At 47.5% G+C, this 144,179-nt stretch overlaps 1 protein-coding gene across 1 annotated transcript; it reads right to left on the bottom strand.

Moving 5' to 3' along the window:
• Positions 1-58,181: 58,181 nt before the first annotated feature.
• LOC119395793 (uncharacterized) lies at positions 58,182-133,324 on the bottom strand. Its single transcript, XM_037662801.2, has 9 exons — positions 133,195-133,324; positions 116,532-116,652; positions 105,884-106,011; positions 95,401-95,539; positions 82,308-82,462; positions 76,643-76,817; positions 67,186-67,334; positions 61,929-62,055; positions 58,182-58,645 (listed from the first exon to the last, which is right to left on the bottom strand). The coding sequence occupies exons 1-9, from the start codon at positions 133,244-133,246 to the stop codon at positions 58,426-58,428; spliced, it is 1,266 nt and encodes a 421-aa protein (XP_037518729.1). The 5' UTR covers positions 133,247-133,324; the 3' UTR covers positions 58,182-58,425.
• Between the last annotated feature and the right edge of the window lie 10,855 nt (positions 133,325-144,179).

Raw genomic sequence — 144,179 nt, 5'->3', positions numbered from 1 at the left:
GCAGTTCGGTTTTCGGGCCTCGCCTGGTGAGACGAGGCCTTGAGACCCGATGACCCTGGAGTCGCCGGGCTCTGTTCGTGAGTTGGCGGAGTAGCCTGAGCTACTGCCGCCTTGGGGGCAGGTGCCACAGCCGATGGTCCGCTCAGCGCGGGCAGGGCAAGTGGCGGAGGCCGGTGCGACGCTGCCCCCTGACGCGCCGCATCGGCATAAGTCGTGCCATGGAATGGTGAGCATCTCTTTCTGGCTTCCCTAAAAGAAATATTTTCTCTCACTTTCAATGAAATAATGTCTTTTTCTTTCTTCCACATAGCACAGGACCGTGAGTACGCTGGGTGGTCATCACCGCAGTTCACACAGTGAGCTGCAGCCTCACATTTGTCTGACATGTGGTCTTTAGAGGCACACCTGGCACAAGTGGGTTGTCCTTTGCAGGTTAGAGAGCTATGGCCGTACCTTTGACAGTTAAAACATCTTCGTGGGTTTGGAATGTATGGACGGACTCTCAGTTTTGTGTAGCCTGTTTCTATGGTTTCTGGAAGCTCGCTCGATCCGAATGTTAGTATTAGGTGCTTGGTTACCTTCTCTTGGTTGTCCCTTCTTATTTTAATTCTTTGTACATTGACGACGTTTTGTTGTTTCCATCCTTCAAGAAGTTCAGTTTCGGAGATGTTCAACAGATCCTCATCTGAGACGACACCACGAACGGTGTTCATGGACCTATGTGGGGTGACTGTGACAGGGATACTTCCAAATGATGTGAGCTGAGAGAGGTTTTCATACTGCTTTCTGTCTTTGAGCTCAAGGAGCAGATCGCCACTAGCCATCTTAGATGCCTTGTAACCAGGCCCAAGTTTTTCAGTTAAGCTTCTTGCCACCAAAAAGGGTGAGATCGTTCTCGCTTTTTCGTCTGACTGCTCACTGTGAATAACGTGGTACTTCGGAAAGTGTTCATGTGTCTTTGAAAAGAGTTGGAGAGGTGCTTCGGTCCGTACCCTTTTCAGGGTACGATCGGATTTCGAAAAAGATGTGCTTAACATAGCATTCGCGTTATGTTTCGGCGGCGGTGCCAACCACCCACCACCGAGCCCAACAAGGGGACGCGACAGGAAATGTGCGAGGACAAGTCTGCCAGCGCCAGCTGTACACCACCGCTATAACCACATATGGTGAGCCAAGACTGGTCATCCACACAAGGTTAACCCTTGCCGCCATGAAAAATTTGAAGTAAACAGAAGATAGGAGAGGACAGGACAGATGAAAAGTGTGAGGAAAAGACAAAGATGAGGAGAGAGAGAGACAGGAAAAGGCGACTGCCGATTTCCCCTGGGTGGGTCAGCCCAGGGGTGCCGTCTACGTGAAGCCGGGGCCAAAGGGGTGTGTTGCCTCTGCCGGGGGGCCTTAAAGGTCCAAACACCCGGCGTCGGCTCAACCCCCAGGATCCCCTTTTCCCCGGACACGGCAAAGCCACGCACGGCTAGGCGTGGGAGGGGGTCGAAACCCCCCCGTTAGCTCGGGTCCGTGGTGTCGCTACACACCAAACGCCTGCTTGCGCAGACGCCCCTGCGGGGCGTTCAAATATTTATGATTGTACAAAATTGTTTTTTCTAACATTGACGAACACTCGCATTGGTCGCAATTGGCAGACACATGCGCATACTTCTGCGGATACTTTCCGCCGCGAAGAGAAGGCAGACAAAATCTCGAGCACCAGTGATTCGCATGACCACATAAGAACAAGGAAGCCACAATTTTAGAGAGTGTTTAAAGGTAATCATTGCCACATCATGGCCAACATAGTTGAATGCGGAGCGCCCTATATTAAGTACTCTGTAGTCGTGAATGATGACAGGAATGTCACTGTAAACATTTTAAAGGCGCCTGTTACGAGGCTGGCATCAGCCATCCTTGTTCCAGCTGCTGCGAAGAAAAGGAGAATCGCTCAAAAGGAGAACCGCTCATCTTGACCACCGGCAAGGCTTCGTGAGCGTAATGATGGATGAGATCCATATAAAAGCCTACTCCGACTACAAAGGTGGCAGAATTGCGGATGTGGCACACAATTCAAACAAAGGTGCCAACAGTGCACTTGTTTTCATGGTACAAAGCCTGACGTGCCACTTTAAGGAAGTGGCCTGTGCACTGTGCACAGAGCTGATGAGTAGATTTTGCATAATTTGCTAAGAGACATTATTTGCGGCATCGAGTAGATTGGTTATCGAGTTGTTGCTGTCGTGAGCGGCAACAACTCAGTGAATCGGAATGCAATGTCTCAGTTTTCGTTGCCTCCTGGCAGCCCGATTGTCTACCCTCGTCCGTCCGAACACTCAAGGCCGTTGTGCTTCGTCATCGATGTTGTGCACATTGTTAAATGCGTCCGAAATAACTGGCTTAATAAAAAAATTAAACATCTTCCCGAAGGGAACCCTGAGGTGATGCGAAGCATCAAGGGGGGGGGGGGTTCGTTGTTTTAATTGCGTAGAAGAAGGTGAAACGGTTAACGAAGGTCTTTATTGAACAGCGTCTAATACTTGAGGTGTGCACTTTGCTTTGAAGACGATGGCTTTGTGGTCGCTGAAGTGAACCGTGAGGGGATCTTGGTGCAGTGGGTGGATCTTGAAATTGGTGAAGACGTGATCAATGCATGTGCCGTGAATGGTAGTTGGCTGTTGTTTTCGGTCGTCGTGTGATACATGTTGCAGCGAGTGGTGTGATGACATGTACTCAACTATTCAATCGCTCTTCATGACGTTCACATTAAAGTCGCCAATGAGTATGAAAGGATGTGTGTCCGCGTATTGCTTTTAGTAGTCACCCATGGCCTCGTCGATGTACGTCTGATGCTGACGCTTGCTTGCGCCCACCCGCTAACTGACGGGACTGTTGCTTCCATCACACTTCATCGGACCATCACACTTCACCGGGAGCATCAACGGAGTCAAGAGGAGTGAACCGAAGCAAGCGCTGAGCTGAACGCGCGCAGCGCTCAGTCAACACCTCCTAGAACTTTTCAGGCCTGCGCGCAAGAATTTGACGTCCCAAGCCGCCGGCCGACCAACCCGTCCGACGAGTTTGTTTGCCTTGCATTCCAATCCCCTGTCTTCCCAGTGACCCTGCCTGATGCGCGCGTGTCCGCGTCGTTGCTGAGGGCACGTCTCATATATTTCTACATTCGCTGGAGAGGAGAGGAGACTAGAGGAGAGTAGCGCGTGCGCCGCGAGAGCAGAAGCGAGAACGCAGGAGAAGCGCAAGCAGGTGGTTCGAGAGAAGTGGAGAGTGAGTGCGGACGCCGACGAGTACGCGGGACATGCCGCCACTAAGAAATGCTTCGCATTTAAAAATGATAATCACTCTTTCTACTACCCTGAGTTTCAGGCGGAACAAGCACACAACGTATGTGCTCTGCTTTTTTCCAAACAATCCGTCATCTCTATAGTTTAGAGTGCCAACAGCTGCTACGATATGGGCATAGTCTGTCCAGAAAGGCCCTCTGTCCATCAAGCATTGAAATAATAATAATTGTTGGGAGTTTACGTCCCAAAGCCAGGATATAATTACGAGGGACGCAGTAGAGGAGGGCTCCAGTAATTTCGGCCACCCAGGGCTTTGAAACGTGCACCCAAATCTAAGTACACGGGCCTCAAGCATTTTCACCTCCACCGAAAATGGGGCCGCCGCGGCCGGGATTATCCCGCGACCTTCGGGTCAGCATTCGAGTACCATAGTCACTAGACCACAATGGCGGGGTAAGCACTGAAAGAGAAGACCTGAAACTTGCGTTGCAAATATTAAAAAAAACCTCGTGACTTATCTCGTGATGGGGGTGGTTCGGATGTCTTGTGCTTTCACCGCAAGTTTACATTGAAGTTACACAGCGCACGAAGATCATTTCGCTCGCTTCAGCGGCCACGTTTGCTAAAGGAGCGCGCTGCTTGAACACAAAGAAGGTACAGCTGTGACAGTTGTTAGTTCGCGCTCGTCCTGTCTGTGTTCTTGTCGTGCGTCCTTTGTGCTTGAACAGCACTCTGCCAGTTTCGAGCTGCTTGCCGTTGTTCGCGTGACATTCCAATTTGTTGCTATCGCATTCCTTGCTTCGCCTTTGCTGCAAAACAATGTACAATAAACGCTCAACTACCTATGTGAAGACACGTTTCACTTTCGTGTCATACCCAGGGCTGGGCAAAGATGCTTTGAAATTGTATCGCGATACGATACAAGATACTCAGGCGAAAAGTATTTCAGATACAGATGCAAGATACTACCGCAGTAATTGTATCCGATACGATACTTGCCGATTGTATCTTAAGATATTTCGGTACATTCGCAAATTTGTTATTTTAGATCCAAATAATGTAGCACCAAACGCCAATGCGCAAAAAATGTCTGCTGGAAATTTATTGACTGTGACCAACCTTGTTTCATTTGAATGAAGTGTATGTTAGTATCTTAAAAGTTTTCTACTTCTTGCTCAAAGTACATTAGCTCAATTCCGAAATTACTTACTGGGGTTTGTTTAAGCTGCTTAACAGGACACCTTTTTATAAACTCTGCTGACAGCGGTTCTTGCTTGTTTTTTTTTTTGTAATTGATGGGAGTCGCTGCTCAGCTTGCCAACCAGCTAACGGGTTGCTATCTGATCACAAGAACTTCAATAAGAAGCCTTGTCACGATGGTGCAAATACCGGCGTGCACCTTGTCCGTAAGCCACGGCTACGCAATACTGAATCCGCGGACAGGTGTTCAGCAGCAACAAAGCTAGTAGCGACATTTCTTATGACGCATAGTGTATACGTAGAGGACATAAAACAGAAATGGCTGTCCATATTCAACGTATCTTCTAGTGTAAAGCGTTCGTTATCAATATACTCACTAACGTGCAATTTTTTAACATTTTTTTTTCTTCAACGAAAGAACATGTGCAACTAGGAAACTACTCAGACGTATTGTATTGTCACGTGGTATAGTGTCGAATATGAAGACGGCAGTCAAATTGTAGAAACGAAGCTCTTTACTGAGCTAACTTGCGCCAAGAAAACTAAGTAACTGAAAGTACAAGCAAAGCACGCTGCACGGTGATAGCGGCGATCACATTCGTCGGTTGTCGGTAATCTGATCATCGGCGGAACGCGTCGTCTTTCATACATCAGGGATCAAAACTTCCAGCGTTAACACTGGAGCTCGCGCAAGCTCCCGATTAAACTAGACTACTCGCGTCCTGGGCGTAATTTTAACAGAACAATTGGAAAAAAAATGCGAAGCTTCCGAAACATTGCAGCGCGGCTTGCGTTGAGTGGTGCTAACAGTTTTTTTTTTTTTTGCGGTTTAAGCCCAATCACTCCAAAATAAATAAATAAATAAGCGCGCATGGCAGTATAGTTGCACAGAGCGCCGCAGGACACTGCCGCTATTCGCGCTATTGCCAATTACAGCTCCGATGATCTGGCGACTAGTAATACAGTTGAAACCCGCAATAGCGAAATCGGCGGGGAAAGTGCAAAATTTCGCTCTTGCGGGAATTTCGTTGGCGCGAGAATGCGGCTAAAAAGACATTGAATTTACAAAAAAAAAAAAACACATTTCATTTCCAAACGTCGGTACGTTTGCTTTGACGGGCCTTACCATGCAGCAATTTCATGCCTCTCGATCGGGAATCTCGTTTGCCACGGCACAAAGTTCGCCCCATGCACTGGTCAGTGACGGCGGCACTGCGCTGTCACCAGTACCGTCATCAGGTGCGCCTACAGGCGAACCTTCTTCCGGCTCCGCTGGATCAGCGCAGAATCGTGGACAGCGAGCTGCACGCAGCGCCGAATTCTTTGGCGATGTCCATTTTTTTCCTGCTCTTTTCCACTTCACTGATGTTTGCAGCCTTATCTTTTAGCGTGATGAACCTCCGCTTTTTCGTTGGAGGCGGCATCTTCGCAGACAGCGAAATCGGACTAAGCAATCGCAACACACAGTTCACGTTGCACCAAGCGACCAAGCAGACGCTCCACAAATGGCTCCACACACGCGACCATGTGCGCGCAAAGCCGACAAAGCCAAGCACAGAGCCAAGCCAACGAAAACTCCATGAGGAATCTGGATTTGGCTACGTAGTCCGCGATAACGAGCAGGTGTTTCGGCAAGCCATCATCATCATCATTGTCGCCAGCTTTATGTTTTTTTGTAAACAATGATGGCGGCTACTTCTCAAGTGCGCTGTAGCGATAGTTTTGCACAATTTAAGTGCAGCATGAATGCATTTCAGCAGTTTTCTAATGTAGGTAATGTTGCGAGAGTAGATTATTTGCGCACTCGTGTTTCAAAAATTTCGTTAATGAGGGACTGCAGTGTGAATATCTTTCGTAGTCGCGAGTTACGAAATGCATTAACTCCTATGGGCGTTCGCCGGTACTCCGAAAATATTTCGTCGCGGTGAGAATTTCGTTCCCTCGGGATTTCGTCATCGCGGGTTTCGACTGTTGTAAAATAATCAGGGAGGCCTAAAAAAGGGGAAGAAATTTATAAGTGAAATAGACAGGGGGTTCTGTGTCAAACATTCACAGTGAATAAGTATAGAAACCCGATGCAGGCGGGACCACTATTAGCTGTGCCAATTAAGGATGAAGCATCGTCAGCTTACCTGTTAAGGTAAGACAATAGAAAATTAATTGCCTATGCAAAATTGCCTGAATATACTAGTTGGGACGCTCGTGAGAAAAACGGTGCATTTGGTATGTTTCTCGAAACCCTCGTCTAACATCTATAAGATAGCTCCTAATAATTTCTATTATTATAATGGAAACCCAATTTCACTAATTTATTAAGCGGTAAAGTAGAATGGTTTGTACGGTATACACTCAAAGCCCGCCGCGGTGGCCTAGTGGCTATGGTGCTCGACTAGTGACCCCAAGGTCACAGGGACGAATTCTGGCCGCGGCGGACGAATTTTCGATGGAGGCAAAAATTCTTGGGGCCAGTGTATTTAGATTTAGGTGCGCGTTGAAAAACCTCAGGCGGTCGAAATTTCCGACGCCCTCCACCACGGCGTCTCTCATAATCATAACGTGGTTTAGCGACGTTAAACCTCAAATATTATTATTACTGTATACTCAAGGCACGCCCACATAACTATATATTTGTTTTCAAAATCTCCTTGGCAGAGCAGTAAATTCAAGTGAAGTATAAATGTGTAAACAGTAGCAACGCAGACAGTAGCAGTAGCAACAGTAGTAACGGAGACATTTAAAAGTAGCAACAAAGCAGAGAGCTTCTTTTGGCAGCCCTTTACAAAGGAGATATTGCAGCGACAACACCGGAAAAAACAATAGAGACCTAGGTAATGTATCATATCCAAAAGACGGGCAGATAAGAAAGCGTTTGTGCTAACAATCAAATTATGATTTCGAAAACTCTTTGAAAAAAGATAGCAGGAGGAAAAAGATACGGTACACCGAGATATCTTTTGCTAGGTAAAGGCTTGTTCTAATAGATCAAGCATCGGTATCGGTGGAGCTACAGTTCTTAAAACATCATCTGCATATAAGCCACTATCATCGTATGTAAGGCAAACTTACATCCACGAAGTCCTTCAAGTCGCTGGTGTGCGAAAGCCATGAGACGTGAAGCAACTCCGTTCTTGCATTCTTCAGATTTCGTAACGAAGCACCACGCAAGAGAATCTTCAATAACGACCCGAAAGCGGCATAAGAATTTCCGTGACAGACGCTGCGCTCATTAGAGTGCGCGGCGCAGGACCGTGGTTAAGAGCAAGTGTCATGCAACTGACACAAATAAAACGACAAAAAATTCGAGAAAACAAGAACTACGTGGGCTGGGTGTAGACGTTCGCGCGCGTGATTGTGTCGAGGCTGCGCGAACGCTGCCACTTGACTCTGTTCCACCAATAGGGACGAGCAGACCTCACCACCTGCCCTCACTAGAGGACTCTGGCAGAAATATAAGTTTATGTCGCTGCCCTTAGTTTTATTCAGGTAGCTTAGTGGCGCCAGTACCAGCTTCAGAAGCGGAGTTCAGCCAGCGATAATTGTTTCGCGCGGTGGTGTTCCGATAGCAGTATCTTGTATCTTAAGATACACGATACATTATTGAATGTATCGGAAATACAGATACAGATACTCGTATTGCGAGACGTATTGCGATACAGATACAAGACACCCAAAGAGTTCTAAGATAGTATCTAAGATACATGTATCTTCGATACTGCCCAGCACTGGTCATACCAATTCCTATGACGGAGGGATCAGTCATGTTTGTTTTTTGAATGAACGATCTCAAAGGGGACTTTGCAGCGATTTCTCGAATGGCTAGATAGACACTTGGAGAAGCAAGGACCTTGATAGTGGCACGCTTAACAAGGAAACCCACGCAGGCCTCCATCAATCGACATACGCGCTGATAGAAATCGCCAGTTACTGCTTCAATGAGCTCGGTCCTCTTACGTACTTCTGGGAAAGTTTCAGACTGACAGCTTAGAAGAACGCTTAGAAGACTGACAGCTTAGAAGAAAGTATGGTAGTAAAACATAAATATGATTAACACGACTGCTTCGTTTCCCTGGTAGTTTCAAATACTCACCTTTGTTAATTTTTAGTTGTCCATGCTGTATGCTAAACAAAACTTTGAGCTTGTTCTTTTGCATTTTGACGTCATTCCTGTTCTCGTTTATGTAGCCGACTATGCCACTTATGCAACACTGAAACGACTAAACGGCTCTGAATACAAGGCGCTACGGACAATACACAAGCCCATACATGTTTCCGTCGCACAGGAACACTATGAGCTTGTAAAATCGCTAGACCAAAGTGGCCTTGTTTTTCCGGCAATATGTGTCCTGAATGGTGTTAGCCACTGCTACGAAGTAGTACGGCAGCTGTCCCAGAGGGCTGATCTTTTGAGTGTAGCATACCTCACTTCAGAGCCGCTTGCCACAGAGGAGTCTTGTGATCTCGATGAATGTGGAGAAGGGCGTACCGGTGAAGCTGTCATTAGATGCGTTATGGAGCATTACTAATATTTTGTTGAAGGACTTTGTGGTCGCATGAACGATAAACTCTTTGACGCCGATAATAAGTCAAGAAAATGAAATGGAGCTGTCTTAGAACTCTGGCCTTTAAATATAAGCCATGATTTATATATTAATGTGCAACAAATCCATTCTCAATGGCTAGGTTAAATCATTTCATTTTTTTATTGACAGGCTTTTGAACATTGCTGCGGGTAAATACCCCCGCGTAAATAGAATCACCTTGAACAACCTCTGGGCTCCTTGTGTCATCTGTTGAAATAGATTTTAAAACAACAATGGTCGCACTGCGGTGAACGTTCCACATTAATTCTTGATGCTTTTGTCAAAACCGTATCCCCGGGCACGCCGCCGGCCTCATCTCCGTGACGTCACCCGCAGAGCGTTCCGGTCTTTTCTTGTCTAGGTAGTAGGCGCTTTTAGCTGACCGATTCTGTGGTCCGTTCCCCGTTCCGCTCAAACGTTCAACGTTACCGGAGCGCAACGCGCGTTGTTGGTTTTAGCCAAGCGTCTTTCGGTCAAGGCAAGCGCGACGCCACCTGTGCATGAAAGTCAGAAGTACGTTGAAAAGGAAAATAAAGATTGTACTTATCTTGCAGCAAGAAAGGAAATTCTGTTTTAAAACAGTATGAATTGATTTATTTTCGCGTTACGGTGACGCTTGACGCATGAGCCTTTTATATATTTTTTGTCACCTTGGCTTGGCGCTGGACTACCACCTAAGCTACAATTATCCAATCTTATGTGCATGGTGTCTTCATGCTGTTAGGTATAAATTGTGCTCGCCCAAGTTCCGCTGTGTTCTCCTGTACCCTTTGTGTATAGCGAGTACTCGTAGACTGGAGGCTGCATTGCTCCTACCGGATGCAATCCACACAGCCCAAAGGGTAGCTTTGTTCAGAGAAGAGGCACTATGCATAATACTTCGTGCAACTACAGTTCTTATTTTACGACAACCTCTTGCGTGACTTATTGCTTTAATTACACTGAGCAGTACGATTATAAACTCTTGAGGCCATTCTGTTAACTGCTGAGATACAGCAGGCCCGGCATTTTCTGCCTGAAGTGCACATGCATTCAGCTACCTAGAAGGGTATTCCATTTCGTTAAAAACTGAGAAGCTGCTTATGTTACAGAAATATATATTTGCATTCGAAAATATTGGGTTGTTAATGCTGGAAAAGGCTCATTTTCTGCTCCAAAGCGGGGTTTTATCTGCTCCAGAATTTGGACTAAAATTGCTTCGATCAATGACATCACTGAAAGTGGGAGTGAACCCGGAGATGCAAAGGTGTTGTTTTCTTTATTGTGAACAAGGGTACAGATACGGTGACAGTGCGGCACAAATGCCTGGATATCATCTGGCTCTTGGAGTGTGGTGTCATCTTGTCTGTTGTCCACCTGCACTGCAGTGTCACCACTCCCTTGGACTGGTGGCTCAGGTTCCTCATCTCCAATCATTCCCAAGAGGAGTGATGCCGGTGACTGACTTTCTGAAGCAGAATAGAGGACAATGAAGTGAAATTAAAAAAAAAAATTCTTACCCAGCGGAAGACTATTGCAAATAAGCGATGAAATCTCTCAATGAGGAAATCACATGCGGTACACCATACTTCTCGTCCTGTGTGGAGCGGCTCTGAAAATTTAGGTTGCGCATAACCCATTAGCTGGCATTGAGTTTGACGAACATTGAGAAAAGCAAGTGAGAACGAACAATGTCTATGCACTTGCTTGTCCCCCTTTCTCACCGCGCTTCAAAAAAAAACAGAAATTTAGATTAAGAGTGCTTTCAACTCTCTGAACACAGTTACAAACAGGCACCACGAAATGGGAAGCAACACGTAATGACATGCTCATATAACATCGCACAACCATGAGCATGCAGTCAGCACTACAACACTGAAAATATTTATGAGAACAACACAACGTTAGCAGTTTTTCGCAAGAATAGAACATTAACATGACATCACAGATCGCCAAATTCTTTGGCGTCACTATGTTGTCCTATAACATCACGTCACATTACGAGTCCATCAAATAACATCGTCCATTTGCATTGCCTCCGTGATCGGTGTACCAATCACGGAGGCAATGCAACGCAATAACTTAGTCCTATATCACCAAGTGCAGCAGAGAAAGGCAGGCGTAATATTCTTCCGTTCCAGACCTAGCAATCCAAAGTATAATTTAGCTCAGATGAGCTCACGCAGTATGGACGCTTATGCCCATATTCAGAAGCGCTTGAACTTAGACACCGCCTTCAAGGCAGCACAAACGCGTTTCAAACGCGCTGCCCTGGGGCGGCGCGTTCAGTGCGTTGCCTTGTGGCACGTCAAAATAAAGAGCGTTTCTGAATAGGTGGGAGAGTGGCTGCTGTTAAAAACCAAATTCTTACTATTGTACATGCAATCGCTTACTTGCGAAGGTTTGCGGAGTCCTGTTGACGGAAGCACCAAAGAAGCAGCTCGAGACGCTCCTTTATGGCCCGAAGTGTCATCTCTCGATGTATCGCTGCAATGACCGTTTCGTAGAACGTCATCCCACATGCGCGGATTTTCAAAGTGATTGGCTGCGACGACTTCTCGGAGAAGGCACAGATCCTCGTGTATCCTCGTGCAGAGCGAACAACCGCTATGTTTTCCGAGTAGCGCGGACTCGAGGCACAAGAGGCTGCCATTTTGGTTGTTTCTCCTCGTGTCACGTGATCCCTCGCTCGCTACAGCTGACGGCGACGGTCCGGTCACACGCTCAGCGCCTGACCGTCGGGCGCATGCGCAGTGGCGCCACCACCGACTGGCTGAGCGGAGCGGGAGGCAAAATACGGTCAGCTAAAAGCGCCTAGTGTTGCCCGAGTCCGAGACTGACGCTCCGTAAGAACCAACCTAAGGTGGCTCGAGAGCTCGTATTCTACCAAGCCAACGCGCGGCCACTTTTCAGAGCGCTCGAAAACGCCCATCAGAATACGCCATTACTGGCTACACTCATGCGAACGGCGTCGACACAGTCTACTTTGGTGAAAGGTCCATCCTAGCGACAATTTAGTCTGTCATAACGGCGCTTGAAACGTCGTTACCCACATCCAATAGCTTTCTCTTAAGGGTAAATTACGCGCACTTTGATTTCTTTAGCTAAATAAAATAAAGTTAATTTTGCACGCAAGGCTTATCGGCTAAGGTAACCTAACCTACCTACAGGAACACGGCACTAAGCCAGGCTGCTCAGACTACACTGCCATGGACCTGACATCCTGATCAGGGCAGTCACTGCGGTCGCGTGGGCACCATAGGAAAAGCACGGATGGTGCTCACGCGACCGCGGCCAGCCACACAATTTGGCGGCATTTGGCACAATATGCGTAGCCGAAAATAGACAATGTAAACAACAGCGCTCACCGGAACGAAATGGACTGCAGCCACGATGTGCCTCGGTCGTCCATACCTGGTTGCAGATTGCTCGTTGTAGGTACTTGCTTAAGCTGCGCACAAACGCGTCACTCCCAGCGTCAGAAATGTGAGAAACACGAACCGAGAAATCGACACGCCAAAGCAGGAATCACCGACGCTGAATCGCGTTCGGAACGCAAGGTCACAGCGCGCGGCGTAATGATGATGATAATGCCCCTCAAATTAGAGTTAATCTAGGTGCTACCGCAAAAAGGAGCCATATACAGTAACTCTACCTTAAATAGCGCTTCCACCCACCCTGAAGGATCGGCCAAGATATGATATTCGAACTTTTAAAAAATTTAGGAGCCCATCTTCAATCGGGAAAGGGGGCGAGGCGAAGCTTGGCGTGGGCCTGCCTGACGTTCTCCTTTTCTTCCTTCCTTCCTTCCTTCCTTCCTTCCTTCCTTCCTTCCTTCCTTTCTTTAAAGGTAACAGCCGTCCCCGAAACGCTGTTTTCGGGCGGAATCGGCGTGGCGTCTTTCATGTTCTTCCAGCGTTCGCCAGCCTGTAGAACGGCCGAACGAAAGGACCATCACGCGATCACGATAGCGCGGTTTAGGAAATAAAATTTCTCCAAGTCGAAATTTCCCTCAAATGTGCAATTCTTGATACCGACCTCGCGTGTTGTCCAGCAGATCGCTTTTAGATCTGCTCGACACGCGAGTGTATACTGCTTCCCAACTGTTTTTTGCATCGTCGGTAGAACGCATTCATGTGCGTCAGTTCAGTTCACAATGGGCAAGCATGACTGTGTGGCCTAGTGTTCAAGGCACTCGCTTCCGGAACGCGGGGACCTGGGTTAAAACCTACACCCCATAGATTGTTAAGGCTTTTTCGACGGTTGCATGACGTCACTCTAAGTGTCCCTGCGGGCGCTACGTTCCGGCGTTGATGTCAGTGATGGGTGCAAAGTGCAATGCCCTTGAGAAGCTTTCGTGGTACAAGTGAAGCGTTCTGTCGACAGTGTTACCCTTTAACCATACAAGACCAGATAATACGTTTATTGCGCTGAAATGCACCTTTTTTTATGTTGCTTCTCTCCGCGGTGCGGCCTTCTTTGCGTTGTCCTGGATGCCGTAATGTTTATAGTGCGCAGAAGTTGTTCAAAACAGCTTTTGTTGCTATGCGAATTACCAAGCGCGAAATAGAAGACACAACCTTGAGCTTCAGCTGGCCTCTCGCGATCTACTTCTAGTGTTCTTCCTGCTTGTTCATCTTTATATGACAGCGTTGTGATGAAGTCTTCTGCATGGGACTGCTGCTGACAAGCCTTCATGCTCAAAAAAGGGGCTGTTACTAAACGCGCTACTCGTCAAACAGACTACGCCATAGATATAACCTGTGAATAGCTGCCCTTTCATAGTTATTTAAATGTGCCTATATATACACGTGATGTCGTTCAAAAAAATTATAAATAAAGAAATAGTAACGGAACGTTGATACGCAGGCCCAACAATGAAACGCAGGATTGTTCTTAACGCGGCACTTTAATGCGAGCTGGGCGTGTACTGCACCTAATTAAAAAAAAGCGAGAAAACAAGACCACTTTTCGAAGAGGGTCTATACATCTTATATGGAATGAAAATAAATTACATTTTTAAAAGCGAAGCTGCTGAAGCTGTCGGTAACTTGTGCATCATCGTAAAAAAACTATCATCATCATGAACCGGCACGCGCTCTCTTTATTCTCTTTACAGCGGATCTGCTTAAGCTAATGGTAACTTGTGCTTTTTTTTTAATTTCGAGAGTTTGCCCAACGGCATACATAGTTAAATATACAGGTAGAGGCCGGCGTCCGCTATATACATCAACAATGCTCTATGGTGGGGCCCATACAGCCACAAATCATAATCTGGTGGTCTTGTCGGATGAAGGCCCACTGTTCTCAGGTAGCGCCGCCGTATCTGATTCAGGCCAGGGCATGTCCACAACAGGTGCTTGATTGTAACCGCGGACGCTTCGGTGGTACAGAATGGGCAAGTATCCCCAAGTGGTCCATGCAGATGTTGTGGCCAGGCATATGTGGCCGACGGAGTAGCAAGGTCGACAGTTGGGCTAGTTGGTAAGGTTCCATAAGCGCTCGTCTGTGAACTTCTTGTCCTTTGTCCCGTCTTTTGCGCTGCTCTAAAATATTATGGAAAAATACGACGGAGTAAGTGCCGCCCCCACACGAAGTCTCCGCAACACCACCTCCTCCTGGCGGGTAAGCCCGCCTGGGGGGTTTGAACCACACGGTGGAATTAAATCTCGTGCTCAGTCGTGCAAAACTCCTGAAGGGGGGGGTATGCGTCACAGGAATTGGATAAGCCCCGCTACAGTGTGCAGCCGGTGCGAACGTCAAACGATAAAAGAAGAAGAAGAAGAAGAAGAAGAAGAAGAATTTTTATTGAGGGATGCCAGGGTGTGCTGGTATATGTTTGTGCCGACGATATTGTATTCTTCGCGGCTGATAGTGATATTTATTCTCTATATCAGAAATTACAGAGATATATGAGTATGCTGGAGGTATGGCTATGTACAATTTGCATGTCCTTAAATGTAAATAAAAGCGCATTGCCAATATTTCCGCTAGTAGATCTCATCTCAGTATCAATATTTTGTAAACAAGAGCCGATTCCACAGGTTGAGTTACTTAAATGTTTGGGAATCATTTATCCACTCAACTGGACTCCACACACAGAGTATTTCATCTAAGGCACAAGGATCCTTAGGCATACTACGCAGAGTGAGCAGCGACAGACTGGTGATGGTATATAAAAAGTACATGCGGCCAATATTAGAATTTTGGTGTGTACTGTTCTCAGGTGGCCCTGCTTAGAAACTTAAGCCTCTGGTTACGCAGGAGCGAGAAGCCTTGCGTCGTGTCTGGGGCTCCCTAGGTTTGTAGCAATCAGTATCAGGTTTGTAGCAATCAGACTGGCGGACTTTACCCCCGTTTTTGAAGCGCAACTCTTGGCAATTACTCTAGCGCTGCGCAAGCTTACTTTGAACGCACATTGCGCAATAGTAATAATAGACTCCCTGTCAGTATGTACGCTCTTACAGCTTTATCAAAATCAATTGCCTTAAAGACGCTCCTTATACTAGTTCCTCCACAGTTGAAGCTCCTAAAGTTATTATAGGTACCCGGCCACTGCGAATTACAATTAAATGAAATGGCCGACGCACTACCGCGAGCTGCATTGAATGGTCCAATACTTTCGATCCTTCCTGTAGTGGCCAGCATAAGTGCGATTAGGCATAGGAAATTTTAACTTCGTGCAGACGCCATAAAATCACGGACAGCATTTAAACATTTAAAGGGACACTAAAGAGCACGACGATTTTTCTCATATTAGTAAAGTACTATTTCACGATACCATAAACACCACGCTTGCTGCGAGAAGACGCTTAGTAAGCGAGAAAACGCGCGAAAACAAAATGTCGGTGCCGACGCCACCTTGAAATTTCCATGTTTTACATGTTTTGACGGCAAACAAGTTCCACATATTTTGACGGCGCCTATCAAGGACTACGTAGTTCCTAATCGGTAAAAATGAAATACATTGTCCTCTGAGAGGGCCATAGACTTAACATACCAAGTTTGGTGTAATTCTGTTGAGCCAATGGTGCCAAAATACGATAAATACTTTGAAATCTGGACGTCACGCGGGGAGATTTCAGCGCGAAGTTTGAAAATGAAACTTTGAACTTGATTTTGTCCTCAATTAAAAAAAAACCTATGATGGCGAAACTAACGACATTACAGTTCTCAGAGCACAATTTATCGATCTAGGCCGATTCATTGATTCTCTTTAGTGTCCCTTTAAAACTTCCGTGAAAAATCCAGTGGTGTAAAACTAGCTAATTGGAAGTAATATTACGTTGCCGTGTGCCCCCGTTGCATCTCTATGCACACAGGGCTGGTCTGGCGATGTCTCCCGTGTCAGTATTGTTCAGAAATTGAATCAATAGAGCAGTATTTTTTATCGTGTCACCGCTATATATTACAAAGAAAAAGATTTTTTGAAAGTCCATGTGCTAAGCTGGGGTTAAACCTAACAATAAATACTATACTCACCTTCGGTGCTTCGGCTCTGGGCTTCAGCCACAGGTATGATTTTGATGCTGTTAGTGCTTTCCTTCATGAAACAAAAGGAATGTGATTTTAAATCCCTACTTCTAAACTGATTCTTATAGTAGCAATGAATCAATAGAAAAAAAATAAAGAAAGAAAAAGACGTTGGGTTGCACTTTAATTTCATTATTCTAATTTATCGTCAGGATTAGTAGACTGGTCTGAGCGTACAAATAATTATTATTCTCTTTCTTTTATATGTTTCCTTTTCTTTTGTCTTTAATCATTCGTTGTTACTACACATATTAGAAACTTCATATCAGCAATTCTTGGCTTCAGTGCAGTGCGGGTATGAGACATGTGTAGGGGCACAACAACAACGAATAGAGGGAAAGGGTTTAGGAGCTAGATGGGTGGGGCCGTATGTCCAAGGCTCTACTGGCTTGTGCCGCCAGCCGGACGTGAAGCCCTATAGTTGCACCTCCGTGTCCGAGCTAGCGATGAGTGCCTCCAAGTGCTCCAAATAGTTTGCCTATTCTATAATTTTACTGTAAGGAGATGAGGTTATTGGGCCTTTTACTGCGACCTAATGAGGCGTGGTAGAGGGTCGGTGGCGAGTCGCGACACCACGGCGCCCATTGATAGTTTTTCACGATGGCGCACAAGTTACCGACAGCTTAGACGGCTTCGCTCTACGAACACGGGAAAAAGGGAGCGAAAAAGGAAGATAGAAAGACAGAGGTAGAAAATAGAGAGAAAGAGAGATAAAAAAGAAAGCGATAGAAAGAAATTTGAAGATAACATTAGAGATAAATAAAGGGAATAAAGCCATAAAAAGATAAAGAGACAGAAAAAGGTTGACAGAGAGAGAAAAAAACGATAGAAAGAAAAAGGGAGAGAAAATACTGAGAAATAAACGGATTAAGGACAAAGAAGGATAAACAGCGAGAAAAACACAAAGAGAGAGAAAGAGGAAGCAATAAATAAAGCGAAAGAGAAAGGGAAGAAAGGCAAAGAAATATAGAAAGAGTGAGAAAGAGAAAGACATAGAGTGAGAAAGAAGAAAATAGAGAGAAACAGATACAAAAAAAACCTTGGAGGACATTTGAACTTCGCCTTCAAGAGTAGAACGCGATAGCCTAATCGGGCCCCGTGCACATCGCCCTCTCAAGCGCTAGCCTAGCTTCGGTTCTCGGTGCATGCCTTAACCGTGCCGCAAGGAAACAAACGACTGTGCGCGTAACATCGGCCGTTTCAAGGTATCCGAGAATGCCCACTGCAAGTACAGTTGTTAAGTGCCCACTACGCCATAATTATTCCTTTGGCGAATCAGCGAAGGCCCACTACGCGTTCGTAAGGCAACACGCGAACCTACGCAGCTGCTCACTTTGTTGATGCTTTTGCCGATGATGACGTATAAATATGTCTGAGCGCTTTGTAATGGGTTCGCCTTCAAAGTATCTACTCGTTGCGCAGTTCACATGTTTTGACGCCTGGCTTGATTCTACGCTTCTGCCAAGCAATATTACATGCGTAAGGAGACTCCTCCCACTACGTGACTTTCATATAGCATTTTTTTTCCCAAGCACTTTCAAGAAATAGTGTGACTCTGTGGTAGAACACCTGCTTGCCACGCAGATGGTCTGTGTTCGATTCTGACTGGAACCCGCAATTTTATTATTTATTTTATTTGCATCATTCTCAATTTTTCCGTCACGGACAAGATGATAATCTTTCACTCACAACCAACAACGCCGACGCCGACACCGGAATTTCTGCAAAACTAACACTTTAACGCTATCGCGTTAAAAGAAATACAAGAAACAGAGAGCACTAGAAAGAAAGAGAAAAAAACTTGGACCATCTCCCCGAAGGGAACCCTGACGGGATGCGAAGCAGCAGCAGTGCGCACGGCGTTGACCCGGTTGAAACGGGCGTCGACGCGGGTGCTGGAAGAACGGTTTGAAGCGAAACTCGGTGTAGCGTTTACTCGAGTAAACGTTTGTTTGAAACGCAAAGACACGGGAGGCGGGTTGGGTTTCGTGTAAGTTTCATTAAAGCGTTTGGCAAGACTTCGTAGTGGTTGTTTCTTCAGAGTCGAGACACGGGCGCTGTACCGGAGCAGGCGCGCGTTTCGCCTTGACTACCACGGGCGAAGCGAGAGAGAAGTGACACGTTCAGAGGTGTTGCGAGCGGGCGGAGCAGCTGGCAGCTGCGGGCGCTACGGCGAGCATGCTGCGGGCGCGGAAGAGAGTGACGTCAGCGCGCACCTGCGAGGGAAGCGTGCGAGGGGAGCGTGACGTCAACGCAAAGCTGTGGCGTGACCTACTTGGCAACGCTCCAACACCTACGGCGAGGGGAACGCGTTGCAGCACATTCGTACGGACGCACGTAACGTACGGCGTTGCACACGTGAGTCAAAGAGCTACTTCGCATCTAATAAAGACAAACAAGGAACGCCGCCCCCTGTGCTCTTCCCTCATGCTAGGCACCACAAGCGCGAAGCTTCCATAATATTGTGTGCCTGTGCCTACTGACGTTATATTTTTGCATCATGTCATGAGAAGAGATTACATCAGCCAAAACTGAAGTGTCGACCACCCCTATTTCGCATTTTTACCCGTTCAGAGTAAGACCAGAATGGCGCGCTGCTTCGAGGGCTGCCCTTAGCCGTTCATAGTGTTCTTTCCTTGTGGGAACCCATATGAAAATATCGTCCACATAAAACGCGCACTACCGAGATCGTGTCAAATATTTGACTCGTGGTCTTTTGGAAAACTTCAAGGGCCGACGCGATGCCGAACGGCAGTCTCAAAATCCGATACCGTCCGAACGGAATTGTACGGAAGCACATTCTGAAGTCTCGTCATCGAACAGTATCTGATGAACTGCTGACTTAGCATCCCGACGAGAAAAATATTTGGCTCCCGCGATTTCAGCTTCGACGTCTTCTCTTCGCGGCACCTCGTAGTCTGCAAACCTAGTAACATCACTGGCAAGGATTTGCTGTCTTTGACTAAAGTGTGGCATAGAGAAAGGCGTTAGTTTTTGCTATATGCAGCATCCGGGTTTGTTTCATGTCCGATATTCACACGTGGCAGCTATACTTAATTTTGTGTTTGTAAGTGCATCATGAAAATGCATTTTGCTATTTTAAGATATGTATACTATACTGTTCGCACAAATTTAGTGTTACCGGCCCGCACTGTGATATTCCTCCGGTCGGTTATAGTTGCGTGTTTCCAAAGTCGTCATTAAAATTGTTTGATTGTGTGTTTACTCAGTGTCTGCTCTCATGCTTTCCACCCTAGTGCAGAATAATAATCATGCAGCAATGCACTTATGTATATTTTACTACTGAAAAAAAGCTGCCATTAAATTCCTCATGAGATTTTACCACCCCTACTGAAAGCGTTCCGTACGCCAGTACCATAATTTCATATGTTTCGTACGGAATCCATATGTTTTCCGTATATTTTCCATATATGTTCCGTACATTTCCGTAAGAATCATACGGAAACATACGGAATTATGGTACTGGCTTACGGAACGTTTTCAGTAGGGATGTGAGCTAATTTTATCTTATGTGAGCTAACACCAGTGAACTAACTTTATGATTACAAGAAAATTCGACGACGCAAACCACCGAGAAGAAAAGGCGAAAGGAAAAAGCGTCGCTCTTTCCTTTCGCCTTTTCTTCTCGGTGGTTTACGTCATCGAATTTTCTTGTGAACATGCACCAACTAGCCCAACAGCAAGTTTTACTAACTTTATGACGTAAGGAACAGCGTTGGCTCTGTAACTGTTTGACAAGCATGCATACTCAAGCGTTTATGCAGAGTTGTACAATAGATGTACAAAAAACGCCCAGCCTGCGCGGAAAGCGCAGCAGAGTAACAAGGAAAGCGGGAAGAGCTGCATTTCTGGAGCCAGTTGTAAACTTTCTTGGGGCAGCGCCTCCTCTATCTTTCTGAAAAAAAATAGAGGAGGCGCTCCTTGGGGCTACTAATACAAGTAGACTCGCAAGGTACCCACTACGCCATAAATCATAATTTCGGTGAAGTTGGGGAAGCACCCACTACGCCATTGTTCTTCATTCTGCGAAGAAACGTGGTACCCGCTACACATCTGTAGGGCATTATGTGCACTTTGTTGATGCGGCAGCTGATGACGATGAATTATAGCTGAGCCCTTTGTAATGGGTTGGAAGCTTTAAACGACCCACTAGTTACATAATTCGCATTGTGTGACGCTTAGTCGTTATTTTATTCGCCTACCACGCTATATTACATATGTTAATGTAAGAAATAGAGATAGAAAGGGAAGGAACTTCATTGTGGCCCTGAAGAAATGTATCATGGGGGCCTTATGGGCTTCCTTGGCAAATAATACAACTATACTTTCGAGGTACCCACTACGCCATATATCATTTTTGTGAAGTGGGAAAGCACCACTATGCCATTTTTCGTCATTCCGCGGAGAACCCTGGTACCCACTAAGAACCTGTAGGGCATTACGTGCACTTTGTTCATGCTGTGCCTGATGACGACGAATTATGCCTGAGCCCTTTGTAATGGGTTGGAAGCATTCAACGACCCACCCGTTGCGCAATTCGCATTCTGTGACGCCTGGTTAGAGAATTCACGTTGTGTGACGCCCGGTTGTTATTTTAGTCTTCAACCATATCATATTACATGGGCTAAGGTGGTTCCTTCCCGACGTGAAGCTTGTATAGAATCTTCTTGCAAACAACTTTGAAGCACCGGCATGCATAGCTCGGCACACTCACTCATGACTGCACTCACTCACTCTCACTCACACTCATTTGAATGTTGTGAATGTGAACGTGAGTGAGCACTCATGAGTGTGAGTGGACGTGAGTGTGAACGTGAGTGAGCGCTCATGAGTGTGAGTGGACGTGAGTGTGAACGTGAGTGATCATTCATGAGTGTGAGTAGTCGTGAGTGTGAACGTGAGTGAGCGCTCATGAGTGTGAGTGGACGTGAGTGTGAACGTGAGTGAGCGCTCATGAGTGTGAGTGGACGTGAGTGTGAACGTGAGTGAGCATTCATGAGTGTGAGTAGTCGTGAGTGTGAACGTGAGTGAGCACTCATGAGTGTGAGTGGACGTGAGTGTGAACGTGAGTGAGCGCTCATGAGTGTGAGTGTGAACGTGAGTGAGCATTCATGAGTGTGAGTAGTCGTGAGTGTGAACGTGAGTGAGCGCTCATGAGTGTGAGTGGACGTGAGTGTGAACGTGAGTGAGCGCTCATGAGTGTGAGCAGTCGTGAGTATGAACGTGAGTGAGTGCTCATGAGTGTGAATGGACGTGAGTGTGAACGTGAGTGAGCACTCATGAGGGTGAGTAGGCGTGAGTGTGAACGTGAGTGAGTACTCATGAGTGCGAGTAGATGTGAGTCTAAACGTGAGTGAGGGCTCATGAGTGTGAGTGAACGTGAGTGTGAACGTGAGTGAGCACTCATGAGGCCGAGTAGGCGTGAGTGTGAACGTGAGTGAGTACTCATGAGTGTGAGTAGATGTGAGTATGAACGTGAGTGAGTGCTCATGAGTGTGAGTGGACGTGAGTGAGTGCTCATGAGTGTGAGTGGACGTGAGTGAGTACTCATGAGTGTGAGTAGGAATGAGTATGAACGTGAGTGAGTGCTCATGAATGTGAGTGGACGTGAGTGTGAACGTCAGTGAGCACTCATGTGGGTGAGTAGGCGTGAGTATGAACGTGAGTGAGTGCTCATGAGTGTGAGTAGTCGTGAGTTTGAACGTGAGTGAGCACTCATGAGGGTACTATTAGTGTGAGTAAGTACACGCTAAGAAAAAGAAGAGTCAAAAGAGGGTCACGGCCGCGTGACTCTCTTCGGGTGTCCATTTGATCCCTTTTGGAAGGTAGATGAGAGAAAGAGAGCATTTGGGCTGGAGTCACGGGACTCTCCTGAAGCGCGTTTCGATTCGCTTCCGCGATGAAGGCGCCGTCGTATGCGCCATACGTATCGCGCGTTTGCCGTTCGGCGCCTTTCTGGCGCGGTGGCTCGCCTCCCTCGCCGACGGAGCCAGCCGGGCTGGCGCCGCGCCTCGGCCTTCTCTCTCAGTCTGCTCGGTGCGTTGTGCGTTGCGTCGGTTGCGCGGGTTGCGTCAGTTGCCTGTCATGCAGTTTTGTGTTCGATCAAAAATGCACATCTTCGGTGGCGTTGACGCCAGGCTCCGTGCTCGAAGTCACGCTAGGAGGGCGGATTCATGGAGCGGCGGACCCAAACGACGTGCGCCCGTTAACGGTGAGTGTACTGCTTTCGTAGGTACTAATTATACCGCATGCAGCAGCTCTGCGGAAGTTATCTGCCAGCCATTTCCAACAGCAGCCTGCGTCCGCGGGGCTGTTGGGGATGCCGTTATGCGCATGGCTGTACAAGCTCCCATAAAATGAGCGATGCAAACAATTATCAAGGGTCATTTTTTGCTGATCGCACATTGTCTCTGCACTGCTGAAGGTGCAAGATGTCGTTTGGAGATGCGCTTTAGTCTATTTCATAACAACATTTCTATCAACCTTGAGTGTGCAGCGTGCTTCCGCGCGTGGGAACGTGAAAAAAAAAGCCCGTCTACAGAACGCTTAGACGCACTATATATTATGGTTTTTCTTGGCTTAAAGACGCTAGTTTGAGGTGCAGATATAGTAGGATGCTTCCAGCACGTACGCGTTGGTCACTTAAGTTGGACACGCCTCACCAGTGAGGCGAAAAAGCGAGAGACTTTCGACGGCGCGCGTTGTTGCGATCGCCGCCGTGCACTTTCTTCCTTGGTTTCTGTTTGCTGTTTTCGTGGTTCGCCAACATCTGCGATGACGCTATAACAGAATCAAGTGAGTTTACGTGATTGTGGGAGTTATGTGCGCCAATTCTAGCATATGACATGTCTGATCTCGACGTACACTCTAAGCCAAAAGAGAGCAACGGGGGTATAGGGGTTCCTCCTTTGAGGGAGCAAGTGCTTTGCCACTCCCATTACTCTCCTAAAAGGAGCAACGGCAAGGGGACGAACCGTTGCTCTCCTTGAGGACCAACCGTTACTCCTTTCTGATGCTCCTCAAGGGAGCAACGGATGCTCCTTCCCGTTACTCCTTAGTTTCTTCTTGGGCCGAAAAAAAATTCGTTTTTGATTGACTTCTAGAGCACATTGAGGTTTATACACATATTTGTTTGGATGTACAGTGTCAATTTTTATGAAAGGGAACACGGGAGCGCATGGCCTGCGCGCTCCGGCGGCTGCCGTAAGCTCCGTCAACCGACAGCTAACGAAAGCTTGCCCGCTTTTGGCGTCATCTATTGGCTAACAAAATAACGAATCATGGCTGGTTGAGAAGCGCCTTTAGATAACGCTGCCTCTCGGCTCGCGTTAAGGGCAATTCCTGCAGCTCGCGCAGTGCTGGCGCGCCACGCTCGATTTGTTGACAGGCAGACGACGCGCTGCCAGCATCGCCCGTTACGCGAGCCGAGATGCAGCGTTATCTAAAAGCGCTTTGCAACCGGCCATGACTTGTTATTTTGTTTGCCAATAGATGACGCCAAAGCGGGCGAGCTTTCGATAGTTGTCGGTTGACGGAGCTGAAGGCAGCCGTCGCAGAGCGCAGGCCACGCGTTCGCATGTTCCCTTTCATAAAAATTGACACTGTACAAATGATACACAGACATCTCGTTCAGAAAGAAATTTCATAAAATTTGCAACAAACACACAGGATTCGAACTCGCGACCACTTAATCACCATGCGCGCGCGCTAACCACTGCGCCACCAAACGCTACGGCGCCCTTTGAAAGGAAACGGGGTTATGTAGGTACCGACGGATCGTTGCGCGTTCTGACATGTTAGTGAAATGAGTATAGGCGTGCAGAACCAGTGGTGATGTTCGAAAGAGAATAGAAGGTAACAATGTATACATCTGAAAACGTCAAGGCAATGAGTCTCTCGCGAAAACACAGGCTTTGCCGTGCTCCCTTTGCGCTAGCTAAAAGGCCAGTTTTATTCTTTTTTGCCCGGAGGTGTGTTTTCTTCTTCTTTATTATCATTGTTGTTATTAATATCAATATTAATAATATTAATTTTTGCGGAATAGTCGCCTCTTCTTTGAAAAGACAACACCGCCCGAGCTGATAACGTCCGTTTGCTCTGAGATTAAACACAAATTCAAACTACCGGACCCGGTTGCGATAACTGTCCTCCCGCCAAAATCACCCAGTGACAAGGTAGAGATGAGGGGGTAGGGGAAGCAGCGGCGTTAGCTCGCTGTCAGTCTCGTTGTCAGCATAAAACCGCAAATATAAAGTCTATCAACTGTGTACTTCTCTCAACCGCTCGTTTGTCGCGAAGCATACACGGAGTCTCGCGAAGCTTCGCATTTTATTGCCACACTCTCAGGCTACATATTTATGCCAAATGTTATACGCAAACACGCCATTTCACTTGCGACGACAACAGCTTCAGGTGCTGGCGTTCTAGTGCAACCATGCCTTTTATTAGGCGCTTTTAGCTTGTATTAGGGGCTTTTAGCTTTACGTTACCGTGTTACGAGTTGCCGGAACGAATCTGCGCATACGCGGGCCTTTACGGAACGTGAACTACTCTCCGGATTGGTTTTACGTTTACGGACCTATCTTGAAAATCCACATTCGTTCGCGGCTACTCGCGATACCCGCTTTGCCGAGGCTCCAGCCGCCGAGTAAAAATAAGCCGAAGTGCGAGTGGTAATTGCGATCACTTTGTTTCAGCGGCTAGAGTCACTAGAGTGACCTAGAATTAGAATACCGAAGCGGTAAAAACGTGAGAAGCCTTGACATAAATACCCCGACAGGCTGGATAGGTGACGCCATCTAGCGGGAACAAGATGAAGCAGGCAAGCAAAAAATTGTTATTTCAGAAACGTCGTGCGTTCCACTTCTGGTATAAATGCCTTGCCGCGGCATTATTACGAATGAGTTACCTTTTCAATCATTTTTTCCTCTAAAACACTAGGTGAAAACAAACGTGTCCACGGCTATGGTTGCACGAAGCGTCACAAGATGGCGACACCATCGTCGCATAACCCGGTATTCTTCGCTAAAAACCCCTCGAGATATTTCTGCAGCGGTTATACAATCTTATATAAATTAAATATAATTTAAATGCCGTTATCATCAACGTTTCATGGTTTATTCAAACGTAAAGGTATCCGTTTACGTACGGGGAGGTAAAACCTTTCTAAAACATGTGTTGCGGTAACACGGTAACATTAAAAAGTTTACGTACAAGCCAAATGTCCCTATTAGCGTGCGTATCTCTCTGTTCAGTTTACAAAAACTAGTTTCCTTATGCCAGCCCGCAAGAAAATGGGGCCCATGCATCGACCGATACAGGGTGCGTCCTGCAGGAGAGCAGCGGTTGCGCGCCGAGAGAAACTGTTGCCGTTCGTCCTTCTGTTGCTCCCTTCCAACCTAACCCTAAACGCTTACTCCCCCAACTTGAGCCATGTCAGCCATCTTGTTCCAGTTGGTCTTTTTGGGGAGTAACAGTTGGTCTTTAGGACTAAAACCGGCAGTTACTCTCGTTTTTTCCATTTTTGGCTTAGAGTGTAGACGGCGTCCGCGCGCGCTGCGTGTCATTCGAGCGCTCGTACTCGAATGTGTTTGCTGAGTATTTAAGGATGGGTTACGTTTGTAAAACATGCGGTCAGTAACCGCTCACGGCGTGCCCCTGACTGCCGGAGGATGTGCTTGGGTGTCGGAATATGCTGGCGCAATGTCGTGCTTATTCTGAAACCAAATTTTGAAGCGATTTCTCAGAAAAGAAGTGCTTTCATTCGTGCATAGCCAGTGCCGACGCGACGGCGAGCCCCGGCGCCGCGCCAGGCAGCGTACGCGAACTGCGTGAACCGCGCCGAACGGCAGGCTGCCACGCGACCACGCGATGTATATGATGCATACGGCGGCGTCTTCGACGCGCTAGCCGATCGAAACGCGCTGCAAGAGTGAAAAATGACTCTTGCAGAAAAGTTAAATATCATTTTCTGATTCTACCTTCCAAAAGGGGTCAAATGAATTACCGAAGAGAGTCGGTTGCGGTGACCCCCTTTTGACCTTTTTTTTTTCTTGGAGTGTAGCACTGTTTCGACTATTAATTTTCCTGGGACCGGTGACGTGTGCAACACCACCACGAGCAACCTTTTTGCTCATACTAGAGAAAGTAAGAGTCCGCCGCGGTGGTGTAGCGGACGGTCCTCGGCTGCTGACCCGAAGGTCGCGGGTTCGACCCCGGCCGCGGCGGTCGTATTTCGATGGAGGCGTTGTGGTAGATGCCCGTGTACTGTGCGATGTCAGTGCACGTTAAAGAACGCCAGCTGGTCAAAATTTCCGGAGCCCTCCACTGCGGCACGCCTCATAATCATATCGTGGTTTTGGCGCGTTAAACCCAGATATTATGATCAGAGAAAATAAGTGAGCGCTCAGCAATAGTACAGGGACTATGGCAATAGTAAATGATTTCGCCAACTAACATAGTGGTGTTCCAGTTTCTACAGTCTACTAATTCTACTTGATCACTGGACTTGGTAATACTGACGCGTTGTCGTTTCTTTATTATTTTTTGTAGTTTTGGAGAATTAATGCTTGCCTTCGTGATTTACCTTCAAATTGCTGTTTCGTAAATCAGTGTGGTTAAGGTATTGTTCATCATTCCACGTCCATATTTTCTTCTTGTTCTAAAGCATCGTGTGATTTGTCAGGAAAACTCCTAATTTTTTTTTGATCCTGACTGTATCCATCTTGGCCTGTCTCTTGCCGGTTTACTTTACTTTTTTTCTCTTCAGATTGAGCGCAACTTTCGGCATCACTAATCACTACATTTTACTTTGGCTATAGCAAAAATATTTCACGTTGATACTCCGCAAAGTGCGAAAACTAAAAGCCGGATATGACATCACAGGACAACCTGTATCTGTGCCAGTTCGTAGTCCGTAGAGGTCGGGCTGCTCCGTAAGTTTACTTCTTTCATAATACTTTCTCACGCATCCCAGACTTCTCACATGAACTTAAAAACAAAAATTGCAGAAAAAAAAGACGCGATCATTCTGTGCGTTACGGCCTCTGTCTTGACGTCGCGACAATATGATAAAGAAATTTTGGCTACCTCAGCACGATGGCTCTGAAGGAACCGAGGGACCATGAATATCCTAGAAACCAGGAAAAAGATTCACAGTGCCCCTGATGCATTCTCCTAAGACGGCTTGAATACCGAAGCCATCGGGTGCGACTATTTCACCATGCAATTTATATCGCACAAGCGCCGCTTTGCTTTTTCTTTTTCAGGTAGCGCACAGTTCCGCGCTTTAGAGGTCACTAGATTTTTTGAGCCAGCCTTTCATGCTTCGCGTGAGACATAAAAGGCTTTCGCCTTTATAAATTATGAGTTTGTGATGACCTTTTGACCCTTGCGCATAATGAGGTAGGTAGGTAATGAACTTTAAATTATTTAGAGTCCAACGAGAAATGACTGACCCGGGCTAGGCCTCCAGGAGCCGTCGTCCGGGGAACATCGTGCGACGTCCTCGGCGATAGCCCTGGCTCGCTGGACAGCTCAGGTTTGGTCCACTAAATGTGGGCTGAGAAGGGCGACTCGCCACCGCTCAGCCAGTCGTCATGGGGTACATACTCTCTCGTCCGGGTAGTGGCGGCGAATACCGCACTCGCACTTCCAAAGTATGTGCCATGTCGGCTGTCTCGTGCCCGCACCACGGACAGCCGGGTGACGGGTAGAGCGACGGACACAGCCTGTTCAGGTGCCGGGGATATTCGAATGTGTCAATTTGCAGACGTCCCAGGTCAGACGCCTGAGACCTCTCTAGCTGCTTGTGGGGTGGCGTTTTCCTGTAGTGGCTGAAGATCTCGTGGTACGTGACCATGATGTCCTTGCAGTCCTGTAAGGCTTCGGGGTCTGTTATCATCGTCGCAGAAGAATGTCCTCCAGCCTTGGGTGCCTCGCCATCGACGATGTCTCGCACAGCGGTGGCCCTTTCGTCCGCGTCGCGGCGGCTTAGCAGTCTCGCGACGCGGTGGGCGCGCTTGTTGTGGTTCGACGGGAGGTCGGGTCTTTGTTCGTTGCCAAGCTCTCCCACATGCGCAGGGAACCACTTGAGAGATTTGGTGGTGATAGCGCCGGACTTGAAGTCCGCGACTCTGGCGTTCAGCATGTGCGCCGCCTCGACGGAGACCCATCCCTTGGTAAAGTTTCGGACCGCGGTCTTGGCGTCACTCACGACAAGTGTGTCCTCGTTGCCACTATGGAGTATTGCTAGGGCTATGGCCATCTCTTCTTCCGCCTCGGACGATGGCAGCCTCGCCGGTCCCGTGGCGGTGGTCGACACGAGCGCATAATGAGGAGATGGTGTACTTCCCGTGATCTCGTGTGTGTGTGTGTGTGTGTGTGTGTGCGTGCGTGTGTGTGTGTGTGTGTGTGTGTGTGTGTGTGTGTGTGTGTGTGTGTGTGTGTGTGTGTGTTTACTGATTGGGCTTGTACATGCACGACGGAAAAGGACTAGGAGGGAGCGTCACATGGCATTACAGGTCACTTTTCCCGCTTGATGAGGCATATAAGACTTTCGCCTTAATACGAATAACTTTATATGAAGTACACCGATTCAATGTACTAGATACACATTTTGATGGCGTAACGCAGACGTCCATACTGCGGCGTCAACTCGCCATGTCTCAAAAGCGGCATAAACCAAGGATTAACGCGGCCGCTGGTGTGGCGCACAGAAATCACAATGTGGCACAAGGCCGATCAGCGCTGTGGTGGGGTGCTTCTTCCTCGACGTCGTAATTGTGCGCTGGATTTTCACTGTGTTCGCCGACAAAACAAACCTAAGCATTCAATGCTATATAGGTCGAGGAGCGTGCAAGCGCAACGCACTTTCAGGGGCGAAAGGGGGGGGGGAGAGAAAATTGTCCCTGACATAGCGGCGGAACATGTTTATGCATGACCTGACATTTTGTACAAACTATTCCTACCCGCCCCCCGCTCTTACCTTCGTCATTGTGTCCTGGCCCTTGCGGGAATCAACTTTCGTGACCGGCTCGTTAGCTGACGAGTTTTAAACCCCTGGCATAAGCAGTGAAGGTGGAGTTAGCAAATAAGCGCCCCATACATTTGCTGTTTGGTCAGTCGACGAAAATGAAAAGTTATACGCTAAAAGGTCGTTATTCGCTCCTCGTTAATTCGGAAAATCGGATTATTCGGACGTGTTCTCTGGTCGCGGCAAGCTTATGCATTGTTTAATGGTATCAAACTCTTGTTAATTCGGTCCTATTTGCCCGCAACCTGGTTAATTCGGACGATCCTCGGAGCGCACCAAGCAATCCGAGGTTCGACTCGGAGTTCGACTCACAGGAGGAAAAACGGCATTCGCGAACAGCTCAAATGGCTGCGGTCCTTCATAAAGGCGTGGTCGCCGTCCACGATCTAGCCATAATCGCGTTGTTGGCGACAAAGACTTCGACGGCTGCGGCCCACTTGCTTTGTCATCGATTTTGCTCGGCGCACGCGAACTGCGTGGGTGATATATCTATGATCGCGTCCATAGCGCCAGCGGCGACTGCGGGTCAAAGCTGCGACAAGCAGTAGTTTCGTTTTCGCCGCGTCGCTTCAGAACTGTGTAGCAGCCATTCATTATTGTGAATTAGCGAGTCAGGTTTATTCAGCAGCGGATGCTGTGCCGAGCTGTTTCGTTTCGGCTGTGGGCGCAGGCCGAGCACGCGCCTTCGGAACTGCGTGGTCGCTATGATCGTGTCTTAATTTAGCGACCGCACATCCGTTCACAGCGGATGCGGCACTCAGTAGCCTCGTTTTCACTTCGGGCAATGCACGCGCAATGTCACGCAACTCGAACATAGTGCAAGCTGTTGAAGGTGAAGAGATTCAGCCGCAGTGCGCATACTGGTATAAAATTCGGTTGCGACATTATGATGAACGAACGATCATTTGTCGATCATTTTTCCGGCGCAGAAGTTATCTTCACGTGCGCGTGGTGGCGGTGACGGTACGTATTAAGGGAGGGGGGCAGATCACGTTTAGCGGTAAGACACGGCTGTCTTGAGCCGCGGTCACATTGTGAACGGAGTTGCGAATGAAGAAATTTGCGGCATTTGCATTGCTTTTATGCCAGATATGTACCCTGAATTTAAGTGGTCATCAAGAAAATGCAAATGCATTGATGTATTAGACATTTGTTTATTGCTTCCTTGATGCTTTCGATAATTCGGCATTCGGTTAATTCGAACAAATTTTCCGCGGTCCCGACATCCCATATGACATCCCCTGAGCAATGATGGGTAGGGGGGCCTTTGTCAGGGAGTTGCATCTGCCTTTAGCCCCTTTATCCCAGACTATGTCTGTCTGAATAAAGTTAAAAAAAAGTAATATTACATATACATAGCACATTTCCCTTGAACCAGTGTTAACATCCGCGGTTTGTCCCTGAGACTATCCATTGCAAACTTACAAATCTGCACGTTCGGATATAACGAGAATATATGAGAGATGATCATCTTAGATGCGAATGCATACAAAACTTTTGTCCAGTGTGACAGAGAGATGTGAATGAGACCCGGCGAGGTTGAGTAGGTATGAGTAAAGTCCCTAGATTTTTCTCTGTTCTTTCTTAAGTACCGACAACCATTGAAGCGTCGTCGACGAATCTCATTGGCTAACGCTCGTTTTCGGTAGCCATGTTCTTCCTAACGCTTTTCCAGCACCCGGTGAAACGCGTCCCCCGTTCACTAATGACAGGGGGTTGACGGGAGGAGAAAGGCGCGTCGCGTTAGCATATTGTCCGCTGAAAGATGCGTGGCTAATGTACTTAGACGCACATGGCTTTGTAAATCTTCCAAGTTAGGAAGAAAATGGCGTCGGACGCCAGCTACGCGTGAGAGAGGGCCGGGAAAGGTGGCAGTTGTCGGTACTTAAGTAAAAAGGAAAAATCTAGGGACTTTAGGTGCGAGTGGTAATGATCGAAGATGGGAGCTATTGGACGTGTAAACGCGAGTATCTGTGAACGGGAGTGTACTTCAATATGGACATCAGGGGCCGCATGTGAGTGTAAGTAGAGCGGAAAGCTTGGCATGTTCATTCATGAGTAGACTCATTTCAAAGGCGTGAGTGTGAGTATGAGTGAGTGACGAGGGATATGAGAAGGCATGAGTATGAAGGCAACATACGAGTGTAATAGGTGTGAGTATGAATGTGAGTGAGTACCCATGGGAGTGAGTAGACTTGAGTGAACGTGAGTACAAATGGCTGTGAGTAGGTGTGAATATGAACGTGAGCACCGGTGTGAGTAGGTGTGAGTCAGTACTTACCAGTGTGAATGGGTCGGAGAGTACCGATGGGTATGAGCAGGTATGAGTATAAACGTGAGCGAGTGCCCATAAGTGTGAGTACCCTTGAGTGTGAACGTGAGTACTTATGAGCGTAAGTAGCCGTGAGTATGAACGTGAGTGAGTGCCTATGAGTGTGAGATCGCGTGAGTGTGAACGTGAGTTAGTAGGAGTAGATGTGAGTAAGAGCGTGAGTAAGTGCTATGAGTGTGTGTACGTGTGAGTCTGAACGTGAGTGAGAAGGTATGATAGTCAGTGCACGTGAGTATGAACGTGAGTGAGTACCAATGAGTGCGAGAGGCGTTACTGAAAGTGAGTGAACACTTATGAGTCTGAGCGGGCGTTAGTATGAACACGAGTGAGTACCAATGGTCGTGACGTGTGAGCATGAACGTGAGTGAGTGCTTATGAGTGTGAGGAAGCGTGAGTATGAACTTCACTGGGTGTGAGTGGGCGCGAGTATGGGCGTGAGTATGCCCATCAGTGGGTGTTGGTGGGCGTGAGTATGAACGTGAGTGAGCGCCTATGAGTAGGAGTAGGTGTGAGTATGAACGTGATTGAGTACGTATCACTGCGAGTAGGCGTGATTATGAACGTGAGTGAGAGCCTGTAAGTGTGAATATGAACTTGAGTGAGTGTCTATGAGTGTAAGTAAGCGTGAGTATGAACGTGAGTGAGTGAGTATGAGTGTGAGTAGGCGTCAGTATGAACGTGAGTGAGTGCCTGTAAGTGTGAGTATGAATGTGAGTGAGTGTCTGTGAGTGTGAGTAGGCGTGAGTATGAACGTGAGTGAGTGCCTATGAGTGTGAGTAGGCGTGAATATGAACGTGAGTGAGTGTCTATGAGTGTGAGTAGGCGTGAGTATGAACGTGAATGAGTGCCTATGAGTGTGAGTAGGCGTGAGTATGAACGTGAGTGAGTGTCTATGAGTGTGAGTAGGTGTGAGTATGAACGTGAGTGAATGCCTATGAGTGTGAGTAGGTGTGAGTATGAACGTGAGTGAATGCTTATGAGTGTGAGTAGGTGTGAGTATTAACGTGAGTGAGTGCCTATGAGTGTGAGTAGGCGTGAGTATGAAGGTGAGTTAGTGTCTATGAGTGTGAGTGGGCGTGAGTATGAACGTGAATGAGTGCCTATGAGTGTGAGTAGGCGTGAGTATGAACGTGAGTGAGTGTCTATGAGTGTGAGTAGGTGTGAGTATGAACGTGAGTGAATGCCTATGAGTGTGAGTAGGTGTGAGTATGAACGTGAGTGAATGCTTATGAGTGTGAGTAGGTGTGAGTATTAACGTGAGTGAGTGCCTATGAGTGTGAGTAGGCGTGAGTATGAAGGTGAGTGAGTGTCTATGAGTGTGAGTGGGCGTGAGTATGAACGTGAATGAGTGCCTATGAGTGTGAGTAGGCGTGAGTATGAACGTGAGTGAGTGTCTATGAGTGTGAGTAGGTGTGAGTATGAACGTGAGTGAATGCCTATGAGTGTGAGTAGGTGTGAGTATGAACGTGAGTGAATGCTTATGAGTGTGAGTAGGTGTGAGTATTAACGTGAGTGAGTGCCTATGAGTGTGAGTAGGCGTGAGTATGAAGGTGAGTGAGTGTCTATGAGTGTGAGTGGGCGTGAGTATGAACGTGAATGAGTGCCTATGAGTGTGAGTAGGCGTGATTATGAACGTGAGTGAATGCCTATGAGTGTGAGTAGGTGTGAGTATGAACGTGAGTGAATGCTTATGAGTGTGAGTAGGTGTGAGTATTAACGTGAGTGAGTGCCTATGAGTGTGAGTAGGCGTGAATATGAACGTGAGTGAGTGTCTATGAGTGTGAGTAGGCGTGAGTATGAACGTGAATGAGTGCCTATGAGTGTGAGTAGGCGTGAGTATGAACGTGAGTGAGTGTCTATGAGTGTGAGTAGGTGTGAGTATGAACGTGAGTGAATGCCTATGAGTGTGAGTAGGTGTGAGTATGAACGTGAGTGAATGCTTATGAGTGTGAGTAGGTGTGAGTATTAACGTGAGTGAGTGCCTATGAGTGTGAGTAGGCGTGAGTATGAATGTGAGTGAGTGCCTATGAGTGTGAGTGGGCGTGAGTATGAACGTGAGTGAGAGCCTATGAGTGTGGGTAGGCGTGAGTATGAACGCGAGTGAGTGCCTATATGTGTGAGTAAGTGTGAGTATGAACGTGGGTGAGTGCCTATGAGTGTGAGTAGCCGTGAGTATGAACGTGAGTGAGTGCCTATGAGTGTGAGTGGGCGTGAGTATGAACGCGAGTGAGTGCCTATATGTGTGAGTAGGTGTGAGTATGAACGTGAGTGAGTGCCTATGAGTGTGAGTAGGCGTGAGTAGAGCACTGCACGGGCTCGGGCCTACCCGGAAACCCGGGCCCGGCCCGGCCCGTGGGCCGGGCCGGGTAAAGTAGCTTTCACGTCGGGCCCGGGCCGGGCCCGGGCCTGAAGCTCCGGGCTTAGGGCCGGGCCCGGGTTTGAGGTGGCGGGCTCGGGTCGGGCCGGGCTTGGACTTTGTTCGGTTCTTAAATGGACACTGTAGTGAAGCACTCAATCGTTTTAGACTGATGAAGTTTACTCTAAGAACTCGAATGTCATTCACTTCGCCATGATAACTTTATTATCCGACGAGAAAATGAAGGTCAAAATTCAATTTTTTAAAATTTCGCGCCGAAACTTTGAGCATGACGTCACGGATTTCAAGCTGTATTTGTCGTATTTGGGGGATATTGGCTATACAAAATTTCCTGACACTCGATATGTTAAGTATATGGCCCCCTCAGAGGTCAATGTACTTCATTTTTAGTGATTAGGAACTACGTAGACCTCATTAGACGCCGTCAGAATCTAAGATGTCACGCGTCTGCTGCGCGAATTTCAAGGGGGCGTCGGCACCCGCATTTATCTTTTTGCGCGTTTTCCCACTTACCAAGAGTCTTGTCCCGGCGAGCGTGGTGATTTAGAAATTGCAAAATAGCAATTTACTGATAGTAGAAAAATTGTTTTTCTTTCTAGTGCCCCTTGAAGTTTGTTTATATGTGGGCTTTTTTATATGTGGGGCAAGCTATTTGGAGAAATTTTATTAGGGACAAGTACTGAACTTGTTTTGCTCCTTGCATATAGGCTACTTGATTTACCTTAAACAGGTGAGCTAAAAGTAGATATACCAGGCGCTTATATACAGCTAAAATGTCGTTATTCTGTGTTTTATTTGCATTCGTTATCATTTTATATTCAAAATGCTAATGGGGGGAGTGGATAGGTCGTATCAAATGTCAGCTAACGTTGCCATTTAAAAGAAGAGCTTTCCTATATATGACATATGGGTCGTTTCTGAAGGGTATTTGGAGGCAGGATTCCAACAACATATCGATACCTATCTTGAACATGACTAAAATCTGGACGCCGATTTTGAAATATAGAGTTTTGTTTCACGGTTAGGTATCAACACATGGTAGCCGCACGGGATGCCTCACGACAGCAAAGCTTTAGACCTGTCAGGCATGAAAAAATGGGCCGAAGACAGTCATGTGCAGGCCACGGGCCTCTAGGGAGAGGCCCACGGGCCGCGTGTTTGGGTCGCCGGCGCTATACAGGTATAGTGTGAGAGCTACATGATACTGCCGCAACAGCGTTGGAATGTGCAGGAATAGCATAGGTTCAAACCGCATAAGGCGTCAGCATAGGCGTGCGCACAGGGGGGGCAGGGGGGCAGCCGCCCCCCCTAATCGCCTAAGAGGGGGGGGCGCAAAATCTGCCCCTTCAAGACCCTTCAAGTTACTTAAGAAGGGGGGGTTCAAAATCTGCCCCATACATTGACTTAGTAGGGTGAGGGGGTGCTGCGATGAACCTTTTGCCCCCCCCCCCCCTGATAGGGAACCCTGCGCACGCCTTTGGGCGTCAGGCAAAATATAGTTGCTTGTCTAAATATCACGCTTGAAAAAAAAGGCTATTACGAATTTCGTGCCGGGTGTTGTCCCTTTACCTCGAAGCATATGCATCCAATGAATAAGCGCCGAGAAGCTTATTCAAGCCTTTATTACCGAACTGTAACGAACACCAAAAATAGATCGAAATCGCTTCGTCCACCTCCTGCCAATCGTACCCGCGTATTCCAGTGATCACCTTCTACCAGTACAACATCCTTAGGAAGGCATATCTATAGAGCATTATGACACATAAAAGAATTCAACTAGAAAACAGCGCTACGAGACGGGACAAAGAAAGGGCACAAACACGGCGCTGTCCCGTCTCGTAGCGCTGTTTTCTACTTGAAGTCATGCACCAACCAGCCCAAATTCGTACCCTACTACATAAAAGAAAGTGCGCGGTGCAAGCCGCGCATAACATACACTGCTGAAAACTGCCAGGTGAAGCCCTCAAAGAGGACCTTTATAGGTGATACTGAATATTGCCACGACGTTCGGGAACGGTAGAAATGAAGGGATAAGCTGCGCAGCTACGTTCATTCTGCAGAGGTCCACAAAGACATCCTAAATTTGCTTCTGTGGTGGGAGTTAAGAACAGCGACTGCCGACACCTTCACAATTCGCAAGACAGATGTGCAACCCTGTTGCAAGCGCATACAGTGCGAGAAACTTTAGCGTGGCAAAATATGTGATGCAACGGTGAATGGCGTGCTTAAAGCCGGAATCTCTAGATAATTTGATTTTTGCACAATAACATGTGAAGAAATAAACTATAAAATGTGCCACAAAAGACTTATAGAATGTATATAGCAGCAGCGGTGTGATATATGAAAAGAATTCTACCACAAATACCTTTTTCGTCATTTCGGCTGCCTATACGTATTTATAAAAGAACACGGGGTGCACACGGTTTGTTATAATTTTTATTTAGTTTAGTGTATTTACAACAAGGTAATAAACTTTGCTTTCTTCCTCTATCTTGCTGTGGCAAGGTGCTACAATGCTGAAGACAGGTGTTACATATCTAGAAGCCGGGTGCACGATTGCGTTTGTCGTTGGAGCATGTTTTAAGTTTCAATAAAGAGCGCAATAAAACAAATTGAAGAGAGCGTTCTGTTCTCTGTCTCCTCTGTTTTTATTGCACTTTCTATCGAAACTGAACTCATGCTACAAATCACTTTCGTTGTTGTTATATGGTATTTTTTGGCACAAGGGCCAGTGGTGGCCAAAGAGTGCCAGGTCATGGTATGGGATGTGATCAATGAGGATGTTAGATGGCTGTATAAGGGCCTAAAATTGTTCGCAGTGAGGGTGCGTAAAAAGTATAATTGCTAAAATCATGACAGTGGCGTGAATTGTGTGGTGAGGATAAATCAGTAGTGCTTGCGTTACTAAAATAGAGCATGGAGGTAGCACGAAAACCTCACGTACGCCCTTGAGACCAAGGGCCTGAGGTAGGTGCTTTCTCTTAAGAGACTACCGCAACATCGACCTCTTGCGAGAGGCCGTGCTACGGATCACCTGTGTATATGATGTGAAAATTACGAAGTTCTTTGAAGTATCTTAAAAGATATTCATATTTGAAAAACGGATCCTTGCCTAGCAACATTGCTGGGTGTAGTGGGATTTGCTGTCGGACTGGTACTGGAAAATGTTTTCTCCTAAGCACTTCAAGTTCTCGGCATTCCAACAAGACGTGAAGGACTGAGAGTGGCTGGCCACATTTATCACAGCTGGGTGGCTCACCACCGGATAAAAGGTACGCGTGTGTGCTGTGTGTGTGTCCTATTCTAAGTCTGCATAATGTTACATCGGTGTGGCGTGTCTTTGCAGTGGGCGTCCAACTACAAAGGTGTGGCTTAATCAAGTGTAATTTGTTATCTAGTTCTAGATCCCATGACCTTTGCCAGAAGGCCCTGAGCTTTTTCCTTAAAAATGGTTTCAGGTCCGTTACGGGAACCCCCATAGATGTATTAGTAGCATTTACGTGGACAGAAGTGGCTAGCTGGTCAGCCAAGACATTGCCTTCGATATCTCTATGTCCAGGCACCCAGCATAACACGATACGTTGGCCAGATGCATACATGGTGCAAAGGAGTGCATATAGTTCCATCACTACAGGGTTTTTATTCTTTTGGAGAGACATGATGGCTTTCACCACACTGAGAGAGTCTGTGAATATAATAGATTTTTCTAACTTTTCTTTGCTGATATGTTTCACAGCAGTCAATAGTGCAAAGGCTTCTGCTGTGAAGATACTTGTTTCTCGGTGCATAGCGCCGGATTCTGTAAATGAAGGACCGATCGCTGCATAATGAACACCGGCATGCGACTTGGAAGCATCAGTAAAAAACTCAGCACAACAGTACTTTGCCTGTAATTCAAGAAAATGTGTATGTATATGCGCTTGTGGAGCATGTTTGGAAGTTCTGATGAAGGATATGTCACAGTCAATTTGTTGGCACTGCCATGGCGGGAGTGGTCTCGCCGGAGGCATTACATGGTGTGTAACAATCGAGACATCCATTTCTTCATTCAGCTTCCTGACACGAAGTGAGAACGGCTCTCTTAGTGCCGGTCGCTTGTGGAATAGTGTGGCACATCCTGTATCATTTACAGTAGGATAAGCAGGGTGTTCAGATTGTGCATTCACTTTCAGAAAATACGTGAAGGTATTGTATGACCGTTGCAAACTGAGTGACCACTCGTCTGATTCCACATAGAGACTTTGTACTGGGCTCGTCCTGAAGGCGCCAGTGGCTAGGCGTATGCCCAAATGGTGAATCGGATCAAGCATTTTCAGCGCACTTGGTGCGGCAGAGTGATACACCACACTTCCGTAGTCTAAACGTGTCTCGACAAGACTCTTGTAGAGGTTCATTAAGCACTTCCTGTCACTTCCCCAAGTTGTGTGTGACAGTATTTTTAGGATATTCATTGTTTTTAGGCACTTTGTTTTAATGTACTTGATGTGTGGGATGAAGGACAGTTTTGAGTCAAGAATGACACCTAGAAACTTATGTTCTTTGTTGACCTGCAAGCGTTGTCCATCCAGCGTAACCTCAGGATCTGATACAAGGCCTCTTTTTCTGTTAAAAAGAACACACAAGCTTTTAAGGGGGTTTATCTTAAAACCATTTTCATTTGCCCACTTAGTTATTTTGTTCAGGCCAAGCTGAACTTGTCGCTCACAGATTGAAAGGTTACATGATTTGAAGCCTATTTGGACGTCATCAACATATACACAGTAAAACATTGCGGGAGGAATAACCGTACGAAGGGAGTTCATTTTTACAATGAAGAGGGTGCAGCTAAGCACTCCTCCTTGTGGCACACCAGTTTCTTGAGTGAACGGTTTTGACAGGACATTTCCCACTCTAACGCGAAAAGTGCGATTGGACAGGTAACTTTCTATTGTTTTGAGCATGTTGCCCCGAACACCCAACGCGGACAGGTCTTTGAGGATTCCAAATCGCCATGTTGTGTCATAGGCTTTCTCGAGGTCGAGAAATACGGAAAGAAAAAACTGTTTATGGATAAAGGCATCTCTAACTATTCCCTCAATGCGAACAAGGTGGTCTAGTGTTGAGCGACCCTCCCTGAAGCCGCACTGAAGTGGGTCTAGTAGGTTGTTGTTTTCGAGAAGATAGATTAATCGCCGGTTTATCATTTTTTCATAGAGTTTGCACAAGCAGCTCGTCAATGCTATTGGCCTATAGCTACTGGCTAAGGACGGATCTTTCCCTTGCTTGTGTATTGGAATTATAATGGCTTCTTTCCAAGACGTTGGAATGTACCCAGCTGCCCACAAGGTGTTGTAGAGAGACAGAAGTGCATTCTGTGCTTCGGGGTGTAAGTTCCTGATCATTTCATACATTATACGATCACCACCTGGTGCTGAGTTGTGGCAGGAGTTCAAAGCGGCCTTGAGTTCGGCTACATTAAACGGACGGTTGTAAGGTTCATCTTTTGCGCACTTTCGTTCAAGGCGTTCCCGCTCAGCGCGTTCCTTGAACCTCAGGAAGGTTGGATTATAGTGGGATGCGCTAGAAATATGTTGAAAGTGTTCACCCAGAAAGTCTGCCTGGTCTTCCATGCTATTGCCTTCGGTATTTACTAAGGGTAGTGGTTGTGTTTTGCGGCCATTTATTTTGTTTAGGCTATTCCACACCTTACCCTCATCCGTATAAGAGTTTATGTTAGATATGTACTTTTGCCAGCTTTCTCTCCTAGCCTGTCGACGGACTCGTCTGCCCTGCGACTTTGTTTGCTTGAAATTAACGAGGTTCTCAGCTGTTGGATGGTCGCGAAGTAAAGCCCAAGCTTTGTTCTGTTTTTTTCTTGCCTCCCTACATTCTTCATTCCACCAGGGTATACGACGTTTTCTAATTTGTCTGTTGGTTTGTTTAATACATTTTGCAGCAGCGTCTATAATAGAATGTGTTATATACGCCACAGCGTCGTCTATGTTGAAGGAAGCAATGTCATCCCACTGTAGATATGTGTATTCTTGGAACAGCTCCCAGTTTGCCGACTTAATTTTCCAACGAGGAAGCTGGGGGGAACCACTGTCTCGTTTTGTTAAGCTTATCGCTATAGGGAAGTGGTCGCTTCCGTATGGGTTTTTAATAACCTGCCATTCAAGATACGGAACTAGAGTACTGGATGTGATGGTTAAGTCGATAGATGAGTATGTTTGGTGCGTGGCATTGAAGTATGTGTGTTCGTTTTTGTTAAGCAGACATGCACCAGTAGAGATTAGGAAATTTTCTATCAGTCTTCCTCTCGCATCACAACGAGAATCTCCCCAAAGAGTGTTATGTGCATTGAAATCTCCAACTAGTAAATAGGGTTCAGGAAGCTCATCAATTAGGTTCTGGAATTCAGTTCTACTAAGTCTATAGCCTGGGGGAATGTATAATGAGATGACAGTGATTAGCTTGTTAAAAAGCACTGCTTGAATAGCGACTGCTTCTAGATGTGTTCTCAGATGGAGTTGCCTGCAGCTAACGCTACTGTCAACTATGATCGCGACACCACCGGACGAAGTGACTGCGTCGTCACGGTCCCTGCGGAATATGGCATATTGTCTGAGGAACTTTGTGTGTGTTGGTTTAAGATGTGTTTCTTGAACACACAGCACTTTTGGACTGAATTTACGTAGGAGCTCATTAACGTCGTCTAGATTATGCAGAAGACCCCTGACGTTCCATTGCAATACCTGCGTATCCATCTTGAATGGAAGGTTAGTGCTGTGTGTTTAGAGAAACCTCAAGTTACGGAGCTCTTTCTAGGCCCCGTAATAGGAATTTTTCCTTTCTTAGAGCGATCGACAGAGTCGCGCCGCTCCTTTGGCGCTTTCCGCGCCGCCTCACTCGAACTAGTGTCCATCACCTCTTGCGAGGCGTTGGATGTTCGCCGAAGAGGCTTCGCCTCAGGAGGCAGAGCCTTTGGGCCCACCTGCTCAGAGGCTGGTGGGTCCTTTTTTAGAGATGGCGATGCAGCACTGGCTGCAGCCGCCGAGGGGGAAGTTGGCGTCACTGCCAGCTCACTACGTGTGCGCTGGACAGCCGCCGGAAGCCGTTGTGACGCTGCCCCCTGTCGCGCCACACCGGCAAAGCTACCATTCGGTAGGTAGGAAATACGCCTGCGTGCCTCCTTGAAGGAGATGTTTTCTTTGACCTTAATTGCAACTATTTCCTTCTCTCTCTTCCATGATGGGCACGATCGCGAGTACGCGGCATGGTCCCCATCACAGTTCACACAGTGTGCAGCATTTTCGCAGGACTCGGACGGATGTTCAGTTGCACTACATTTTGCACAGGTAGAGCGGCCGCGACAGTTTTGTGAACTGTGGCCGAATCGCTGGCACTTGAAGCATCGGAGAGGATTTGGAATGTAGGGTCTGACTTTGAGTTTGATGTACCCTGCCTCGATCGTTTCGGGCAGGATACTGGAGCCAAAAGTAAGGATTAGATGCTTGGTCTGTATTTCCTTTCCATCGCGCCTCATGCTAATTCTCTTCACATTCAGGACATTCTGGTCACTCCAGCCCTCAACAAGTTCAGCCTCAGTTAGTCCCATGAGGTCATCATCTGAGACAACACCACGGGATGTGTTCATCGTGCGGTGGGGGGTGACTGTCACTGGGACGTCCCCAAATGATGTTAGATTCAACAGTTTCTGATGCTGCATTTGGTCGCGGAGTTCTAAGAGGAGATCTCCATTTGCCATTCTCGATGCTTTATAGCCTGCTCCAATTGAATCTGACAGTGTTTTCGAGACCAGGAAAGGTGAGATCATTCTCACTGTCTTTCCTGCTTTTTCGGAATGTACAACATGATAACGTGGAAAGGTTTCTTTCTGGTGTCCAACAAAGCGAAATACATCTTCGGTGCGCCCCCTCTTATGGGGACGATCGGGAAGTTTCGGGAAAGAGCTATCCATAGGATGTCGTATGTTTCGGCAGTAACGCCAACCACCCACCACGGAGCCCAACTAGGGGACGCTGCAGGAAGTGTGAAAAGCACATCCTGCAAGCGCCAGCTGTACGTTACCGCTATAACCAAATATGGCGTATCCAAGGCTGGCTACCCACACAAGGTTAACCCTTGCCGCCATGAAAAAGGAAGTAAGTTAAAGAGAGTAGAGGACAGGAAAGGTGAACAGTGAGAGAGAAAGACGAAGATGTGGAAGAGAGATAGGAAAAGGCGACTGCCGATTTCCCCTGGGTGGGTCAGCCCAGGGGTGCCGTCTACGTGAAGCCGGGGCCAAAGGGGCGTGTTGCCTCTGCCGGGGGGCCTTAAAGGTCCAATCACCCGGCGTTGGCTCAACCCCCAGGATCCCCTTTTCCCCGGACACGGCAAAGCCACGCACGGCGAGGCGTGGGAAGGGGTCGAAACCCCCCCGTTAGCTCGGGTCCGTGGTGTCGCTACACACCAAACGCCTGCTTGCGCAGACGCCCCTGCGGGGACAAATCACTTTCCTTGATGCAATATCTGCTACAAAATGCTCTTGATGATCCCCATTGCACTTGCAAAAAAAAAACTAAACAAAAAAGCAGTTATAGTATACCATTGCCGAACAAACATTCATTGTACCCAGTATGTCCGTAGGTTAAAGTAAAATTCTTAGCCAAACATTCGCCATCAAAGCGTAGACGTTAGCTACTTTAGATTTTGCTGTAGATTCTATGTTCTGGCAACACCACCTATATTATTGGATCGGGTCTCTGTCGGGCCTGATCTGCCGTCGGGCCGGGCCGGGCCGGGTAGGCGAAATTTTTTCTCGGGTTCGGGCCGGGCCCGGGTCGCGCATTCAATCACCGGGCCGGGCTCGGGCGGGTAAACTTGAACGAGTTCCGGGCCCGGGCCGGGCCCGGGCCGAAAATCACGGCCCGTGCAGTGCTCTAGGCGTGAGTATGAACGTGAGTGAGTGCCTATGAGCGTGAGTAGGCGTGAGTGTGAACGTGAGTGAGTGCCTATGAGTGTGAGTAGGCGTGAGTGTGAACGTGAGTGAGTGCGAAGGCTGAAAAAATTGGGGTGAGTGAGTGTGAGTGAGTATTCTCTTACAGTGCCGACCTATGCCGGCATGGCTCTGTAGCACCGGCATTGAAGCATTGGCAACCTTTCACTTCCTAAATATGCCTCGTATGTATACATGCACGTATATGTAGATTCAACAAGAGGACATTCCAGGGTAAACAAGGCGGAGATGTCTTCCGAAAACGACTACGTTGCTTCGCAAGAAATGCTTGATTATTCGGTCGCACATATCCCTCTTCTTTCCTCAAATGTATCCCGTATTCAGTCACTCTTCGTGTGGTTCTTCTTGTGAACTTACAATCAGGTTTCGCAAAATGCAAGGTAGAAATCGAGAAAATCGACGAAGGTGAAGACCTGCGATAGAAGTGAATTCATGGATACTATCATTGTCCGGATTTGATCTTCAGTCAAGTGACCAGTGATGTCACACATCACGAGGAAAACGACACGCGTTGAATAAATTACTAGAATAAATAGCATGGGAACTATTCGCACTTTTGAATTTATTCGAGATTGTTTTATCGCGGTAACGAAGTAATCAACTCAAGAACGTCCAGTGTGTCACATTATTCGTGGGGTATTGTATTTTTATCCAAATTTTATCCTTCATGCTTCAGTCGGAATCTCCGATCGCTGAAACAACCGTGTCAAAGGTGGTGGAATGCTCGACAAGCTCTTCATTTTCTCTAGTGGATCCTTGGAGGCTGTCGTATTCTTCTGTGCCTTCGGGCCCCTGACTCTCTGTGTGTCCTCGTTTGAGGTCAGTTTTCTTCCGAGCGCCAACACGGTTGGCGTTTATGGCTGAAGGGCCATCCGTTCCAGCCACTGTAGCCGACACGTAGGCCTCAGCACCTCGATTCAGCAAAGCGTTCATATCGGCCACTGCGTAGACTACCCAGAAGCCCACAAAAACTGCCGAATAGAGCAGAAACGCTGCGAACAAGGCGATGTCGGTGACCCCGAGCATAGGTTGCTCGTCTGGCTGGTATACATCTGTCGTAGCAGCAGCGGCCTCCTCGCATTGAGCCAAGTGAAATTTCCCTGCACACACGCCGGCAGCCGAATGTGAAGTCGGAGCTGAGCGAGCACGATCATCATTGAAACGCTGAACTTCGTGAAGGACAGTGCAATGTTGTGGCTTCGTTCCGCCGCGAAGTACAAGATCGCTACCATGAGGGGCGGAGCAAGTGCGCGAACTTTTTCCTGCAGCAGCCGGTGCTGGAGTAAAGGGCACGATGGCGTCACGGATCGTGGCAGACGATGGCGCCGTTTGAGAGTGCCTGCAAACGAAGAACGTGAACAAATTGGCTTATTGTCAACGCGTCGATGGAAAACGCGGCTTCAGTCAGAGAATTTAATTGTTGCTTGCTGGGCTAGTTGCTTCATTGCAACTGGCGTAATAGCACGATACAGTGGAAAGGACGACGTTCTGTCTTTACACTACGTCTCTGTCGCCGTCTTTTCCACTTTTCTGCGTTGTTACATAAGCTTCAGCGAAGAGTAATTGCATGCCAAACGTCCCAGACAATGCGTTCGACCCTCTCACATTACGGTAAAAAATTGTGGGTGATCATTTCAGAGCACTATTTGCCCCCGTACAGTATTTTTGCAAGAAACAATTTTTTTTTGTCCTTACAAGACATTTTAGTGTTGCCGAGGCAGGCGAAACGTAGGTTGCTTAAAAAATCCAACAAAAATCCACTACTAGACGAAGCGCCTTGAATCTCTGTTGGTTGCTAGAAAAGCAATGGCGATTTCTTATTCGCTCCCATTAGCGTGCGTTACTGAGACTTGCGATATGCCTTGTAGAGAAGCAGCACGGCACTTCTGCACCCATTTTGACCAATAAAAAATTACAAGGAATTACATGGCTGGATAGTTGTCAGTAAGCGTGTCAAAAATGCATGGAGCTGGACTACTGAGTAGTTTCGAAGAGGAAAAGGCGCAAACGTAGAAAAATGCGTTAAATGATTTAAGTTCAGGTATGTGCAGACTGGTGATGCGGTCCAAGGAAAAATGCAAGCTTACGCTCACTTGTAAAGGTAAACAAGATATATTTATTTGAGAAATTTTGAACAGCGAGGGTAGTGTTGAGGCTCCCGAGAGAGAAGCTGCCCTCCCAAGCATATGTCCTTGCCTAATTTAAACGACATATGTTTGGCGAGAACATGTCACGTGGCTATTGCTACGTGATATTTTGGCGAGATGATGTCACGTGACCAGTGTGGCGTGATTTTGGCGGGAACACGTCACGAGACTAGTGCTCCGTGATTTTACGTTACGCTTCCCTCCTCCTCCTTTTTCGTTCTTTCTCTGACACACTCTCTCTCTATTTCTCGCTTCCTCTTTCTATCTCTTTATCTCTGCTACGTGATTTTACGTCACGTTCCCCTCCTCTTCCATTTCACAGCGACGCTGATCTTAGTCGTGGCTTCCCCGTTCGTTGGCGTAGCTCTGGTCACGAGGCATTGCGGCGTGGCGCGAGTGCGACTAGGTAGGAGGCTGCGCCGCTCCAAGATGGGCGAGGGCGAGGCTCGGTGGAAACGTTGAACGAATGAGAGGCACAGAAATATGGGTGAGGGTAAGCCTGACGAAGGGGGGCACCAGATTCGCTGTTCCGACAGTGTTCGCGACGGGGAGCTGGCCGCATTTTTTTTCCTTCTTTCGCGCTCTCTCTATTTCTCACTTCCTCTTTCTTTCTGTCTCTCTTTACCTCTAATACATCATTTCACATCACGTTACCCTCCACTTTCTTTTCCTTCTCTCTCCCGCTCAATGCATCTTTTTTCTCTTTATTTGTTTCTCTGTGTTTCTCTCTTTCTCTCCCTGTCTTGATCACTCTTTTTTCTATCTCTTTCTTGTGTCAGCTTCTTTGCGTCTCTTTCTTTCTCTGTGTATTTGCTTCTGTTTTTTTCTTCCCTGTCTTTCTTTTTCTGTCTCTCTCTCTACTCGTTCTCTCACCCATGCGAGTTATTGCATACCATGCCGGACATCTCGGCGCAGCGGGAGAGCGCGCGCCTGTCGCACGTGCTCAGAAGCGAAGCACAAGGTGAAGAAGATGACGAGGAGAGCTCGCGCCGTCACGATGATGATATTTTTTTGCGAACGCTACACAGTGGTAAGCTGAGTATAAAGAGCTCTGCTGTGAAAATTTTACGTTGAGCGTGCGCGGCGTCCCTGGGCGCCATCCCGTAACTATGCTTCACTGCGCCGCGCACTTCCTTGGGGCAACGGAAAGATGAGGCGAACACGCGGGGGGTAAGATGGTATGCTGCTTTGCGTTTTCTCACGTGTTGACGGGCGTTCGCGGGCTTTCCGTAGTGCCGCCAACAGCATTTCACATAATTCGTTTAGAAATATACAGCGATAGGCATAATGAATGCATATAACATACACTGGGGCACACCTCGTGATTTTTTTTAACAGCGAAGCTGTTTAGGCTGCCGGTAACTTGCGCTCCTTCGAAAAAAAAAAAAACTATTATTATCATGAACCGGCACGCGCGCTCTTTATTCCCTTCACAGTGAAGGTCTTTAAGCCATCGGTAAGTTGTGCTCCGTTGTGCAAAACTCCTCAGGTGGGTTTGCGCCACAGAAATTGGGCAAGCCCCACTACTGTGTAAGCAGGGGCGAGTGTCAAACGAAAACGAACACGTGAAAAAGAGAGATAACGAAAGAGATAGAAGACAGCGAGAAAAAAAGGGAGAAAAAGAGAGATTGGGAAAGCGATAGAAAGACAGCGGAGGAGAAAAATAGACAGAAATAAAGGGAATAAAGACTTAAAAGATGAAAATAAAGAAAAACACAGGCTGAGAAAGAGAGAAAATGAAAGGAAAGAAAGAGAAAGAAGTATAAAGGAACACATACAAAAATATACAAGAAACAGAGAGAAATGGAAAGAAAGAGAAGAAGAAGGAAAGAGAAAAATAAAGAGAAATAAGGAAGGCAGCCCAGTTCCGTCCTTCCTCAGGCTTGACACCACTAGTGCCAAGCCGCCATAATTTCTTCATTTGAAGCTGGCTTGAACGTGGCTCGCGCTAATCATGCCTCGGAGCTCACCGCTGCTTATGTATCTTACACCCGGCAAATTGGCACAAGTGGGGTTTGTTCCGGGGATCGCGCATCGACAGAGCACACGCCATTGGCTATTCGTCTCACGGCCACATTCCTTGGAGGGACTTAACATAAGCATTGCGAATGGTGAGTATACTGCTTTCTCGTAGTACTTTACGCGGATAGCCTGTACAACGTGAAAGTAGAAATCTAAAGAGTCTGTGCCGCCTGACCATTACGATGCTGAAGAAATTGCATGCAGCATGGATGGCATGAATGCGGAGACTCCGTGGGTTCTTTTCTCTATCCGCGTACCAATGTGACGCGAAGAACGGCAAGCAGCCTCTAACGTGCAGTGCGCTGCTCCAGCACAAAGGACGCACGAAAAGAACACACACAGGCAGGTGCGCAGGCAGAATTTTTTTTCGAGGGGCGGGGGGCGGCTTCTTGATCTGAAGTGTGGAAGGGGGGCACGGGCCAGGTGTGCCACCGCCTGGCTAAGCCACTGCACTCAGGACGAGCGCGAACAACGTTCACAGCTCGACACTTAAAGCGCACTACTCAAACGCAAAGGTGGACGCACGAAACGAACGCACCTTGCATCTGGCGTTGCTTGGCGTTTCTCTCGTCAAATGACTGCGCTTTGAATGAGTGCATATGGTGTACCAGTGTTTATTATGCGCATGTTGATGCCATGTTTGCGCGGGATTCACACAGGACGAGCACGAACTAACAGCTGTCACAGTTACTTCTTTGTGTTTGAGCAGCGCGCTCCTTTCGCAAACGCGGCCGCTGCAGCGAGCGAAGGGACATTCGTGCACCGAACAAAGCACGAGACGAAAAAGCTTCCCCATCACGAGATAAGCGCGCTGGCGCGGGCGACTACGCCCTGTAGGGCGAAGTACAGGTGTTAGCAAAGCGCGCCCAACGCAAGGAATGCGGCGACGACCCTTAAAGCGCGCCCTTCGCGCCACCTCGCTCGTAATGAAGAGAATACGAGGAAATACACCCGACCTCTGCGTACCGCCCGCGGTGAATAGTGCATACAAATTGGTAGCCGTTAGGAAGCTGTGGGTCTTACGCGCTGTGGCCGCGCCGTCTAACGCCGCGTGCGGCGGAGCGAGGGGTTGATCGTGCAAATTCGCACTTCAGAATGCGTTTTTCTGAATTATTTTTCTATCTATCTATCTATCTATCTATCTATCTATCTATCTATCTATCTATCTATCTATCTATCTATCTATCTATCTATCTATCTATCTATCTATCTATCTATCTATCTATCTATCTATCTGTCTGTCTGTCTGTCTGTCTGTCTGTCTATCTATCTATCTATCTATCTATCTATCTATCTATCTATCTATCTATCTATCTATCTATCTATCTATCTATCTATCTATCTATCTATCTATCTATACATATACACTACGTGACATGATGGCGACGGCAAAAACCAGCCGAGTGTGTCGATATAACTGCTATCGCAATCAAACTGCTGCTTTAAGTGGCACAGAAAGGCAATGACGCCGACGAGCGAATGTCGCGCAGTGAGTGCTTTAGTTGAGAGAGACACACGCCACCAGGAAGCGGAACGCCTTCCCGCGTTCACGGCCCAAGCAACAAACCTTGTGTCTGGCGTTGCTGAAGCGCTGTGTGGCATACGCATGAGCACAGCCGTAGGTTACGCTATGCTGGGGAGCGCGCACCTTGGCGTTTCTCTCGTCAAATGACTGCGCTTTGAATGAGTGCATATGGTGTACCAGTGTTTATTATGCGCATGTTGATGCCACGTTTGCGCGGGATCCACCATATATTGCGCCCACGTGTATGTTAACACTACTTCAGCTGCCACAAGGTTTAAATTATGATCATGGACGTTAGTCGTCGGGATGGAGACGTGCAACTAGGCGTCAACGTGGGTGCATTTGTCAAACGGTGCTACAGCTTTCAAACACACACACACAAAACTTTGTGCAAGCCGTCATATATTTATGTATAATACGCAGTCAACTACTCCTGTGAAGCCACGGTTCACTTTCGTGTTATACCAGTTCCTATGACGCAGGGATCAAGAGTATTTTTTTATCATCTGTGACTCACGCATAGAGCAGTGGGCATGGTCTCTTGAGTAGTCGCAAGCGTTAAAGCATCTGTGAGTTCTGGGCCCGTATTCTCAAACGATCGGAAAAGGCGATAGTATCTGACGTAGAATCTGATGCGTTCAATAACTGAAGAAACACTTGCCTGTGACGTCATTGTTGCACTGGTCGTTGGTGTTACGAATGTCTCACGACACAGGAGTGAGTGTACCGTACGAGCGCAGAGCGATCCGAGTGCGGCGTTTTCGAGCGTATGCTGGCTTCTACGCAGTGGCCTGGCGTGGCTGTGGCTACTTGAAATATAGGACGTGTTGAAAGTGCTTTCAACGTTTTTTTGCGCGATTGTTTAATGCACAGTATAATATTTAAGGAATGCAACTTCGCGTGAAATGGTATTTTCGTTGAGAGTTTAACAGGGCGTACTCGGAGAGTTCAGCTGTAGTGTGCCGCCGCAGCAATATCGTCTCAACATCTCAGCATGTTGCCGGCTCGCGATAAGCCACGTGAGCAACGCACGGTTCATGTTCTGGGACGTTCAAACCACGAAAAAACAGGCGCTGAAAAAGAACGAGTACTGATAACACCCCAAGTTAATGCTCGCTGAAAGCTACAGCGCAAAAAATGCTGCGTACATCCACCGAGGATTGAATACTAGAAGCTACCACCTACGTCACTGAAATGCTAGTCTTCACCCGCAACCGACGGTGATAAGGTGTGTTCGTTTATTCCAGGCATTGCAGGAGCGCCGTAGAGCACCGTCACGTCGACGGAAGTACTAGACGGCGCCCTCACTTTTCCTGTTTTGGTCGATAGCCAATCAGCGCGCACCAAAGGCGATACTTTTGCGATTGTTGCCTTTTGAGAATACGGCCCCTGGCTTTATGATGTAATCGCGCAGCATTTATGACTGGACACTTCTCTAAGCCAAGTATGTCTGTGATTACAGTGGAACGCGACACATAGATCCGAAGTTACCTGTGCGCTGGTCGATTCACTTTAGTTTCCCTCAAGAACCCCGGCTGCTGAGTACGGCTTCCTCTTGGGACGTCCATGGATTTCACCTGGACAGCCTGCTGCTTTTCAATGGCGTTGCAGATTCTTGGGCCTGGGGCGCCAACAGGCAGGCCAACCTCGTCGCTTCCGTGGCGCATCTGGCATGTCGATGCATTCGTCTGCTCTCGTTTCTCAGGAAACAACCGCATAGTGTGAGAACGGTTGCCTCGAGTAATTCTTGAACTGGCTGAAATAGGCCTTACGGGCAGTCGCGCTTTCTTCTTCTGCTTTGTCTTCGTCTTTGGTGGAATAAGTAAGCGCCACTCTACGTGGCCGCTAAATCAACTGACGCCGCTCTTACGGGTCGAGCTGACAGGTTTTCAGAAAGAAGGTGAGATTCAAGGCCTGCAGTGTGTGAACAGTGCCATGTAATGTAATATACTTTGGGGTGGAAGAGGTGAATGGGGAACAGACACGGGATTTATGTTTGTTGCTACGACGGCCTCTTGATTAAGCGAGTCGTCTCGTGGGCGTTTGCGCCTTCAATTTCGCCTTTAACGTTTAGAGCCGCAGACTTTATGTGGTGGAAAATTTGAAACTCTAGAAATCTGGATAAAGGAATCTGCACAATGCCGCGGCAGCATTAACCATACATCAGGTAGATGCAAGCTGTAACAGTTATTTATCAAACAAGTTCAGCCTCCAAACGTGCTTGTATTAATTTAAAACTGAAGGGAGGTGTTGTGGCTGATTATCAGTTGACGTTATGTACTTCAGTCGCAAAGTGAATGACGCTTTGGGGACACAATGTCTGCGCCTCAATGTTCTTTCTGCGTCAACACAGTTGATCGATACTGACAAGTATTTACGGGCAATAGAAGATTGTGTTGCAGTCGAATGTTCCAGAAAGCCACATAATCAAAATCTACAGCTGGCTTTTCTTGTTTGGAAAGAACTTGTGCCAAGTCCCTGCCACTCATCATCATCCTCCTCAGCCCTACTGCACCCAGTGCAGGGCAAATGCCTCTCCCATGTTCCGCCAATCAACCCGGTCCTCTGCTTGCTGCGGCCACATTGTACCCGCAGACTTCTTAATCTTATCTGCCTACCTAACTTTCTGCCTCCACCTCGCGCCTTTTCCTTCTCTTGGAATCCAGTATATTACTCTTAATGACCAGCGGTTACCTTGCCTACTCGCTACATGCCCTGTTCATTTCTTCTTCTTGATTTCGACTTACATTGCTTCATTCCTCCAGGTAATGAGCATATTCTAACGCTGACGTTCAGTACTATCAATAATGGTGATGTGTTCCTTGCACCGTGCGGAAGCTACGTACCGGGACGCTTCGTACCATTGCTCCTAGCCTGGTGCGGTTTCACGACTGCGGAGCGTTTGTCACCGTAGTCAGCCCTGCTTCGCCTGTTGCTGTTCCAGGGTACAGCTGTGACTTGCTTCACTGACACCGAAGAACTTCCTTGCCCCTCCACACGAAATCAACATCTTTGTCTAACAACCCTGATAACCGCATTGTAGAAAGAAAAGACAGGACTCCGACCAAGAAGGTGTCAAAAATATAATAAACGTCATTTTATTATATTTTTGACACCTTCTTGGTCGGCGTTCTGTCTTTTCTTTCTACAATGCCATTACATCCCGACCAGACGAGATTTCGTCCGATTCTCCATTTCAACCCTGATAATCATGCCACGACGGGTGCTTTAACTGCCGCAACAAATTCAGATTTTACTGCAGCGCAAAAGGAAGCAAAACTACTCGAAAAACATAACGCTTCACTTGATGTCAATTCAATTCTGGCTCGCACTTTCGTCACAGTATCGCATCGAAACCAAAGGCAATTCAAATGTACGCCGCCGCCCATATCACGTGTCTCCCGCGGAGCGGAAAATCATTGAGGACAATGTTGCTAACAAACTCAAACGAGACGTGATTCGGCCATCTTCCAGCTATTGGTCATCTCCTGTTGTGTTGTTTCGGAAGAAGGACGATTATGTACGATTCTGCGTCGATTATCGAGCACTTAATAAGATCAAGCGCAAAGACGTGTACCCGATGCCCCGAATAAACGACGCACTTGACGCTCTTCATTTTCTCAAGCGTCGATCTCCGATGAGGGTATTGTTAAATACCTATGCACGAAGCGGACTAGAATAGGACGGCCTTTGCAACACCAAGCGGGCTTTATGAATTCAACGTAATGTCTTTCGGTTTATCTAATGCTCCTGCCATCTTTCAATGCATGATACACATGGTTCTACGCGGCTTTAAGTGGAAGACGTGTCTCTGTTACCTGACACCGTTATTTTTTGTTGCGTTAGCTACACTTGCCTAGCAGGAGCCGATTTCGCGTGGAGGGTCATGAGCCATGCTGCGCATGCGCGAGGATCAGTGATGTCACACAGCTGGGTCACCGCAGCTGGCATCTCACGCGCTCTCCGACGCCGCCGCGCGCGGCTCGCCGCTGCTGGTCTGCGCGTTCGGGAGGAGTGGCGTCGTAGGCGCGGCCCGGCGCGCAGACTCCGCCACCGCCGCGTGCGGCTCGCCGCTGCTGGTCTGCGCCGCATTCGAGAGGAGTGACGTCGTAGCCATAGATACAGTGGCGCCGGCGCGCGGCCAGCTATTCGCCTTCGCTGTGAAGTCGCCGTCTGACACTGCGCTGGGGCCGCTTGGGCCGCTTGGGCCGCTCTGTTCTCTGACTGGCGTTTGCAGGTGCGTAACGCCATGGAGAAGGAGAGCGCAAATGCTGCTCGACGGCGCAGAAGAGCCGAGAAGCTTATCTCATCGGATCCCGAAGTAGTTGCCTGGCAATTAGCGGTTCAGCGTACGAAGAATGATTAGAAGAAGGCTAATAATCCTGGACAATCTGGAAAGCTAAGAATAATCAGCTGAGCCTTTGCTAACGCTACGTATATCCTGGCATAGCCGAGCTAAGCCACTGCAATTTTTTTTTCACTTTTTGTCAGCATAATGAGTGCTTGCACGAAGTTTTGACGTGTATTTCCAACACTGGACTTCAGGTCAACAACAATAAATGTCATTTCACCAGAAAGAACATCAGGGTGTTAGCGTCATGTCATATCAACATCAAGAACACCAAGGTTGTCTTATTGTAGTTCGGGCCATACACTAATTTTGACAATATTTTTACTGACGCCACTCCTCAGTAATTACATATCATCATGCCTTCTGCTCGTTATCTTCGCTGAAAAACTTGTCTGGTCTCTTTCGTCGTTGGGTACTCCGTCTGCAAGAGTACAGTTCTGACGTCATCTACTAGTCTGGCAAGAAACACCAAGATGTCGAGGCTCACAATATATGTTGTGGCCGTATGTCATCGTCGCAGTATGTCATCGCCATCATCGTGTGTGTGCACGCTCCGCCTCTGGCTGCCTGTTCGGGGCCGAGTCATCGGGGCCAATAAACGCCAACCCAACTAAAACGTCATACGTGATGGCGGTGAATTTTCGATCCTCGCTCATCTACCAGCCCGCTCCACTCCCTGGGGCTTCGTTCAGGCCGCCGATTGCGCCCACTGTCCGGCAGCACGCCGCAGAAGGAGCTTGCCGGCGCTGATGCCATCTCCACCCCGTCTTCGCAAGCCATGCCTCCTATTTTCATACACGGGCACCAGCGTCACCCCCATCCCTTCACTGGTCTTCGCGGAAAAGACGTGGAGGACTGGCTGACCGACTACGATCGCGGGAGTGCTGTTAATCGCTGGGACGATACCCCCAAGCTGCGTCTCATCTCTTTCTCCTGACAGGCGTCGCGAAGACATGGTATTTCAACCACATAATTGACTTATCCGACTGGGCGACCTTCCAACAGCAGCTTCGTCAAGTTTTAACATGCAAGTGTTTCATGCCGGGGTCCACCAAGACTTTCATGACGTATTTCCGTCACGGAAGTACGTCAGTAAAATGAACGCTATCAGGCGACAAAGAAAAAAAATCAGAAAAAGTTCAGCTGACAGAAGTCGAACCCACGACCTCTCGGTCTGCGACAACGGCTGGCAGGCGTTTAGCCCACTTAGCTACCACCAAACTTTTTTGTCTTTATTGCAGAATGTAGAGCTACCACCAAACACATAGCGGGGGCTACATGAACGCACCTTTTATCTTTCACACTTTGCTCTTGCAGTGCTGTTCGATGGATGGATGAATGCTATGAGCGCCCCTTTTATAACGGGGTGGTGACGTGTGTGCCACCAGGCTCGAACATTAAAAAAAATGGCCGCGTATCTGCGTGCTTCGCTGCAAATGTCGTCGAAAGACGATAGTCTTCTGCCGGCCGTACTACATGAGTCCTCCTCCTCTAAGTTGAATCGCGGTATCTGGCTCCTAGCGTCGCATTTGCAGCGCAGCCCCCACCCCCAAAAAAACACTAGCAATTTCAGCGCAGCGCAAGAAACACTAGGGTCTTTAGAATTACGTATCTATGTATTTTCTAGTAAAGGAACACACCACCTATAATTTACGTATTGATGTTGCGCCTCAGGTATGCGTAACATTTGCTTTTTGATCGACAATGTTCACAAGTATGAACGAAGATACCAGTGCAAGATGCCTGGGCGTTCAGAAAGTGGATAAACTTTGGCCGAGTGGCTGAATCTGGTGACAGACAGACAGACAGACAGACCAAAATTTGTGCGTTAAAGTTCCGCAAGAAAGACTATCGTCTTTAAATATCTTCGCTGCCTCCGCAATTAGCTCTGGCAAGGCGCCGTTGCTGCGACCGTCCCATTCGGCGAGTATCCAGTAGGAGAAGTATAATTTCATCAAGGATTTAACACACCGCGAGGTGGCGGCTTTAGCCCAAGCTTCGATCAATGCATCCATCCATATCACAAACTAGCTCTCTGACCCTCGCTTGGCTGTCGAACCGCGTTGCCCGCTCGCCCTGTGAGAATTAACGGCCAGGCTAGAGGGAAGACACGACGCTTTTCGCGTTTCCCTTCGCGTTTCACGACGCTTTGAAGGAGTGCATATCGAGTATCAGTGTTTACAATGTGCTTCTTGATGCCGCCTTTGCGCGAGATTCACCATATGTGGTGTCCAGGTATATATTGACAATTTTAGCTACGACAATGATTAAATCATGATCATGGACATTAGTCGTCGGTACGGAGATGTGCCACTAGGCGTTAACGTGAGTGCGTTCACATCAGGGGCAGGGGCTCTATAACATTAGGGCAATCTGTCATGATTTTATCTGGTTCCGTATAACAAAATAAAATAAATGTGGTTATCCGTATGATAACCACATTTTCTAAATTGACGGTATCGACAGTATGCCAAGAAAATTTTTGAGCCCGACAGGTACAATAGCTTTGCTGTAGGATCGCGCAATTCGCAAAAAGTGGCACTGGCTCAGTGGAGACTTCTGTTCTTTTCTTTTTTTTTTTTGACGAAGGAAAAATTTTTTTGTCGTGAAACTATGATTAGTTATGTTGTCCTGGGAGCTCGGATAGCAAATGCATTTTTTTTCTAGCGAAATTAAAGCGGGTCGCCGGACATGCACCGTCGTTCTTATCTGTTTTATTTGTTTTTTTCGTCTATTACGTTCCCTCTCCACAATCGAAACACTGCCAAAAAGTTATCTGCATCCGCAGCTCTTGCAATGCAAGGTCAAGTGCCTTCCTGTGCCAGTTGCGAGCACGCTGCGATGTTAACATATGCACCGATTCAGGCATTGGCCCGTCTGGCCAACATGGGGCCTACCGCAGGAGAGAGGTAGGTATCTGATGTTCTAAAGACGATGCTCATTTTGTGAAAACAGCAGAATGTTTTTTTTTCCACAAGTACTGCTCGCATCTTGCTTCTCTCCTGCGATGCTTTTGCACAGCCTTGCCAGTTTTCTAGGCGCAGAAAACATCGCGGAGTACCATTACTTGTGGCCACACATTTAAGGTTTTGAGACACGGCACGGAGGTACGGCATCACTTCGACCTTTTTCCTCTTCGAGGATTCTGTGCCGTCGTCAACCTTGACTAGCTTCTTTCTTGTCAGCTTACTGCATAAAGTTTCAGCCACTGTTGCCAACAGCGTATTCGGGCGCCCTTCCGAAGTGAACCTGGCCATTTAAGCACCAAAACTTTCCTGCGTGGATCACGTGCAGCTGTTGTTTAGAGCGTTCGTGAAGGATAGAAAAAAAACGATGCCTCTCTTTATCAATTTGGAGCAGGGTGATTCTTACAGGGCGATGGATTTTCTGGACCTTAGGGCAGTAACGCCGATTACGCGACCCTCATACTGAAATTTATTGTCCAAATAGAGAAATCTAATTGAATTCTGATTACAGAGTTCATAAGTGAACTCATATCCTGGGAAGTGACTTCCAAACACATCAATATACTTTCTGCGAATCGTTCTAGGCTACCATCAAGGTTAGGTTTTAAAAGCCCTGAACATAGTCCACGTATCGGAAAACTTGCACAATTGTTTCGTAGCGCAGCCTTTGACTTACAGCCCTGTCAAACTTAGGGCAAACAATTTGGCACAAGACAGAGGCAACCATAGGTCTGATGTAGACGTCCCTTCTCTGAACGAAGACACCATTGTTATAGGACACTAGCGTATGTGACAGCTAAAGCTTGAAACATTAGATAAAAGAATCAAGGAACAAAGCGCATGGGTTTATACAGGCTTTTTCTCCTCGTTCTTCAACAAGTTCATGTGTTGCTGTGAACAGGTGCTGATGTGGGGTTTAATAGGGCAGGTCCTCAACATCTATGGACAGAGCAGGATTGGCACATATCCCAATAGACCTAAAGGAGTCGACGACTTCCAAAGAGGTCTTGGCAGCAAACGGATCTGAAGTGTCAAGACTTTTCAATGCACGCTGCAAGAACCTACTAACCACTATTTGCCAGCAACTTCCCTGTGCGACAATAGCCAGAAACGAGGCTTGGGTCTCGTGAGTCAACACGGACCGGCGCAAACAGACGGATTGGCGTGGCATCGCATATGCGCAAGAGGTGATTCCATTAAAACAGAACTATTTAAATGGTCATGAAAACAACACTTCTCACTCTCTACCAGAGCACCCGATCACGCAAGCACTCCCTCTCAACGATACATAAAAGCCTTCCAACAGTTGCAGGGCTCTTGTATCTTTGATTTTTCACAGGATCTACTTCCCCCGAAAAATCGGAGCATGCATGGAGCTTTGAAAATTCGCAGGCAAATACGCGTGACCTGTACTTCTAATTGAAAGTTAATGTTCTCTTGTACGATCGCTCGCACAACGTCCAGTTTACCCGACACATGACTTGCAGCTACTACACAAAGACAAACCTGAAGAAATATGAATCTTCACCAACTAGCCTAAACATGCTCCTGTTTGCCATAAGTTTTTTTCATGTATCCATATCCTTGGACATTGATGGGAGCTCGTAAGTTGCTCAGGAATGGGTTCGATTGCTAGACATGGCAGAACTACTTTATGAGTCTTCCGAATGCCAGAAACGTATTCTATTTAACCGATGTGCGTTTCATTACACATCGTCGCTCTGGTAGTATTGATGTACAACTGAACTGCAAGAAAACGGGCGTGCATCAATGGTCATTCCTTTATTGGACACAACTTCGGTTTGCACAACAATGTATTGTGGCGGTAATTACGGCGAGAATCAAACTACATTTTAGCACAGCTCGCCGCTAAAATGCCGCCACGTGTGCGTCAAATATTGGTAAGAACACCGTGACTGTGTGCCAACGGAGAACACAGTTTCTAAGGCAGGGCTTGTTTGACGTCATACACCAATGTTGTATGAGCCAAATCTATTTGAGATCACAACTTTCGCAATACTGCATTCTCTGCCTTATTTCCTGCAGTGCTGCTCAGATCCCTCCGTGCCGTTCACAAAGATACAGAAACCACGCGTTCGACTATCACTCCTGCAAAGAATAAAGCTATTGCTAACAGGCAAGGCAAGCTCGCGGATGCTCTGGTCGCACCGGAAGCCTTAACAGTGACAAACGCCGTGCGTGCGGCTTGTAGGTAGCCGTCAACAACGGCGAGGGAGACTTGGCAACTCTGGAACTCGCTCCGGATGCAATCTATCTGGTCCTGGAAAAGCCTGCGAAGAGATGTGTTCAAGAGGCCCAAATCAACAACATTGTTTCCATCAGCCTAAATATCATGACACATCTTATGGACGACAGAAATTTAACGAAAACAAAATGTACAGCACATGCAGTAAAGGTCACTGACATTTTGCAGCGAATGAGTCAATGCTTTCGCATTTTTTTTGTACACAATAAATAACACAAATGACTTGACATTCAGCACAGTCTATTGCTATTGCTTGGATAGCAAACTAAGTTCCTATCGGATAAAAGGAGTAAAAACAAAGATAACGTTCATCTTAGCACCATGGACAAGCAGTGAGCTAAAAAAAAGGTTGGGCAGCTCCGCACTAGTGCTGCGAAGACTGAGGTAGCAGCCGAGCATTCCCTTCCTCCTCACCATCACCTCCCTATTTCTCTTTCTCTCTCTCTCTCCATTTCGTTCTCTTACTCGGTCTTCTTTCGCTATTTTCTATTTCTTTGTCCCTATACCTGTATTGCTCACTTCTTTTTTTTATCTCTTTCTCTCGCTCTCTATATAATTCTCTTTCTTTGATTCTCCCCGTTTCTCTCTTTCCTATTCTTTCTTGAGCTATGTTTCAATATCTTCAAGCTCTTTCTATGGTATATTTTACCCTCTCCCCTTCTCCATTCCCTCCTCCTCACCCTCACTTCCCTTTCCCACCCCCTTGCTATACTGCACTATGCAAGGTTATGCTGGGCTCTGCTAGCCGCTTGCTTTCGAATGGTGTGTACGCGGGTTCGAATCTCGCCTCGCGAAGATCGGCGCCGCGCTCGGGCAGATTCCAACAATAAAGAAAAGGGTCAGGCAGTGTCTTGCTCTAGACAGCTACAATGTGTTCGGTTGTCTCTCTCACGCCGCCTCAGAACCCACAGAAACCGACGGCCAGAACGGCACGTCACAATGCCTTTTACAGCCGCATTACGCTCACATTTTGCAATCTTCATTAAAGGCAAGAAACATTGTCCTGGTTCATATTGGCCATTGCGCCATCAGGCTACATAAATGAATCGACACAGAAGGAGACGCTGTACAGGATACTTGTTCTTTCATGGATATTCACTTAAATGCAATTGCACTGTCCATGTACGTTGTAGAAATTAGCAAGCAGGGAGCATCCATGGCGCTTCTGTGCAATACTTCTCAAATCACTAGTATCATTCCGCCAAAGATCATAGTTTATCCGTTCACAACACCCTAATCTGCTTTCTTGTGGATTGCTTGCTGCCGCGCATAAGGGCAAAGTTTTAACGAAAGCTAACCTGGACCGCGCTTTCTGAAACCATCACCTAGTCGCGTGTAGGGCAGGGCAGTATCGCGGCAGTACCTTAGAAATACTTTTGAGAATCTGTATTTCTGTATCAAGATACATTTGAAAATGTATTTTATCTCAGTAGTGAATTACTTTTGCAATGTGTCGATTATATGACGATAATCTACAGGACACGGGTGTCTCGATCGTTACTTTTTTTCGTCAGAAATGACCTTATATGCTTCCAAGGAGGCAAGAAAGACGAGTTTGTGCTAACCCAAGCAAAGCCGTACCGCCGGTCAGCGACATAGGGAGCAGGGTTTGGCTACTTTGCGCCAAATTGGCTACTTTAAGACCCCGTCTGGCGACAAAAATTTCAAGTTGGCTCCATGGCAATTTTCTGGCTTTTTTCGAACTTCTGTTATTCCTCATTAGGTAGCAATCTTGATATTATTTCCAGATGAAGTACACTATTTTCAAGCCGTTCTGTCGTATCGGCCGATTGCGCACACGTGTCCTCCGTCCCGCCAGCAGGTTGGTGCGCATCAAGGCACCCCAACGCGACACACGACGCGCCTGCAAACACTAAGTGCCGAAGTTGCATGCATGTTGGCAAACGTGTAACTAGCACGCTGCTTAACGTCCCAACCATCTATGCTGATGCTGCGCGCAATTTTTTGTAATTCTGATGCGCAGCGCGTGTTCTCGTGTGAACTTGACAAAAACAGAGATCCGTGACGAAGTGAATCTGGACTGCTCATCCTAACTATATCTGACTATCGGAAGCTGGACTGGTATTTTGTAAGCTCCACTCATCAAATTCGATCTGCGGCTTCAAGGAAAAACTGCTTCAACGTTTAATGTTCGTACTGACCTGTTGGCTGAAATGTTGCAGAATTAATCTGTATCTGGCAAGAACTCTATTCTACATGAACGATATGCATGGCGTACTGATTTTATTATAATTTACTATCTTATTTGTAATTTATGTGTGCCTTGAAGACCGGCCAAACAAGAGGCAATAATTGTGGTCTTATTTGTATGGTCTTCCTTATTCAAAACATATTTATTGTTTATTAATAAAACCTTTAATCATAATATTGCTTCGGTTCAATGTGGCTACAAATTTGGTGATAAAATTAAATGACATGGCTACTTTGGCTACTTTCAGCTTGAGTTCTGGCTACTTTTCAAATCCACCCAACGGCAACCCTGATAGGGAGAGCGATGAAGCGTTCCCCACACGCACAGAATGACCCATGTGATATAGCACAATCGCGGTCTGTCGGCCTCTGCCGGCGAAAGTCGATATCAAGTACGGTGCAGCAACCCTAAATTTTTTCGGGTGGCGAGCCATATCGCGAGTTCGCGAATCTTGTGTTGAGGCCAAACGGACGCTGTGAAAAAGACAGCCTATTTGAGATGCTGCTGTTGCTTAGGTACAATTAACGCAACAGCCTTCTCAGTAAAACAGATATTGTTTTTAAATTGATACCTTTGTCAATTAGCTGGTGTTGGTCAGGGATTCGAGCGATATGCTTAACTTGCTACTGTCAGTGCACTGAAACATTATTCAAAATATTAAGCTGTACTTATGTCGTTGCAGGGCATCAGCATCCCTGAAATAAAAAAAATATTTCGCTATCTGTATTCTTTTATTTGTATTCCAGTATCTGTATTCCGGGATACATGTTTCCGTCTTTTTGCAAATGTATCTCCGAAATGTCCCGTTACATCAAATACAAATGTATCTCAGTACGTATTTCAGACTTGCAGCTCATGTATTTCGATATCTATATTCCGGAATACTTTTCCGAGTGTGTCTGCCCAGCCTTGATGGCGTGGCAGTCGTCCGGCAATTGGTAAAGAAGAAAAGTTCCGCTTATTCGTGCATTAATAGACTTTTAAATTAGACTGCGTACGCTGATTTTACACCCATGGCGTAAATACATACCGTCTTCGTCCTTTTATGTGTTACCTTGCGGCAATAAATTTGCGATGCATTCGGCTTGATACTCACTTGTTTGCCGCGCCATGAGACAGAGCGGATCCAGATTGAGAAACGTTGTGCACGAATGCGTTGGAGCACTCGGTAATGGCATCATCATTCGGGCTGCAACCATCGTTGTGAAATTTGCCAGCAAATTCTGCGAAGACATGTTAAAAAGACTTTGTCGAATATAACTCGGGATTTGTCGCCTTTATAACGCAATCTTGCGACCAAATTTCGGTCTATCTAGAATTCAGGTCAATGCTCTCGCTTTTGTATATGCAGGGTGTCCCAACTATCACGCAGCACGATTTTAACAGAAGAGGAACGGCGTGACACGAAGCATACCTATTACATATTGTTACTAGTACACTTTAGTAGTCACTAATATTTTTTTACTAATGATGTTTATTTATTAGTCACATTTATGTCTATAAGTTGGTAAGTACTCACACAGCTATTAAAATGTCAATGAGGCCTACGTAGGCGTGTTCAAATGGCATCTAACAGCGTTATTTTCAACAACCTACTAATTGCGCGTTCATTTTTCCCGGCTGTTAAGGAAAGGCCGCGAAATCTGAAAAGTGACGCGCGACTAAACTGCAGCAGCAGCCGTATGCTGCACTCTAGTCACGCTTCAGCACCAGCCGTATACAACAGGCAGCAGCCGCAGCGGCCAGTTGCGAGACGGCAGCCGCTGTTGCTTTTAGTCTACCCGTTCGGTTTACGCACGCGGCGATCCACTGGTAACTAGCGTATAATAGCCCCGCTGTAATAAATAGATACATGGCCGTGGGACTGTTTCATGCAAGTGTGCGCGGATATTTATATATTTTGAAACTGAAATTTTGAGACTAATCCCGCATCTTTGCATTTTACTGGAATTTTGAATCCAATAAGCGTTGTTTGCGATCTGCTACGATCCTAATTAGAATAGCTTATCAATATTGCAAGTCGTCCCGTGTTTGCATGATCAGTAGGCCATTATCATAATCCGCAAGTACGCTTTTCTGCGCTGCATATTAGCCCAACTAATGGCGAAACCTGTTGTCCTTCAAGTGGAGACGAGTTCCTAGTTGCAAGCTCTCGGGCTTGCCTATTATGCGTGTTTACATCAACAGAGCTGAGTACACGTTTTGTGCGTCATAGGGCAATCAAACTGCGCTTGAACACGCTGCTTGCAGTAAGTGACTAGCCACGATTATGTGGGCTAACTGGATCACAGGAAAGCTAGCTTTACAATTATGAAAATGGTCTAATACACAATTCCAGCAAACACATTTCATCTCTCCATTTGTAACAGTTGGTATAATGTCGAATTGGTATTACGGAGAACTGTATCGCTGCGGTGTTAGTGAGCCACACTTTCATGGCTGATGCATACCGACGCTAGTCTCAGGAAGCGCAGTGTGTATGATAATATTCTACGTATTAGTTCGTAATGGAATATGTACGTGGGTTGAGAATAAACAATACTTCATATCACGCTATACAATGAGAGCAATATCTTAACGTGGTGATTGCTAAGGAGTAAGCGTCATGCCATATTATTGAGAAAAAACGGCCACCCAATACTCGGGAATTATTCCATATACCATTCGGTTTACGTGTCGCACTAATCGAGTCCATTTGGTTTCACTAATTCAAAAGAGCAGACGTCGTTGTTGAACTTCAGTTTCCATTTCCGACACTGCTATTGTTGTGGACATTGCCAATTCGTCCTTACTGAAACGTCAAGCTGATGAGGCATTTTCACGTTTTTCTATGTTGACGTTAAATAATTAAGAATTTTTAAGAACGAGAAAGCCATCTCTGTCACTGCCGGTAGCATATCCAAGGGTAACTGTTGACCGCAACACGCAATAGTCGTTCATTGAGCGAAAAAACCGGCGTCTGTGCCAGAGAAACGGCGCCTAGTGGTGCCAAGCCTGAAGGAAGGGCGGAGCTGCGTGGCCTTCCTCGTTTCTCTTTATTTTTTTTTCTTTCTCTCTTTCTTCTCTTTCATTCTCTTTCTCATTTTGTATCTGTTTTTTCTCTTTCTTTCTTTCTCTTTCTCGCCCTTTCTATCTTTACTTCGCTGTCTTCCCTTCCCTCTTTCTCTGCTTCTTTCTCTCTCTATGTCTTTGTCTTTCTAGTATTTTATGTCTGTATTCCCTTTATTTCTCTCTATTTTTTCTCCCTCTATTTTTCTCTCTATATATCTTATTTTTCTCTTCCTCTATACCTCTTCCTTTCTCTATCTTTCACGTGTTGCATTTCACCGAGCAGAGTTTTCGTTTAACGCGCGCACCTGTTGTACTCAATAGTGGGGCTTGCCCGATGCCTGTGGTGCATACCCACCTGTGTAGTATTGTACGACGGAGTACAAGTTACCGATGGCTCAAACAGCTTCAGTGTTAAAAGCCGGCGTCTGTCCCAGCTAAACGGTGCCGAAATTGTGCCTGAGGACAAAACGGCGCCTGAGGACTTAGCTGCTGCGAACCCTGGACGGCTTTGGTGGCTGCTTCGGCTTCACCGGTCTCTCGTCGCGCATAGCTTCAATGGCAAGCGGCATTGGCAGCGCAGTGATAAAAAACGCATAGCTGTCCACGGATTTATTATTATTACGTTTTTTTTGCAAAAAAAAAAAGATGCACCATAGTCCCTCAATAAATTAATTCAATAAAAGGTATCGAATGACCATGGATGTACTTACGGCTCAGGCTTAATACTTTGCAGTAATCCTGGCATCATGCGTACGACTAACAGCAACTTCTGAGCGGACCCCAGCTTGGTACTAGCTTATTAAATAAAAAAATGCTTATTTGCGAGGGCTACTTCTTGAAAGCCCAGCTCTTTTCATTTCACGTGACTTTTAAAAGGCCTCCGTAAATACAATTTTTTTAATAAAACTGGTGACATTTTTATGCTTCCGTAACATTTGCTGGCAGGCTAGTTGGTGATGCATAGTTCATAGGTAAAAACAGCACAAACGAAACGAAACACAAGACATGGTACAGAGTGCTGGTTTTATGCTTCCGGATTTATGCGGATTTATGCTTTCGAAAACTCTGGCTGCATGATAAGCTATATAGTTAAAGTGCTACTGCGGTTGTGGTTCTCGTGCATTACGCGGTCGGACATCCGGTATTGGTACTGCTATTCCGCATTGCACTTAATCTGAAGGCCGCGTTACGTGACCGTTCACCTTTGCTGACAGTGGTGATTGAGGAAGCGCAATGGTAAAGGGCAACTAAGCCTGCAAAGAATGTTTCAATGGGCAGCAAACCATTTTCTCCTGTGTGTCATTTTTATGTTTCAGCAAACATCACTATATGTACAAAGTGCGCTCGATTCTCCAATTGAACATTCCAATCAAAGTGTGGGTCGCATTACTTCTGTTCTATGCCTGTCGAAAAACCGACCTGTAAAACACCTGCCCTCTCTCTTTGAAACGTGCACTTCGCAATCGCTGAGGCAGTGAATTCTCAAGTTGCGTATTTGCGCGTACAAACGTTGTTTTCAGCTTTATGTTAGGCGGGTGTAGAATCCATAAATTTTGCGGTCCTTCCTTTGTCTACACATAGTGCCTCATACCGAGTCAGAACGCTGCATGGAGGTTACAAGAACAATTTTTTGCCTCTTAGGCTACGGACTGCTGAGCGCAAGTACGCGCCTCCAGTTACATACACATCATATCGCCCGAATTCTTAATTAAACCGACGTTCACGTCGTTTGCGAACTTGATTTACCTACGCCAGTTTACGAGCAGAATAAACGAAGTGGTAGATTACCCTTAGTGCAAACGCATGCTGCGGCCCTGGTGATGTTGCCTGTTCTGTTCTCCTTACAGTTATTGGGTGGACGTTAGATCTCACTGCGCTTCAAAACCTCTATTGTGACAAAACTTGGCGCATGCGTGATTCGAGGCTCGAGCCCACTCCTGCTAAAAACCAATGTAGCGCGCTTCACGCTTTTTTTGTCAGTAGGCTCAGGCAACTCGCAGAAGTTGCACGTCGTCATTATGTCTTAGCATGTCTGTTCTCAATAGCCTTAATCAAACTCAAGCCCTTTTAAATCCTTTTCGGTGATCGCTTCAAGTATGTTCCTCATCATGCTCCTCGTCAATCATGTCCTCATCTATGTTGTTTCTCACGTTGAGCAACAAGCTAAACACAGCACGGAAAAGAACAAAGCAAGTGCCAAACGATCAAGCATGTTTCTTGTCGTTGTACACCACGCATCTGTTTTGAGCAGGACCAAAGAATAATGGAGAAAAATTGCGTCAGACAGGGGAAGACGCTTTGCAAGGTAGTTTAGGTACTCTATGCTTGCTTGGTAGTTTTTAAAGTGCACATTAAGTACTTCTATGATGCCGGTGTCACACGGGCATTTTGATCGCAATCAGGGCCAATGCGGATCGGGTTTGTTGATCGCGATAAACAATGCCCGCTGCTACACAGTCGAAACTAATCCCCACCGAGCTTCGCACAGACGTCAGTCAAATCGCCAGATCGCGATGTGCTGATCGCGATCGTCTTGATCTCGATTGGGCTAGATCGCTACTAGAGTGGCCGTGCAGCAGCGCCTGATCCGGATCGAGTCTAATCCGGATCGGCCCTCCTCGCGATCGAAAGTGCCCGTGTGACACCAGTATGACACGAGTTGTGTTTAGCTCTTTTTAGCGCAATGTCTAAAAAATTATCGCAGCTTGCACTAAGTCACGCAACACTGGGTCACAGCAGAGCTGATGGGCACCTAGCTGGTCCTGGCTTGGCTTTTATCCTCTGACCTCTCTCTTTCCCACCCCTTCCTATACCGTGCTATGCATGGCTGTGCTTGCTCTCGCGAACAAATTTTTTAGCCGAGATTTTCTCTTTCTCGCTCTTTATTTCACTCTCTGTGTACCAATTCTCTCGCCCATCAGGGTTATTGCATCCTACACCAGAGATATTGGCACACGTGTTCTGGGAGCGAAACACAAGACGAGTGAAGAAGAGAGCGCGCGCCGGTTCATGATGATGATAATTTTATAGCTAAGACACACGACCAACCTCGAGAATAACAGCTCTCCTGTAAAATATAGAATACCCATAAGCAAAAGAGCAATAAGGCATGTCATTCAGCACAAATTTTACGGCGTAAGCACGCAGAGCGCACTTGATGAAAATTTTATTAGGAAGGCGCTTTCCCGTCTTTCTGCCAAAATGTGACAGCCTCAGCCAAGATTCGATTCCTAAAAACCACACGTTACCCGCGCCGCTAAGAGTTACAACATAATGACCAACGACGGCCGTCACCAGCGTACCACGCAGTTTGGCCCGCCCGTCGTCACATAGCCAGTTGCGCGCCGTGTCGAAGGCATTGATGTTCCTCTCCAGAGCATTTCGGGCAGCCTTGGTGTAACAATCGCTGCTTAGGATGTTCTTCTTGCACCCAATCACGTTCTCGTATGTCCTGTGCACAAAAGACAGTAGGGCATTGAAATCCCATCACGCACGTCATCACCAACTATTTTTGCTGCTTACGAATAAATATCCCAGGTGATAATTACAGTCCCATGTCACACGTATCGCCATAATTACTCTTTTTTCAATTACACCTGGTGAAGTTGGCACTACGATTGTGAATGTGCAACATTGTAGCCCTGGTTCAGATTTCATAGGCTGTTATCACAGCAACGAAATTGTAGACAGTATATGAGAAACGTTTAGTCACGTTGCTAATAATAATCGTTGTTGGGGTTTAACGTCCCAAAACCAGAATGTCATTATGAGGGTCGCCGTAGTGGAGGGCTCCGGAAATTTCGAGTACCTGGGGTTCTTTAAAGTGCACCTAAATCTAAGTACACAGGCTTCCAGCATTTTCAACTCCACCGAAAATGTGGCCGCGGCGGCCGGGATTCGATCCCGCGACCTTCGGGTCAGCACTCGAACACAGTAACCACCGGATCACCGTCGCCGATCAGCCACGTCGTTTATTTAATCTATAAATGGCTGCTTGATCAAAAATAATTCATTAAGTCATCAAAAATAATTCCTGTCTATAAAAAATCACGCCATATCCACGAAGTGAATGGTGTTGGGAGCTGGCACAGAGATAATCGGGTAAACCATGAATGCTCCGTACAATTCCTCTACTGTCATATAAAGACGTCACACGTTGTTATAGTAGCGATTGTGGTTAGGGTGTTGTCGAACCACAAGCGGTCGTAGACCTTGCAGCTGTGGCCGAATGTGTGGTCGAGGAAATCGTGCTTGAAGCGCGCATCGGTTCCACCAACTTCAGGTAGCGACCGGTTTCGGCGCTTGGCCGCGGCATCTCGCGCCCGTACCACTTCGAGGTTCTCTTAGCGCCGCTTCCGCGCTGCTTCGGCTTCGCGGGCTTGTATCTCGGGGTCCGCACGACGCTGACGTCTCTGTGCGGCCTCGCGAGCTCTCACCGTAGGGTCCTGGCGGCGAGCCCGCGATGCTGCTGCCTTACGAGCCCTCCACTCCGCCGCCTTGTCATCTCCGTTCATGTTATTAGTATTTGAAGCGCACTGCCGGTGTGGAGCGAGCGCCGCATGCTACAGTTGGCTGTGCTATACATGGTTTTGCCTGCGTTAGTATCATCAAAAGGCGCTCGAAGAACAATATGAAGAAGACTTCTCTTTCGTGCGAGCTGCGCGTGTAGCGGTAGCCGGTTGAACTAAAACGCTTACGGCGCGGGACTTTGCCCCAGCTTAAGAACTTGGCGAGCCAGCTCCTAAAACAAGGAGACTTCACTTTATTAGCTAAATACGGGCCTATGTCGATTGCGCCTTGTTTTAGCAACGTAGTGGAAGACTATTTGAACAGCGTCCCTCTAATTACTTGTATAAGTTCCATTTATTAACAGCAAGACAGTGTGCTTTTCGTCCCGGATATTCCACTAACCTTGCCCTAATCACGTCTACAGACGAGGTCATAGCAGAAATTGATGAACGAATATCGGTTTTTTCGATTACTGTAGAGCATTTCTTTGCCTTGATCCCAACACTGTCTTTACTAAACTCAGCGCATATTGCATAACAGGTCCATTTTTAGATATCATGTGCAGGTAATTACACTATCATCATCATCAGGAGCCGCGGTAGCAGCATGACCAGTCACCACGCACGGCAGAGGCCTTAATGTGGCCTGTGCTTGCTGCAGCCTCGTTGTCCGCCCAAAATTCTTAGTCTGATTCGGCACTCCTAACTTCCTGCTTCTTTCTGGTGCGCCTGTCTTCACTTGGAATCCAGTCTGTTTCTCTTAATGACCAGCTATTATATTTCCTTCTCGCTACCCTTCTTTCTCCTGTTTTCGCCAAAGATGTCCTTAACAAGCGTTTGTTCCCTGACGCACTTTTCTCTTACTTGTCTGTTAAGGTTACACCTATCTTAGCAAATCAGAAAGTTGAGCTAGTTGTTACGGATTCATGATAAATGAAGTCGGTGCGCAGACACAGACACAAGAGAGTAGATCGGGACAACACAAAAACAGACTAGAAACTGAAAAAGCGTACCGCGCCGCCAAGGAAGTAGACGCGAACACTTATCTGCGCATGCGCAGGCATGTAGCGCTTCCTATCAATTCGACACACGTGAGAGTCTACGCGAGATATAAAACTATTGATGCATTTCATTTCTTACCCGCCACGGGGGTCTAGTGGTTATGGCGCTCGACTGCTGACCCGAACGTCGCGGGATCGAATCCCGGCCGCGGCGGCTGCATTTTCGATGGAGGCGAAAATGTCTGAGGCCCGTGTACTTAGATTTAGGCGCACGTTAAGAACCCCAGGTGGTCGAAATTTCCGGAGCCCTCCACTACGGAGTCTCTCGTAATCAAATAGTGGTTTTGGGACGTTAAACCCCACATATTATTATTCATTTCTTTTTTATGAAAGTTCATCGCTGCCTCATACACGGATGGGCTACCACTATTACCGATATGTCAAGCTCGTACAGTGATCAACACTCACGCCTACAACGACGGGGCGTAGTGCTCGGAAATGCACGAGCGTCACCTGCAGTCGTAAATGAGCCAAATCTGAGCATGCGAAAATATTGCCAAAATATTCGCGATAGCCAGCTATCAGCTTCACTTAATTTATGAGCAAATTTTTTGCGAGTGAAATTATTTCCGCAGTGAAAATGGCGACATATGTCTATCAATAAATTCATATTCAAAAGCAACCATTTAGATCTTACAATTACCAAACTTAGTTCTGGATCATTCTTTTTATTTTGAAATCATAAAATGCAATATCAATTTCAAGCTGCGCAGTTCTATGCCATGTAACGGCTTCCTTTCCGCTACAGCTGAATAGTTTTACTTATGATCATGTGTCAGGAAAGCACTCAGGCGAAGACGTCAACTTTCATGCCCTTCAGCCTGCTCCTCCGACTCCTCTATGTACCACGCGCGCGGGGAACCAAGCTTATTCTGCAATGAGTTCGTGCTGTTGATATTACACTATCGATAGTAGCGCCGAATTTTTTACTATCGATAGCGCTATCGATCGTATTTTTTACCATCGATAGTTCGATAGTGACTCAGCTATCGATAGTTCTGCATCACTAATCGGAACACTTCCCCAGCTTTGCTGGTCTTCTCTCTTCACAAACAATTTGAAGGTCTAAATTGTTCATTTATGCCATGTTTGTCACGTTTTCGCAATTTTTTTTGACAGCATAAGGACAGCATGGAAGTAATTGGCAGTGATTAGTATTAAAACCGACAGAACAAAAGACTAAAGGAAGAGAGTGAGAGAGAAGCAAGGAGATATAGGGAGGTAAACCAGACGCACGTCAGGTTTGCTACCCGGCACTGGGGGAAGGGATAAGGGGGCGAAAAGAGCGACAGAGGAAGAGAAGAGGGATGGACACAATCACGAGCACACTTGGGAGAGCACATCAAGTCTACAGGCAGTCGCTCAGATTTGTTGCTTTCAGGTGCTTCAGTAGCGCTTTAGCTGCTTTCTGCGCTCTCGAAGCACATGTCCAAGGTCTTACATTCTTGTCTACAGAAAATGGTCTCGAGTCCAGTTGGTCCGAAAGCATCCGGAGCGGGCATCGCTGGGCGTCATAGCGAGCGGAGCTGCACAGGACGTGTTCAAGTATCTCTTCGGTTCCCCAGGAGTCGCATGTAGAGGAGTCCGCCATACCGGTGCGAAACGAGTACACTTTTGTGAATGCAACGCCCAACCAAAGGCGACATGACAGCGTCGCAATGGAGCGCTAAATTCGCGATGGTTTTGATAGAGTTGTCGGAACCACTCTGGTTCCTTCATGGGCTCAGCGGGCTGCATCGTCGGCTAATTGATTCCCTGTAATACCCGTATGTCCTGGTAGCCACTGATACATAATATGTCTTCTTGCTCGAGCTTGATGGTAACAGTTTCTTATTTCATGCGCCAATTGTTCACGAGTCATCTTACGCACGGCAAACTGCAGACTCTGAAGTGCTGCTTTGGAATCGCAGAATATCCTTTGCATGGACGCTCTTGAACTATATGTTGTAAAGCGGCTCTCATTAAAGGCAGCTTCGCACTGGTGGTACCACGCCTGAAAAAAATGCGGAGCAGGTCGGGCTGCGTCTTTCTCTTTATTTTCGCTGTCTTTATTTTTCTCCCTTCTATCTGTCTGTCCATATTTCTCTGCTTAGTTATATTTATCTCACTCTATCATTCTGTCTGTACTCGTTGTCTCGTCCATCAGCGTTATTGCATCCCGCGCCGGAGAAATCGGCGCACGTGTTTCGGGCGTGATAGCGGGACACGAAGACGATGACGGTGAAGAAGAGGACGAAGACAGCGCGTGCCTGTTCATGATAATGATCATTTCTGTTCACGTGTCATGGACCAACGACGAGCTTAAAAAGCTCCTTGTTGCCAAGCCGGGCGTATCTGGCATAGCGGTGCAAGGGCAAAACAACAGTGGAGCTGATCAGTTCCTAGCTGGGCTTGGCCATACGAAGTGATGCCAAGGTATGCTAAGTTATACGAGGTAATGCCAAGTGATACCAAGTTTCAGTCGAGTCCAGGACTGTAGCTTCTCGCTGTTGCGGCCGTACAACGTCGTGGACTACGTTAAACAAGTCGAGTCCAGCAGACTCGCTTGGCAGCACGCCGCGATTCCCGGTAAGCGGCTTCCTCATCGGCAGTGCCAATCTTTGGTTTCCCCATGTGCGCGCCTGGCGCCGCCGCCACGTGATGGTACTGAAGAGAACGAAAGAGTGAATGCGCATTTGGCCGTGACGTCACGTCTGGCGTGACCAAGCGGTTGCGCGCAGTGTCCCGGCCGGGGGGTTGGTGACGGAGCAGTGTATGCGGTAGCGAAGCAGGTGCACAGCTGCGCAACCGGTTTCTAGGCAAAGCGCGCTGATGTCACCGCTGGTCGAAGATTTAGGGGCGAAGCTCCTTACTGTCGAGGCTTGTCCGTTGTCCGTTGTAGCTACGCTAGTACCGGAAGCGCTCGCTCTCGCGCCAAAGAGAAGTTTTCTTCCTCTTGTTCTTCGAGAATCTTGATGATGATCATAGCTACATATAATACCACATATAAAAATTGAAAAAAAAAGAGGAAGCAAGCGAGAAACAGAGAGAAAGAAATAAAAAATAGGAACACAAATTGCAATAAACATTGTGGGAATTCAGGCGTCCGCACCAGTTGCTCGACGCCACTTTCACTTGGAGAATTCTCGCGTCCGTCTCCTTCCGGCCGGACGGTTGGCAGCTCGTCATAAATCGCCGTCACTTCGCTGCCACCCCGCCCCTAAAATGTTAAACACGGTGTACCATTGGCTTAATTCTGGCGGGATTCGGGCCTTGCTCGCGCTCGCCCGAGAAGCGGGGGCGCGAGACGAGGTTCTGGGAGATCAAGCACACGAGATTGAGAGCGATAAGGCTCGTACTCACCTCTCGTGGCTTCGCAGTCCGGCCCTGAGGCAGTAAGTCACCTCACAATAGACCGGGCGTTGCGCAGGGGGTGATGGCGGCTGGGTGGCTCCCGACTCGATCGAGCTGTGGCCGTCACCGCTCCCCGAGTCGAAAGACGAGGAGCTCCCCAATTAAGCGGCGCGCGTTCCCTGGAGTCTGGAGAGGAGTCTCTCCAGAAAAGGGCAAGGAGGGAAAACGGGGCATCTCGAATTCGGCCAGGGAGCAGGGTGCGAAGGGCTGCGGGAGCGGCACAGTGCCCTCTCTCACGCAACCCCTCTCGCCACTGCGCGTACAAACGTAGCGCGAAGCCGAGGTGCCGCCGCGTTGAAGACAATGGGTTGCGTGTGCAACCCCACAAGATAAATAAAGCGAAAAAAAAACGAAAAGGGGAAAAAGAGAGGAGGAAAGAAAGAGAAAAACGAAGAGAAACAAAGAAGGCTGCCCAGCTTCGCACTTCCTTCAGGCTCGACCAGAGGGACTTGCATTGACATCGTCTTCTTAAATTTCAGGTTGGATCCCATAAAAGAACCTTTCGCTTTACATTTCACCGATCATAAGGCGGTCATACGCCGCCCACATCTCAACACCATAGACGCAGTGTGAATAATAAACAACTTTGTATATACTGTACACACGTGTTGTCATGTCTTTGCTTGATCGAGTGGGCAATGTACGGGGGGATTCACGGTTAATGATCCCCGGAGCTTCACCCACTCGTCATCATTCACTTCGTGAATATGCCGTGGTTTCTTTTATTGCGATAGCAATTATATGGACAGTATCGGCTCGTTTTTGTCCGTCCCCGTCATTCACCATATATATAGGCGCGGAATCGAACCAGGGACCACTCGCTCCGCAGCGCGTGTCGCTAAGCACTACGCCACTAAACGCAAATCCTCTAAGTAGCTAACGGCGAGCGTTATATACACCCCCTTTACCGCTGGCCGGACTCAGAGATGGCAGGCGCTTATAAGCGTTTCTTCATTACCAGCGAGATGGCGCGAGAAGCGCGCGCTTATCTCAAGAAAAGAAGGGGGGCGAGCGGGGATTGTATGTCTTGTGCTTTCCCCTCAATGTCCGCGCTGAAGTCACACAGCGTTCGAAGGTCACTTCGCTCGCTGCAGCGGCCGCGTTTGCGAAAGGAGCGCGCTGTTCAAACAGAAATAAGTAACAACTGCGACATTTAGTTCGCGCTCGTCCTGTGTGTACCTGTTCGTTCGTTTCGTGCGTCCTGCTTTATGTTTCAGCAGTGCGCGTCAAGTATCGAGCTGTGACGCATGATAGTTCGCGCTCGTCCTGTGTGCGTTCTTTTCGTGCGTCCTTTGGGCTCGAGCGAGGCGCTGGCAATTTCGAGCTGCTTTCCGTTATTCGCGTTGCAACTTGTTGCTATCGCATTCATTGCTTCGCCGTTGCGGCGTAACTGTGACTTTTTTTTTTTTGCTCGCGTTGGACAGATTACGGCGGGCTTAAACAGCACCGTGTTTAAGCCCGCCGTAAAGAATTTCGACAGAGCATTTATAATTCGCATTAAACTCGGCCGTGCAATCGGAAAATATTGCGTTAGGCAATAACGCGACGCCCGCACCGCCACCTTCAAATATTCTTTTGTCACGCTGCGAGTTTCTTTTAGAAAATAAAATGTTCGGTTTAGGGCACTTTCAATATGCCCGCATTACATTTAGAAAACCTAGATAAAACAGAAATATAGAGCGGACAAGCACGTTCCATCTCTCTGGAATCCCCCTGCTGCTTTTATCAGGAATAGCAAGAAAGTTCTGCCAGACATCTAGCAGGCCCACGGCGTCATTTCCACTTTGTTTCCGGCAGCCGCCACCGCGAATGACAAGCTTCGAGTTTGAGGCTATTCGCCGCCCGCTAGCGTCTTCCCTCTCCCATTTCTCACGATAGCACGTGGCGCTCTATCTCTAAAGCCAAACCTTAATATTGTCCGTGCTCTTGGGATTCAAGGCGCAGAGAACAAGGTCGGGTGAAGTGCCGCTTTATACCATGACAGTATCAATTGGGGTGTGCCCGATACAACAATGCTCACAGCGCGATATTCGAAAAATTTTGCTTCTTTATAATCTCACCCGTTTAACGCTCGTGCCCTTTCGCGTCACCTCGCAGCTTTCCTACACGACACTGACTGGTGGAGCTTCGCATTGCAGCAACAGCTGCTTACTTTGTGCCGCTACAACACAATAGCTGCTTGCATTCGCCAAATATTGACTGTGCGGCTTTGTTTTTGCTTTTTGTCTTACCGTGAAAAATAAATAGTTGGGTTCACAAGGCGTCTACCATTTATTTCTGGATTTACACTTTGCGCAGGGAGCAGCTGCCATGGTGGCTTGTGAATGAGTCTTGCAACCTTCTGTATTTTTACGAGAAAAATCTCTCCCCTTAGTCGTTGAGGGAAAAAAAGAAAACCCCAGAAGCCGGCTGTAGCCTCCCCCCCCCCCCAAAAAAAAGAAAAAGAAAACGCAGCCAGGGTTCTGAAACCAAAAGTTACATACTTTCACAAGCAGTCACTTGGTATGCCCAGTGCATCTACTGGAAAAGAGAAGCAGATTGCCGAATCCCTTTCTCTCTCATTCGACTGCAATAGCTCTATGGTGGTGACCGTTCTTTACGTCTTCTCCTTTTTCTGTGTACAGGGCAAACTGTCATCTGGAGTTATGCCATTACGGCAGCGTGACGACAAGGGTCGTCGTCACAGTAACGGTAAGGATGGAAGTGCAAAGGATACCGAAAGTGAAATATTTAAATGCTTTCGCTACAACAAGAAAGAAAGAAAGAAACAAAGAAAGAAAGAAAGGAAGAAAGAAAGAAAGAAAGAAAGGAAGAAAGAAAGAAAGAAAGAAAGAAAGGAAGGAAGAAAGAAAGAAAGAAAGAAAGAAAGAAAGAAAGAAAGGAAGGAAGGAAGAGAGAAAGAAAGAATGAAAGGAAGAAAAAAGAAAGAAAGAAAGAGAGAGAGAGAAAGAAAGAAGGAAGGAAGGAAGGAAAGGAAGAAAGCAATTAGATTGACCTCCGTGATGGTACAGTATACTTGCAAGAGAATCATGGACCAATAAAATAGATATTTGGTACTTAAAATGTCTTGCTGTCGATTCCATATATAGGATGTCAATGGTACTGGCTTTAGTAACTCAAGCGGTGCTAGTCTTACACAGTTTCGAAGAGAAACAATTTATGTTAGATGAATTCATTGAATGCTCTACATAAATCTTTCTATGTACTGAACAACTCTTTCTTTTACAGAACTGCGGCATTGTAGATTTACAGTGCTGCTCTTCATGCCTTAGTACTCTCCATCTAAAGCACAGAAAGTAATGCATTGCCATCCTGTCAAAACAATCAAGTCGGAACGAAATAGATAGAGGAGTACCGCAAAGAAGCATATATTGAAAAGTAGCCGCCTTAGTATGCATCAATAAAATATTGAACCTCTGCAATGACGCCCACTTATTTGTTCAAGCAGACGACACAAACGTTTTCTTTGGATCACACGATAAGCAGACTCTCCGTAACCTCCGATACTACACTAAAAACACTTGACTTAATGGAACACTGTTAACTCGCTGAAAATAAATACTGCAAAAACTAAAGCAACTCCTTTCACTCCACCACAACGGTATGTCAGTGAATACTTTCGATGACAGTTTAGATCAGACAGTATAGAACTCACATGTAAAGTAAAAGCCTTGGGCGATCTATTGATTGATTGATTGATTGATTGATTGATTGATTGCAGTCATGGATATCCCTCAGCAAGAACTACATCCTTAGATATCCGCTTTTACCCATTCAGCCGGTAATTCCCGCCTTACCTGCAAAAAGTGTCGTCGTAGTCCATTGGCTGGGTTCGTACTTTCTCGAGTAGTTCATTGGCGATTGTATTCGGGCTGAGGATTTCGCGCAGACAGGCCGTCACGTGCGTCATTTTGGTCTCACAGTCACTGCTGCCCGAGGACACTGGCGCCTGTGGCGTCGGAGCCTGGTCACCTGGGCAATAACGTCCAATGGTTTTTACACCGGAGCTACGTGCACGCTTTGTAAGAGTGAATGTAAGCTGCGACAAGTATCCAATAAATAAATACGGTACATCAGCGGGGACTATGTACTATCGGCGCCAAATGAAACCCGAACAGCGGCAAGCCTTCGCACTGGTATAGTGTGCGCCGTCCAGTCATCACCATGGAGAGGTGCGCATATGCGCAGTGCTGGCGAATATAATGCGCGCGCCTGTCCATCGTGATAACTGGACTGCGCGCACTATACCAGTGCGAAGGCTTGCCGCTGTTCGGGTTTCATTTGACACCGATAGTACCCACAGCTGTGCCACTGTGCTGATATCCACAAGGCTTTTCCATAGTATGTGAGTGAGAGAAACAACTTTATTCGGTCCACAATAGACGCGAGTAAACTCAACGTCACCTGGCTAGGTGACAAAATTATTTGTCATCACCTACGGTTAAAGGTGCAGTGACACGATTTTGAAGGGACACTAAAGAGCAAAACGATTTTTCTCATACTAGTAAAGTACTCTTTCACGATACCAAAAACACCACGCTTGCTGCGAGAAGACGCTTAGTAAGCGAGGAAACGCGCAAAAACAAAATGTGGGTAGCGACGCCACCTTGAAGTTTCCGCACCATTCGCCGTGACGTCAGATGTTTTGACGGCGCCTACTAGGGACTACGTAGTTCCTAATCGGTAAAAATGAAGTACGCTGTCCTCTGAGGGGGCCATAGAGTTGACATACCAAGTTTGGGGGTAATTTTGTTGAGCCAATGGCGCCAAAATACGATAAATACACTTTGAAATCCGTGACTGCACGCGGGGAGATTTCGGCGCGAGATTTAAAAATTAAACTTTGGGCTTGATTTTCTCCTCTATCAATAAACCTACGATAGCGAAATTAACGACGTTAGAGTTCTCAGAGCATAATTTAACCGATTCATTGTTTCTCTTTAGTGTCCCTTTAAGGCATAGTAAAAAGGACATCTTTCTTTTCATCTGCATGCAGTTTGAACGCTCCCCCAAAACCAGAGCCAGGAAACACGTATGAAATATTGTAGTTTGATTTTAGCATGGAAGGGTTTTATGCCGGGGTCCAAGAAGACTTCAGTGACGTATTCCCGTCACGGAAATAACGTCGAAAAATGCACACGTACGATAAGATAGCAAAGAAAAATTTCAAGAAAAAAAATGTTCCGTCAGCGGGAGTCGAACCCACGACTTCTCGTTTCGCGACAAGGGATGCCGGGAACGCTATCCACTGCGCCACGATCACATACTCCGAAGGCTTTAGAAACGCGCCTTTTATGTCTCACTGATCATGGACGTTAGTCGTCGGTATGCAGATGTGACACCAAGCGTAAAAGTTTGTGCATCCACGTTAAACGGTGCTAGAGCTGCCAAACACGAATCTTAATTGTGCAAGCTCTCTTATATCAGTGTACAGTAAACATACAAGTACCTCTATGAAGACATGTTTTACTTTAGTGTTATACGGATTCCTATGACGGAGGGATCAACCATGTTTTAGGGGCGTAGCTCCTCTTAGTCTAACCTTGTCACGTCTCCGTTGTCCGGCGTATCTCCCGGCAGCCGGCAGTATCTGTCCGGTGGTGGTGGTGTGCGGCGTGACCACCCTTACTGCGCATGCGCATACCCTCTCCACACACCTCCTCTCCACTCCCCCTCACCATTCCCCATGTCCTCTACCCCTCTCCCCTTTCCATCTCCACTCACCCTCCCCCTTCCCTTCTCCCATACCCCTCTTCCCTCCCCCTTCCTCTCTCCCATACCTCTCTCCCCTCCCCCTTTCCACTCTTCCTCTGAAACGCGGGCTAGACATGCCGAAATTCTCTCCTGCGCAACGCCGCGATGAGCTCGAGCGCATGCGCGTCCCCTCCCCTTCTCTCTCCTACGCTGCCCCCCTCTCGCCCGCCTGTCGACCGCGTTCCCCGCTCGCCCTGTGAGAATTAACGGCCAGGCTAGATGGAAGATACGACGCGCGTAGCGTCCCTCTTCGCGTTCCACGACGCGAGGTCGGTAGCATGCCCAACGAACGCCAACGGAACGCGATCGTGCAAGTGCTCCGGCTTCGCATCGCCTCATGGTCCTCCTACGGTCCCCCCCCCCCCCCTATCTTGCCTCGCGGCGCAGCGGCGCCGACGCAGGCAGCGTCTTGATTGAAAAAAACCGACCGATCGCGCTGCGCAACCGTTCACTGACCACCCCGTATATATAGGCACTGGATTTTGACCTCCAAGGTAGTGCGTGTGTGCGATTTCTCCTGTGCGTGATTAAACAATGAAAATTCACAGCGTACATGTAAAATTAAAGTGAGCTGCAAGTCGTCATAACTCTCATCGAACCTTTAGTATAAACGCGCCCGATCTCACGTCGGTGACGATGTACTGGGCAGAATTCACGGAAGATTCACGGTTTACCGATGAACCTCCGCAGCTTCGCCCACTCATCATAATTCACTCCGTGGATATGCTGTGATGTTTTTTTGCAGTTTTCGTCGCGTAGCATCTGCAAGCCAGCCCCACTTCAACGGACAGTATTATGACGAATCAACACAGTTCCATTGGTTTGCGCACTCTGTGCCCTGCATGTGGCCGAAATAGCGGTCGGAGTCGATGAATGACAATTCAGTTATTGTTGTTTACATGTACGTCCTTGCAAATTATCAATAATATCATGGGAGCGCTGAGCGCGGGCTACGGTATATAGCGCCTAATATTCTCGAAAGGATACGATATCTGCCGGCGATGCGCAAGCGCGCAAGGCACACTGACCTGCGAGCGCCGTCTGCTACGCTGTTTACTTCAACATATATTAAGTAACTTTCATCCTATATGAATGCGCGTTTTCTTCTAATAAAGAATCAATTGTCAGTAAGCGCCTGACCGTGTCACTTCTTCGCATTTATCTCGTTGGCGCCGTATTAATTTCGTCAGACTGATTTGGCGCGTTACTGTACAACCGTGCGCTCGATACTCCAACCGAAAGTGTTCCTACAGCAAAGCTGCTATTGGCCGCGAGATCGAGCAAAGTCGGCACCTAGCGGTGAGCGGACGAAACCCCGTGGTGTGGATCGCTCCTTGCGTCGTCTGCTAGCCACACCGTGTTCGCATGTGTGCGTACGTCATGTACGTCCTCAGATTACAGATTATTCCGTTGTGCTAGCACAGTATCAAATGCTTGTACGTATGCCTACAAGATATACATAAGCATTTCGCCTTACGATACCGACCAGACAGCATCACCGACTGCTACAAGAGCGTTCATAGATTTTATCAAGAGTACAGGACTTGACGATAGACTTTAAGAAGACCACTGTGTTTCGTGGTTATTGTACATACGCATTACCTCTTCCTGTCCCCATCATCATATTCATTACTCTTTTTTCCCCTTCCCCTTTTCCCCTGTGCAGAGTAGCAGGCTAGAGCGCTCAAGCTCAGGCCGACCTCTCTGCCTTCTAATAAATTTGCTCTATCTATCTATCTCTTAATAAGTGAGTGCATGCATGTGTCGGTATGGCGCTAGGTCTAACCATCGTACCGTCCATTCGCCAAAATCATTCTAATGTTGGTACCACTTTGTCGTTCAAGCGCATCGCATAGTGCATTTGGCGTCGCCGTAAACGAAAAAAAAACAGTACTAAATGTCGAGGTGTGAATGCAGAATTTTAGCGACACTATCTCGTGAATTGTTGGTGATTTGGAAATCCTTCTGATACCGCCAAGCATGAACTAGCGTCTGCAGAGGCCGCTTAGCGGTAAAAAAGACCTGAAGCGACGCATTTCTATAGCAGTACGCGTATTCATGAAAACAGAAAAGCAGCTTGTCATTTTGAAGAAATTCGGCGCAACATGACACTCACTCGAAACACACTCACATTCACACACGCATCCACTCAGGAACACACCTCCGATAGCATGATTAGGTAAGCGAGCATGTTGCGCATGTGTTGATGAGAAGTGGGTGTATATTAGCCTGTTTCCACAAGGAATAAACAGTTGTAAGTCAGTGCCCGTCCTGTCTTGTGTTTTTTCTTCTGTGTGAATGTGAATTTGGCGCGAAGTTGACTATTTATTTCAGACATGTACCAACTAGCCCGACAGCGAGTTCTACCAAACATTACGCATATCTGAGGCACAACATCACTAGGTAAGTATTAGGTGATGTGTTCCTTTAATAGAAAATACATAGATACGTAATTCTAGAGACCCTAGTTTCTTAAGCTGCGCTGAAAATGCGACTGCGCTGAAACTTGCCTTCCTCCGTGCCCTCTGCACGAGCTCATTGTTGTGTTTGGGTTTCGGTTCAGTATTGCACTGTACGAATGCCATGGGGCGCCGCTCTGGCATTCCTGTTCTACTCAGGCGACGTGTAAATAAAAGAGTGTGTGGAGAGTACTCGTTGAGTGCGGACGTTTCTTCTGCTTCGGCGCTTCGCGCCAAACAGCGTGTTCGGGCTGGCTGGCGTCTCTGCCGGTCGCGTTGGTCACCGCCGGTCTTCGCCTACTGCTGCGCCGGGACCCGGGACTACCAGCCCGCAACACAGCACTCATGTCTCCCCACGTATTGCCAGATGGCGTCCATATCTCACGCAGCGCCTCTTGTTTCGTCTTTAGACGACATTTGCAGCGAAGCACGCAGGTACGCGGCCAATTTTTTCAATCAAGAAACTCGCTAGCAGATGCTGCCTGCATGGGCGTTGTCTCTCGCGGGCGAGAGCGCGTTCTCGTTCCTTGCGAACTGGTAGTTCAGCATTCATCGCATAAAGAGCGTTTCCATAGCCAACGCTCGCTGTTCGCTCTCTCACGCCACACGGCGAGCGCTGAGGAAGTGGCGCGCTCTCTTGCGCTCAAGCAAATGGACCGTCCCCACAGGAGACCACGATGCACGCCGACACGCCGACACCCTAAGGTGCTTCGTCCCTAAAACAAGAACAGGTAATAATTCACTTTTAGGGGCGAAGCACCCTAGGGTCCCGGCGTGTCGGCGTGCATCGGCGTCTGCTGTCGTGACGGTAATACAAGCATGGAATCTCAGATAAGACTTAGTATATGAAATAAAACTGCACTTTAGCGCCCTAGTTACGAATGTATGAAACTGCAAGAGAGAGGTTTTTAGGAAGCGTACCTTGAATGCTAATCCGAAATGGTCTTCAAGGTTCTGCTAAGCTGACATTAGATCAGGACATCTTTGACTCTACTGAACAATTTCTATAATACTTGAATGCAAATAATTTAGGAAATAATTTTTAACTACAGTTACCAGCTGAAACATGGCTTTTAGTCATGAGAATTAAGCTGTATGATCTGCAATTCAATGTCGACGAAATATTAAAGCACCCAGTATGCACAACACGCAGCACTAAATATTGCAGCATGAAGCCTAGCAGCACAAACTCACTGCACCTTGTAGTGGTGAGTTCGCGTACCAGTATCCGCTCATACTCAACACTGACCATTGTGAGGGCCATCGGCAGGTTTCGTGTCCTGGCAGCCAATAGACTTTATGAGGGCACCCATCACACCATTGAGGGCTGTCCGTATGGGCTCCTTCTGGTTACAGCCTTCGTAGACGCCAGCAGCGCAGCGGCGTAGCTCCGTCGAAACGTCACTGCAAACACGTACGTAAAGAATTATTAGCTGCAGCTTTACCGTTACCTTAGTGTATCAGTGTTGCACGTTGGCTTGTTAGTATAGCATATTCAGGGGATAAAAGTGAAGCGCACCCAAGAGAAGAGAACACGAAACAGATGCACATTTTTATTTCACCTTACATATTGCCACATGCCATCATGTATGAGCCATCCGCTGTGGCACGTACACGCGAGTGGAAGAAGAAGAGAACGTTGTTGTTGCTGGTCTGGTTCTGGGGAAGACGTCAACACCTGGCTGTCTGTCTTATTTTGCCCGTGACACTGGTGGAGGTGCTGGGTACATGCACCTTGGCTCCCAATTTCCAGCCGTGACTCCTAGCAACTTGGAGACAGCCACAGCTTCCACAGCAAGAAGCAGCCGCAGCCTGCTAGGACTACCCCCCGAATTCGGTCCCTTGTCAAGACTTGACAAGATGACAACCTCGACTATAAGCCAGGCGAGTGAAACCAACGACGCCTATTCTTCTCCGCTACCGCATGTTTTTCATGCACCGCAGACACCACGGTCTTTCCACGGAGACATTTTTGAGGATGTTGATGACTGGCTCGACCACTTTGATCGAGTTGCCAGCATCAATGAATGGGATGAAGGTCGCAAGCTGCGGAGGGTTTACTTCGCATTAGAAGACTCTGCCAAAACATGGTACGAGAACCACGAGGGTTCCTTTGCGACGTGGCAAGAGTTTAGCCGCCAGCTCCGCGAAGCGTACCGCAACGCCGAAAGGAAGGAGAGAGCGGAACAAGCCATCTCGTCTAGGAACCAGCGACCAAACGAGAGAGTTTCGATGTTTGTCGAGGACATGCTTCGACTCTTCAGGCGGGCCGACCCTGCGATGTCCGAGGAAAAGAAGGTGCGGCATTTGATGCGTGGGGTTAAAGAACAGCTCTTCGCCGGGCTAGTACGCAATCCACCAAGGACCGTGGCTGAGTTCATCAGTGAGGCGACCACGATGGAACGTACTCTCCAGCAGCTGTCGTCACAGTACGAACGCCACGACATAACGGCCACGGCATGCTCTATCGGGTCTGACAGCGAGAGGCAGGCCCTCGCAGACTTCATAAGAAGTGTCGTGCGGGACGAGCTCCGCCAACTCCAAGCAGTGGGACCTCAACCAACCGCGCCAGCATTCATGGACGTCATCAGAAATGAAATCAGACAGGCGGTCGCACCACTCGCACCACCAAGACCTGAGGTCCCTGTCCTGACTTATGCGGCGGCCCTACGATCTCCTGCACCACACGCTACTGGTCCTACTTTGCGGACAATGGACCCGCCTAGTCATCTATTCCAGGACGCCTCTTCGACTTCGCCCCCTGCGTCAAGGTTCCCGAGCGCACCCACGTATCAGCCGTCCGGCTCAAGACAGAACGCTACCAAGGCAAGCGTGTGGCGCACGTCGGATAACCGTCCGCTATGTTACCACTGTGGCGAGGCGGGCCACCTGTATCGTACTTGTCAGTACCGCCAACTCGGTCTACGCGGCTTCCACCCTGATGCTCGGTGCCCACGCTACGGTGAGCGGCCCCGTGAAATCGAAGCGTACCTTACGGGCCAGCAAATTCCTCCCCCTGTTCAACGCCGCCAATCACGATCACCGTCGCCTCGCCGCTCCATGTCACCTAGTTTGCCCTCGTCGTCCTACGCTCCTTTCAGAAGCCGGTCACCAAGTCCCCACAGGGGAAACTAGGAACCGCGGCTTCTGGGGGTGAAGTCGCTTCCCAACGAACTGCCAAAGAGCCTCCCTCGACGCAACGACCCGATGATGACCGTTCAGATTTTTCGTTATTTTCCGAGAGTAGCAAGACTGTATCTGCCGACATCACCGTATTCGTCGATAATCATGCTGTCACTGCCCTCGCCGATTATTCAGTTATGAGCGGCGCCCTGGCATCTAAACTGAGGAAAGTTACGACCGCATGGCAAGAACCCCCGTTGCGCACGGCAGGTGGCCATCTGGTGAAGCCGACTGGAATGTGCACAGCACGTATTCGGATACGTGCATCGACGTTCACGGGCTCCTTCCTCGTATTACCTGTGTGCTCCCGTCCGCTCATTCTGGGACTGGACTTTCTTCGTGAATACGGCGCAATCATTAATCTACGTGAGTTGCTAGTGTCGTTCGAGGACCCCTTTCATCCTGAAGCTGAGGCTGACAACACCCCCTTCTCGAAGACAGCCCTACGCGTGTCCGCCGAATCTGTGACTCTGCCTCCTCGTAGCAGCCTCTTTGTCAGCGTTGAATGTGAGCAGGACGTCCCCGACACTGTAATCGCGGAGGGAAATTTGTCTCTCCTTCTTACACAACAAATTTGCGTCGCCCGAGGTCTTGTTCAACCCAGAAATAGACAGGCTCGCCTACTAGTCACGAACTTCAGCGAGGAGTATCGTCATCTTACAAGGCGCACCGCGATCGCATACCTTGAAGACATTGCCGAAGTCTCGGGTCCCTCAACATTAGCTGCCCTTTCGTCGTGCGGCCATTCCGGCATGCCATTCGCAAGCACTCTCGACGTAAACCAGGATCTACCTTCCGCACAACGGGCGCGTCTTTTGGATATACTCGATTCATTTCGAGATTGCTTCGCTACAACATCGAAGGCCAAACAGACGCCGCTTGCCAAGCATCGTATCATCACCGAGCCTACCGAGGGACCTGTTCGACAACATGCCTACAGGGTGTCGCAAAAAGAACAAGACGCCATACGTCAGCAAGTCCAGCAGATGCTCAAGAACGACGTCATCCAGCCATCGACTAGTCCCTGGGCTTCCCCTGTTGTGTTGGTGAAGAAAAAAGATGGTACCCTGCGCTTTTGCGTTGATTATCGAAAGTTGAACAAGATCACGAAGAAGGACGTTTATCCTTTACCCCGAATAGATGACTCCTTGGACCGCATACGGAACGCTCGATACTTTTCTTCCATGGATCTACGCAGCGGCTACTGGCAAATTGCAGTTGACGAGCGTGACCGCGAAAAGACCGCTTTTATTACTCCTGACGGCCTCTACGAATTCAAAGTCCTTCCTTTCGGCTTATGCTCAGCGCCAGCTACTTTTCAAAGAATGATGGACACGGTTCTTTCGGGGCTCAAATGGCAATCATGCCTTGTCTACTTAGACGACGTGGTGGTCTTCTCTGACACCTTTGAACAGCACATCCAGCGCCTCCAGACAGTTCTTGAGGCGATTCGAACAGCCGGACTTTCTCTCAAACCTGAGAAATGTCATTTTGCCTACGAGGAACTCAAGTTTCTTGGTCACGTCGTGAGTCACGCTGGTATCCGCCCAGACCCCGAGAAAACAAGCGCCGTCGCCGCATTTCCCGTGCCAACAAACAAGCGCGATCTACGCCGATTCCTGGGGCTGTGCGCTTACTACCGACGCTTTGTCAAAGGTTTTTCCAAAATCGCTGAACCCCTCAACCACCTTACGAAAGAAGGCGTACCGTTTGTTTGGGGTCAGGAACAGCGACATGCCTTCGATACCCTGCGAAGCCATCTCCAGGCTCCCCCTGTACTCGGTCACTTTGACGAGACCGCTGTCACAGAGCTACACACCGATGCCAGCAACGTCGGACTTGGAGCTGTATTAGTTCAATGGCAAAATGGCCTAGAGCGTGTGATTGCCTATGCCAGCCGAACATTATCATCAGCAGAGAAAAACTACTCTGCAACAGAAAAAGAATGCTTAGCTGTTGTTTGGGCTATAACAAAGTTTCGACCATACTTGTACGGACGCCCATTCAGAGTAGTTAGCGACCACCATTCTCTATGCTGGCTCGCCAATCTCAAAGACCCTTCAGGTCGTCTGGCACGGTGGAGCCTTCGGCTGCAAGAATTTGACGTTACCATCATTCACAAGTCAGGACGCAAACACACCGACGCTGACTGTCTCTCACGTGCACCAGTCGGAAGTGCCAACGCAGACCTTGATGAGGACGACACTTTCCTTTCCTCTGTATCAGCAACCGACTTGGCTCAACAACAGCGCGACGACTTGGAGCTCAGCCCACTAATTGACTATCTGGAAGGGCGCACATCTAGTGTTCCTCGAAATTTCGCACGCTCGCTAGCCTCCTTTTGTTTCCGGGATGGAGTCCTTTATAAGAAGAACTTCGACCATACGCAAGCTACTTACCTGCTAGTTACGCCGACCTCGCTTCGTGACGATATTTTACATGCTTGCCACGACGAACCATCGGCCGGACACCTTGGCTACACGCGCACATTGCAACGAATTCGTCGCTCCTATTACTGGCCACGTCTCACGAAGACTGTCAAGCATTGCGTTCGCACATGTCGCGACTGCCAACGTCGTAAGACTCCACCTGTCCAACCAGCGGGACTGTTACAACCAATCGCCACACCGAAAGCACCATTTCATCAGGTTGGCATGGACTTGCTCGGATCATTCCCCACGTCTGCGTCTTGAAACCGGTGGATTGTGGTCGCCACCGATTATTTAACACGATATTGCGAAACAAAGGCCCTGCCCAAAGCTACCGCAGCTGACATCGCCCACTTTTTCGTCAACAATATCGTCCTCCGTCACGGAGCGCCAGCTGTCATAATTACTGATCGTGGAACAGCTTTCACCGCAGAGATGCTACAGGAAGTCTTTAGGCTCAGTGGCACAGAACATCGCAAAACCACGGCTTATCACCCCCAAACAAACGGACTCACTGAACGGCTGAACAAGACCATTGCAGACATGCTGTCAATGTATGTGGCCATTGACCACAAGAACTGGGATGATATCCTCCCTTACGTAACTTTTGCTTACAACACTGCGGTGCAAGAAAGTACAGGTTTAACCCCATTCCGCTTAGTGCATGGTCGAGAGGTCACTACAATGCTCGACGCAATGCTCCTCCCCGACAACCAGGGACTGTTTAACACGGATGCTGCCACGTTCGCTCAACGCGCCGAGGAGGCCCGTCAACTCGCCCGATGCCGTATTGAGAGTCGCCAAACTGCAGACGCACGCCGCTACAATCTTCGGCACCGAGATGTTACCTTCAAACCAGGCGATGAAGTCTGGGTGTGGACCCCCATCCGACAGCGCGGCCGGTCAGAGAAGTTACTGCGGCGCTACTTCGGCCCCTACAAGGTTCTACGTCGACTCAGCGACGTAACCTACGAGGTTCTCCCAGAAGGTACCCCAAGACGTTCCCGTCGGCTTCCACAAACTGATGTGGTTCATGTTTCAAGGCTCAAGCCATATTTCTCGCGTCGTCAATCGAACGTAGAGTGACTTTGACTACAATGATGATGATGATGATGATGATCCTCTACTCATGGCTCATACCCACTCTGGGGGATTGGCCAAGAATTGTAGATATGAAGATTTAAAACTACTATGGCCACTTAGCTTCTTTCTTTTTGTTGCTTTTCTGCTTGTTATTGTTGTGTCCCACTTTCTCTATTTACTTCTTCAGTGACTGCAGCATGTTCATTTTGCCTTACGGGCACAGTTGTTTCGTTTGTATAGTGACGTTTTGTTTTTCTTTCCTCCTTTTTTTAGTGCGCATAACCAGCATCGAGACGATGCTTTTCTGAGAGAGGGAGTAATGCCACATGCCATCATGTATGAGCCATCCGCTGTGGCACGTACACGCGAGTGGAAGAAGAAGAGAACGTTGTTGTTGCTGGTCTGGTTCTGGGGAAGACGGCAACACCTGGCTGTCTGTCTTATTTCGCCCGTGACAATATTTCGTCAACTACAATTCTGCTAGCAACCCTTATTATTCAACGTTAGTGGCAGTTAAATCATCTCGTCTAGTAATCAAGGAGAATATAACCACGAGTTCTGCCTTTAACTCGTATGAAACGTGCAAGAAAGTGTACACATTGCGCCACAATATTCATATTTCAAAGCTAAGAGATTGCCACATCTCTCTTGATGTACGGCAGTAACATCTGTTGCATTTAGCTATTTCTTTATTGTTTACTTGATTTTATACAGCAGAAAGGAGTGCGCATAGGCTCATGCATTGCCCCGGTTCTCAGTGACATTTTACTAGCCAGCTATGACCGTAAACGGGCTTTAACCGTAAAAGCAGCTCAGTCAGACTAGCACGGTAAGGTGATGCGATACATGGACGACTTTTATTTTTGTTTTTATAGTACTAACCCTCTTGACGCGCAGCCTGCTGCTGCTACAATTTTTAAGGTGTTCCTTACAGAAATACGTCCTTTTCAATTGACCACTGAGCATCCTTCAGACAACAGGCCGCGCTTCTTAGACTAGGAACTCTCGTTCTCAAATAGCCATGTATGTTGGGCAAGAGCTTGCATGAAGGCAGCGCTGGAAAGATCCTGTGGCGACCAAGTGGAAGCGAGTCTTCGTTTGCAAGTAGCGTGTCTCAAGCCTGCAGGTCTCAGTCACGCTTTTCACCAGCATCGCCGCGAAACCGTCGTAGCAGGCTGTAAGGGCATGCGCTCAACAGGTGTTCAATCGGACACACTCGCAGCAAACCGCAGCGGTTATCCCTTATGTGCACGAGCTTGCGCATCATCTCAAGAAAGTGCTCAGAAAGGTAGGCGTTAGGTTGTTGCCTACTGCCCGAAATAAGCTTGGTAACCTGTTCCAGCAAGTCAATCGAGAGATCGAGAACAAAAGAAGATAGCCAATTGTCTCTTCGTTGTAAGGATTTAGATTGCCAGTCACCTTTTAAAGATTCGACTTCCGCGCCAAAACACTATTGCGAACGCGCGAGTCTCATTTCAGAAGTTTATCGTAGCCACAATAGCGGCGAGACATGTGTAAGCTTGACCTCGATCTCCCGCCTTGCGAAGATGGCACTCATGTCCCGTTGATCACTTTGTGGCCTCTGCGCGAGCTGAGCCTTTATTTTTTCAGCTTTTTTGTTGTTTCATGTGATAGTGGTAGAATATATATATATATATATATATATATACATATGTGTGTGTAACGTATGAACAAGGCGATGGTAGGAGAAGGCGACGAAGAAGAAGTGCGCGTGCATTAGAATAAATGCATGGCAACTGAACCACGACGCATCTCTGTTTTGTAACGTTACACAAGTCGACAGGATCGACCTCATCAATCTGCCATGGCTAAGCCGAAGACTCCGCTCAACATACCGAAGTACAAGGGAACACCAGAAGACGTCCCCGTCGACAAGTGGCTTCTTCTTTTCGATACGAAGGCGGTCGAGGCATCGTGGACACACAGCGATCGGGTCAGTCACTTCAGCGAATACATCGAAGGGGAAGCGTTCAAGTGGTACCTAACAGAGATTTTCGGCAAAGGCGAGACATGGGACGATATCAAGAGCGGCATGCAAAACCGCTTTGCTACGACCGACGGAGATGCCTTCCGTCTCTTCATTCACTACCGGCTGAAAGGAGGGCAGACCATCAAGGACTACTACGACGAGAAAAAACGACTGGGCTCCTTGGCCGACCTTAAAGAGTACCACATCATTTCTGGACTGACTGACGGTGTTCCTCCTGATGTGGAACTAGCGCTCGCCGGACTGTCTTTCACCTCGTCATCAGAGTGGCTCGCCGCTGCTCAACGGGTCGAGACATCCTTAAAACGGGTGAGAGGAGTTTCTTTCGCTCGTAATCATGGCACTACATCAGGAGCTTCAGGTCTCTTCAGCAAACCGCAGCAGCCAACGTTGACTTCTCGACCGCGTGCCCCACGAAACGAATGTAGATATTGCTCAGCTGCTGGCTTCCCACGGCAGTTTCATTGGCACAACGAATGTCCGCGCCGCGGCAACGTGTCTGCTATTGAGACTAGACCGGGAAACGAGGAGAGCGACCCAGAGTTTCATTAATACGCTTCAAAGCTCTCATCAACGGAAGGTCAGTAACTGCAATTCTTGATACAGGAGCAACCATTACTTGTATCAGTGAGGATGTGTACAAACAGCTCAAACTTCAGTTGATGAGAGACTCCAGCATCGCTGTCCAGCAAGTTACTTCAAGCATTCGAACTTTGGGTCGCGTAAACATTCACTTGCAAATTGGGAATGTAACAAAGAAAGTTTATGTACACGTTCTGCGAGGCATGAGAACGCAATTAATTCTTGGCCTAGACAGCGCTTCGTACTTCAATCTTTCTGTAAATTTGGAAAGCAAGTCAGTGACGCAAGGACGTCAAAATTTGAACCTACCGGATCATAATGAAAAGCAAACCATTGAAGCCCCGCTGATGAACACCCTGACTTCGGAAAACTTATCAGAGCGTGAATCTGCAGTGCTCGACTCTCTTTTAAACAAGTATGACGAGATCTTTTCGAAATCCCAAACAGATATTGGATGCATCACTACTGAGCAACATAGGATCGCACTTACCAATGCTGTCCCAATTCATCGAGCACCATACAGATGTTCACAGGCAGACAAAGCGGAGATTAACAAACAAGTTGACGCCCTCATTAAGCAAGGGGTTGTGAGGCCTTCGTTGTCCCCCTACGCCGCACCGGTCATCCTAGCGGAAAAGAAGGGCGAAGGACGTACTGGGCTATGTATTGACTACCGCAAGCTCAACGCCATAACGGTACCCGACTATCAACCAATTCCACGTATAGATGATATTCTTGACCACTTGGGAAAGGCGGTGTTTTTCACTACGTTGGATGTAACGTCCGGATACTGGCATGTCCGAATGCATCCCGATGACGTTCAGAAAACTGCGTTTGTCACGGCTAATGGTCATTATGAGTGGTTGGTAATGCCGTTCGGGTTAAAGAACGCTCCGGCTACATTTGAAAGAGCCATGAAATCAATAATAGCCAAACATCAGCTCACTAATGTTAACAACTACTTTGACGATGTGGTCGTATACTCGGAGAGATTTGACGATCATATACGACACCTTGAGGCTTTATTGAAAGCTCTTAAAACCGAGAACGTAAGACTAAAACGAAAAAAGTGCCAGTTTGCAAGATCCAGCATTGAATATTTGGGCCACAAGATTTCACATGGAATAGTGACACCTAAGCAAAGTAACGGGGCTGCAATACTCAGATTTCCGACACCTAAACGAGAGAAAGATCTCCAGCGTTTCCTGGGCACTGTAAACACTTACAGACAGTACATCCCACATTTCAGCGATATCGCTCTTCCCCTCACGAAACTACTCTGCAAAGGCAGCAAGTGGTCGTGGACAGAAGCATGCGAGCAAGCCTTTCGGGAACTGAAGGAGCGAATGACTGAAGAACCGGTGCTTCGCATATACGATCCTTCTATACCATGTACTGTGTACTGTGACGCGTCTGCCGAAGGCATTGGTGCAGTGCTGAAGCAGCCTGACGACAAAGGCAAGGAACATCCCATTGCCTATTATTCCCGCAAACTACTGAAGCATGAGATGAACTATGCTATTACAGAGAGAGAATGCCTTGGCATTATAGATGCCATTGATAAATGGCATTGCTACCTTCACGGAAAGTCATTCACTGTCGTAACGGATCACTCTGCACTTCAGTGGTTGAAGAATGTTAAGAATCCTCAAGGTAGTCTCTTCCGGTGGTCTTTAAAGCTGTCAATGTATGAAGTCAACATCAAACATCAAAAAGGCGTAAGCAACGTAGAAGCGGATACACTCTCTAGAGCCCCCATAGTTCAACTTCTGTCACACGACGAACTTCAACGATGCACCAATGAGCACCCAAGAGGACCGTATTCATTGGAAAACAACATAGTCATCGTCAAAAGAAAAGGACTAAGGAAGATATATGTGCCACATGAACTGCGCCCTACCATTCTTAAGAACGCACATCAACATTTCGGGCATGTCGGAGTGAAGAAGACACTGTCACTCCTGTCTCCACAATACTATTGGCCGGATATGGTAACCGATGTTGCCACCTATATTCGGCATTGCGATACATGCCAGAGATGCAAGAAGACGAAAACAAAGAAGTATGGAACACTTGAATCTCTGCCTCCAGCTGAAGAGCCTTTTGACCTCTTCGCAATGGACACCATTGGAGGATTTTCTGGATACGGCTCGTCAAAAAGATTTATCCATTTGGTTATTGATCATGCTACTCGCTACGTATGGGCGTTCGCTCATAAAAGTGAAAACAGTGACGCCTACATGTCATGCCTGAAAACCATTTTTGCTGCGGGAAAACCAAGGAAGTTCCTTTCAGATCGTGGAACGGGATTCACTGCAGGAAAATTTAAGCAGTTCCTAAAGCACAACCGAATACATCAACTCTTCACTTCATCTCATCATCCGCAATGCAATGGTATGAATGAGCGGACAAACCAGACCATTGTAACCAGACTTAAATGTAAGATCAATGACGAGCCACAGAAGTGTTGGACAAAACTGCTCTCGGAAGTAATAGACGAGTACAACAGAACGCCCCACGAAGTTACCGGCTACGCACCTTCATTCCTGATGTATGGAATTCCATCGTATCCAACTATTCTGGAACAACGAGAAGAAACTGTTGAAGAAGCGCGGAAAGCTGCGGTTAACAATTCCATTGCCTACCACAATAAGAACAAAGTTCTCTATGATAGGAAATTTCTCCCGATTGAGTTCCAAGTCGGTGACTTTGTCCTTTACGAGACACCATGGCATCCCAACAACGGCAAACTGAGTTCCATTATGGAAGGTCCTTACAAGATTCTACGCAAGGTCTCACCAGTGAACTACGAGATCAACCGCTCTGTGTTTCCTTTAGGTAGAAACACTGATATTGTTCATGTTAGCAAACTGCGGCGTTATTTTGTACCTTCTGAACTGCGACTTTCTCGGGGGGAGGGGGAAAAGTGTAACGTATGAACAAGGCGATGGTAGGAGAAGGCGACGAAGAAGAAGTGCGCGTGCATTAGAATAAATGCATGGCAACTGAACCACGACGCATCTCTGTTTTGTAACGTTACATATATATATATTGTGTGCTGTCTCTCTGTCGTTCTTCTACAATGGCGCAGTCGCGAACTACCGACCCCGACATCCCTGCGTCCACTACACTCCGAAGTGGCCGAGTACTCACGGACTTGCCACCGACCACGGACGGCGTCCAGGCCTCCACGGCGGCTCCGCGTCATGAAAGCGGAATAACTTTGCTGTGCATGTGTCGCGAATGAAGAACTGCGTCCGTCGACAAACGTGACGTTGTCTTATGCGCTTTTCTTGCAGGAATAGACCAGTTGCAGCGTGGCCGAGTGTAGTGACAAAGAGTGGCACAGAAGCTCGGGAACGAGGGCGAAGAGGAGAAGGACGAGGAGAAAATAGAACAGCCTGCCCGCAGCAAGGGTGCTGTCTCTGTGTCGTTCTTCTACAATATATATATATGTATATATATATATATATATATATATATATATATATATATATATATATATATATATATATATATATATATATATATATATACGGTGAGTGGAAGAATAAAACACATTTGGTTGTTAGTCAGCTCCGTGGTTTGTGTCCTTTCGTCGTCCTGTCTTCTTAGTGCTGTTTTTCAACTCTTAGAACAAAAGCATTGGCCAGAACACACTTTGGGATGGTTCTCTCTTTTCTCAGAGGGCACTCGTTTTTCGGGGGTGAAACACATATCTGTAAACAGAGGGTGATGTAACGCCTCCTCATGGAGTACATTACTCCTTTTGAAATAGAATGAAGTAACTGCTCCGCAGGAAGAAAGTTATCACATTGAAACAGCTTTGGTATAAAATTAAACGAGGGCAAAAAATGGCACATTCATAGACGCACACATCCACGTTATACCAAAACGCGTAGAGCGCTCGCAACCAAAAAACGTACATTGAAACGGAACCTTACCGCTCTCTTAGGGAGAGATGTGAACGCAGGTGTCATGTTTCGGAGAGTTTCGCTACACGGTTAGTCAAACACGCGCTAGAATCCACGCCTGCAGGCAGGAAATCCGTTCAAATTACGGCCTCTGCCAGTCAATTCGTTATGCAACTCCGTAGGCGGCTCTCAGAGAAAACAGAGTTGCCTTGACGAAGCTTTGGCAGGATTTTACGTCATAAGTTTCCTGGCTAGATACGGCCTGCAGCGCTTACACGTGGCGTCCTGTCAATAGCCGGCCATTAGGCGCCTGCGGCAAAAAACAAAAAAAGGCACTGTAATAGCGTTTTACGGACTATTTTCAGTAACCCTCATCTCTGGGAATAATTAGAAAATGTATATTAACGTATTTACACACAAATATGACATCAGCATTCATAGTACACACGACACAGGAATAGTACTTATGACAACAAACAGCTAAAGCAGACACCTAAGCCACTACACTACAGAGCCAGTTCATCCTCGATTATGTTTTCACAGCCTTATATATTTACAATGATTTGCAAAAAGTTATCAGCACAGTATTGGCATCACTTTGCCACATCTGCCTCAAAACCGTTGGTGAGCTCTTGGCAGTAATTCGCAGTTATTACTTGCGTAGCAGTTATCATTTGCTGATGTTATTCTTCGGAACAGCTGAGCAATACAGCCATGTTTCCTATTCTTTACCGCAAATATTACTGCTCTTAGTCGTCTAAGCATTCGGTCTGAAAAGGTGGAACGAAACCGGTCATTGCTAAACGTCTAGCTGTTTTGCTAACTAACATATAACACATTTGTGCTCACCATCGGTCGGCATCAACAGAAGAATTTGCAAGAGGGCAATACATTTCGTTCGTGTAGTCATCGATACTTTCGAGAAATGGACTGGAACTATCTAGTAACGCTGAACTACTGGAATTACAATTTGTTCCATGTGATTGGGTGCTTTAAAGATCTTGCTTTTTTGCAATAGCAATCATGCGGATGCTGATGCCACGCATGCGCCACAGTCTCTCGTTCCGCACAAACCACGAATCAAAGATTCTCCTTTGGTACAGTAAGATAGATGGTGGAAACCTAAACAAGAGCCCAACTCACCTGCACACGGTCTCATTGCGTTCTGAGCGCAGGAAGTTGCCGATGCTCTCGTACTGGACTAGTGACTTGGCGACACACTCGATGGCAAAGTTAAGGTGGAAGCACTGGCCGTGAGGCAACTGAGGCGTGGAGAAAACACCTGCGTCCATCACATTCGGAAACACACACACATATATATATATATATATATATATATATATATATATATATATATATATATATATATATATATATATATATATATATATATATATAACACTGGACCCGGCCGTTAAAGTTAAAATACGTCCTGACAGTTGTGTTCGCCATAGAGACATGTGACGTCATACAAATTTTGGTATATAGACCAGAACACAGCGAATCCCATGCGCATCGCCATATTTGCATCGCGCGTCGCGCCATCTATCGCACACACGACGAAACAACACGCGCGGGCTGCCACGCCAGCAGACGCTACACAGAGCAAACGTGAAACTTCCGAAACTCAGCCCGTCGGAGAGCGTGTTTCGCGTCTTTTCTAGCCTGGACATTTTCGCTGATTTTATTGGAACATCAAGAACATCTTCCTCATGCAAGTCCACAATGTATACAGTATGTACTGAGTGGGCTGCGGAAGCAACCTCGTCAGATACGCACGCTGTTACATTTGTTAAAAAAAAAAACGTTCTCGCTGTAGTACGCGTGAATCGTAATTGCAGTGCAGCTCGCGAAAGAGTGAAACGATATTTTTTTGCCCCATATTACAAGTTGTGCACAAAGTTTTGTGAAAGCTCATCATTTCACCATGCATCGCGTAATAATTAGAGTACGCTTTACGGGTAGTTTCGCAGAACGTAATTTTTGTTTCACGGGCGCTCTTACACTAATGCGTCTTGCTCACAAAAGAGTGCTATCAGAGAGTATAACCTGAAGTATCGTTCAGCGATCCCTTTTGGAAACTACCTGCGCTATTTTATTCTTGTAACGATGGTGCTTTACAAGCGAAACTGTGCTACTCTTAGTTAAGCCGGTTAGCTACGCCTGCGACGTAAAGGACACTGGCGCGAGTACTGTTTACTTACGTGCCAATATATGTATTATGTGCAGCTGGATGCCTCATGTCCAAATAAGTTTGGGGACATCAAACACTGAAATGAAAGCGCGAAATTCTGGCCAGCTGTTGAGGAGCACCGTGCCATTTATTACCTTTTGAAGACGAAATCTCGAAGGCGTGGATGCCATCAAAAACACTAAAGCTTTATACTACGTTGAAAGTGGCAAAGCATGCTGATTGCTTGTGCTTGAAAGCACTACCTTGCCCCAGATTTTCGTCAAAGGAAACGCTCAAAGGTATGAAGTGCACCCCCACACAAAGCTCACGCCTGCCTTCAACCCAGCTGCGTGCCACGCAAATTAGGTTCGCAAAATGAAATAGGTGGGCATCACACTGCAGAATACACGCTGTTAGTGTACTTACTCGCGCATTTTCACTCGGCTCCTAGTTTTTTTGCTTGAATCACAGTTATCCACTCGCGGCGAAGCTGAAAACACCGCACCGGCACTTTTTTCCGTGGCGCGTCGTAATCGTCGCAGAAAACGCTAATATCCTCTTGTTGCGCAGCTTGTTTTGGCATCCAAAGACGACGCAGTAGTGCCCGCACGAGCTCTTATACGCTGAAGCGGCGTGAACGGGTACTTTTTCGCACTTTAAAGCCTCAGAACTGCAGCTTGCCCAGTTTACTTGGTGCAGCCCGCGCGCGCCTTGGCAGCCCCGGTCAGCCCGGCGTCTGGGTGCGAGAGTATCTGCTCGGCTCGCCAGCAGCCTAGGTGCGAGACAGGCGTGCTCTGGTGTATATCAAGCTAGCGAAACGCCCACGACCGCACCGTGAGGGCGGCATGTAAATCAAGCCGTATATGAGATGCATTTAGTGATTTTAGATGCGAAGTATCTTAAGGCGGAGCTCAATCCGGTGGTGGTGGTGGTGGTGGTGTGCGGCGTGACCACCCTTACTGCGCATGCGCATTACCTCTCCACACACCTCCTCTCCACTCACCCTCTCCACTTCCCCTCCCCTCCCCCTCTCCCCTACCCTCTCCACTTTCCCTCTCCCACACCCCTCTCTCATACCCCTCCCCCTTTCTACTCTTCCTCGGAAACGCGGGCTAGACATGCCGAAATTCTCTCCTGCGCAACGCCGCGGTGAGCTCGAGCGCATGCGCGTCCCCTCTCCTTCTCTCTCCTCTCCTACGCTGCCCCCTCTCGCCCGCCTGTCGACCGCGTTCCCCGCTCGCCCTGTGAGAATTAACGGCCAGGCTAGATGGAAGATACGTCACGCGTAGCGTCCCTCTTCGCGTTCCACGACGCGAGGTCGGTAGCATGCCCAACGATCGCCAACGGAACGCGATCGTGCAAGTGCTCCGGCTTCGCATCGCCTCACGGTCCCCTTTAGCGGGAGATGGTGTAATTTTTCCTAATACCACCTGCCATTTGTGTTCGTCATAGAGCAATGCCACGTCATACTAATTTTGGTATATATCATGCGAGCGAAATGGCCATAAGCGCACCATGATCGTGGCATAAAAATCATGCCGTGTTTCATGATTTTTATGTTTCGACGTGTATTTATGTTCACCATACAGTCATGTCACGCCACACCAATTTCGGTTTATATCAAGCTAACAAAATGGCCGTGAGGGCACCATGAGCGCGACACGTAAGAGAGAGAGAGAATTAAACTTTATTGAGGGACCAGGCGCGCGTGCTCTTCGCCCAGAGGTGGGTGACTTCCTCATTCCAGGTAGCCATGGCTTGCAGCTGACGCTCGAGCCCTGTCCACCAACCGGAGCATGTCCTCAGGGTTCGCGGACGTCAGCAGCGCCTCCCACTGGTCTTCCGGATTTTCGTCCACGTTCAGTTCGTCTATGGGCGGGATACTTGGGTTGTTGCGACATCCCCATACCATGTGGTACAGGGTGTTGGCAGTGGCCGGGCAGTATGTACAGTGCCTGTTAAAGTTGCCGGGGTACATTGCGTGGAGTAGTGTACCGTGCGGGTAGGTACCCGCCTGTAGCCTTCTCCAAGTCACTGCTTCCTCTCTAGTAAGCCTTTTATGAGCCGCTGGATAGTGGCGTCGTTGCTTCCTGTAGTGCGCGAGTATGTCGGAGTACTTTCTTGGTATTGGCTCCTCTTCGTTTTCGGAGTCCGAATATCGCTGCGGAGTAGCCCGGTGTGTATGCTCTCGGGCTGCGGCATGTGCCGCTCGGTTCCCCGCTAGGGATTCGTGCCCCGGTGTCCAGAGGATACTTGCATCTTCGAAGTCGCACTTTAGGAGGATTCGAAGGGTTGATTTACTTATTGATCCTTTTTGAAATCTTCGACATGCTTCTTGCGAATCCGTCACTATGGTTACTGAAGAAGAACTTGTACTTATTGCTAACGCAATGCCAAGTTCTTCTGCGGTAGTTGCGTCATTTGCATGTGTCGAAGCGGCAGCGAGTTCCCTACCTGTTTCATCCACCACGCTAGCTACATATTTGTTTACCCCTCGATACTTAGCAGCATCCGTGTAACGCACGCTCTCTTTGTTGCTATAGGTCGCTAGCCTCTGCTGTAACAATCGTGCTCGTGCTTGTCTTCCCTTGTCGTGTTCCGGGTGCATGTTCCTGGATAGTGGACACACAAATATTTTATCTTTGATTTCTTGGGGAATACACTGAGGCAGGTGTGCTGCTTTTTCCACTGTGTAGCCAAGATTCTTTAAAAGTGCCTGCCCCGTTTTTGTAAGTTTTAGTCTTTCCAACTGGTTAACCCTTTGCGCTTCAATTAACTCTTCCCAGGTATTGTGTACCCCCATCTGGAGGAGTTTCATCGTGGATGTGGTTGGTGAGAGTCCCATGGCAATTTTATAAGCTTTGCGGATGAGGATGTTCACCTTGCGACATGTAAATCATGCCGTACATGACATACATATCATGATTTTCATGTTAGGACCCGCTATTTATGTCCGTTATAAACTCATGTCACACGATACCAATTTTGGTGTATATCCAGTCAACGAAATGGTCACGAGAGAACAATGTCGTAGGCGGCTAGATAGATAGATAGATAGATAGATAGATAGATAGATAGATAGATAGATAGATAGATAGATAGATAGATAGATAGATAGATAGATAGATAGATAGATAGATAGATAGATAGATAGATAGATAGATAGATAGATAGATAGATAGACGCCACTGCTGTGGTCAGGATCGGACATGGCAGGGAAGCCTTGGCTGCTCCCGGCGTGGGGGCAGGTGGCGCTGGCCTCGGCACGCTGCGCATGGTCCGGGCCACCGCCAAAGGCCGTTGTGGTGTCGCCCCCCGTTGCACCACTTCGGCGAAAGATGTTTTTACTGCAATGACGGTGAAATACGTTGTCGTGCTTCACGGAACGTAATATTTAATTTGACTTTAACAGTCATAATTTCTTTTTCTTTCTTCCAGGCTGGACAAGCTCTGGAGTACGCAGGGTGAGGGCCGTCGCAGTTTGCACAGTGCGTCTCATCATGATTGCAGTCGTCAACAGAATGTCCCGTTGTTCCACATTTTGCGCAGGTAAGCTGCCCTCGACCGCCCTGGGACGCATGCTCAAATCTTTGGCATTTAAAGCAGCGCTGCGAGTTGGGAATGTAGGGTCTGACATACAGTTTTACGCAGCCGGTTTCCAGAGTTTCAGATAAGGTAGTTGAGCTGAAAGTCAGTACTATGTGCTTTGTCGGGATTTCGATGTCATTCGTTCTGATTGTGATGCGCTGTATATGGACTACATTTTGAGCTCTCCATCCGTCCAGGAGTTCTGCATCACTGAGTTCCATTAGATCTTCGTCTGACACTACACCTTTGACAGTATTGATGGTCCGGTGTGCGATCACCGAGACAGTATTGTTTCCAAACGCCACGAGGTGTGCAAGCTTGTTATACTGGTTTTTGTCTTTTACTTCGAGGAGCAAATCCCCGCTTGCCATCTTATTAGCCTTATAGCCGCTTCCAATAGTTTCCCTTAGACACTTAGCAACCAAAAACGGTGAAATAGCTCGAACCTTTGTACATGGTTGTTCGCAATGCATCACATGGAACTTCGGGAACTTTTCTTTGTTTTTTGGCGAAAACAGAAATGATGCATCGGGTCGGACCCTTTTCAGGGCACGATCAGTTGAAGGGTTCGAGGATTCCATAAAAATATTGATTTGTTCGGCGACAATGCCAGTCACCCACCACCGAGACCAACGAAGGGACATGGCAGAGGTTGAGAGCGATCCCTGACATGTCAAGTGTCCATTGCCACTAAAACCAAATATGATATAACCTAGGTTGGTTACGTGACACAGGGTTAACCCTCGTCACCACGAAAAATCGGAAGTAAACGGAAGAGAGAAGTAGACAGGGAAGATATACAGTGAGAGCGAAAGACCAAGGTGTCAGGAGAGAGGGACAGGAAAAGGCGACTGCCAGTTTCCGCTGGGTGGGTCAGCCCAGGGGTGCCGTCTACGTGAAGCCGGGGCCAAAGGGGTGTGTTGCCTCTGCCGGGGGCCTTAAAGGTCCAATCACCTGGCGTTGGCTCAACCCCCAGGATCCCCTTTTCCCCGGACACGGCAATGCCACGCACGGCGAGGCGTGGGAGAGTTCTAAACCCCCCCCCCGCCCCCCGGAGGCTCGGGTCCGTGGTGACGCCAATCACCAAACGCCTGCTTGCGCAGACGCCCTTGCGGGGCGAGGTATACGGCAAAATCCGCTTATTACTTCGCACTTCAGACCACCAGCAGGTTTTGTCAGGCCTAAAACCGATATTGTCAAGAAACTGACGAATACTCATCGTAGGCAGCTCAAATGTCAATAAAGGGATTCAAAGCAGTCTTTCAACGTCTTGACAACGTCAAAGTCATATTCCTGCACCGTATCCGTACAGTGCTGGGCAGTATCGAAGATACATGTATCTTAGATACTATCTTAGATACCTGTATCTGTATCGCGATAAGTCTCGAAAGGCGAGTATCTGTATCTGTATTTCCGATACATTCGGTAATGTATCGCGTATCTTAAGATACAAGATACTGCTGTCGCTACACAACTGTGCGAAACAATAATCGCTAGCCAAGCTCCGCTTCTCGAGCTGATAGACTCGTTCCACCAAGTCATCTGAATATATCTGAGGGCAGTGACGTAATTTTATTTTTCCGCCAGAGTCCTCCAGTGAGGGCAGAAGATGAGAAAGACAAGCGCGCGGACGTCTACGCCCAGCCTACGTACTTTTGGTTTTCTCGATTTTTTTCTTTTTATTTGCGCCAATGCCGTGACACTTGCCGTGACAATGCCGTGACACAGTCCTGGGCCGCGTACTCCACTGCGTGCGGCGTCTATCGCGCACATCTGATGTTGCTATAGTGTCGTTGTTGAAGATTGCCTTGCGTCTTGCTTCGTAACTAAATGTGATGCGTGCAAGAAAGGGGTTGTTTTGCGTCTCGTGGTTGTATGTTTGACTCGCACGCAATGAAACAACCTATATGCAAATAAGATTCCAACAACATCAGAACCACCGGTACTGATGCTATATCTAATACAGCAAGCGTTTACCTAATAGGAGATATCTTGGCGTACCGTATTTTTCACTTCCTGCTACTTTTATTCAAATAATTTAGGAAATCATAATTTGATTATTAGCACAAGTGCTTTCTTAGCTGTCATTTTGCATCCCATACGTTACCTAGGTCTCTGTACTGTTTTTCCGGTCGGTCACTGCAGTATGTCTGTTGTAAGACGCTCCCAAAATAAGATCTCTGCTTTATTCTTCTAGCTGTCTGCTTTATTTCTACTACTGTTTACACGTCTACACGTTGCCAAGGCGATCTTGAAAACAATTATATAATTATGTAGGCGTGCCTTGAGTATACAATACCAAACATTCTGCTTACCGCTTAGAAAAATGGCAAAATTGAGTTTGTATTATACTAAGCTGTTAGGAAGGGGATTTGATAAACATTGTTTTACTAAATGCTCCGTTTTACTCATGAGCATCTCAACGAGCCGTTTTGGGCAATTTTCTATAGGCACCGAATTTTCTATTGTCTCAACAGGTAAGCTGACGATGCTTCATGCTCATAGCTATTAAGAGCGCCGTCTGTATTGTGTTTCTATGCTCATTCAATGCGAATGTTTGATACAGAACCACTTCTCTATTTTACTTATATTTGTTTTCCTGTTTTAGGTCTTCTTAAATATTTTTCGTATTACTAATCACCAGGTAATGGGAGCTATAAGCGGCAATAGTGCGAATAGAGCCGGTGTCCTGCCATGCTTTCTGCAACTATACAATACGTCTGAGGCGTTTCTGTGTTGCATATGTTCTCTCGTTGAACAAAAATTGCTAGAAGATTGCACGTTAGTGAGTATATCAACAAAGAACCCTTTACGCCAGCAGATAAGTAGAATATCAAATTTAATTGCAGTTTTACGTCCTCTACCTATGCACCAGGGGTCTCAAACTCAGCTTATAGCCAGCGGGCCGCAGTCACGAAATTTAATTCCAAGGGTCAGGACAGTGACGATGGGGCGAGCGGGGCTCGGAGAGAGTTTGAACAAAATGGCACTGCCATTTGAAGGGATCCAATATCTCATATATAGGTCATTTTTGAAGGGGAGTTGGAGCCAGGATTCGAGAAACATCGATACCGATGTATACAACGAGTGAAATCTGGACGTGTATTCTGAAATATAGAGTTTTTGTTTCAAGATTATGTTTCAGCACATGGTGACCACATGTTCCTCACGAAAGAAATGCTTGAGACCAGTCATGTCTGTGTAGCTCACGAACATACTCATTAATAGAATAAAAACAAATGGGACGAAGACGGTCATGTGTGTGCGCCGGGCCGCTAGCGAAAGGTCTCAGACCCATAGTATACACCATGCGCACCCTCCCCGCCGCCACCCAAAAAAATGTCGCTGCTGTACACCTGTCCGGATATACAGTATTGCGCAAACGGTCTTTTACGGACAAGGTAAAAGTCCAAACCAAACCATCGTGCGATTTTCACCATCGTGCGAAGGCTTCTTATTCAAGTTATTATGATTATATGCAACCCGCTAGCTGTTCGGCAAGCTGAGCAGCGACTTCCATCAGTTGCAAAAATGGCAAGCAAGAACCGCTGTCAGCGAAGTGATAAAGAGTTGTCCTGTGAAGAAGCTAAAACAATCCCAAATAAGTTGTTTTGGAAGGAAGCTAATGTACTTTGAGCAAGAAGGGCGAAACTTTTGAGATACTAAGAGACATTGAAATGAAACTGTGGTAAAACATTGACTTAGGAAGTGTATGTCGGCATTGACGTATATTTGTGGTCGGTGTGCGGGGCCGATTCTCGATTTGTGATCGGTGTGCGGGGCCGATTCCGGATTTGAAGTGCGCGGGAGTCGCCGTGATGGTGATAGTGAAAGAACGAAGAAGCGCGACTATGCTCGTGTTCGTGCGCGGGCTCGAGGGAATCTCTCGAGCGACGGGGACAGCTCGGCGAGCGACAGAGACGGATCGGGATCGGACATCGGGCCACGCCCTGACATCACGGTCCTGCCCTGCTGGTCCGGGCCTCGCCCCGGCTCCCACAATCACGGGGTTCTTCCAGCCTGGGCTTCGCCCCACCTGTCCCCGGATCCTGTCCCCAGCGGAGTCCCTGGCGGCTGACTGCTGCTGTTCCTGACGAGGCGCTGTCCAAGGAGTTGCCCTGGTTCCGTTCTTGGCGCTCTTCATGACGCAGTTCCCGCCGTCACTCCAGGCGTGATTCCAGGCGACGACTGCCATGCCAGGATGCTTCCTGGCATTTACCTGCTAGGCCGGGCTACGCCCCGGTTCTGACTCAGGGGAGCACGACGCGCCCCGCCTCTTCACCCTGACTGAGAGCGGCCGGGTCGACCACACCGATCGACGCACCAAAGCGGACCACATCGCGGTGTGAGTGGACAAACCCGTGTGTGTCGAATTATACATAAAGTGGTGTCTTTTTGTCCTTGGGTGATCTCTGTGCACGTCTGGCTATAGCCTGCGCCCACATTTGCCCACAGAAACAAATAGGTCACAGTTAAGAAATTTTCAAGCAGACGTTTTCGTGCATAGGCGTTTGCTGCTACATTATATGGATATATATTAACAAATTTGAGAATTTATCGATGTATCTTAAGATACAATTGCCAAGTATCGTATCGGATACAATTGTGGCAGTATCTTGTATCTGTATCTCAAATACTTCTTGCCTGAATATCCTGTATCATATCGCGATACAATTTCAAAGTATCTTTGCCCAGCCCTGTCCGTACCCTTCTCTAGGAAAGCAACGTTGTCATCAACGTACCGAAAGACTTTTAGCACACTCTTTCCGTGCAAACGATCCAGCACTGATCTGTCTAATCTGGCCAAAATGAGAGAGAAAAATGTAATGCGGAAAGGCAGGGACGTCAACCGGAAAAGAAATATACAGTTGACTACCCCTCACTGGGAAGGAGGTAAGGAAAGAAACCCTCATAATGGTGTAATAGTTGCGCAAAAAAGATGAAGACAAGGTAGTGAACACCACAAGCGCTTGTAGTGTTCACTTCTTTGTCTTCGTCTTTTTTGCGCAACTATTACACCATTATGAATCAGTACCAACTAGCTCGCCTTTCCGTTTTGCTTAAGAAACCCTCCTCTTTCCGAATTTTTTTCCTCGTACCTTCATTTACCTCCCCTTCTCCCTGTCCCAACGACGCTGCGCCGTGCTGACGTCTAGGCTTCAGAAATATGCGTCACTTTACCGTCCAAATCACTGCCACTTTTCGCTCGCTTTAGTGAGCGACCTGTAGGGCAATCATTAGCACGCGGTCTGTGTGGAGTCCAGACTTGTCTACAGAAACGGTCGGACAACATTCACCAATACACGTCGCCTCGGTTCTTTATACAATGCTGAGCGCGCAATGCCGCCACACCGCTTTAGCCAAGAAGCAAAACGAAAGAAAATAGGCGGTGCTCATGAAATTGGGAATGCGTGTTCTTTTCTCCTCGGACACATGAGGAGATCCAAGTAAGTTACGCGGTAAAGGCACCGCCTCTAGCCAGGGCATGCACAGATAAGTTTTTGTGTCTACCTCCTTTTCCGCCGCTGTGCGCCTTTTTCAGTTGTTAGTCGGCGTTTGTGGAGTCTTGACTTCTCTCTTTTGTCCGTGTTTGCGCGCCCTGTCGTTTTAACATGAATTCCTACCAACCAGCTACGCTCTGTTATTTTACAAAAAATGCCCAGCTAACTCATTCAACTGTCAATTATCTCTTTAAGAGGTCTTTTCTTTCTCCCTTGTGCAGTAGTAGCACAGGAACCAGCGGTGCCAGTTCATGAGACATATTTTTATCGCGGCACCCACATTATATGTAGATTCGCTGTACCGCTTGCAAAGACGGCTAGTAACACAGCCTTCATTTCTGAGCACCCCGAGACGTCCACTCACGCAAGTTTTCCTCACTGCATAGGCTCTCCACCAAGGCGTTCACCGGCTCCGTCCATGGATTGGTGTCGCAGCTGCCGTTGCCGTACGTAGCACCACAGTCTTGGAATCCAGTTTCATTCTTCAACGCTCTGGGAAACAGACGTATATACTGCGTTAATCACAAAACTGCATAAAGGTACATCATTTTTGCTTTCGAAACATCGCTGCGCACCTCATTTTGCAACTTGTGGCCTTTGTTATTAACAAAGCGCATGCAAAGATATATAGTGAAACAGACATGTGCGCTTACTCCAGAGTTGGCATCGACAGCTGTATGCGCGTAAATAATTCAATAGGAACTACACGAAGTGTCAGAACATAACGCATGAAAGAAAGAGATTTGTAAGTTACAACGCGATGTCAAGTAAGCCTGTTTGCACATCATAGCATGTACGTTGGCATCCCAGTAGAATTATGAAAATGGCTAGTGAGTACTGCGGACATAGGTATGAAAAAAAAAAATGTGGAGCTCACTCAGACTCACTCACGAAACATATAAAACCCTTAGAGCTCACTCGGACTCAGACTCACCAAACTTTTCCCCATCCGGACTCACTCGGACTATGGCTCACTATAGTTTTTCTCAACTGGACTCACTCGGACTCAGACTCACCAAAATATAATTCACTCGAACTCACTCAGACTCACACTCACTGCTCGATCTGAGTCTGAGTGAGTCGACTCATGAGTCCATTAGCCTATAATTAGCCTTTTTCTACTATAATGTCAATGCTCTTTAACGCCAATACCTCGCATAATGGGTGCGCTACATAGCAACTTTTGATCTCGTACCATCAAATACGAGTTATCTAAGCTGGTGCTCATCGCGGCGTTGCGCAGGAGAGAATTTCGGCATGTCTAGCCCGCGTTTCAGAGGAAGAGTGGAAAGGGAAAGTGGAAAGGGGAAGTGGAGAGGGAAAGTGAAGAAGAGGAAAGGGGAGAGGGGATGGGAGAGGGGGAGGGGAGAGGTGAAGTGGAGAGGGGGATGAGAGAGAGGAAGTGGAGAGGGTGAGTGGTGAGGGTATGCGCATGCGCAGTAAGGGTGGTCACGCCGCACACCACCACCACCACCACCACCACCGGACTGAACTCCGCCATAAGATACTTCGCATCTAATATAAGTAGAATTCTTGTACGGCAGACATCCCCCAGCGAACGGCTCGTATACCTTCTACGCGCTGTGAGCGCTGTGAACTCACTGCTTCGGGCTCGGGCCACTGATACGACAAACTGACCGAAAACCGCTTCTCTCCTGGGAGCGGCCGTATTGCCATACACCAGCGTTTTGTAGAGTTAAGTGAGATCGGAGCAAAAAGAGTTAGCTGCTAGCCCTCGTTCATGATTATGGCGTGTACTTATCACATTCATTGCTTCGCCCTCCCCCCCTCCCCCTCGCGCTGCGCCGCCGCCGGTCCGATGAACCCTGCGCCGTTCACGCGCCGCCGCCGGAGGTGGAAACACCGGCGCGCCGCCGCCGGTAATTTCGGGTCTGGCGCACATGTCTAGTATCTACGAAAGCTCCTCCAAGGCAAATCACGCCTTATGCTACTCGCCTGTCAGAATTGGTAACATGGTTTCATACTTTTTGTATCACCCATTGTAGTGGCTTACTGGCTACGGTGTTCTATACGAACCAAGAAATCTTGGTATAACGGCTGAAAATTGAGCACCCTATTACATCTCAAACATTTGGGAGGTGGATGAAAGAATGGGAGAATCATTTTCTTTCCCCACCAGGCATCTTTTATAACATTTTGAATGAACCACGGTGTAGACTCAGCCATGACATTTGCATTCCTACACTAAAATGTAAAAAGAATTGTGTACTTGCATTCATGTGCACAGTAAAGAACCTGAAGTGGTAATACAGTACTAGAGCCTTCTATTATAGGGTTCGAGGAGCGTGTGCTGCGGGGCTAGTTGGTAAAACATATTATGAAAACCTAAACTACGCTGAGGACGAGACACCCGAGTAGAAGCAGACAGGACGAGCGCATACTGACAACCGATTTATTGAAATCACATAAACTTCCCTCCTGGAACAATGCGCGTGCGCAATAACAGTCATGACCGCGTGACGAAAGCACACTCCCCCACCAAGACCCCTATATACTCAAGAAAATCAACGTATTTCCTGGAAAGATACACAGATGTTTCACTGGCGCACTTTTCAGGGCCATGTCTAGTTATCCACGAGGCTTCCAGGATTTCACGTGTCATCTGGCTCTTCGCTCGCCCTAACACCTTCGTGCTACTAAAAATGGGCTCGCACTTCTTCGCGCATGTGCTACAATGAACAGGCAGGTGCTTCCCACTGCCATCCCCTAATGAGTTCGAATGTTCCATTAAGCGCTTAATACACCTCCCAGTCTGCCCCACATAGACCATACGACAGGTCAGGGGAAATTCATACAATACTTCCGTTCTGCATGGTACATACGGTCGTGTGTGTTTCACGCCACATCCATCGTTCTTTTGTTTACCTTTGTCAGAAATAGCGCACAAACGCGACAACTTGCAAGGAGCTGAGAAAATCACGTCCACTCCAAATATTCCCGCCACCCATTTTATACCATGCGACAGCCTGTGGACATATGACATCACTTCAAACTTTCGCTTGTCTCTCTGTTACGCTTTTTTTTCGCCGGCGACAGTGGTACGGTGGCATACGACCTTCAATAGTGATTCAGCTACAGCCTGGAGTAGTGCATGCGGGAAACCTGCATTACGGAGACGATTCACCTAAGAAGAGACACTATCTTTGACGTAGTGGTGACATGACTTAGTAAGAGATGACCTCAAGCATGACACCGGAATGCCCCTCTTCACAAGCTTAGAGAGAGAGGAATCAAAAGGCAAAAGGGGCTCATTTGAACGTGACGAGTATGACCAGCATAGGCGTTTATCATCATTGAAAAACAACCATATATCTAAAAACTGCAAAGAAGCATTGTCAGGCAAATCAAAGGTAAAATTCAACTTCTTTGCTGTGGATTTAAAAGACACACAGATGTATCGCTGACGCACTTATCTGGGCCATGTCAACTATCCACGAGGCTTCTAGGATTTCACGTGCCCTCTGGCAGTCATGGTTCAGCATGACTATTATTGCGCACGCGCATTTATCCAGGAAGAAAGTTTATGTGATTTCAATAAATCAGTTGTTAGTCTGTGTTCGTCCGGTCTGCTTCAGCTTTGGTGTCTGGTCCTAAGCGCAGTTTAAGTTTTGATAATATTATAGGGTGCCTCATAAGGAGATTACGATTGTCCACAATAATTTGAAACGTTTACTTTAATGTTATGTATATTTTGTATGTAGACTATTGAAAAGACAGCAACACAACGTCGTCTTTGATGGACTGGGTGCTGACTATGCAGTCCTCTCTTCACCACATCCCGAGAACAGCTGTTTGGGGTAGACGACCTCAATCAAACAATTTCAGCGGTGGTGGAAGCTACTCGAAGGGTGCAGCAAACATGTTGTACATTTCTGGAACATCCCTTTCATACGGAAGTTTCCAGCTCAAGCAGCGACCCGCCTATTGACTTTCCAAAAACGAGAAGCAGTTTGCCAGAAGATTAACAGAATGTGCATTCATAAAACTGTATACACATGCGTAAGGTCAACAGCATTGCATGGTCAAGTGTAGACAGCCCAGGTGTGTGCAACTTGAAGTGGTGACTCACAAATAGAGTGTCGTGATTAGAGCAGGACGTTTTCTGTTTATTAAGCCCGCTATTCACCACAAGATCCACTGGAATTGCTTTCTGCTGGGCACTAGTGTAACCCTGCCTTTTTCACTGTTACAAACCTGCTGCACGAGCCATATTTGTTTACATGTGCATGTGTGGCATTGATATCCATTCAGAGTACTTGTTTAATGTTTCTAGCACTCGTAAAATGTAGGTTACAATCTCGGATGATGTACAGAGCCAGTCGTTAAGCTTTGCACTCGAAGGAGATGTACCTGCAATGTTTAAGTATGGCACCAAGCGTCTCCAAAATAATTTCCGTTTACTTGCAACTTCGTGCTCAAAGCGAACCAATCACAGAGCTTACGGCAACATTTTGACGTTAAGCGTGGCAACAACAAGATGTGAACGCAATGCTGTAATCAGATAGCAGACTATAGCCCAGTAGAAGGCTTCCCTTGCACTTTAAATAGCCATACTAGCTTTTACAACTGTCCTACAACCATGCATTTACTGGATTCCAGCATTTACTGGGTAGGCCTGTTGTATGCACACACGCAAACACATAGTCTGAAAAGGCGAGAGCAAACAGCGCTAAACACGGGACGGAGAAGAACGACAGACACTCAGCGCTTGTGTCTATCGTTTTTCTCCGCCCCGTGTTTAGCGCTGTTTACTCTCGCCTTAATCATGTACCAACCAGCCCAGTTAAGCACACTCCTGCAGTACATAGTCTGAAAAGGCAAGATGTATCAAAACCGCACGCGAGTTCGTTGTACGAAGCAAATGTTTGGGGTTCAAAGACGTCTAAGGTTTTTCAGACCTGTTGAGTGACGGTGATTCACTAATGAACCAATGCCTCACCACAAGGACTTTTACCAAACTCTTCATTGTGCAAACACATAACCAGTAACACAGAATTTTAGGTGCCCTGCGCACTATATATTGGGTTCAGCAAGCATAAACTAAACAGGGTCATTCCATGTCAAGAGTCTTAGCTGTGCCGCAAGAGTCTTATTGGCCCACAAATATCTTTGTGGGCCAATAATGCTTGAAATCATTTTAAAAATCGTGAAAGAAGAGGAAGTATGCCACTTACAGCATTTTTTACTACAGTTTTTGTATTGATGCGGACCAAGTGAAAATATTTTGTATGTGGTATTTCTTAAAAAACTCCATTGTTAAGAAATGGAGAAGTCACATCAAATCATGTTTTCTTTTTAGCACGAAAATAACTGTTAATATTGACCCAAAGAAGGCACATGGCATTTCGCATAGTAGGCATTTCGCAGGCATTTCGCAGTATTGCCATTTGGTCACACAGAACTCCGTCACTTTTGCAGCGGACACTTGGCACAGGCGTTGGCAAGATGCGGTGTGTTTCTCAGTTGATGGTGGTAGCTCAAAAGTCTGGTCGCCTTGATATTATGATTACAAGTGCTGTATTTGCATTGCAAATGTGACCATGCTTGGCGTGTCGAATAAAAAAATATAATCCCGGAGAACAGCTACCAGTGTTTATGGCCCATCGTGCTAAAGGGCCACTTTCTGAACTACAACGCTAAGAAAAGTGTCTATACAATGCGTAATAATCTTTTTACACTGATGTGTGCACAGCATCGAGAAAGGTGGAGGACAGCAGACACACCGGATTGGCCAGTCTTCTTTGTCGTCTTCTGCAGGCAGAATGTGTGGCCCTTGAACTGTACTAGCTCCGTAGCATTACCGCCGGCGGTAGAAGCGCCAACTCGGTGCATTTACACATGAACCTCAGGAGCGCGGTATAGTATTAGCCTACAGACGTGCACTACGTCACTGGGTGTGATTGCAGGCGGGGTAGTCTCAGAGACGGGAACGATCTTGTGGGTGACGTCCGTTACCTGGCGGACGATACGGTAAGGACAGATGTACCGAGATAACTTCTCTGACAAGCCAATACGACGAACTGGGCACCACAGGAGAACTAGAGAACCGGTGAGAAACGCACGTCGACATGCCGACTGTCGTAGAGAGTCTTCTGCGTGGCTTGTGAAGCCGACAGCATAGAGCGGGCGATATGACGCGAGTGGTCGGTATGAGCGATAACATCACGTGCGTATCGCTAGGCGGAAGTGTAGTAGCCGGTAGTAGGGTGTCCAGTGATAACGTCGGATCACGGTCATAGTGCATATAAAAAAGTGGATAATCAGCTGTGTCATGACGCGATGAATTGTAGGCTAAGGTCACTCGAGGTAGCGCCAGGTCCCAATCACGGTCGTCAGACGAGACATACATTGAGAGCATGATTGTGAGGGTGCGATTTATGCGATCGGTGAGGCCATTTGTTTGGGGATGGTTGGAAGTGGTCAACTTATGCTTCGTTGAAGAAGACCAGAAAAGATCGTCGATTACTCGGCACAAAAATGTGTTGCCACAATCTGTGAGCAATTGGCGAGGAGAATCATGGTGTAGAATGACATCGTAGAACAGAAAGTTGGCAGCGTCTGTAGCAGTGCTGGTGGGGAGCGCTCGAGTGATGGCATAACTGTTTGCTAACTACGCATGCGTACTACACATGCTTACTAGTTGTGCTGATGGTCCTGTAGCACAATGTGCCAACAATACCTTTAGCTGCTCTACGGCGTCTACGGCGTTCATCGGGCCTGTCAAGCATGCTGACATTTCTAACACAAACTCAGTACTTCTAACCTAGACATCAAGCCAACAACACTTTCCAGCTCCCACCAGCCGTTCACATACACCTCGCAGCTTGCCACCACCCATGTTAAGTGTCATCTGCAAGAGCGACTATTTGCTGTGTGGAAAATTGCAACACAATGAATTGCCGTGTGCTTTCTGAGGGCCAATGTCAAATATTAATTTCTTCCTAAAAACCCAAAAAATTATTCGATGTGGCTTTCTTCATTTCCTAGCAATCAAGTGTTATATAAAATGATGCATTCAATATATTTTTACTGGGACTGCATTAGCATAGAAAATAAAAGATTGCTGCAAATATTCTAAAAGAGGACTTGAAGCCTAATTGGCCCACCAACATATTTGTATCAAATTACATACACTTATGCGAAAATCATACAAATATTTTTGTTGGTCATGGAGAGTGAAAGTGTGTTTCAGAAAAAATCGATGACATTGAAACTTTCAATAGTTCTTTTTAAATTATGTAGCTGGAAGTGGAGCACAAAAATTTCGGAATTCTTGTATTAAGACGTGTAAACAAAACCATTGTACTGGTGCAAGCACAGTTTTTCACATCAGCATACAAAGACAGATTTTAAATAATTGTTTTTCTATTAAGCATAGCTTAACAAAAGCGTGCGAAATTCGGAAGGGTTCCACGAAAATGAATTTTTTTTCATGCAGAAGTTATTTTACCAGAATTCTCCATGTGGTGCAGCAAAACGGCACAACGTTTATCAGCAGAGTCTGCAATATCCGATCGTTACGGCTGGGGCAGTTGGCATGGAATGGCGCAATGGTGAAAGCATGCAAACCAGCTAATAAGATGAATAGCAGAAGCATGTATCGTCAAACTTACAGTTGGCCAAGTGCTTATCATCAGGTTTCTGATGACAATAAATTTACTACCTGCATCAACTTAAGTAATTTTGTTCATTGCTGCTTTATTAAAGTTCACTCCTTGTTACATGGATGCCAGGGCTTTATGATTTTGTATTCCTATATATGTATTTGTATTTCGTTATTAAAAAGGTCAATTTAGTCATTGCCACGTTGTCATCTCATCACTCATTCGTCCCATTGTCTTTCCACTGTGTCGCATGCTATATGAACCCGAATCAACCAGTCCACCCCACTGTGTTGCTGTTGTACGTGCGCAGCTTTATTTGCACTGCAGCAAATACTGCAGTTTTTCTCCATTTATAAACTTACATGGTACTTGTGTATTCATATTGGCGTGTTGTAACTGATTACTGTTTCACCCTGCTTTGGTGTGTCAGTTTCATGTTGTTCAAAATTGTAATGTTTCACGGCATGATGTTCTCGATTATATGATGCGCATAATATTTGACATCTTTACATAAAGTATTCTGCATAGTTCGGACGCAGTGGCACTGTTAAAAAGGTGGTGACACTAAATTTCAAGACTATAAAAAGCATCCTGTAGGCTGCGCTGTATGCAGGGACACTCAGCACGATGTGTTAGACACAGCAAACGTTTAGAATATATTTTAATTCGCCTCCAAAGAATTGATGTCTGGGCAAGTTGGAATTGGTTATGCATCTTCGAAACAGGCGGCGTTCTGTGGTGTGTAGTCTTTCCTTTGTCCTTGTTTTTGCGCCGCCCGTTTCGAAGATGCGCTTCCAAAGTGTGCCTAAGTGCTCATTCTCACGATAGAGACCTATCGCTAGCGCGTCTGACACCGACGTCACGGCGTAGGAAGTCTAACGAAAGTGTTCGTGACGTCAGACCGTGTTAGAGTGACGTGCAATGAGCGGTGGCCCACAGCTCCGCTACACCAGGTAAACCAAGACAGCATCAGCTACGAACCTAAACTAATGTTTATTAGCGTGTTGCCGAATTATCCAAACTTGCTCGCATTTTGCAATGCACTCCGCATCGTCACGTGAACCTGCGAAGAAACTTCTTTGCTTTAGCACACCGGGTTACCGTAGCCGTAAACGTGAGACCAGATAGGCGAGGCCACTTGGCGGTGCTAAGATGAACCAAGCAAGCACAGAATTGTTGTTGCAGAAATCTAAGGTATTCTACTTGTTTGCTGGTGCAGTTTCTCGGCAGAGACGTAGTTCCGAATGAGTTGCCTTCTCAAACATTTTTTCACCTCAATTCCTCGGCGAAAACAAAAAAACGCACCTATAATTGCGGTTGTACGAAGCTTCAGAACATGTCGATTTCATTGTCCGGTAACCCGGTACTCTGCAATGATCTCTGCGCGTATACCGAAATTCCGTACACGCGTATATTCTCTATTAGAAAAATTCAACAAGTTTTTAAGGCAACCGGACGGTTGCTCGGGTGTGTGCGAGAGCAGACGACGCAGCACAGCGTGCGTCAGAACAGCTTCGTGGGCCCACGGGTTCAAGCTTCTTACACAGTGACGTCACTGTCCAACTCGGCGCCCAGAAATCGAAACCGGAAGTCGTTCCTGTCAGTAAGGCGATATAAAATATTTAGCGCAAATACATGAATCTTGGGGCGTGTATCATGCTTCCCATAGGAATAAGAAACGTTTGCAACAAAAAACGCGCAAGCCACAAATTTCATCGCACGGTACTCAAAGTCATTGTAATGGTGCTTGCTTTCAGTCCAGTATTACTGTTTCTCCGTCACTGTGAATGTCTAAACACACAAGAAATGAAAATACAGTTTCAAGACTGCCTAGTAATTTTTTTCATTAGAGCATTGCTAGTGAGGCATATTGTACATCATGCATGTCACGAGACATTCATACTGTGGCGTATCAATGTGAAGATCGCCACATAGTTTGATATATTAGTAATTCAGTATATTAGAAAAATAAGGCACGCTGCACTGCACTACTGTTCTTACTGCTATTTGTATGCTTCACTGCACAATACGTCTGTGTCGCATTGCTGCATGGTAAAACGAATTCTTTATTATGACGTCCAAATAAGGGCCTTGCTTTATATTATAATACACACACCATGGTCATTAGCGCTCCATGTTATGTCATTCATTTCTGACTCAATGCCTTGTTTGGCAGTATATGTGACGTCGCTCTGCGCACTCAAAAAAGGTTTTTGAATACCACAGAATTTTTCTCTGAAACCTGTACGAGCTCTGTGTTTAATAAAGATCGATTTTATTTTGTATTATGTGATACAGTGTGAATATCATGATGTACGTGACACAACACATTTTGACCATAACGATGCCCTTGTATGCAGTTACTATTACATTGCATATGTGAGGGCCATATAGGACGTGCTCCATATGCACCATAAAAGCAGCGCTGGGGCCAGGAATTTCCCACTGTTGCAGGAGCCACTATGATAGGTCCTGCGCCCCTGAAAAGGCCAGCCATATTGTAAGCTTTCTAGTGTTTCAATGGGAGCCATCCGGAAGGGGGGTACCGCTCCACTTATAGAATTTTTTTCTAAGGCTGTTGCTACCAAAAGAATATTCACATCCACTGCGTATAAGTTTTGAAATACGCCTATTGTATAGGTGTTGCCCTGCTTTGCTTAGGTACAGACGGCTGAGGCGCAAAATACATTTCTGTAAAAAGGGAGAAGCAGAAGAGAAGACAGAGAAGCGCCAGCACTACCAACTGTTGAATAAGAGACTACGAAAGATACAGTAAAAATAAAACACTTCCGCACATGTGTGAATGTATGGGGCAGCGCTAGAACGAATACAAGGACGAGAAAAGACAGGACGTGAACCTAACCTATGAACCCTATCCAACTCGTCCACCTTTCCGTCATTCTGCATGTGTTAATAGTGAACATCAGACGTACAGCGACATGGTCAAGCCAACATAGCATCTAGGAAGCGCATTTCTGTCGAATATAAAGATATCGAAGTGTCACTGACACAACCAGAACCTTTCTTCCTGATATAGAATGCTTCCAGCAGCTCTCTAGCCGTTTGCTGCCTTTTGTCTTCTCCTCTGCTTCTCCCTTTTTCAAGAAATCTATTTGGCGCCTCAGCCGTCTGTACCTAAGCAATGTGCGCACCAACTAGCCCAGAAACAAGTCATTTTGGTTGCCCTGCTTGTTACACCCAATTTGTGGGGTGTAAGGGCGCGAGTTAGAGACACCGGACAACACCTCTATGAATGTAATCGGGTTTAGAGTGCAGATTAGTAGTCTACGCTAAAAACACCTTTAGGCACATGTGAGCAATAAATCTTTATAATATTTTATGTTTCTTAGTAGGAACCACTATATGAGGATCGCAAGGGCCTCTCACTCGCAGAGCGGGACAAGTTGGTCATGCTTGTTAACAACCTCGAAGGCATCTCTAGTTGCTGCCTCGTAGCAACCGTCCTGCAGCTTGCAGCCATCAGGGAGCCCCTGGCCTCGGAACTGATCTGCAAATGAAGCAAAATGTCATGGGCCATACCTGATGAATGCGCCGGTTCTCGTCCGAAACAAAATGTCGTTATGAAAAGCTCTTAATATCTCCAGAATCGGAACCACTATAGGTCTGATAATATTATTTATATTTTGTTCTATCACGTGTGAAACAATCCACACAACCCTGAATTTCGATTAACCGCTGTAATATTCACAAGAAAAGAAAGCTAAAGTGGCTCCGCCAAAAGTAAAAAGCTCTGAGGAAATATCGATACTTCGCGCAGAATTACAGCGTACTCTGAAACTATCTAAAAAGCAGTTGTTCGACAAAAAAATAGACCGGATTCTTAAAAAATTTCCCGCAAAAATTCTGGAGGTATCTCAGCAGTAGACGAAATAAAATTGAAGAAACCGGCACAGGAAGCTTAACAAAGACAGCTAACATTGCTGAACATTTTATGAACTTTTTCCAGTCTGCGTTTACTAACAATACAAACACTAACGTGGGTGTGCACTTAGAGTATATTGTAGGTGATGCAATAGAAGAGCGGATAATCAAACGAGAATGTTTGCACTGCTGCTGAGTGTAGATGTGTAAAAAATGTAGTAGGCCTGTCGATATTTGTTCTGAATTTCTGAAACGATATGCTGGATAGATATCCGATTACCTAACGGTAATGTCTGAGAAATCGTTACATACGCGCCATTCCTTACCCTTGGACTGGCGCAGGACAGACGTTAAAACGGTCTACAAAAGGGGTGATCGCAAACTTGTAAACTACCGCCCGATTTCGCTCGCATGTCTTAGTTGTAAATTTTTCGAGCACATCACTGCAAAACACATTTTACAATTTCTAGAACAAAGCAGCTTATTTTACTCATCTCAGCATAGCTTCCATGCTGGACTTTCCACCATTACACAATTAATCGAAGTTGCTCATGATATCGCAGCAGTCTTACATGAGAAGCAACTGATTGACGTCATTTGTGTAGATTTTCAAAGGCAATTTATAAAGTGCATCATGATAAGCTAATCTCATGATATCGCAGCAGTCTTACGTGAGAAGCAACTGATTGACGTCATGCACCAACTCGCACCAACAAGAAGTTCTTCTAAGCTAATCGTGAAGTGATGCTTAAGTGATCGAAGACAAACGGTACGTTTAAATGGCAGTACGTCGAGTCCACTCTAAGTGTTTTCAGGTGCTCCCCACGTTTCGACACTCGGCCCTGTGTTACTTCTTATATATGCCAATGATATCTTTACTGTAATTGAACGTCCGGCAACAATGATGCTTTTATCAAGGCTGCCTCGATAAAACAGGAATAAGACACGTGCGTTAGACACCCATCGATACATCTAATAGAAGCGGAATACGCTTACCTTCAAAATAAACATGTGAGATAACTTCGGTTCGTAGTTCTGTAGATAACCCATCTTTTCTGGTCTTGCGCAAGTGGTTACAGACTGTTTATTTCTGTTTTCGTTTTTTTTTCGAGGACGTTCACGTGATGTCAGATCGGTGTTGTCATTGCCAACTATAAGATGCAGATTTTTTCCATTAAACTGTAGTTCCCAGTTAGCGACTGTCCTGTGTGTTGTTTACTGTGTCCTGTTTTCCTCGCACTTCGTCTACCGCGACGAGCGCGCACGATCAAGTCAGAATTAGCCGTTGCTTAGAAAAATTTAGCCATTGGTGTAATCTATGGGGTATGAAAATAAAGTACACTAAATCATCATCATCAAGCGGTCAAGTGCGTCGGCTTTTATACAGGCGCTATCTCTCGACAAAGCTGGAACATTCGCGTGCGGCGCGCAATCTTAACAAAATGATCTACTACAATCGCGAAGCTTCTCGAACACTGCTTCGCGGACAGCGTCGAGCGTTGATAACCGCCCTTGCTGGTCAAACCCGAATACATAAAAATAAAGCAAGTGGGCGTGGCAATATGACTAAAAAAGCAAACGCTATGCCTTTTCACTACTGTATCGACGGTAATTTATTACTTCATGCTAATGAATTTAAATATTTAGGTGTTACTCTTGCGCAATATCTGGCATGGCCTACGTACAGCTTGGCGGCGAACGGGACACTGGCGACGGAGTAGTCGGCTACAGTGTCGACTAGAGCGCTGACGTTGTGGCAGCACGTTGAGATTGGTGTTTCGTGGTCTTGCGTTACAGGTTGGTCGTGGCATCGGATCACTTCTGCGTCGACTTGTTGCAATGCTGCTACTTCGGGTCGCCAGGACTTGTTTTGGCGGAGAAGTGCTCTCATAAAGGCGCTGTCTGGTAGGCGGTGAACTCGTACCTGTTGATTCCGTAGTCGTTGTTGGCGGCGGCGGAGGATCTTCGGCATTCCGTAGCATAACAACCACGCCTCCATCAGTTGCTGCCCTTAGTTTTCGAGATAACGGCTCGGGGATCGGCCCCGAGCAAGGACGGTGTACTGCAGGCGCTGCGGCGATATTACCGGCGTGGCGATGGTGAACGGGAAGGTCGTCTGGGTGTCCACTGCGTTACTGCGAGGTAGTCGGCGACTCGGCGATGTCGCGTAATCGTTCACCCCGCTGTGGATACGGCACGTTGACGGCGAAACCGCGTAGCTCCATCTGTCGGTAGTGGCAGCGGCGGTAGGCGTCGCTGGCTTCGCCGCAGTGGTTGGAGAGCCGGTGGTGGTCCGGTGTGCGCCAGACGTCGGCCTTCCTCGGAGCGTAGCGCTGACCCACAGGCGGGCAATATGGCGTCGGCGACAGCGGCTGACGACAGAAGTGCAGCGTCCTGACGCGGACGTGGAGGAGCGTTGCGGAGGACTGCGGCAGCATGGCTGATTACTTGTGGCTCAGGCTTCATTCGCAGAAGTGTTCCCAGTGATTGCTTGATTTCCTGGCATACGACGTCAGCAACCCACTTTATTTATTTATTTGTTGGAATTACCCTAAGGGCCAGAGGCATTATAGAGGGGAGTGGTACAAAAAACATAATACAAACGTTGTTCTATAAATACAATGTTAGCTAAAAATATAAGTAACAGTACGAGTCGTAACCAAGCAAGCACAAATATTATGCCTTAAGAGCACGTCTATGTCGCAAAAAAAAAAAGAGACGGTTTGACAAAAAGAAACACAATTAAATAATTGGTTGGTTGCACAACAGGACAGTTGAGGTTAAAACGTTATGAAAATGAGAATGATGAACAATGAACGTGATTGATCCTGGAAGACTGTTGCAGTCCTGTGAGGTTCGGGGAATGAATGACTTATTACATGTGTGCGTTGAGCATCGTATGATTCCCACCTTTTGGGAATGATCAGAAGGAGAGGAGATGTATGATGGAGGGAGAATAAGGTTGTTACGCAGGGTGGGAGTGCGGTATATTTTGTGAAAGAGACATATGCGGGAGAATTTGCGGCGACAAGCGAGTGACGGAAGCTCTAAGAAGTCTTTCAATGAAGTGATGCTTGCGGTACGACTATAGTTTCCAAGGATAAAACGGACAGAGTTATTTTGGACCGCCTCAAGAGCAGTGGTTAGTGCGATAGTGGACGGGTCCCAAATGGATGCGGCATATTCCAGCTTACTTCGTATTAAAGTCTTGTAAAGGAGGAGTTTTAAGGGGACAGTGGCAGAAGAAAAGTTGCGTCGGAGGTAACCTAATGAACGGTTAGCATTGCTAATTATTTTGTTAACCCCTTAAGTGCTTTATTTTTTTGAAAATTTCCCGACCAAAACTGCCTATTTTTTTTATTGCTGATTTCGAATCTGATTGTACTAAAAAGCAGCTTGTCGATGTTGAAAAAATATTTGTACCACATACTTAGTCAAATCAAAACACAGAAGAACGCAAGGGGGCCTGTTGCAGCTCCTGCACCAAAAGCGAGTTTCCTTTCTCAATTTTTTCCCGTTTTCTCCTCGCTTCCGAGAGCAAACGAAGCACACTTGAAGAAACTGCTGAATATATTCCATAAGGTCATCTGGCAACGACAAGTTGAAAGTCTTGCCTGGAATGGCCAAGAATGGAAAGCGAGGAGGCTTCACAGGAGGATTGTCCGCATCAAGCAGGATCCACTGGCGAGCACTCGCGATGTTCGCTTCCGAGCTGTTTTCATCATCACCGGAGGAGATGCTCAATTCACCGGCTTCGCTGTCTTCACTTCCGGACACAAGATAAACATCTGTATCCAAATGATCATCACTCGAAGAAGATGACGAAAACGAAAAGCCTCTTTTTCGTGTTCGACGAGCCAGTTATGCATGGGTGGCCGCCACCGTAAGCCATCTTTTCATACAAAAACCGCGCTCTTTCCGAAGGAGAAAAATAAATTGCCAAGTAAATGCTGCCATCTGGTGGATTACATGCAATTTAAGCTGTAGAAGCACGCCTCTTGTCCTGAACGCGAGAGGGGAGTACCTATTCCGCTAGGACGAGCTCTGCTCGTCCAAAGCAGTTTGGGGACAGTTTGGGCAGGACGAGCTCTGCTCGTCCAAAGCAGTTAAGGGGTTAATGTGAAGAGACCGGGTAAGATGGCTTGTTATGTGAACACCGAGGTAGCGATAGGACGTTACGGATTCAAGGGCAGAGTTTTCAAGCAAGTAAGTAGCGGAGCAGGAAGATGTGCGGGAAACACGTAACACTTTACATTTAGTAGTGTTCAGTTTCATTAGCCAGGCTTTACACCAGTCAGATAAAGAGTTGAGGTCATTCTGAAGAATTGTTACGTCATTGGGTCAGCAATTTCTCGATATACTACACAGTCGTCGGCAAATAAGTGAATGTTAGATGTAACGCGTTCAGGCAAGTCAATAATATAAATGAGAAAAAGGAGGGGGCCAAGTACACAACTTTGGGGTACGCCAGAATGGACGGGACTCAACTGGGAATTAAGGTTGTTAGAAGACACATGTTGCGAGCGACCATTTAGAAAATGTTCAATCCAAGCAAATAGTTTGGCGTCTTTGTTTAATTTCCTTAATTTCACGAGAAGCAAATTGTCGCAAACTTTTCAAAAAGCTTTTGCAAAATCAAGAAAAATACAATCGGCAGTGGAACAACGACCAATGATAGTGTGTAGTTTATGAGTAAATAAAGCTAGCTGTGTTTCACAAGGCAGGGATTTGCGGAAGCCATGCTGAGCATTTGAAAAAAAATGAGTTTGCATCAAGGAACTTTACAATGTTAGTGTAAAGGACATGTTCAAGAATTTTACACGGAATACTGGTTAATGAAATTGGTCGGTAGTTGAAAGGAGAATTTGTACTTCCAGATTTATGCACAGGAACCACCTTTCCAATTTACCAATCGGACGGTAGTGTGGATTCATCAAGAGATTGTTGGAATATCTTTGATAGAATAACACTGGAATATACTTTGGTATTCTTTAAAAATTTAGCACTGATGACATCAATTCCGGGTTTTGAAGACACTTTCAGAGATTCGATTATTTTTTCTACGCCATAGGGTTTAATCAGGATTGGATCCATAGTGAAAGAATTAAAACAGTGCACCTCGGGAAATGTCGCACACAATGACCTAACAAAGTTAAGACAAAATACTTCGTTTAAAACAGTAGGACAGTCGGCAACCGGAATCGTTACCCCAGAAGAATCTTGGAGTACGATTTCGCTGTCTCGATCGGGGTTTATCGTCCGCAAGAACTTTTTTCGGGTCATTACAGAGCATAGTAGGCAAGGTGACTTGTAGAAAATTATTGCGGGCTGTCTTTAGCGCAGAAACGCAAGCATTGTTCGCCTTCTTGTATGCGTCCCACCGCTTTTCGGAGGGAGAGTGCTTGGTCGAACGGAAGAATCGTTTTTTTTTTCTGTTACAAAGCCGTTTTATGTGCGAGTTATACCAAGGTGCTTTGGAATGGGAGGAAATAATGCGCATAGGAACGTGTCTGTCAATTAGGTCATGAATTTTCGATGCGAACATGTTCCAGTTAGATTCTGTTGTTCGACTTTCAAAACCTTCTAAGAAAACGTCTAAAAAGCTAGACAGCTCATGAATAATAGCCTCAAAGTTGGCTTTGTTGTAATTACGGAGGCTCTTTTTGATTTTGCGTTTTGGAGGCTGGCAATACTTTAACTCAAAGGCGAGGGCTAAATGGTCACCTAGACCAGGTAGGTACGATAAATCCGAGACCATATCCGGACAGTTCGTTAGTAATGTTAGTGTGTTAGTGTGTCGCCATCCTGCGAGGATGGCGACAATTCCAGCAGCTCCTCGCGCACGATCGTTCTGATTGTCTCGCGCAGGTGATCGGCCTGCAGCGCCTGAACTTCCTTGAGTTGAGTCCTCGTGAGGATGCGGCGCTTGTAGTGCCTGGTACGCACTCCTTTTCGATCGCAGTTGCTTCCGAAAGAAACCCCGAGACCGTCTTGGGCGGGTTGCGCACAAGTCCGGCGAAAAGTTCTTCCTCCACTCGGCGCATCACTAAGCGAACCTTTTTTTTTCCACGGACATGGCGGGGTCGGCGTGGCGAAATAGGCGAGTCCTCTCTTCGGTGTACAGCCTGACATTCTCTTTCGGGAGCTGCACACGGGTCTCCAACATGGTTTCCGCCCTTTCTTTGGGTATGACGTTTGTAAACGTGCCGAGGAATGTGGTGCGGAGGAGGTCCAAAGCTGTTAGCGTGGGCTCTCGGTTCTCGAACCAAGACCTTGCACCATCTTCAAGGGCGAAATAGACGTGGCGAAGCTTCTCGTCACAGTTTCAGTTGCTGAACGTAGCCACCCGGTCATATGCCTCCACTCAGCTTTCCGGATCCTCACATGGTGACCTCCGAAACGTCGGCGGCTCTCTGGGCTGATGCATGGCAACCATTGTAGGCGGCGCAGGTGCTTTCAGCGTCTCTGCGGTGGATGTGACAGTCTTGGGCTGCCTAATGTATTCGGGAAGCAGCCCGTACTCTGGCTGTAGTCCCTTCTGCCTGCGGCTATTTTGACGATCAGGGTTGTCTTTAGCTCAGAATAACAGGGAGCTGAGCTAGTTGGTAGGTATTCATTCTAAAAAAAATTACACCATCTCCCGCTAAAGGGGACCATGAGGCGATGCGAAGCCGGAGCACTTGGACGATCGTGTTCCGTTAGCGTTCGTTGGGCATGCTACCGACCTGGCGTCGTGGAACGCGAAGAGGGACGCTACGCGCGTCGTATCTTCCATCTAGCCTGGCCGTTAAAGGGCCCCTCACCAGGCCACATAGCAAATTTTAGTTAGACGCTGGAAGTTGTTGTGTGCCGAATGAAGAGCAGTATGCCGCAAGAATTTTTCAAATCGGTTCATTACGAGCTGAGAAAAACAATAATTTGTAGCGGCGCGAAACCATGATGCGAGGAGGCGAGTTTCAAACCCTTGCCACTCGCCCCGTGTAGCCTTAGCAAGCCAAATCCCTTCCCTGCCCTCTTCACTTGACACATACGCATGAACACGTCATGCGCATGCATGGTCACGTGCGCAAGACGTACCCGAGCCAGCCCTAGCACGCGAGCGGCGTTGCACGGCCGCTGCCTTTTTTTTTATGTAGCGGCCGTGGGCGTTTTGTCGGCGTTCTCTTTGGTGTACTGCCTGTTTCTGCGGGACGGGCATGAAAGTTGAGACATTTGTACGGGCACGAGAGTGGCGGTATCATGCGCCAGTGCCGCATTAACGTTTACTTGGACGCAGTAGAATAAATGAGCATAATGAGTGCTCGAACGCGCCTGAACATTATTCTCCTTTCCAGGGCTGGCGCCTGCTCGATGCGCTAACCGCGGGGACACGAACGCATGGGAAAGGTAGGCACATTACCCCCGCATCTCGCTGCAATTCACAAAAAAAAATGAAAAAGACGCACACATTCCCTTTGTGTGTCTCATTATTTCTCTCAAGTTTCATTAATATATTCAAGTAACAAATTATACAAACTACACATGTCGTGTCAAATAACTATCGCAGTGTCACGTGCTACTGTTGGCGACGTCAGAGCACAGTCGTCTACGTAGAGGAGCGACGTCACAGCACTACCATCTACGTAGGGCCATTTTCTCATGTACGTCATCCCTCATTCTCTAAAGCGCGCGCCCGCGAGAGGAAGGGCAAGCAGCGTTCACCTTGAAATTTGACCCATTTCCGCGGCGCGTAGCGTTGCAAATTTTGGCAGACGTGATCGTGAACGCCCAATGTATGCATTGCGCTCGTTAGCTCAAAATTGTCAAACCTGGTGAGGGGCCCTTTAATGCTCACAGGCGAGCGGGGAACGCGGTCGACAGGCGGGCGAGAGGGGGGCAGCGTGGGAGAGGAGAGAGAAGCGGAGGGGACGCGCATGCGCTCGAGCTCATCGCGGCGTTGCGCAAGAGAGAATTTCGGCATGTCTAGCCCGCGTTTCAGAGGAAGAGTGGAAAGGGGGAGTGGAGAGGAGGTGTGTGGAGAGGGTATGCGCATGCGCAGTAAGGGTGGTCACGCCGCACACCACCACCACCGGATTCAGCTCCGCCTTAGTATCTTCGCATCAAAAGACAGGCGTTTATGGTGCCCTGACTTCTTTCTCGTGTCCGTGTTTGCACGCCCCGTCTTTTTAGATCGTCTTTAGCGTCGCCTTCTTCTGGGCTTAGGATTGGGTCGGCGCTTCGCGGGAGCGTCCGGATCATGAACCATGCAGCACCTTCACCAGATGTCACGTGTTTGGGACGTTGAAAAAGGCATCAGTCGGCGTGTTGACAATAAAACTCTACATTCGGAAAACTTGTGCCCAGGAAATGAAAAGGTAAAGTGCAAGCAATACATGCACAACACAGATAGTGGCGAATAGAGCATCGGCCGTCGGTCATCTGACCAGCAGTAAAGTGCGTCCGCGTTTTATACCTATGGCGCCGAAGATTCCAGCGTTAAAATTGGTGGCCGGGTTAGTTCCAGAATATACTACTCTATTGTTCACGTGCCGCGCACAGTCTTAACGGAAGATTCTAAAATAATCTAGAAGGCTCGAAGACACTCGGGTGCGGTTTGCGCAAGGCAGTGGTTATACGTGTAACGGACTGGTTACATAAAGGTATAAAAAGAAGTGCGCGTGGCAATAGGATGCTCGAGCACCACAACTATTTGAACACTTCAGACAGGGCTAATCTCCACCGGCATTGCCGGAGCTGTTGATGTGTTCCGCTATTATATAAGGTCAATATCCTTGGCAGAGGCGGGGGCAAAGTTGTACGCGAAATTCTGGAAGCATATCGTATGAACATGCAGGGTGATAATTGTGTCAGCAAATTTATTCATTTGATGCAGAAGAAAAGTGGGTTCCTGTCACCTTGTCATTAGCATGTCGGTTTTCAATTAGGACTTTTTTTGTTGCTGTTTGGAGAGCACATGCTGTCCAATTCAGTGTTATGCAATGCACTTTAGCGCATGTATTTTTCTTTTTTTTGTGTGTGTTCAGTTATGCATCATGCACATTATGTACTAATGTATTCCCACCCCTTATGTAATACCCCTATCAAGGGGTCTTTAAGGTAATAAAGTGAAGTGAAGTAAAAGCATGCGCCCACGGTTTTCCTGTAAGATGATGTTTGCTAATAAAGCGCAGTTGATACTCTTGTCACTGTGTGTGCCACTTCTCTCTTTTCTCCTTTGTTCTTTTGACTGGTTCATTGGGCTTTATGTACCAACTGTCCCAGATTTCAACCCTACTACGCAGTGCTTCTTAATTCTCTACGATCCGTGAAATCAGCACGATAGAAATATTTGCGATTCAGTTTATGTATTTCTTCGTCATAGTGTTCTATACTTTGTTCGTTCTGTCATGAGTTAGGAACTCGCACTTCCTGGCAAGAAAGAATGTGGCGTGGCATTTCTAATTCACAATACCTTGCAGGCAACACTGAATAGTTCTCTATAGTCGGATAGAACTTTAGAAGTCAGCGGCATTTTCTCCTCAAAGGCGGATGCACACGAGCCTGCACCAATGAGCACGCATTTCATAGTGACGTCATGACCCGGACGGCCTGTGACCCCGCCTTCAAAGAACATCCTAGAGTGAATGAGAACTGTTTCTTTAGTCGCGGAGACGATCGGCTGCCGCGCTTCGGTCGTCTGGGCGGGACCTCTCCGGACTTCTTAGGCTGTATCCGACTACAGTATCAATGAAAGGGTAGCGAGCCTCGGGATCAAAGTAAACAGGAGATACAAACTGAAATTAGTACAGGTGTACGCTCCAACGTCCAGTCATGGCGACGAAGTACAGCAACTATACGAGGACATCGAACTGGCAATAAGAAAAGAACGTTACCCGTACACCATAATAATGGGAGATTTCAATGCAAGCATAGGAAGAAAACAGACAAGGGGAACAAGCAGTTTGTAAATATGGTATTGGTTGTAAAAATAACAGAGGAGAGATGTTAGTAAAACTCGCAGAGCAGAATAGGCTCAACATAATGAACACCTTGTTCCGAAATCGTAGAAATAACACGTGGACATGGAAAAGACCTCACGAACAAACCATGAACGAAGTAGATTTTATTATGTGCGGCAACCCAGCCGTAGTACAGGATGTTCAAGTCATAAGCAAGGTAAAATGCAGTGGCCATAGGTTAGTGACGACAAAAATAGCGCTTAATTTGAGGGGATCTCGAGCAAGATTACCTACGGAAAGACAACCAAACCTAGTCGCAGTGAGACTAAAATCCGAACGTTTTATGATTACGACTGAAAACAGATACGCAGGTTTATGAGAAGAGGACAATACTGGCATCGAGGGTATTAATGAAACAGTAAATAGACTGATCTCTGAAACAGCTATCGAAGTTGGAGGTAAAGCGCCAAGACACGAACCAGGCAAGCGCTCCCAATCCACAAAAAACTTAATAAAGAAACGACAACACATAAAGGAGATTAACTCAAGATCAGAAATAAAGTTCGGTTGGCTGACAAAGATGACCAACAAGAAAGAAAAAGTCAGTGACATAGGGAATTAACCCGTTAAAGCGATAGAAGCGGCAGTCAAAAAAGGCACCAGCATGAAAACAGCGAAAAAGAGACTGTCTTGGAAGGAAGAAACTGCACGCTGTAAAGGACAAGCTGGGAAATATTATCATAAACTTCAATGACATACTTCGTGTGGCAGAATAAGCCTTACGGTGAACTATATAGTTCGAAAATAAGTTATCCATCCTGTAGCGGAAATAGCGACGATCAAGACACGGAAGTTCTACATGTTACTACCGACGAGGTTAGAAAATTCGTACGCGATATGCCACGTGGAAAAGCAGCTGGCTATGACGAAATAACAGCCAATCTGCTTAATGTCGCAGGAGAATTTATTTGGAAGAAACTTGCTACACTTTACACTCAGTGCCTCAAAGCGGCAACGGTTCCAGTGAGCTGACCAACTATGGAACCCAATTGCTTACATACCCAATTCCCAGTCTTCTCAAGAGAAATACAAATGCCATAGAAATTATTCACAAATGTGTATCCATCAACGCTTTCAAAAAGTATGTGAGAGCTTACCTCCTTCCCTGTCCTCAAGATTAGTAGGTTGTGTATGCAGAAATTATACGTTCCTGGGGTTTCGTTATTTGTACTTTTATGGCTGTTTCTTTATAATTGTGAAACTATGCACCTTGATCACTTTACATAAAACTGCGTTCTGTATGTAATAATAGTGTACAATGTTGTTTCTATTAGTACATGATCTGACTGTGTGCATTTGAGTTCTGGGATCCCGTCAGGGAGAGCATCTGCTTTTTGTCCTTGTATTCGAGATGATGTCTGAAATAAAGAGGTGAACGAAGGAGTACCTAACTCTTATGTCAATACCTTGGTCGACACTGCAAAGACTCCACAGCTACCTTACTTCTCCGCAAAAAGATGATAAAATTACGATAAAAAAGGAGTCAGACAAAGAAATACAGTATCCCCAATGTTGTTCACTGCGTGCTTAGAGGAAGTATTTAAACAACTAGACTGACAAGAAAGAGGAATCAAGGTTAATGGAGAATAGCTCAGCAACGTACGATTTGCAGATGACATAGTAGTCTTCAGTAACGATAGCAACGAATCGCAAGAAATGATTGAAGAATTAAACGAAATTATTAAAGTAGGTCTAAAAATGAATATGATGAAGACAAAGATAATGTTGAATAGCCTGGCGGAAGGGAAATAGTTTAAGATTAAAAACACCATGAATTAGAGTGTATACAAGAATATGCGTACCTAGGACAACTACTAATTGGAGAGCCTAATGACGAAGGAGAAATTCACTGAAGAATAAGGACGGCTTGGAGCGCATTCGGCAGGCCCTCCCAAATAATGTCAGGAAATGTGCCACTGCCCTTAATGCGAAAAGTATACAATCACTGCATACTGCAAGTTGCAACATATCGAGCTGAAATATGGAGGATAACAAAGCAACTAGAGAAAAGGTTGAGGACCACACAGTGTCCAATAGAACGTAAAATGATAGGAATCACATTAAGGAATCGGAGGACGGCAGAATGGGTCAGGGAACAAAGAGGAGTTGGAGATATCCTAGTTGACATTAAGCGAAAGAAATGGACATGGGCTGGTCACGTATTGTGTACAACAGACAGCCGGCGGGCAGTATGAGCAACAGAATGGTTACCAAGGGAGGCTTTCACCGCAGCGTTTTATTTGAGTATTCACACTTATTGCCCCCAGAAATAGCCGATCACGCCACTGAAGTGCCTGCGCTGGCAAGAAAACTGCATGAAATGTCTGATAACTTGTGGTTACAAAATAAAACGCATGTCATTCGGACTGCTTTAAATGTGTAGACGGAAGATTTTCTGGTTAGACAAGGTGCGGGGACAATGGTGAGCACTATCGATGCTGCCGAAGGCCATAAAGAGCTGCTTGGATTCTTCAGGATAGGCGACCACTGTGACTGACTACAATGTAACAGCGGGAATTTTGGTTCCGTGGTTGAGTTGAACGTATAATTCTCCTCTTTCTCTCAATACTTTGCTTCCCTTTCCTTCGCAAAGAGAAGCTAACTGAGCATGGTCCGGGTTACCCTGCCTGCTGTTACTCGTTTCTGTCGCTATCTTTTGTCGCGTAACCTGTTATGAGCTCGCGACAAGGGCCGCTTTTGTTGGCCATGGAGTCCGCCGCCGCAAGTGTTCGTCGCAGCTATCGCCCATAACAAAGGAATGCCAGGCTATGGCGGAAAAGAACACAGGCAGTCTCAGTGGTTGACAGTTATTCTGCCAAAGATCCACGCTAGTGCTTAAAACTTCACCGCAAAAAGACTCTACAGAGGCGCCATATCGGACGAATAGTCGCTTTAGCGCCGTGGAAGAAGCGCAGCATCGTACCAGGAGTCACACGATCTAAACTGCGTAACGAACGCATGGTTTAAAGCTGCACAGCTTATGCAAGTGGGTCAGCCAAAATTCATCATCATCATCAACCACGGCATCAAGAATCTGCGCCGCTACTCACGCGCACAGACGCGTGGTGAGTACTTCGACGCTTAGGATCACAAACTACACCTGATATTACTCGATAAACAAATACATATTGCCACGTGCGTTTCTTATTATCACTGTTGCTGTATTCTGTTTTCACCCAGAAAGACTGTCAGCAACGCTCAGCGCAAATCACGCCTCATTGTTCGACAAGCTTCGCGATTATTGTAGATCATTTTGTTAAGATTGCGCGCAAGATGCGAACGCTCGAGATTATTCTAGAGATAGCGCGACAACCAGCGATAACGCTGGAATATTCTACAGCACATGCATAAATGCCGACGCGCTTCACCGCTTGTCAGTTCTTCGACGGCCGACGCCCAGTTCGCCGCTATCAGTGTATAGCGTGTATTGCTGTAGTTTGAGTTTCCCTTTCCTGGCCACAAGTTCGGCCACACCAGCTGTCGGCCACACCATCTTGACCACACCAGCTGTTGTCTTCGTCGACGTCACGACCCCGTGACAATATTGAACCGTTAGCGTCTACGCTGCGTAATTGCACTACGCGCCGTAGGAGATTTACAACTAGCTTTTAGAGCGCCGCTCTTCCACCTTAACTTGTGGGTGTGATTTTTTTTATGGTCTGGCATTTTTTATCGCCCTAGTATCTAGCGACATTCAGTTCCTTGGGGAGCGCCCCAGATTCACCACCGAGCGGGGTTGTCCAGAGTTCTAAAGACTCCCCTCCCACCCCCCTGGCAAAAAAATTAAATTAAATTAAACAACACCTAAACGATGTGTTACCGATTGTATACGAGATATAGGAGCATAAGTTTACTAGGTTACTTATGTGTCAGGATATATAATTACAAATAATGAAATGGTGATAGGTGCGCATCGCCCCGCCACGGTGGTCAAGTGGTTATGGCGCTCGACTGCTGACCCGAAGGTCGCGGGATCGAATTCCGGCCGCGGCGGCTGCCTTTTCGATGGAGGCGGAAATGTTTGAGGCCCGTGTACTTAGATTTAGGTGCACGTTAAAGAGCCCCAGGTGGTCGAAATTTCCGGAGCCCTCCACTACGGCGTCTATCATAATCATATCGTGGTTTTGGGACGTTAAACCCCAGATATTATTATTATAGGTGCGCATCAAGACTACATCAATGAATAGACTTGTTCGCCCTAAATAAACATAGGTAATTGACGCTTGGTCGGTATACACAGTAGGTAAGTATACGCTACGGAGAACACGTGCTACACCTGTTACATGCGTTAATTAACAATAATTAGGGACCTAATTACAATGTCTAAAGCCTTCAGTTTGGATCACTATATATATAGAGCTCGACGGCGTTTGCGGTGTCGGCACATCTCCAACAGTTCACTAATCCGTATACTCTACTTCATCAATTAAGAGGAGGGCGAGGGAAGGGCTGACATCGCTCTTTAGTATGCGCCACGCCTCCCTCTAGCGCAGTGGCGCTCGCGTCGCGCGCCACTGGGCCCGCATCGCGCACGCCCGGCGCTCTTGTTCTGTCGCGCCGGCTCCTTGGCGACGTCAGCGTGTAACGTGCCCTTCGCGTGGCGCTCGCTTGACGGCACGCCGGTCTCGTCCGTGCCCTCTCCCGCTTGACCTGCGGGCGCGGAGCATCCCTTGATAATCATTCAACATACATTTGGGGGCACTAAAAACGCCGCGCGATAGGTGGCAGTCACTTGGTATTTTTTAAAGTTCGCGCGCTTTAAAGAAAGCTCGAAAAAGATTAATCAGGGGAGTTATCTTAGAATAGATTAAAAAATCCGATGTTTCTGAGCAAGCGCTACAACTTTTGTATTGAAGATTTTTCGCTACAGTTACCACTCAAAAAGTTCAATAATCAATATGTGATAATTACCGAGCTTGGCGGGCTGGAACAAAATATACTGACGTGCTCCATGTGGCTTAGAACAATACTGTGCCGATTCGAGATGAGTAGCGCCTATGTTTTTTTTAAATACTTGGTGCTAGTTATCTGAAGCACCCTGCCAACGAGGCGGCATTTCGGCGGGCATGAAGGGCAGAGCGATGCGCGACTGGACACTGCCAACTCTTGCCCTCGCGCAGACCACGACGGCCTATAAACACGCTGTGTGCACGTTTGCGCTTTTTTACACTCGCTCCGTTCGGAGTTGGACGATGTCAACAACAAAATCCTAGCTGGATGCGTGCCTTCACACAGTGTGTACGTTTACATGGAGGGTCCTCAAAGCTTACTGAAACCGCACATTCCACAAAGAGTTGCTATCACTGGATAGTTATCCCAGGTAGCGGCATTACGTGGCTTTAGCGCAGCTAAGGATACGTAGAGTTTTTTCCTTGCCTTCCTCTTGGATTTCAGCGTTTTTAGGTTGTCGCTCCCAGACAGAACTGGTAAGCGCAATGTACGTAGTTGAGTTCGTACGCCGCAGTTCCACGAAGTATTAGCATTGTCCCGTGATATACACTTGCACTTTAGTGCATGTGCAGCTTCAACAACACGGTAGAATACTGTTCACTCTAAGGTAGAACTTCATAATTACCTTACCGTGCATTAAAAAGGCATGGTATTTTTATGACGTCCCTCATGCGCGTTGTGCATAGTCTCAAACAAGGTCATAGCTAGCGATGATAACATTCTCGTGATTTTCAAACAGCCACAAAAGCTGCCGATATTGGCTATTTCTTGGTTAAGAACGTCGAATATCCCGTTTCACAACTTTAAAAGATTTGAAACATGCGTCCTTGGTTACAAACTACTTATCCATCCTCTTCGTGTGATGCAGAACCAGGTAAAGTTTCTCTCGTCAGTTAGTTTTCAGTCCCAGAAGGCAAGGAAAGCTTTTATTTGTGGATTGTGGGACACCAAGTAACCAAGGCAGTATCATAGCAGATAAATTTCTTGAAATGTGGACGTCAATGTCACAGTCTCGCTTTTATTGTGCTTTTCCTGGCGAGATAAAATGGTTAGAGTAAGAAACATAAGTCATAAGGCGCAGTAAACATATTCGCCAGCCGGAGCTCTTGACCTATGTCGCGGGCATTCCCATCCAGCACCGCCAGCATCTCTGAACCCTACGTAAGGCGCAGTTCCTTTAACGTCCACTAGATGCAACGCTAATCCGGAGTTGTACTCACCGAGGAGGCTTGCAAAGAAAGCCAGGACAACGAATGACACGGGAGTAAACATGGTCGGTTACGGGGCCTTTCTTGTGATGGCGCGCTACTGAGTGACTTCAAACAGATAGATTACACTTCGCGAGACTCCGGTCCGCATAGGTACAGCACGCAACGACGACATTTGCCGGAAACGGAAGCAAATGTCGAAGGCGATAGAAGGGGGAGGGGCCGTCATCCTCCTGGGTTCGGCCGCGGCGGAAGTCTGCGTCGTGACGCACGCATAGCGTTGGGCGCAGCACTAGCGCTTGCACCTAACGGATCAGCCGTCAAAGCAGGATCTTGTCTGACCCCTTCGTGTTCCGTTAACTTCATCGCAGCCGTTCGCGGCCAACAACAAACGCTGCTTCCGTCTTCCTCGCAGGGTTATGTCTCCTGGCTGCAAGTGGACGGTGCGGTCATCGTGCCGATTGAAGATGGCTGCCAGCGAGGAACTGAGTGCACATGCTAATAGTGCTTGTGCAATAAATCCATAGAGAGACGTCAGTTACTGAGGCGTAGCGCTGCCTTTCCTCACACCTTTTACGAACACTAAACGTCCCGAATACAAGGCTGAATTTGTTTTAGACATGTAGTATATTGATGGAGTGCTTCGTGTATAAACTTGATATATTGGTCACAGCAGTGATTTACTGCGCCTACCACCCTCTATTAACAGTTAAATTGGCTGCCAACCAGGGTTGCCACTGACTTTCGAGTAAATGTCGCCAAACGACGTGCAAAAAGTCGCCAAAAGTCGCCATTTTTTTTTTACAAATTTCGCCAAAAAAATCGCCATCCTAGAAATGTGCGGCATACATAGTAATGAAAATTTCCACTCACGTATAGCCCCGTAGAATACAGTACCATCAAAGACCCTTAAATTACATTGACGTTTCTCAATGCCAGTCGTATCTCCCGCTTCTCAATGGGAGTGCATGGTGCTGCTTCTCCGACTATGTGCGTGGCGGCGCAAGGGTGAATCAATGAAACGCTCTTGATATCCTTCCATCCCTGTCGGCTCGTTTCAAAGGTAAAAGTGTGGTAAACCTCGGGCGAAAACGTGAAATCGTTGTTTGTAGACAGCTTTACGTAAGGTTTATTGACACGACAGAATTCTTGCAGGAACCGATAATTAGTGAGTCTTACACCTTTTAAATGTGAACTAATATGATAAAGAACGCCACTGACCCTTTTATCTTATAGTCACTTATATCTACACGTGTAAATCCGATGCGTCATTAACGAACAGGTAGACAATGTAAAATGTTATACAGCAATTGTTTTCATTGCACACGCTCACCGAGAACAGTGTAAAATGCCTCAATAAATATTTTTTGATTGCACAAATAGCCGCGTATCTTTACGAGCTGAATTGGGGGTACTGCAACAGTGAATAAGTCGCCAAGCTATTCAGAACAGTTGGAGCTTTGGCGGAACAAATGGTCGGAACACGCGGCCAACCCGTCCTCTAGCCCCTTCAGAAGCGAAACTTTAGAGAAGCTTAAAGCACCTAAAGTCATAACCTTATAATCAAACACTGCCCTCTCGCGGTATGCGAGGCAGTCCTCTGACTTACATTTTGCTAGGATGTCGCTGGAGGCCGTTCCAGTAGCTCCTGCATCTAGATGTTTGAGGAGATACACACGAGTTACAGGAAGGACATACCGAATGATGCGTAATGTGCACATTCTACTCGTGAGCCTAAAAACAAGAAAAATACGGAGAATGTTGCCGCTCATTCGTTGGGAGGACACTGAGCTTAGGATGCATAACTCAGTGGAGACCTAAGCCGAAAATTGCCAAAAATTCGCCATGTCGCCACTCACAATTTTAGGTCGTCACGGGCCTCTCAAATTCGCCAATTTGGCGAAAAGTAGCCACCATTGGCAACCCTGCTGCCAACGTCCTCCTCCCCTAAAAAAGACGGGCGAAATTGGTCCTCTGCGTCAGCACAAAGGAGGTTACATCACGCAAAGCTCCTCAGATGCAGCACTAGGCGCAGTTCGCTGCCATTACGACAAAGCACTGATAACTTTCCCTCGTAGTATTGGGCATGGCCGCTTGAAGGAAGGAAGGAAAATAACTTTATTCGGTCCTGCAGAACGCGAGTGGGTCGCGCACCCGGCTCAGTCCCACACAGGGACCGGCAAGCCGAGCCTGCCGGCCAGCTCGCGGGCCCGCTGGACAGCCTTAAGCTGATCATTGGGAGCGGGGCTGCGTAGAAGCGTCTCCCTTCAAGGTGAAGGTTGAGTCCATGGCTTGGTACGTGCTGAGGATATGCTCTAATGTGGCGGTCTCGCCACATACCCAACATAGGCCATTCGGGAAATTTTCCGGTTAGATCTCGTGAAGATACGCAAAACTGGGATACGATTTGGTCTGAAGTAGTCGAAGGCAGACTGCTTGGGGTCTGTTGAGTTTAGGGTGCGGAGGAGGGTAAACCCTTCGCGCTAGGTAAAAGAATTTAGTGACTTCTTTATACGAGTACGGCGCGTCCCTGTGGCCTGGGTGAGGGACGGGATTGGAAGCGGCGCGGTCCTACAATCCTCGCGCGGCATCGTTCGCGACCTCGTTGGGGTTCGCGGGAACTCCCTATACCTCCCCAATGTACGCGGGAAACCAGTGTAAAGAGTGAGAGGAAACGTGCTCGGTGGTTTGTAGCACACGGATCGCTAAACGGGAGATGCACCCCATCTGGAAGGCCCTAAATGCTGCTTTTGAGTCACTATACACAGTCTCCCTGCGATCATCGAGCATGGCGAGCGCAATCGCAAGTTGCTCGGCCTCTTCGAGATTAGAAGTTTGCACTGCTGCACAGTTGACCACCTGACACTGCGCATTGACTACCACGGCCGAGAAGGCGTCTTGTTCCACATATTCCGCTGCATCGACAAAACTGGCATCGGTGCCGTCTCAAGGCAAGCTTCCCAGAATTGCGCTGGCTCGGGCCTTGCGCCTCCCGGCATTGTGGACCGGGTGGATGTTGCGTGGGATGGGGGCGACGTAAATATTCTTTCTGATTTCCGTGGGGATCTGGGCGTAGCTCGGAATGTGAGCGATGGGGTTGAACCCAATTTCTTCGAGTATTTTTCTGCTGGCCGGTGACCGGATAGCCTTAGTAGTTGGGCTGTTTCCTGAGCCTCGGCAATTTCTTCAAGGGTGTTGTGAATTCCAACTTCAGGAGATCTTTGTTGTGTGTCCTAATAGGGACACCAAGCGCCTTCTTGACGACTTTGCGTATGAGTGCGTTTAGCTTCTCTCGTTCTGCCCGCTCCCATTTGTACATGGCCACTGTGTAAGTGAAACGGCATAGCACAAAGGCGCGAATCAGTCTGATTAAATTATCTTTGAGACCTTGGTGCCTGTTGGAGATTCCTCGAATCAGTCTGGGTGCATTCTCGGTTTTAGCAACAATCTGTCCTAATGCCATGTCATTTGCACCGTTTGATTCGATGAACATACCGAGTATGCGGATAGAGTCAACCCTGGGAACCGGAGAGCTATTGGCAGTGTGGAGCCGGATTACACTTTCTGAAGCCGGCTTCCAATCCCGATAACTACCACCGCGCGGCCTCTTCTTGTACAGAAGGAGTTCGGACTTCGCCGGGGAGCATTTTAGGCCCGTTGGAAGCAGGAACTACTCGGTGACTCGATGGCCCCTTGCATGACCAACTCGACTAGGCCCCCACTGCCTCCGGTGCACCAAATTGTTATATCGTACGCGTAGATGGTATGCTTGATTCCTCCGACTTGAGAGTCTCTTGGATAGGGCGATCATGGCAACGTTAAATAACGTTGGCGATATGACTGATGCCTGGGGCGTGCCGCGGGATCCGAGGACGACTTCATCCGACGTGCAACTCTCGAACTTGAGGCGGGAGATTCTTAGACTCAAAAAGGATCTAATAAAGTTGTAGACCCTGGGCGCGAGCTCTAGTCCCGCGATGGAGGTGAGGATAAATTGTTGGGAGATGTTGTCAAAGGCTTTTTCGAGGTCGAGCCCGAGTATGGCTCTGGTGTCCCTCGTACTCCGATCGAGGATATGGTGCTTAATCATCTTCATGGCGTCCTGCGTCGAGGCCGGCGCGGAAGCCAATCATATTGTGTGTGTATGCCCCGATCTAATCGAGGTGACGTGTGAGTAGATTCAGCAAGGCATGCTTTGCAACCTTGCTGACGGACGCAGGACGTCAGAGATATTGGTCTGAGGTTATCAATACTGGGAGTCTTGCCTTGTTTGGGAATGAGGACCGCGCAGGCCGTTTTGCACTGGGGTGGGACGCGTCCGCTCCACCAAACCTCACTGATACGTTCCGTCAGGTACTCGATCGACCTGTGATCGATATTCTTGAGCTTCTTGTTGGTGACGCCGTCCCGGCCGGGAGTAGATTTAGCGTTGAGGGCTAAAACGACTTGCCTGATTTGAGCCTCGGTAAAGTCACGGTCGAGCTCAGGGGCTTCCGGACCCGCAGGCACAGTAACCGAAGGCGTCCTCGCCTTCGGTTACTGGAAGATATTTTCGAATCAGCTCGTTCAGGACATACTCATCGGTACATGACTCAGTTGCGTCGTGCAGGGCTCGGGTCAAGGAACGTCTCTGACTGGGCCTCGTGCTGTTCTCGTCGAGGAGGTGTTTGAGAAGACCCCAAGACTTGCCATTGCGAAGTTTGTTTTCGACAGACTCGCACACCTCGTCTCACTGTTTAGATAGGGTGCGGCAATGTTCCTCGATCGCCTTGTTGACCTGGGCGATTTTCTTGCGTAACCTTCTGTTGAGCCTCTAGCTCTTCCATCGTTGCAGCAGCGACTGCTTGGCGTCAAGGTGGTGGGCGAGCCTGCTGTTCATTTTATCTACATCCAGGTCGGTTACGATTTTCTTGGTAGCGGATGCGGCGTCTTCCTTAATGCTCTTGCACCAATTTTCAAAGTCGGGGGTGCAGGTGAGATCCCTGTTAGCCCTGAGTTTGCGCAACACATCCCAGTCTGTCACCGTGAATGCCCTCTATATACTCCTGGCTATTCGTGTCCTGGTCTCCAAACGTAAGGATCACTGCCATAGTCGAGGGTAGTGCTTTCCCACTCGGCTCCGGTTACGTTTTTGACAAACGTGAGGTCTGGGGTTGTATCCTTACACACCGAATTACCTATCCTAGCTGGGAAGTCGTTGTCAGTAATGAGGGCGAGGTCGACCTCGGTGGCGCTCTGCCAGAGGTCCCGGCCTTAGCGAGTGCCGTATGCATATCCCCAAAGCGCATATGGGGCAATATTGTCGCCAACAACAATAAGCGGCCATGTGCAAGCCAAATCAACGGCCTTCTTGAAGAGACTTGAAACGGGCTGCAGGGCTGCATGGACTGCTATAGACGTTCAGGACGTAAAGACTGTTCCTACGCAGGCCTCGACGTGGTGGATCGAGAAGGATCTCAACCATGACGTACTCTGTACCATCGCTCGCCGGCCCGAGATGGCGAAACAGGTGTGTAAGCTTTTTATCTACAAAGATCGAAACGCCTCGACCCCAGGGGGGCCCGAACACTGCTTGATAGCCAGGGGGTCCCGCGCTCGGGATAGCGCATAGCGCACGCTTCCTGCAGTGCAATGACGTGTGGTTTGTTCGTGAATGACATGAGAGACTGCTGTATGAGGGGTCTCTTATTTGAGAACCCCCTAGAGTTCTATTGCCATATCTTGAAGTGCTCGATGCGACTATCCATTATGAGGTTGATCCGGCGCTTGGCCACCTTGGGCTACGCGTAATATGGCACCAGAGGTGGGAGGTGCGATGATGTAGCTCGGAGGATTTCTTGGTAGCCTCATATCGGGAGTCGATCCGGTCGCGGGGGAGGGAGCTCTCCTACCCGCACTCTCGAGTCTTTCCATACATTCCAACGAGCCCGCTTTGTGGATCACTAAGCGCAATCTGTATTTGACTTAAAGGCCAACTCCGGCGATTTTTCGAGTTCGATGGATCTCAGTGAAATTCGCTGGGTACGTTCCTTTGCACATTTCCGTCATTTATGCCAAATTACAGGCTTGAGACATGCGCAGATTGTTTGCAAATGAATTTTAAAGATTGTCTGCAAACGCCCTCCTGGCTTCCCACAATTATTGGCAACATTGCGTCTGTGACGTCAGTGTTGGCAAGGCGGCGGAAGTGACGCAGCCGAGGGCACCGCTAACTTCGGCGCTTAGGCCGCTACAGCGAGCGTCTGCTGTGCACAAGGCGACAGACAGCGTTGGTTTGGCCGGCGCTTCGCTGATCGTCCCGGCTGTCACAGTTTTCATACTCCGCGCCGGCGTGACCGGCATGCCTTGCACGACTTCCGGTTCGTTCGTAACAACGTCTACGTCATACGTAGACATTACACTCGGTTGGGTTTCGGTTTCGGTGTTGCGCTTTTTTGCTTATTTAAAATTATTCTCCAATTTGCCGAGTATTTCTGCTATCGGGCCCGTAACAGGAGCATCTCAGGAACATAAAAGCACCATTACTTTGACATGGCCACAAAATCGCCGGAGTTGGCCTTTAAGCTGCTCTGCATCGCGGCGAGGACCTCTTCCATTGCGGCCACCGTTTTGCCCGTCGCGTCATTCTGCTTACTTCCTTTCGCGTGGCGCTTAGAGGCGCCAGAGCCACCCGTAGATGCCTCCGGCACATCCATGGCTATCAGTGCCGGGGAAGAATCGGAAGCCTGTCTTGGCGTGAATGTCTTCATTTCCGCGATTTCGCTCGCCATTTTTTTCTTTCCTTTTTTAACCTGCGCGTTTTCCTTGCGTAACTGCGCGTTTTCCTTGCGGAGTATCTCTAACTCGTGTGCGTAACCCGAGAGACCCGACTGTTGGGAGGGGGAAGCAGTACCTTGCGCCGGTTCGCCGTTGTCGGTCGGCACCTCGCTGGCCCAGGAAAGTGCCGGTTTCTGTTGGCGGCGAGCGGTGGAGGAGCCAGTCTTGGAGCGCGCCCTTGACCATGACCGGGCCTCAGCCCGAGATTTAGAGCGCCTTCTGGACCTGGAACGCCCTCGGTACCTGGAGCATGCACGAGATCTGGAGTGGTCTCTGGAGCCGCAACGGCCCTGTGAATCGGCTTCCGTCCCTGAAGTCATGGCTGGGAACCCGAGGTTGTCTTAGAAGGCCAGGTCAGGGGGTGGTGATGCTGCAGGGGAATTGCTACGAGTGGCACGAGCACGCTTGCCTTGTCTGCGTCGCACGACGTATGAAATTTTGAATCTTTGGGGACAGTCTTTGCTTGCCGTAAGGTGCTAGCCGCCGCAAAGCCTGCACCTGGGTGTAGAGAGGAGGAGGGGAGAGGGAAAATGGAGAGGGAAAGGGGAGAGTTGAGAGGGTATGTGCATGCGCAGTAAGGGTGGTCACGCCGCACACCACCACCGGATTGAACCCCGCCATAAGAAACTTCGCATCTAAAAATTACAATGATTTATAGCGTAGTGGGTTCCTCGCAAGTGCACTTGTATTGGTTGCCAAGGAAGCCCTTAGGCGCATGATCCATTTCCTCGGGGTCTCAATAAAGTTCTTCGCACCCCCCCTCTCCCACGTCAACGTATGTTATACAGAATGGCGGGAGAGGGAAATAGCGACCGAGCGTCACCCAATGCAAATTACATAACCGGTGGGCCGTTTAAAGCTTCCAACCCATTACAAAGGGCTGAGCCATAATTCTTCATCGTCATCAGTCGTCGCTTCAACAAAGCGCACATAATGCCTTACAGATGTGTAGCTGGCGCCTGGCTTCTCCGCAGAATGACAAATATTGGCTTGGTAGGTGCTTCCCAACTTCACAAAAATTGTGATTTGTGGCGTAGTGGGTACCTTGCTAGTATACTTGTATTAGTAGCCCCAAGAGAGCTTACAACGGGCTCTAGAAACGCCGCTCTTCCAGCTTTCGCTGTGACTGTGCTGCGGTTTGAGCGCAGGCCTGGCATTTTTTTTTTTGCATTTACAATATTGGCATCGACCACATTTGGTCCGTCTTGGGTGGTATACCTCGGATCACGCCCTTACACGTGTAGTGCGGGGCAGTCTCATAGGCACTGAGCTCGTGGGTCTTGCCGGCGACGATGACCTCACGTATGTGGACGTATCGGACGGTATTTTCCCTTTTGGGAGTGCTAGCCACCATAATAATTTGCTGCATGTTTGGGCACAGGGTATCTTGGTGCAGATCATCCTTGCGGATGCCAGCGGCGGCGATGATTGCGGCAGCCACCACGACGGCACCCACCTTGGCAATATCTATGCCTCCACGGGGGCGAATAACGGCCTTGACGTTCACCCAGGGCAGATGGGGCGTTATCCCGGCACATAGAACCACGGCCTTGAGCTTAGAACCATTTTGTTTATCACTCACGGCATCGGCCGGCAGCGGCGCGGTAGGGTTTGCACCCGCCTTTCTGACGCCAGTAGTTCTGGTGCCGGCGCACTGCCACCCCTCATCTTGAGAAACCTCGTCCGGCGCGCTATCCTCTCCTTCCACTTTATATTCCATCTTGGATCACGCTTTCGTGCTCTGGTGCGATGGCGTACGTACCCGGGGACGGAGCCGGGCGCGGCACCCCGCCGGCGGTGGGCGTTGCTTGTTAGGCTTGGCCGCGGCGGCGGCGAAACGCGCCGAAAAACGACAAAATTCCGCGAACGGAGCTGGCTTTTAGTACCGGTGGAGTCCTGATACCTTCGCAGATCAAATGCGACCAAAATTGCTGGCACATTCAGAGAAAATACACTTCAAAAAGGCGCAAAAAGCAGGAGCTGGCGCGGACACGCCTTCGCTTCTCGGCGCCCCGTCGTGGTTTTTCTTTTCCATGGCCGCTTGATAAAAAAAATTACACCATCTCCCGCTAAAGGGGACCATGAGGGGATGCGAAGTATCGTTTGGGCATGTTTGGCCGGCGTTTCGTCCGTTGCAGTTCCCCGCCGACGTTGCCGTTTGTGCTGGGCTTCCCAAGCCCGGAGCTCGGGGTCCGCTTGCCGGCGTTTACGTTGCGCTTCGGCGCGTCGAGCCTTCCGCTGCTCCGCGATCTCGGCAGGCGTTAAGGTATTACTGCAACTGGCGCCGACGTTGAAGTTGGAACTCATGACACCGGCGCAGTGACTGAGCGTGTGTACGACCTAACGCGAGCCTTTTATTTAAACGAGGAAGGAAGGGGAGGCGGAGTGGAGGAGTTGCGTGGAGAGGGTATGCAAATGCGCAGTAAGGGTGGTGACGCCGCACACCACCACCACTGAATTGAACTCCGCCATAAGCTGCTTCGCATCTAAAGAAAGAAAAGCATGCAGCGTGTTCCATGGCGCTGGAACACGTGGGCACAACTGGGAACCCTGTGTTGACAGTTTTGTCCGCGTTGGCACTAGTAAACGTACGGCCACGCGCCTTTAGAACAAAAGAAGATGCAGAAAAAAATTGGCCGCGTATCTGCGTGCTTAGCTGCAAATGTCGTCGAAAGACAAAAGTATTCTGCCGGACGTACTATACGAGTCCTGGTCTCATCCGCGGCCACCTGTGATGCTGTTTTCCTCTATGTTGAATCGCCCGCATCGGCAGAGGGCTTTTCGTGCATAACGTCGCATTTTCAGAGCAGCCTAAGAAACACATGTTCAGCGCAGCCTAAAAACCACTAGGGTCTTTAGAATTACGTATCTATGTATTTTATAGTAAAGGAACAAACCACCTAATACTTACGTATTGATGTTGCGCCTCAGACATGCGTAATATTTGCTTTTTGATCGACGATATTGACAAGTATGAACGCAGCTACCAGCTCAAGATGGCTGGGCGTTGAGCAAGTGCTTAAACTTTGGACGGGTGGCTGAATCGTGTGACAGACCGACAGACAGACAGACCGACCGACCGAAATTTCTGCGTTCAAGCATGGTCCCTCAATACTTTTACTGGTAATGAAACTCTCGCGTAACCCAACGGGAGAGCTTCATATACCGCCTGCACTTTCCGTGCCGCGGCGCTGGCGTAGCTAGAAGGGGGACGAGGAAGCCGTCTGCTGCTGGCCGCCATTAGCAAAGTGTGAGCGCGTAGTGGTGCTGCTTTTGCTGGTTGCACCTTTTTTTTTTCTTTTCGCGGTCACCTCGTCGTGACAGCGATGCCCAACACCTGCTGTGTGCCGGGCTGTCGCTCGGGATACAAGGGCACCGTCGAAAAAGTCTCCCTGTTCTTTTTACCAGCCGACGTAGAACAACGCGACAGGTGGAAACGTGCAACCCCGCGACAGGAGACTGCCGGATTTTCGTTCGACTCGAAGTACGTTCACGTCTACGAAAAAAACGCCAGGCATGCGCTGAAACCGCAGCACAGTCACAGCGAAAGCTGGAAGAGCGGCGTTTCTAGAGCCCGTTAAGCTCTCTTGGGGCTACAATACATTACAAGTACACTAGAAAGGTACCCACTACGCATAAATCACAATTTTTGTGAAGTTGGGAAACACCTACTAAGCTATTATTCATCATTCTGCGGAGAAGCGAGGCACCAGCTACACGTCTGTAAGGCATTATGTGCACTTTGTTGACGCGACGACTGATGACGATGAAGAATTATGGTCCCTACGTGGGACTAGCCGGGTGGCGCGGGGTCTCCCCTGCGTCTTCTCTGGACCCCAATAAAGTTTGCATCATCATCATCAGCCATTTGTAATGGGATGGAATGCTTAAACGGCAGGGGCGTAGCCAGAAATTTTTTTCGGGTGGGGGGGGTTCAACCATACTTTATGTATGTTCGTGCGTGCGTTTGTATGTGTGCGTGTATATATACGCAAGCAAAACTGAAAAATTTCGGGGGGGGTTTGAACCCCCCCACCCCCCCCCCCCTTGGCTACGCCCCTGTTAAACGGCCCACCAGTTATGTACTTTGCATTGGGTGACGCCCGGTCGCTATTTCCCTCTCCCGTCATGCTGTATAACATACGTTGACGTGGGAGAGAGACGGGGGGGGGGGGGCGAAG

The sequence above is a fragment of the Rhipicephalus sanguineus genome, chromosome 6 (genome assembly GCF_013339695.2).
Source record: "Rhipicephalus sanguineus isolate Rsan-2018 chromosome 6, BIME_Rsan_1.4, whole genome shotgun sequence".
Lineage (NCBI taxonomy): Eukaryota > Metazoa > Arthropoda > Arachnida > Ixodida > Ixodidae > Rhipicephalus > Rhipicephalus sanguineus.
Note: the sequence above shows the minus strand (reverse complement) of the source record. Positions and strands in the feature narration are given on the sequence as shown.

Coding starts and splice junctions, on each gene's coding strand:
- LOC119395793 (XM_037662801.2), bottom strand. CDS start 133,246: ATGTTTACTCCCGTGTCATTCGTTGTCCTGGCTTTCTTTGCAAGCCTC. Junction 67,335..76,642: donor TACGACGACACTTTTTGCAG/GTAAGGCGGGAA, acceptor TTTTGTGCACAG/GACATACGAGAACGTGATTG. Junction 58,646..61,928: donor TCTCATGGCGCGGCAAACAA/GTGAGTATCAAG, acceptor ATCTCTTCGCAG/GCTTTTCCAGGACCAGATAG.